At 49.7% G+C, this 139,294-nt stretch overlaps 6 protein-coding genes and 1 pseudogene across 12 annotated transcripts in view; 2 read left to right on the top strand and 5 right to left on the bottom strand.

Moving 5' to 3' along the window:
• Positions 1-10,069: 10,069 nt before the first annotated feature.
• Positions 10,070-19,107, bottom strand: LOC129665483 (translational activator of cytochrome c oxidase 1). The gene is made up of 5 exons (XM_055592174.1): positions 18,668-19,107; positions 15,502-15,608; positions 13,705-13,832; positions 11,054-11,231; positions 10,070-10,711 (listed from the first exon to the last, which is right to left on the bottom strand). The coding sequence occupies exons 1-5, from the start codon at positions 18,936-18,938 to the stop codon at positions 10,511-10,513; spliced, it is 885 nt and encodes a 294-aa protein (XP_055448149.1). The 5' UTR covers positions 18,939-19,107; the 3' UTR covers positions 10,070-10,510.
• A 793-nt stretch (positions 19,108-19,900) lies between these two features.
• Positions 19,901-20,298, top strand: LOC129665644 (60S ribosomal protein L22-like; annotated as a pseudogene).
• A 5,786-nt stretch (positions 20,299-26,084) lies between these two features.
• Positions 26,085-51,083, bottom strand: Dcaf7 (DDB1 and CUL4 associated factor 7). Its single transcript, XM_055592237.1, has 7 exons — positions 49,856-51,083; positions 41,251-41,409; positions 40,504-40,615; positions 39,763-39,881; positions 36,246-36,455; positions 33,912-34,029; positions 26,085-30,886 (listed from the first exon to the last, which is right to left on the bottom strand). Exons 1-7 carry the CDS (start codon positions 49,991-49,993, stop codon positions 30,714-30,716), a joined length of 1,029 nt encoding a protein of 342 aa, XP_055448212.1. The 5' UTR covers positions 49,994-51,083; the 3' UTR covers positions 26,085-30,713.
• A 765-nt stretch (positions 51,084-51,848) lies between these two features.
• Positions 51,849-72,239, bottom strand: Kcnh6 (potassium voltage-gated channel subfamily H member 6). 6 transcript variants are annotated; one of them, XM_055592601.1, is made up of 13 exons: positions 72,080-72,238; positions 71,127-71,357; positions 66,275-66,436; positions 65,972-66,177; positions 62,910-63,335; positions 61,406-61,805; positions 60,137-60,336; positions 59,709-59,961; positions 56,567-56,760; positions 54,874-54,958; positions 54,184-54,340; positions 53,312-53,492; positions 51,849-52,687 (listed from the first exon to the last, which is right to left on the bottom strand). In XM_055592601.1, the coding sequence occupies exons 1-13, from the start codon at positions 72,153-72,155 to the stop codon at positions 52,406-52,408; spliced, it is 2,853 nt and encodes a 950-aa protein (XP_055448576.1). In that variant the 5' UTR covers positions 72,156-72,238; the 3' UTR covers positions 51,849-52,405. The 6 variants fall into 6 exon arrangements, with proteins under 6 accessions (XP_055448576.1, XP_055448577.1, XP_055448578.1 ...); XM_055592602.1 differs by having other exon boundaries at positions 59,709-59,931; XM_055592603.1 differs by lacking the exons at positions 51,849-52,687; positions 53,312-53,492 and adding an exon at positions 54,643-54,708 and having other exon boundaries at positions 54,260-54,340; positions 54,874-54,954; positions 72,080-72,239.
• Positions 72,240-73,461: 1,222 nt separating this feature from the next.
• On the bottom strand, positions 73,462-87,226 carry LOC129665643 (angiotensin-converting enzyme-like protein Ace3). The gene is made up of 15 exons (XM_055592439.1): positions 87,126-87,226; positions 85,810-85,918; positions 85,295-85,453; positions 84,971-85,058; positions 84,701-84,835; positions 83,814-84,005; positions 83,634-83,731; positions 83,373-83,545; positions 82,828-83,051; positions 82,538-82,682; positions 80,528-80,626; positions 80,228-80,350; positions 75,793-75,977; positions 74,964-75,343; positions 73,462-73,540 (listed from the first exon to the last, which is right to left on the bottom strand). The coding sequence occupies exons 1-14, from the start codon at positions 87,224-87,226 to the stop codon at positions 74,979-74,981; spliced, it is 2,196 nt and encodes a 731-aa protein (XP_055448414.1). The 3' UTR covers positions 73,462-73,540; positions 74,964-74,978.
• Positions 86,935-107,422, bottom strand: LOC129665594 (angiotensin-converting enzyme). Its single transcript, XM_055592351.1, has 25 exons — positions 107,104-107,422; positions 106,300-106,467; positions 105,419-105,512; positions 104,319-104,462; positions 103,508-103,699; positions 102,937-103,034; positions 102,460-102,632; positions 101,891-102,114; positions 101,474-101,618; positions 101,163-101,261; positions 100,824-100,946; positions 100,239-100,450; positions 99,457-99,593; positions 98,454-98,612; positions 98,112-98,199; positions 95,912-96,055; positions 95,549-95,740; positions 94,425-94,522; positions 94,092-94,264; positions 91,712-91,935; positions 91,258-91,402; positions 90,840-90,938; positions 88,783-88,905; positions 88,295-88,482; positions 86,935-88,120 (listed from the first exon to the last, which is right to left on the bottom strand). The coding sequence occupies exons 1-25, from the start codon at positions 107,371-107,373 to the stop codon at positions 87,888-87,890; spliced, it is 3,945 nt and encodes a 1,314-aa protein (XP_055448326.1). The 5' UTR covers positions 107,374-107,422; the 3' UTR covers positions 86,935-87,887.
• Positions 107,423-133,786: 26,364 nt separating this feature from the next.
• LOC129665752 (transmembrane ascorbate-dependent reductase CYB561) overlaps positions 133,787-139,294 on the top strand; it is a 10,623-nt gene continuing 5,115 nt past the window's right edge. Inside the window, exons 1-2 of one of the 2 annotated variants that reach the window (XM_055592584.1) lie at positions 133,787-133,877; positions 138,884-139,047. The gene's annotated coding sequence lies outside the window, so the exon portion shown is untranslated. Of the gene's footprint in view, positions 133,878-133,904; positions 134,276-138,883; positions 139,048-139,294 lie in introns of those variants that run through there. The other variant, XM_055592585.1, reaches the window with a different exon arrangement.

The raw sequence follows: 139,294 nt of genomic DNA, 5'->3' as shown, positions 1-139,294 counted from the left end.
CGCCTCTCCTTCCCCCGGGTCTCAGACCTCCCGAGGCCACACCCATGGGTCCCGATTCCTCGTTCCCAAAGCCTAGGAGTACTGGAATGTGGGTCCCCACATTCTGTGTTCTGCTCGAGTTGCTTTTGGACAACAGTTTTGCTCTTAGGATTCTAAAAGCGAGCCACGTTTTTAAAAGAAAACGGAACAAGTACAGGAAAATAGAAAGAAAATCCCTCCCTGGAGATAAGTTCTATTTCCTAGCTAGATATACAGTGTTTGGAAAAACAAAACAAAAACTTCGTATTGTTCTGTGGTGTGCTTACACTTTTTTAAGTGTTTCCTGTGCCAGTAAATATTGTCTCAAAACAATTGTAGTGGCTGTGTGATATTTCAAAAGAGCATTGTGGTTAACTTCTCCAACCTCCATTGTTTCAACAATTTATACACCCAGTCTTTAGATTCCAACTACCACAATTAATGTGGGTTCCCTTTCTCTTGACATTGTTGCAGCGACATAGTTCAGATTCCAGAAAAATCTTCTTCAGATGCCATTTTCAGTTGTCTTTGCCTGTAGTGTCAAATCTTAGTGTCTTGAACAATCCTCTCTCTATCCCCACCCTCAATGCCATGATATTTAATTAACTCTCTTGTCCTGTTTTTCTCTCTTTTTTTTTTTCTTTTTTGAGTCTCGCTCTCTACTTAACCTAGTCTGTCCTGAGCTGCTATGTAGCCTGTCTGCTCTAAAACGCCAAGATCCGCCTGCCTCTGCCTCCTGGGCGCTGAAATTAAAAGGCTGTGTCACTAGACCCAACTCGATTTTTCTTCAAACTTTCAAGTCTCATATTCTCACTTGATTAAGTCCCTACTTTACTCAAGTGCCTTAACTGGAATTTGTTTTTTTTTTTTTTCTGCTGAGGAAAAAGAGAAAAACACCGACCATTTACTAGATGCCAGGTATGTAATCTCATTTAACCTCTTCAATAACTGAGCTAAGTAAGCTTCTTACCCTAACCTTTCCTTCAGGTGCCCTCTTTGTGATTTCCATTTCCATTGTCTGTCCCTCAGCCACCAAAGTCAAACATTCCCATGCTGCAGTTGCCTATGCGCTGAGGATTCCAGCTTAGGCAGGTCTGTATTCTAAATTCCAGGCACCAATCTTGAGTATCCCGCAGGCACCTCAAATTCTACAGCTCCAAACTGAACCCATCATTTCCTCCATTGTTCATTATTGGTTCCCTAAGGAAGACACTGAGTTATCATCAAACTCTTCCTCTCCATTCTCCTTTTCCAACCACCAATCTTAAATAGGTCTCCAATCCACCTGCCTTTCTTTCACCCCAGCTCTACTAGCCCAGCTCAAACCATCAAAATCTCTTGCTCAGTTTAAAGTATATTCACACCACAGTGACTTTCTATCAGACACATGATGAAAGCAAACTCGATGTACAAATAGGGGCTGGAGAGATAGCTCAGCAGTATAGAGTGCTTGCTGCTCTTGCAGAAAACACAGGTTCAGTTAGCAGCACCCACACTGCCCAGCTCACAACAGCCTGCAAACCCAGCTCCTGGGGGATTGGGCCTCTTCTCAGCTCCACAGGCACCATGCGTGCATGTCATATACCATACATAAATCCAGGCACACACACATACCAATACAATAATTTTTTTTAAAAAGATAATCAAATATGTGAATGTAGTAAGGAAGTCCCCCCACGACCCCGCATCCCTTTCTCTCAAACTTTCATTTTCCACCCCCAAGTCCCTGCTGCAGCCACACTGGAAGCTCTTCAAATCTATCTCAACTTTTCAATCTATTTCCCACTTCTCCTCTCCCTCCCCACAGAGTCCTATGCAGACCATGTTCTCTCTTTTGAATATTCTCCATTTCTGCTCCCTCTCATTTCTTCAGGGGAGAACTAATTCCTCCTTAGTTCTCCATCACTCTTTGAGAAGGCCTTCCCTACCTCTTAAACTGAGCTAAGGCCCTTTGACATGCTCCCAGAGCACCTGGGACTTTCTTTGTCCAAGCACCTGTTCTCTAATGTAATTGCATTGTGCGAAATAAGGAGAGAAACAGAAGCTGTCGGGTGGAGGTGTAGCTCAGTGGCAAAGGCCTCACCTAGAATGTGCAAGACCCTGGGTTTGCTCCCCTAGCACCAGGCATGGGGGCGACAAATGAGCAAGAAAGAAGCTGTCATTCAAACTGGCATGCCAACCATCTGAATTCTAAATGCCTGCCGTGTGGTGTGCTGCACACATGCCTGTAATCCTAGCCTAGGAGGCAAAGCTGAGAAGACTGCCTTAAGTTGAAGGCCAGCTGCTAGTCTATATAGCAGTCCGCTTCTCAGGACCATATAACATAGCATAACTCTGTCTCAAAATAAGAGGGGAGGGGGGGAGTGTCAAATGTGGATACTGGTAATTGAGCGTAATTTCACTAAAATACGCTCTTAGTTATATATTTTATCTTCCCTCTGTGGATTGCTTTCTCTCCTCTCCATTGCTTTCTCTTCACTGCCTGAAGCTTCCTAGCTGGGCCATGCCTTCTAAAAGCTCTTAGTTTTAAAATGACTGATGCCTCTGGGTATCTGAGCCACACCTACTCCCAGTGCCAGGGCCCAAGAAAGCACTGGCTCTATCTGGCAGCCCAATTGTATATTAGCTGCACACTTTCATTCTTTTCTTTCAAGAACATGGTGCTGACAGGACAAAGAGGGAATAATAAAAACAATGGATGAATTCTCTTAGGAGAGAGATCAATAGGTTTAGTTTATAAAAGAAAAATACCAGGAAAACTATCACTTGATTTTATGAAAATTCTTTCAAATCAGAAATAAAGCAGGCTACATTTTAGATTGCGTGTTGAACCAGTAAGTTGACTGTGTCATCAAGGAATGATACGCATATCTCATAGAAGATTCTTCAACTGTGATTTCTTAAAATTATGGTATTCTTCTAAATAAAAATAGTATTCATTTTAAAGCCACAGTGGTATAAATTTATGTAAGTGAGCAAAGGTAAAGAAAATCCATTGTGCCTCTTTTCTAAGTAGACATCCAAATTGCCACTGATAGGGGGAAAAGTTAAACAAATTACAATATAATATAATAAAATAGAATGTGCCCACAAACAAGAATAAAGAGCCTTCCTCCATAAATACCAAAAAGATCCAAGATACCCTGTGATGGGGGAAGGGGGGTGAAGCCAGATCATAAAGTATTATAAAGTATAAAGGGTGACCGTATTTTTTGAAAGATTTATTTTTATTATTTTAAATTTATTTTTATGTATGTAGGGATGAGGAGAGTATGTGTATGAATTCAGGAGCCCCAGGAAGCCAGGGGTGTTTTACCTCAGGTTGAGGGCCGTTTGTGTGTGCATTTACATTTGTGTAGAGATTAGAGGATGACCTTGGCTTCTATCTTGACTGAGGCAGGATTTTTTGTTGTTTACTGCTGTTTCAGGCTCGCTGGCCACAAGATTCTAGGGATTCTCCGTCTCTCTCATCTCCCCACAGGAGCACTGGGATTGCAGAGGTGGGCACTGCCACTTAGGGTGTCACCTGGATTCTGGAGATTCTGACATTCACACTGCACCCACTGAGCCATCTCTCCTGCCCTGAACACTAACTACTGCCATACAGCAGTGTAAACGCCCTAATAGCACCTGAACTTTAGACAGGAAGAGTCACATCTAAGAAGTTAAATTCTTTTTTTTTTAATAACTTATATAATTTTATTTTATGTGCATTAGTGTGAAGGTGTCAGATCCCTTGGAATTGGGGGCATAGACAGTTGTGAGCTGCCATGTGGGTGCTGGGAATTGAATCCAGGTCCTTTGGAAGAGCAGACAGTGCTCTTAACCACTGAGCCATTTCTCCAGCACCGAGGTTAAATTCTTGTTCAGGACTGGCAGAGCCTGAATCTGTTCACTAGCCCAGGCTGGCTTCAACTCCATAGGATCCTCCTGCCTCAATCTTTCCAGTGCTCAGATTATAGGCATGGATACCATTCCCAGTTACTAACTTACAAAACAAGTAGGTGGGACAGAGAGAGGTTTTCACAGTTCAGAGTACTTGCTGCTCTAGTAGAGAACCAGAGTTTGATTCCCTGCACCCACACAGCTGCCTGAACTCCTGCGGAACATGAAACCCTCTTCTGATCTCCATAGCACCCACACACACTGTATACACACAAACACACACACACACAGTAACATGAAACTCAAAAATAGATAAAAAAATAATCTTTTTGTCATAAGCAAAAGATACAAGAAAGAATAAAGTTAAAAGTGCTACCTATTCAGTGGCTGAGCACGGAATGAAGTCAAAACTAGTTTGTATTATCACAGCGCTCACTTCTGCAAGAACCACAGACTCTTTCTTCTCATAGAACATCTCCAAGGAGTCTATAAAAATTTAAAAGAATACCTAGGAGTCAGAGACTCTTAGAGTTTGAGGCTTTCTTGTCTGCTTTGCTAGAAAATTCAAAGAAAAATAACTTGGGCTGCGGAGAGGTCAGTCAGTAAGCGCCTGCCTTGCACACAAGAGAAGCTGAGTTTGATCACCAGAACCCACGCAAAAATACCAGGCAGAGGGCACGCTCTGCTAACCTCAGCGCTGGGGAGGCAGAGACAGAGGACCCCTGGAGCTCGCTCACCAGCCAGTCTAACTGGTCAACTCCAGGCAAATGAGAGATCCTGTCTCAAAGGTGGATGACATTCCTGAAGAAAGTTGTCTTCTGGCTGGTGCGCGCACACACACACACACACACACACACACACACACACACAGACACATAACTCAACACCATTGTAGTATTTCCCAGATTTCTTCTGGGTACACCAGGGCCTCTTGCAAAAGGGGAGTAGTTGTACACAAGAACACTGCTTTGCTCCCCACTGACCCCAAGTGCTAAGGTTATAGGTATGCTGACCATGCTGTTTACATGATGCAAGGGACCAATTCTGAGCCCTTGTACATGCTAAGCAAATACTGTATCATCTGAACTACAGCCACAGCCCCACAGCAGCACTTCTAGTAAGAGTCAGCGTAAGCTAGGCTTGCTAGCACAGGCCTATAATCCTATCTACTTAGGAGGCTGAGATAGCAGGATCATAAGCTCAAGGCCAGCATGGGCAACTTGGTGATACCCTGTTTCAAAAAAATACAAACAGGGATAGCCTGGTGGTATCTATAGCATTTGCTTAGGAAAACCTTAGGTCAGGTTTGATCCTAACACACACACACGTAATTGTCAAAGTTGGGCTGTAGACAGAGCTTGTCACAAATACTTCCATCGCACCAGAAGAACATGAACATACCCCAGTGTGGCTTCAAGGCAGTGAATAACTTTGTGTTACTGAGACAGTGATCAAAGATAAGTCAATATAAATCATCCCAGTCCCACTTTTCTGGCTTAAAGGTGTGCTATGGCTAGGCATGATGGGTCACACCTGTGGCCAGCACTCCTGAGGCAGAGTCAGGGAGAAGCTCAAGCCCAGCATGTCCTACATGGGCTATACAATGCGACCCTGGTTTGGTTTTGTTTTTGTTTGTTTAAAAAAACACAGCATACACCTACACACACACACAGGCAAACAGGCACACGCACAGCCCTTATGCCCAGACTCCCAAATGTTGTCTGTCTCCTAATTGGGCAATAATCTGAGTAGGATTTTGGTTTTTGACTTTAGGTTTGGTTTATGGTTTTGTTTTCTGGGCTCAAACGGAAAATCCTGTCTAGCTGCCTTAGTGTCAGAATAACTGCTATACAGGGCCACACCCAGCACCTATTGTCTGCTTATTTCATATAATTCCCCTTGGGCCAGGGATGTAGCTCAGTGGTAGAGCTTAGCAGGAGTGAGGCCCTGGGCTGGATCTCTAGCACTGAAAACAAACAAACATTTCTCCCGATAAAAATAATAATATGATTCCAGAAAGAAGAACTCAGTAATAATAGCAGACATGGTGAGCCACGCCTGTGATAATCTCAGTACCAGAGAGGGTAAAGCAGGAGAATGGCTATGAGTTCAAGGCCTATACAGTGAGCAATGCCAGCCTGGGCTACACGGTAAGGCTGTCTCACTAATTAAAATAAAATAAAATGCCAAAACAAGGCACAAAAAAAAAAAAAAAAAAAAAAAAAAACAGTAAAAACATCACCATTCTAAGATTGCCAATCCTCCTAGCCACAAAACAAACAACAACTAAAACCAAATCTCATATAAACTCTTGAGAGGTAGGAGGAGGAGGATCTTGGCCACATAGCAAATTTGAGGCTAATCTGGATTACATGAGACCTCATTTCAGAGAGGGCAAAAAGGAGAGAAAAGAACTAACAAGCATAGTATTGTTGAATAAATATTTCAAAATGTGACTTATACTGTATCTAGTACATACACCATTTTTTTAGTGACAGATTGAACTCAGCGATCTCACACATGCTAAGCACACGATCAAACAATGAGCTTCCACTGAGCTACACCCTAGCCCAACATACATTAATTTGGAATCTTTACATAATATTCTATTGTAGATATTTTATGACATAGAATCTTCTTTTGTTTTGCTTTGCTGAGACAAGGTCTTAGTGAGTAGCCCAGGCTCGCCGGGAACTCCACATGTAGACCGGGTAGCCTTAAACTCTCAGGGCTCCTCCTCCCTCCGCCTTCCGAGTGCTGGGGTTACAGGTGTGTGTCACCATAGCGAGACGGATATAAAGTATTCTTAGAAGATGAATGTTGTTGTAGTGAATGCCAGGGATTTATTGTGCAATAGAAAGGACCATACTTTTGCCTGCCCATTCCAAAACTTCTTTTTTTTTTCTCTGTGTAGCCTTGGCTGTCCTGAACTCACTCTGTAGACCAGGCTGGCCTTGAACTTACAGAGATCCGCCTGCCTCTGCCTTCCTGAGTGCTGGGATTACAGGTGTGTGTCACTGCACGAGGTCCCCGAACTTTTATTACTGCTCTGAGATCCCTGGACACCCCCCCTTGATGATCGCTATGTGAGATTTCAAAACAACGCAACAAGGAAAAGCTTAAGCTCCCTTCCCTGAGACACAGATGCCGCTGGTACACAACTCACTTTTACAATGATGAAAAGCAGACAGAATGTGTCAGTAACCTAAATTCTTCCCTTCTCAAATGCCCTCACCATATGAATCTTCACAGGCCTGGTGACTTCTGTTCTTAATTGTATTGTACAGACATGGCCATCGTTATGGTTCAAGCCTGCCCATTTCTGCTTTTCTTTGTTTACAGCAGGAGGGTGCAGGCACCGCCAGGGGTCAGTGCAGAGACATCCTCAAAGGCACTTCACCACACAGTACAGCCAGCCAGCAGGGCTACAACAACCCATTTTTAACAAACTCTTCTAGTTTGGAAGAGGCCTGTTCACAAGAGTAGCCATGTTCCCTTAAAATTTCTCAGATTAGCTCCACAAGGAGAGCAATAGATCAAAAAATTTCTTGGACACAGGGGTCTCTTCTGAGACTGATACTCCAACCAAGGACCATGCATGGACATAACCTAGAACCCCTGCACAGATGTAGCCCATGGAAGCGCAGTCTCCAAGTGAGTTTCCTAGTAATGGGAACAGGAACTATCTCTGACATGAACTCAGCGGCTGGCTCTTTGATCACCTCCCCCTAATGGGGGAGCCGCCTTACCAGGCCACAGAGGAAGTCAATGTAGCCAGTCCTGATGAGGCCTGATAGACTAGGTTCAGATGGAAGGGGAGAAGGACCTCTCCTATCAGTGGACTTGGGGAGGGGCATGAGAGGAGATGAGGGAGGGAAGGTAGGATTGGGAGGGGCTGAGGGAGGGGACTACAGCTGGGATACAAAGTGTAATTTATAACAATATAAATAAATTTTTTAAAAAGTGGAAAAAATTCTCAGATTAAGCTGGGTATGGTGGCATATGCCTTTAGTCTCAGCACTCAGTAAGGCTGAGGCTGATGGGTCTCTGAGTTCAAGGGTAGCCTGGTCTACAAAGCGATTCCAGAACAGCCAAGACTATACAGAGAAACCCTGTCTCAAGGCAGGAAAAAAAAAAAAAAAAAAAAGATTTCTCAGATTAGAAATGATCACAGTCCTTCAAGTTAATTTATATTCAACATATCTAAAACAGGGCTATCTTATAAACAAGGTTTATCAACAAAGATGTCATATCAGACCCATTCTTCCTTGTTTGGTAGGAGGTAACTTGCGTTGGTTTTTGTTTTGTTTAAAGAGATTTATTTTCTTCTTTTTAATTATTTATGTTTACGTGTCTATGTGAGGGAATACCACCTATATGTAAATTCCCTAGGAGATCAGAAGAAAAAAGTGAGAGCCATCTCTCCAGCCCCAGGAATGAGATAATTTATACATAAAATAATTATTCTATTTTGATCTTTTCTTTTTGATACAAAAGAGATTTATTGGATGAAGGAAAGAGGAGAGGAGTCAGAGGAAAAGAGAAAGAAGAACCTGGTGCCCTCCCCACAGAGAAAAAGTCAGAAGAGAGGGAGGGGAAAGAAACTGAAGTAGAGCGAGCTCGTTTTGATCTTTTTACGCATGTGTGTGTACATGAGTGTACATGATATGCAAGTGTGTTTGTGTGTATTAAGTGCGGGCACATACATGCCATGGCATGTGTGTGGAAGACAGTCTCCGATGTGAGTATTCATCTTCCACCTTGTTTGAGACAGGGTCTCTTACTTTGCTGCTCTGAACATCAGGCTAGTGATTCACAAGCTTCAGGGGAGCCTCCTGTCCTAGCCTCTTATCTTCCTACAGGATCACTGGGGTTAGATATACACAGCTGTATCCAGCTTTTACATGGCTTCTGCAGATTTGAACTCAGGTCCTCACATCTGTGTGGCAGACACCTTACTCACCAACCTTTGTTCTATTTTTTAGGTTTGTTGCTAAAACTGAAATAAGATGACAGTATTGTGTCAATTACAAAGCAGCTTGTCGACATTGAGTTACCCCATTCTGATGATGTGCTATTAAGATACTTAGATGAGGGGCTGGAGAGAGGGCTCAGTGGTTAAGAGCACCGGCTGCTCTTCCAGAGGACCAGGGACCAAGTCCCAGCACCCACACAGCAGCTCACAAGTCTGTAACTCCAGTTCCAGAGAATCTGGCATACATGATACATGATACAAAACACCAAAGCATATAAAATAAAAATAAACAAATCTTTAAAACAAGAAAAAAAGATACTGTGATGATTTATCCCAGCAGACCTAAAAAGCCCTGGCAAGTATATGACCTTTATATGAGGCAGAAGTGTATCTGCTTTGGTATGATCTTGGGTGGCTCTGTTGTTTATTTGTTTTGTTTCTCCCTAACCTTGGCTTTCCAGCTGTCTTTTCTCAGAAGAAGTTGACTTTCACAGCATCAGGTCTTTCCCACACTTTTTTATCTAAGGCTCCTTCAGAAAGAAGAGCTCAGAACGGGCTTGAACAACTTACGAACTGGATGACTTGGATTCAAGAGCTATTCCAGACCCATTCTGCTTGACATGCTACAGCACAGGCAGTCGATACTGCTAGACTTTCTAACTCTCTTTGGTTAAGAGCCAAAGGTACAAAAGGCCAGGGTCTGACTCAGCCGGCCATTCTTCCCTTTGCTCCTGTTTCCCCTCTAGTTAGCAGTGTTCCTATTATTTGGCATCACAAGAAAAGGAGCTAAAATTGGCCTTCTGAGGCCCTCCCGATTTCAGTCCTAGGTTAGGATAAGCCTTTTAGGAGAAAAGCCCATCTGCTGATAGGTCCATTGTCATCAATATCAGAACACACAGGGGTTGGTCATCCTCCTGAGGAGGCCCTTTTCCCAGACACCGGATTTCCTATGTCACCAAAGCCTTAAGCTCTCAGAAAAGGGAACAGAAACCACATGAGAAAAACAAAGATGAGGAACATAGCCCATCATACCCTGGGATAGTCTCATAGGAACATTCCCATGTCCTCCCTTTAAGGGCCTACATCTCAGAATAAGCATCAGCTGAACTGTCTGGTCTCTGGAAAAGCACAACTCCTGTAAAGAAATACTACCTGCTTGAGTGAGTGAAATGCTAGGTCATTCGGCTAGCGTTCAACCACAAAGAGCAGCCATGTTTCTATTGCAAAAAAGAATGAAAAGGAAAAAAAATACAACCTTAGTAGTAAAGTAGAGAAGTAAACATGTGTGGGCTTGAACTTTAGTGCAGAGGTTCAAAAGCTGGACACATGCTCACGACAACCCAAGAGTCACCACTGCTGTTACTACTGAAGCTCAATTTCTACTCTACAGTACCACAGGACACTCTCTTCACACGGGCCAGCCACCTGAGATCAAAGTCAGCCCAGCTGGCTGCTGTCACCTTTATCCCAGATGGCCCTGTGACACCAACAGTGCTAAGGGTCCCTTTTCCTTAAGGCTGTGAGCCACTGCACCAGGTCTCCAATAGGCTCCTCCCACCTGTTTCAGTCTCTGAGGTTGCTGCAGAAGCTTGTGCTGTCCTAGGAAAGAGCCGGGAGATGCATCTAGTGTGGTCATTCTATATTGTCATAGACATGAATCACGTCCTCGTAGTTGCTGAGCGCCTGGATGAGGCGAGCAGCCTGCTCCAGGTCAGGTTCAGCCAGCTGCACCGTCGAGTTGGGGATGAACTCCAGCGAACAGGACACAGAACACAGGCCCAGGGAGTCAAGTGTTTTCCTCACTTGATGCACAGAAGAAACATCACAAATAAACTAGGGATAAAAGAAAGTCAGGAGGTGAGAAGCCAGAAGTGATACCAGAAAGAGAACTTTGCAAAATCCTGGGTGGGGAAAACTTGTACTATATTATCATTGGTCTTAAGCTCACAGTTTCCAATGCTCAGACTCCTTACCAACTCTCAGGAACAGTCCTATCATTCAGTGTTCATATAATAACACTGCAATTTGTGAATTCTTTGCTTACTGTATCCCGACACACAGGAAGGCATCTATCAGGGACCCCTTGGAAGCCTACCAAACACAAAGGCTTCAGGTTGTCAGCTTGGAAGCAAGTACCTTTACTTGCTGAGCCATCCCACCAGCCCCCAGACTCACTTTAAACAGGTTCTTTTCTTCTTCGTCTTCAGCTTCCTTCACATCTTCAGCTCCTGCTTCGATTGCCAGTTCCAGGGCACGTTCCAGGTTCACAGCTTTCTTCTCTTTATCCTCGGCTCCAACCACAACCACTCCTTTTTTATCGAAAAAATGACGGGCTCCTTCAGCCATCATTCCCCTGACAGAAAGGGAACAGTCAAGGATGCATGGATGATTTTAGAAGCTCAGTCTCTACAAGGTGCTGCACTCTAACACTGTCCCTTACCCATTAGGCCCCTGGAGTACCCAGAGACACCCAGCAACTCTGTTCATGAAGAAGATGCAGCTAATGCTAGGTAAGGCAACCATCCAAGAGCACCCCACAGCAATGGAAAGCACAGATTAACATACCTTTAGGCAGTAATCTTTTGAGACAACAATTGAAACAGGTAAATAAAAGTTCCTTGTATATATGGCCCTCAACTTGGTTGGTAAGAAAACCCAACATGATTGAAGAACAAATGTTACAGAAGCAGAGGACATCTGACAGAAACATCACAGAGGACAGCAGACATCTGACAGAAAGCTGCCAAGGAGAAATTCGCCTGGGATCACTTCTAGAGGAAGATTCAGTTCTTCAAGTTCTGCTGGACACTCAGAGAGACTCGGAGACCTCAGAGCAGGAGGAGCCTCAAGATCAGAGCAGGGAACGATGCAGGAGCCTCTGAGACAGTGAAACAGAGCGATGAAAGACTATGGGTTGCATCAAAATTGATAAAAATCCGATCTGAATAAGAGAAGCCTCCAGATGAAAGGCTCGGCTCAAGGAAGTGATGCAGAAAGACAGCAATGCAGATGATGCAGAAAGCAGATCCCCCTGCATGTAGACAGCTTAACCAAACAGATGAAGAGGGACAGATAGTGCATCAGACAAGCAGACTGGAAAACCTTGATGCCAAAATGGACTGTTGCTGAAGGACAGATGATCAGGAATGCAATTATGAAGGATCATGGAATCAATGGTTGAGTGGATCTTCATGAGGACACCTGAACTGTTAAATTTGTGGGATTGAAAATTGTTTCTATTGTAAAAGTTAAATTGTATGATTTTTAGCTTAAACAGAAAGGGGAAAGTTGTAGAGGAATTTTAATTTAAACATGGCTTTTTTTTATAAAAGTAATCCTCTTTTAGTGTGTTTATTCAAACATAAGAAGACAGTTGGCCTTTTTTTTTTCCTAACAACAAAAAGCTAAGGGAGAACTTGAAAATGGCTGCTCTGGCAAGAGATCATATCCAAAGACCTTCTAGATCTGGCTGGAATACAAACAAGCCTTTAATATAAAAGACGGAGGCAATCAGACCTGAGTTCAAAGCTAGTCTGGTATAGAGCAAGTTTTAGGTAAAGAAAAGCATAGATCCGGGAGTAGGTGTACATGCCTTTACTCCCAACCAGTGAAGGTGAACTTAGTTGTAGAAGGAAGCATCCATGTTTGAAAGTGATGTCTAATTGAGTGGCAGAAAAAGTGACGAATCAAAAGATTTGACAGAACAGGATCTGCCCAACTCTCATGAGAAAAGAGACGAAAGATTAGCTACTTAATGGACAATGCAGACAGAGAGGAGGAAGTTTTACCAGGAGAGTTTTACAGAGAAGACAGGTTGAATGAGAGAACAAGCTAGACACAGGTGAAGACAGAACGAGCCAGAAAATGAGAAGGAGCAGAAGATTAGAACAAATTGCTGTAATTAGTTTGAGGCCAAGCAGAGCAATTCAGAGGCCGAGAGAAAAGCCAAATTAAGTCAGCTGGGAGAGGAGTTTGAGCCAGAACAGCTGAATTGAACCAGCCAGCTATGAGCTCAGAAGGAACAAGAAAGGGTGAGCTTATTAAGCAGTAAGACTCAGAGGCTGACAACATTCTCGGCCTAGGTTAGATTGTATGAAGCCTAGAAGCTTCCAGGACTAGGCCTAGGTTAGCAGACAGAGGCAGTAAGCCTCTGGACCAGAAGAATAAAAGTTCTTTTTACATCCCACCTTGTATTTTCTGCTCTCATCGGAGTCTGCAGGATACAACTTTACTCATTGTTTCCTGTTCCATTAAAATTCCTATCCTGGTAGAATGTTTTAAGACTGGGACATTGTATAGCTACAGATGAATAATGGGGAAAAGATCTCACTTATACCTGATGACTCTATCTCCGGGATTCTATCTCATTAAGAAGACACTAAGAAAAAAATCAGGACTGTTTTTGACATGAACTGATTGGCCTGACCTTTGATCATCTCCCCCTGAGGGGGAGCAGCCTTACCAGGCCACAGAGAAAGACAGTGCAGCTACTCCTGATGAGACCTGGTAGACTAGGATCAGAAGGAAGGAGAGGAGGACCTCCCCTATCAGTGGATTTGGGGAGGGGCATGTGTGGGATTGGGATTGGGAAGGTAAAAGGGAGGGGGTCACGGGGGGGATACAAAGTGAATAAAGTCTAATTAATAAAAATTAAAATTAAAAAATGGAAAAAAAAGAAAAAAATCAGTTATTACACTGGATTCCACTAAGGAAGAAGTGTGCTTAGAGCTTGAATTACTGATGAGGACCAACAGCATTTGCATTGCATAGAATTGGAACCTAAGCATCCTGTCTCCCTCCTCCCCCTTGTCCACACACACACTCACCCATTCTTGTTCATGATATATTTAATGTCCAAATGGCACTTGGGACCACTGTTGGATAACGCCTCGATGAGCAGAGAAGAGCCACCAGGGCCTCGACCCTCATACAGCAAATAAATGTCCTTGTTTTTCTGCAATTAAAGAAAAAAAAAATGCATTGTCCTGTTTCCTAATGTCCCAGTGCCCTTTCTGCCAGCACCAAACCACGGGCACTAAAAAGTGGCTCCCTGCGTGACTTCTCAAGACATGAGCTTATTGTCTCTGTCTTCTGAGAGGGAGCCAGCGGCATCAGCCCCTGAGATCACTGGAGTATTATCCCCTCTAGAAGAGTATGTCTCCCTGCCCCCGAGCAGCTCTGCTTCCAGCCCTCTCAAAGCACCCACGTCTGCTGCACTCACTCCTACCCTTACTCGTCTTCCTATGCTCCATCCCATGTGAAACCTACTTACAGGTTCTCAATGCCCCAAGCGCTGGGCTGCTGAGTGCAGCTATAGAGATGCCTCATATGTAGAACTTGCCGGGGGAGCCCCTGAATTCAGTACTGTAGCTAAAGTCAAGCAATCTCCAATTAGTTACAAATTTCCTCTGGGGTTTGGCTGCTTGGATTTGGATCTGATGTTTTCTGCATCACCTAAAGCAAGTCACCAAACCTTTCTGTGCCTTAGTTTCCATTTTAGGTCACTTTCAGGAGTCAATTAGATCTTGCATGCAGAGTTTTTATTAAAGGACTTAGCTGCACCCAATAACTGCTTGCTATTATGACAATTATTCTGGAGAGGGATAAAACACCTCTGTAGATTCTGCACCTTGTGAGGCTGAGGCAGGAGGATCATGAGTTCCATGCAAGCCTGGGCTACACAAAAAGATGCTGGTTGAAAATAAAGCAACAAAAACATAATTATTAACTCTTTAAATCCTTACCTGTTCCAGAAGAGGAAGCCCAGCATCTCTCCCACTCTCACCATTAATGTTGCCTTTAACCTCTCTCTTTTTATTGGCTTTTCTTCTTATTATTATTTTAAGTATATATAGACTTATTTATTTATTTATTTTATGTAGATGAGTGCTCTATCTGCATGTAGACCTGTATGCTAGAAGAGAGCATCAGATCCCAGTATAGATGGTTCTGAGCCACCATGTAGGTTCTGGGAGTTGAACTCAGGACCTCTGGAAGAGCAGACAGTGCTCTTAACCGCTGAGCTATCTCTCCAGCCCATGGCCTTTCTTCTTTAGACATAAACATTTGACAAAAAGAACAAGCCCTTCTCCAATGTAAACTCAGGACTCTCCCCAATCTTACCTGTCCTCCCTTCCCTATCTTCTCCAAGCTTGACAGGGCAGCTCTACACTCTATGGGTCTCCATTCTGTTTACCTAGCCTACTCCCAGTCATGTGCCTCTAACCCAGCACTTCTCAACCTGTGGGTCACAATCCTCTTTGGGGTGGAATGACCCTTTCACAGAGGTTGCCAAAGACCATTGGGAAACACAGATATTTTACATTACAATTCATCACAGTATCAAAATTACAGTTATGAAGTAAAGATAAAAAATAATTTTACGGTCAGGGGTCACTACAACATGAGGAACTGTATTGAAGGGCCAAAGCATTAGGAGGGTTGAGAACCACTGCTCTGACCAAAGGCTAACAATAGAGAATTCCCAAAGGTCTCTGGGTAGAACATGTCAACCAGGTTCCTACCCTTCCCCCTGATAATTTAAGGTCTTCGTGGTGGCTTTCCAAACATAGGCCGTCTTGGGGGCTGTGGTCAACAGTAACAACGTGAAACTAAGGACACACCTCTGTTTTCAGTGCTGACTCAATGGTTGACTTGGGCATATGCTTGCTGCGACACACCTCTAAGATGTTGGCCAGGCTGCTGTTGTTCTCAGGGTTAGGGCCACCCTCTAGATAAGGAGAAAAGAATGATCAAAGACAGCCTCTCCGATTCCCAAACAATGGGAAATTGCTCTTCATCAGAACACCGTTAGCTAATGAAGACAGCTCAGTGTGTAAAGTGCTTGCCTTGAAAGCAAAAGGACCTGAATTTGATCCTTAGATCCCACGTATAAGAAAACAGCAGCACCAGTTTATACTTCAAGAACCAGGAGGCAAAAACGGATCCTCAGACTCACTGGCCAGCTGGCCTGTCTATTTGGTGAACTCTAGGCCAGTAAGAGTTCTGAATCAAAAAAATAAAAAACAAAGCCAGAGAGATGGTGGCAAAAGTGCCTGTGCACAAGCCCAGCAACCTGGGTCTATCCCTGGAATCTACACATAGGAGGAAGGATAGAACCCGCTCCTGAAAGTTGTTCTCTGACTTCCATGTGCATAGACACACACACACACACACACACACACACACACACACACACACACAAATAACTAAGGTAAACAGTGGCTGAGGAACACCATCCAAGATTGTTCTCTATCTCCACATGCATGTACACACACATAGAGAGAGAGACAGTGAGAGACAGACAGACAGAGCAAGAAAGATAGAGATAAAGAAGGAGAGAGAGAGAGGCAGGCAGCATATTTCTGCTAGAGAAGCAGAGTGGTGCACACCTGTCACCTCAGCACTCTGGAGGCTTCGACAGGAGCCTGAACCTACATAATGAATTCTGGGTCAGTTTCAGTTAAGAGTCTGATTCTGGCCAGGTATGGTGGTGAACACCTTTAATCCCAGCACTCAGGAGACAGAGGCAGGTGGATTTCTGTGAGTTAGAGGCCAGCCTGCTCTACAAAGTAGGTTCCAGGACAGTCAGGGCTACACAGTGAAACCATGTCTCAAACAACAACAACAAAGAGTGAGATTCTGTCTCAAACAAACAAACAAACAAACAAACAGAAAATACTTAATCTCCTTATTCTATTGGAATAAGGAGGACTATTTTTCGAAAGAAGTTTTTTTGGTGGTGGGGAGTACAGGAAATGGAGCCCAAGGCCTCATCTATGTAAAATGCTGTGCTTTAGCACTGAACCAAATACCCAGTCTGGAAAAAAGTTCCTGATTCACTCTTGTCTCAAGGGATAGTTATAATGTTATTGGGTTACGGCAAACTCCCATTTTTGTCAGATGAAATGGATGAATCCCAGCATGGGGAGGCAGAGGCAGGTGGATTTCTGTGAGTTCGAGGCCAGGCTGGTCTACAAAGCTAGTCTGGACAGCCAAGTCTACCACAGAGAAACCCTGTCTCGAAAAACCAAAAAAAAAAAAAAAAAAAAAAAAAAAAGAGCGAGAGAGAAAGAAATGGATGAATCCTAACATGCTTGCCTCACTCTATTAGTGAGTTCAGCATTGGATTCATGCTCTGCTCAGGTTCCAAGGATAGGGGCTACACTGGATCTTCTTTGTAGTATCCCCTCCTGGATCAAAATATGTTGAGGAAACAAAGAAAAGCATGGGGCAGGAATTGTAGGGGTAGGTTCACATTAGCATAATGCCTTTTGTATGCTGTAAGCCACCCCAAGGTAGGTATTGACCTTGCATTACAGAAAATTAAGATTCAGCAGTTAAGCCACTTGTGAAGGTCACTGAATCAACCTAGCCAATGACAGAATTCACATCTTCCTAACTCCAGATCCACATTTTCCACAGGAGTTTTTCCTCAGGCACTTTTACCAGTGCCTGACACGAAAATGAGAATCACTGAAGAGATACATGGTTCCAAACTGTCCTTCCAAGAAAGGAAGGACAGTCTTGTGAGTTCTGCTGTGGGAAAAGAAAGCAAGAAATGACTTGACTCAGCATGTTTGCCACAACCTTCAATGGTCGTAGAAGCAGCTGCAGAGGTCGCAGTTTGTTGCTTCAAGAAACTTCAGGGGCTGGAGAGATGACTCAGAGGTTGAGAGCACTGGTTACTCTTCCAGAGGTTCTGAGTTCAATTCCTAGCAGCCACATGGTGGCTCACTAACATCTGTAATGAGATCTGGTGCCCTCTTCTGGTACATGCAGTCAGAACATTTTATACATCAATCTAAATAAAATAAAATATACTTAAACAAAACAAAACAAAACAAAAAAACAGCAAGAAACTTCAGGATGGGTTGTGACCTTTAATCCCATCACTCAGGAGGCAGAGGCAGGCCTCTGTGAGTTCAAGGCCAGCCTGGTCTACAGAGTGAGTTCTAGGACAGCCAAAGCTACACACAGAGAAAACCTGTCTCAAACAAAAATAAAATAAAATAAAATGTGTCTGTGTTTGTCCACACACATAATAAATGCAGTGCCTTGTGGAGGCTAAAAGAGGATGTTGGGTTCTCTGGAACTGGAGTTTCAGGTGGTTGTTAGCTGTCTTATGGGTGCTGGGAACCAAAGACAGGTCCTCTGTGAGAGCAGCAGGTGCTCTTAACCGTTCGTTCAGCTGTCTCTCCAAGCCCCGATTTAACTCTTAAGGTTTATTTCTTTTTTTTCCTCTTCAGTCATTTTATTTGATTTTTGAAACTTTTAAGATTGATTCTTTGTGAACTTCACATCATCCTTCCATCCCTCCAGATCCACCTTCCCCCCCCCCCCAAACCCTTGCAACCTCCCCAGCTAAACAAAACAAACAAACAAAAACTCGACATAAAAGCTGCGGTCTGTCGTGGTATGTCACATAGTATCCTCTTTTGTCCAAACAGCTTCACTTGCAAATGTTTTTTGCAATGGGTCACTGGTTTGGTTCAAGGCCTCTGGCTTCTGCCACACTTTCTTATGGTTTATTTCTATGAAGTACCTATCTAACTATAGACTTGGACGGAGTAAGTTCTAGCTTTCTAAGAGCAGTTCTTTGAAAGGTTTTTTAAAAAGAAAATCAGGAATATCCAGTGAAAGTAGGTGCATTGAGGGTTATGGATAGGACAACGGTGGCAACTGAAAAAGAAAAGAATCGGCCCTTAGTCCTGCTTGAGAAGCAAGTGAAGCCTAAGGCACAAAAAGAGCCTCAATGATCAACAGTGGGGACTGTCAGATTCTTCTCACCTTTAACTGCCAGGCGGATACTGAGAACGAGTTTAGAGAAGATTCGACTCCTTTCCATGTCCTTGGGGCCCTTAATGTGCCGAACTTTGGACCATTTATTGTGTCCTGCGGAGGTCGCCGCGCTGACATGCAGTGTCCTGTGTGGAGCTGCAACGCAGCTGGGGTTCCTATGTTGGGAGGCGCACCAAGGACCCACGCGGAACCCGAGGCACCGCGCACGAAAGCAGCGAGCAGCTGTCTCTCTCAGGCTCGCGGCAGCCCAGGACATCATCGGCTTCCACAAGGGTCTGCAAGGTGCAGAGGAGCGGCCAAAGTCAGCCTGTCTAGTCTGGTACCGCAACAAGCCAATCTGGATGTTCCGACTGCTTCTGAGAGTCTCCAGAAACTTAACGATTCAGTCCACCTGAAGCTGTGCAGCTGAGTGACCCCGCGGCGGCCGGGCGCGGGGACCCTTAATGCTACAGTACACTTCCTCTCCCTGGTCCATCGCGAAAACACGTCCCTCGCTCCTGCAAAGTCAGTTCCGTCGCTTCGCCGTACTCGTTCCAGCCTTGTCCCTGCTAGGAGTGACGCTGTCCTCAAGCTCGCTGTCGCCTGGAGAAGCCAGGTTTCGTTCCATTAGAGATCCATGTGGCTGGTTTTCCTTCCTAACCCTGTGAGCAAGTCCAGAATAATAATTTTTTGTTGTTGAAAAAAAGAACTATGTAGTTCAACCGGTTCGTTTTACAGGTAAAGAAACCGCCGCCAAGGTTGCGTATTAAACAAAACAAAACACAACAATAACAGACAAAAAAGTGCCGGGCGTGGTAGGCCATGTCTGTAATTCCAACACAGGAGCGAAAGTCTGGGACATCAGGACCATGTCTCAAAATTTAAAAAAAGCAAAAACTTTAATTAAAACAAACAACAAAAACAAGAACAAAAAAAGTACGCCAGCAGCCAGAAAAGTGATTTCCCTAGTCCTTTAAGACTTGCTGATATCTAGCTGGTAGTGGAGTGCGCATTTAATCCCAGAACTTGGGAGGCAGAAGCAGGCGAAACTCTGCGCCTTAGAGGCCAGCCTGGTCTACAGAGCCAGTTCCAGGACAGCCAAGGCTACACAGAGAAACCTGTAAAATAAACAAACAAACAAACAAATAAATAGAGAATGAATGAATAAATAAATAAGAAAAATTTTTAAAAAAGGAGAAGAAAGAGAGAGAGAGACTTGCCCTTTTTGCCTCCTCTGCCGCCATGACACTCGTGAAAAAGCTTGTGAGGAAAGGAGTGGGGAAGCAGGTTTTGAAGTTCATCCTTAACTACACCCATCCTATAGAAGATGGAATCATGGGAACTGCCCATTTTGAGCAGTTCCTCCAGGAGAGAATCAAGGTGAATGGGAAAGCTGGGAATCTTGGCAGAGGAGTTGTGACCGTCGAACAGAGCAAGGGCAAGATCACTGTCACTTCTGAGGTGACTTTTTCCAAAAGGTATTTGAAATATCTCACCAAAAATATTTGAAGAACAATCTTTGAGATTGATTGCATATTGTCGCCAACAGCCAAGAGAGTTATGAATTGCGTTACTTCCGGATTAACTGGATAAAGAGGAGGAGGATGGAATGGTCTGGAATGTTTTGTATTAATTCATAAATAAAATTTAGGAACAACAAAAAAAGACATTGATTTAAATTTTTATTTCTGTAAAGGATGGCACTGCCTGTTTTGCCAACCGATACTGGAGAGTTGAAAATATAACATAAAACCCTGGAGTTTGAAAAAAATTGATATGTAAGTAGCAGCTGTAATTATGATTGGGGATGAGTCAGATAAATCACCAGCTTTGGGAGAGAGGACAAAAGATCAGGCTAACCTTGGAGTCAGATTGCTATCTTTGTTTTCCATCTGCTGTTTAAGCATTATGTCAAGTATTTTTTTTTTTAATTTATGTAGTTGTTTTGCCTGCACATGTTTGTGCAATACTTGAGTGCACGGTGCCTGCAGTGATCAGAAGAGAACATCAAGATAGCCTGGAACTGGAGTTACAAATGGTTGTGAGCTGGCATGTGGGTGCTAGGAATTGAACCTTAGTCCTTTGGAGGAGGTGCCAATACCCTTAACTGCTGAGCTGTCTCTCCAGCCCCTTCCATCTGCTCTCTTGACTGAGAAACCCAGGGCGAAAAAAGGATGCTATGGAAAAGTAAAGAAAAAACAAAGTAGCAGCTGCCTGAAATCCTCTGTAAAAGCCCCCCAAGGGCCATTAAGTCTCAAGAGCTTAACACATTAGAAAAGCAGACAACATGAAGGCTCTCTACAGTTAGACTGGAGGGATTCAAACTGTGTTTCTGCCATTTACCAGTGCAATCTTGAGCAAGTCCTTTATTTTATGTTTCCTTTCACATACAATGGCCTTGAAAAAGCAGGATGGGGCAAGGGGCACAGGCACAAATTTTATATTATTACATAAGTGTGTCCATGATTAATCTACTTGTCTTTCATGTTCACACCCTGCTGATACATCTCTATGGGAGTGCATTACAGTACTGTAATTCCCATATTGTAGTTGTTTTGTTCTTAAGTAAGCTTAATTGACATATTCTACATATAATACAGGGCACCAGTGTGAAGTGTACAATGAGTTTTAGTCTATTAACCATGTAGCCATCACCACAACTTAGATGTTTTTGTCACTCTAAAGGAAACTTACAACTCATTAGCAGTCTCTCTTCCCCTCAACCGTCACAGGTCTGGACACCAGACTTAGTTCTGCCTCTATGGGAAAAGAATGCTTTTGTTGAACATTTCCTATTAATGGAAGTAGGTGATATGTGGTCTCTGTGAATGATTTCTTTAGCATGCATCCTCGTGTGGTGGTGAGAATGGCCCCCACAGGTTCCTATGTTTGAATGCTCGGTCCTCCATTAGTGGAACTGTTTGGGAAGGATTAGGTGGTGTGGCCTTGTTAGGAAAAGTGCGTCAGTCACTAAGTGTGGACTTGGAGGTTCCAAAAGCCCACACTGTTCCAGGTGGCTCCCTGCCTTTGACTTGTGGGTCAGGATGGATGTAGGCTCTTCATTACTGCTCCAGAGCCTGCCTGCTTGTCACCATGCTCCCCTCCATGGTGATCGTGGATGCTAACTGTCTGGAACCATGAGCAACAGCAAACAGTTACCTTGGTCATTGTGTCTCCTCACGGGAAATGTAACTAAGACACCTACTTACCTTTGTTAACCTGACACAGCCCTAGAGTCATGTGAGAAGACAGCCTCAGCTGAGAGGTGAACAAATGAGATTGGCATGTGGACAGACCTCTGTGTGAATCTTACTTTCAGAGGACAGTCCAGACCACTATCAGCAGCACTGTCCCGGGGCAGGTGGTCCTGCACCAAGAAAGCTAAGGTGCTGGAGAGGTGGCTCAGTGGGGAAAAGCACTGGCTGCTCATCTAGAGCATCTGGGTTTGATTCTCAGCACCCAAGTGGTGGCTCACAAACAACTGTGACAGCAGTCCTAGGGGATCTGATGCCTCTTCTGGCCTTCACTGGACAAATAAATAATGCACAGGCATACAATGCAGGCAAAATACCCAGACACATTAAAAAAAAAAAAAAAAAAGTCAAGCTAAGCCTGAGTCTCACATACTGAAGTCACATACGTCTCTCTCTCTCTCTCTCTCTCTACCACTTAACACAGCCTGAGCACCAATTCTTTACCACTTTTGTTTCTTTTGAATGTTCTTCATTGTGAAGGACATGCTTCAGTCCTTCTGGTGAATTCATGCGTCAAGACGCTCCTCATTTGGCTGGAGAGATGGCTCAGCATTTAAGAGCACTTGATGGTCTTGCAGAGACCCTAGGTGTGATTCCCAGCGCCAAACAGGGTGGCTCACAGCTTTTGGAACTCCAGTCCTAGGGATCCGATGTGCATGTATGTGCGTGCGCGGGAGAGAGAACACGAGAGCACATGCACATTCGCCATTCATCTGTGGACTGTTTGAAGCTCCTGCTTGGTTCTTGTCTTGATTTCCCTCAATGGTAAGACCATGACCTGGAAGTGTAAACCAAATGAACCTCTTCCCACCCTAAGTTGTTTTTGCTCATGGTGTTTGTGATTAGCAATAGAAAGGAAACTACAACAGCATGTTTTCGTGGTTCAGCAGCAGCATGTGTCGGTATTTCCTTCTATTGCCAAACAATACTCCACTGAATGAACATTTTACTTATGCATTCCTCAGCTGAGAGGTGTGCTTCTACCTTATATCACAAACACCATAACCCTGCTTTTTTTTCTTTCTTTCTTGAGACAGGGCTGTTTTTCTGTGTAGCCCTGCTGTGTTGGAACTCACTCTGCAAACTAGGCCATCCTCAAACTCAGAGATCAGCCTGCCTCTCTCCTGAGTGCTGGGGGTAAAGGAGTGTTCCACCACTGCCTAAGAACTGTTTGTATTTCTCTTGCATATATGCAATGAAGTGGAATTTCTGTCATTTCTTACCCATGCTTAACCTTTCAAGGGACAGCCAGACTTAAAATAGTTTACATCAATTTATATTTTCACCCATGTTAAAATGGCTCAGTTTCTCCACATCTTCACTAAACATCTTTTTTTATATAGCTATAGTCATTCTGCGGTGCCAAGTGTTGCCTTGTGATGGGGTTGTTTTTGTTATTTTGACATTTTTGATACTTAATGGCCGAGCCATCTCTCCAGCTCTTCTTGTTATATTGAAACAGGCTCTCCCTATGTATCTCTGGCTAGCCTGGAACTCACTGTGTAGACGAGACTGACTTCAAACTCACAGATATCTGCCTGCTTTTGCCTTTAACATGCTGGAATTAAAGGTGTGTGCCACCATGCCCAATGTCCTGAAGTGGTTTTATTTCCTGACTACCAAAGTGAGCGTCTTTTCATGTATTTTTCATTTATATTATTACTGTTTCTGAGATGGGAGTCTCATGTAGCCCAGGATAGCCTCAAACTCACTGTTTGAGCTTGCTGAGATTGCCCTTGAACCCCTGATCTTCCTGCTTTAGCCATCTGGGTACTAGCATTACATCTGTGAGCCATCCTGTCCAGCACACAAAATATTTGTTTTTGTGTATGTCTTGCCTATATCTACATATGCACCACATTCATGCCTGGTACCTGAAGAAGCCAGGAGAGAGTCATATCCTCTGGAACTGAATTTACAGGTGGTTGTGAGCTGCGATGTGGGTGCTGGGACCCAAGCTCAGGTCCTCTGCAAAACCAGCAAGCTTTTAACTCCTGAGTCAACCTTCTTCCCCTTTTAAATGTGTGCACGTGCATGCATGCATTTATTTCTGGGTCTCTGTGTGCAGGTAACCATGGAGACCAAGAGAGAGGGCACTGGATCCCTTGGAACTGGAATCAGTCAGTTGTAAGCTACTTGATGCAGGTGCTGGGAACTCCCAGGGTTCGTCTTCTTTCTCCCCAGTGCCACAATGGTTTTTATAACTTAGAAATACAGCTTCTATTTCTCAAGACAGGGACTCTATACCAGGCTGGCCTCAAAACTCAGTGAAAAGACCTTGGGACCACAGGTGTGCACCACTACGCCCAGTCTTCTGTAGTGCTGAGGACTGAATTTAGGGCTTCGTGCATGAAATGCAAATTCTTTACCAACTGAGCTACACCCTTAGCCCAAGCTTATGTTATTTAGTAGCCAAGAACAAACACAATTAGTTGCCCTAGGCAGATAGCCAAGTTCTCCAAATCAGGTAGCACAGAATAGCATCATTACCTGTTGACCATCTACCTGTACATAGAGCAGTAGCACTACTCTTCTAGCATTAGCCTTGAAAATAAGGCAGAAATCATGTCTCTTCACAAATGGGTGTGGGGTGTAAGAGCTCACACATGTACTCTAAACACTTGGGAGCCTGAGGTAGGAAGATTACCACAAGCCTGAGGCTGGTCTCGGCTACAGTGAGTACCGGGCCAACCTGTCTCAAAAGCAAAAGCCAAAACAGGCAAAAGAAAACTCATCCTCTCAGAGGCGTTGCTGCATATCTAATATGTGAGCCAAGCATATAGTACACAGTGTAGCCGCTGGGCTGCAGGCCGAGTAGCAGACCCAGACAGGGGTATATAGCAAGATCCTGTCTCAGAAAAAGGGAGGAGGTGCTGGGGAAATAGTTCAGCTGGTAGAGTGCTTGCCTGCTGTGATGGTTACACATTTGGTTTGGTTTAGAATCATCTGAGAGCCGTGCTTCTGTGAGTGCATTTCTGGAAAAAGTTAATCTAGGGAGGAAAGACCTTCTCCCAGTGTGGATGGTACCTTCCTCGGAGAAGCCTAGATACAAAGAGGCTTGGGGTGGGGCGGGGGGAGGGGGAGGCTGGAATAGTGCTGCTTTGCCTGCTGTCCTTCCCTCTTGGCTGGCAAGTATATCTACCCTGCTGCTGCTGCTGCTATCCTGTCCTGACACTGAAGACCAGAAGCTGCCCAGGAATCCTCCAGCACCAGAACAGGACTGCTGAGGCTGGCAGCTTTGTGAACTGAGGTATTACTGGGCTTTCCGCCTCTCTAGTATGCAGATGGCTATTACTGGACTATCTGGCCCTATCATGTGAGCCCGCTTAATCAATCTCTGTTCATTATATTCATTCTATCAGTTCTTTTTCTTCAGGGAGCCCCAATATTACCTACCACGTCCAAGTCCCTGGGCTTGAGCCCCGGCATTCGATAACCGGGGTGTGGTGATACACATCTGTTATCCCAAGGTAGGGGGGGCAAGAGGATATGAAAATTCTAGGTCATCCTTGGCTACACAGTAAGTTCAAGGCTAGCTCCAGTTACAGACATCCTATCTCAAGAAAATAAATAAAAAGCAAGTCAGATCCTGATTAACCTCTGTGTTTTCCAAAGTCTCACTCCAAAAGCTTTCTAAAGTACAAGGACACCCCCTGGCCTGGCTGCTGCTTTCCCCTACAGTCACACTTTCTACCATTCTTCACACACATCCACTGACTTGCAATTCTCTGAATATGACCATACTCTGTCCTGTTTATGTAAGTTTGCACATGACTATTCTCTTTGCCTTAGGTGGCATTCCCTACTTTCACTCAAGTCTTCAAAACCCAAATCAGACATCTTTCATCTTGTGACATTTTCCTGACCCACTGTGGCTCTTACTCAGACATGACTGGCCTCAGGGTTCCTGAACATAGCCACATTACTGCAGAACACTACAAGTATGTGTGTATCCCTTAAGCAAAGTATAAGCAATCTGAGGAACATGGCCCTTGGCATGGAATAGGTGTCCATGTTTTCTTAATTGACTAAAAAGTGAGTGAACAAACAGGAGACACAGGTAATGAGTTGGGCCATCAGAAAACTGTGTTGAACTGGGGTGGAGTTTAATGGCCTACCAGTACCTTTGAAACAGGACCACAGGAACAAACTGAATTCATCACAAGAAGAAATTCAATCTATACATGTTCAAGTTTTATTACAAAGTGTGATGGGCAGAAAATACGGTACTTCTTATACAGGAGGCTGAAACAGAATGAAACCATGAGATTAGACTTAATGTACGTAGGGAAAAGTAAAGTCACAGAAGGAACACTCCACCCTCGGGTGCTTTTGAAGTTACCTCCAGTGGAGAAACCGCAGCTCGTTCACAGCACAGTGTTAAATTTGTATGACAAGCCCTGTGTACAATCAGCCCTGTGAAAATAATATTTATAGAGGAGAAATGATTACAGTACAGTTCTGCAAAGGGACAGCTTCCTCTCCAGCTGAACAAGGGATGCCACAAAAGCTTTAGAACAGAAAGAGAGTTTAAATATGTAAGAAAGTAAGTTCATACACATGAGATTATAAAGGGCACAGAAGTGGATAAGTTAGAGCTTAACATTTTGTAGAACAAGAAATCTCCATGTCTACACAGAGATTTATACAATCATGCTATAATTCACACTCAGGCTGGGGCAAGGGAAAGTCACTGACAGGGATCATAAGATACATGGGACCAAAGCAAGTGACTAAAGCAATTCAAAGCTTCAGCTCAACCATTTTTATCACATTGTACATCACAATCAGCCCAAGGTGAGAGCGTTCCTTCAAATGGAAGATAGCACAGTTCGGCTCCACCGAGTTGTCCCAAAGGCGGGTGCCGGCACATTTTCCAGTTGTCACACAGACTGTCAATATCTTCCTTCTGGAGTTCAGGCTTCCCTTAGCTTATTGTTCCTGGCTGACACACTAGTCCAAGTCTCTTGGAGAAGGCATCCGCATGTTTCCACACTTAAAAAGTGACATCCAGATGGCAGCCCAGGAAGACCTGCTCATTCCGCCATGCCATATGCTTGACTCTGACCATTAGCAGCAATGACAGTATGGGAGAGAGAACGTAGACGGCTCAGGGTGAAAAGGCTCAGAGACATGAGACACTCAGCTGCTGCCTCACCAGAGCAGCAAGGACAGCTCTGGGAAAGCCTGGCTCAGGGTTCATGGTGACTTTGCTCAGGTCAGCTCTCCTCTCAGAAACCCCAACTTAAACATCAAGCATGCCCCACCGTCCTCGTGCTGAGTACAGGCTCTAGAGGAAACGCTGTGTTTTGAGTCCTCTACTGCAACGGTACTCTCTACCCTAACCCAGGTGAGCAAATGAACTGCCATATTTACACAACGGGGAAAGTAAGGTGCAGTTTTGGACTTTCCAACCATGTTTAGTAAATCCCAGAGTCCTACATGTCCTTACAGCCTAGGAATCTAGGGCCCAGGATGCATCAGGGAGAACATTTTACAGTGGAAAGATAATAGGGAAAAATATAAGAAAAATGAAAGAAAGGTGGCTAGAGAGTGTAGTTTAATGGTAGAACATCTGCCTAGCATGTGCGGGCCTGCATTTGAGCCCCATCACCACATACGCAAAACAGAAAAATGAAAAAGGGGAGGGAAGATAAAGGAGGAAGGGGGGCTACAAGAAGAGCCATGGACACTGGGCATAGACCTGTGATCCCAGCATTCAGGGAGACTGAAATAATAGGATCCTAAGTTCAAGGACAGCCTGGTCTACAACACAAGAACCCACCTCAAACAACAGTTTCACCATGTGCTGTCCGGATACCCAACACTTAGAATTTAACCACTGGACATCGCCTACAGCAGCGCTGCTGCACAGAGGGGCTCTCTCTGCCCCTAGCCAGTGATACAGAAGCTTGATTATTGGTGCAGGAAGGTCAAACTATGCTGAGGCACAGGCTCACTCCCCTCAGACCCTCTATGTTCTCCAGTATTATTTCCTCTTCCTATACCTTAAAATACCAAATTTCAGCAGTAACAATCATCAAGACACTGTAGGATTCTTATTTTTTCCTATTCTTCCTAAATTGTAGCAAGTTATGAGACATGATTCTGATTTTGGTAGAAAATTACCACCCAGTTGTCATGTGTCATCACTCTTCAAGCCCTAACCCTGCAGGCCAGGAGAGAAATAATCTCCTGTGGGAAAAGCTCAAGCCCATGAAAGCCTCAGACCCAGTCACCACGTCAGCTCTCTGTCAGCCTGACTGAGCATGCAATCTCCCATAGAGCAGACACAGGAAGCACAGGCCAGAGCTTGGTTTAGCCTGCCAAAGCCAAGTCAAAACAGCATTGCAGCCACTGGAGGACCGCAGGTCTGGAGGTCCCACTCACTCCTGTCAGTCTAAGAACTGGCAAATTCAAACACAGAGTGGCTTTTGAAACTTTAACAGACCTGTGCTTCAGGGAAGGCTACACAACTCTCTGCATCTCAAGGCAACAGAAACCTCGTTCTCAGCTACAGAGGACCTATGCACGCTACAGAGAGGGTGAGCGAGCTGGCACGTCAAATGCCAGCAACCCTGCAACTGTGGGTGCATGTGTATTTGAAGATGGAGACAGCAAGAGTCTTACCTGGTCCAGGTGACAGGTAGAGAAGGAAACCGAAGAAAGACGGCAAACGTCCACAGAGCATGGGAAAAAAACATCACAAGTGGTTGGTTTCCAAAGCACATAGCTGTCCCATACAAATCTATTCTAAATAACTACTGCTAACCTTTTAAAACTTCATTTTCAAGTTTTGGTTGACAAATCTCATCATTCAGCCCAAGTTTAAGTCCACCCAGAACAGAGGCGCTGCCCAGGAAGCCCACTGCCAACTCTAACTTCCACTGTAGACTCAGCCCAGGAAGAAACTGAGGGCTCCTTCAGCAGCAACCATCAGCAAGCCTGCTTCCCTTGAGGTGCCTGTACCTAGCTAGCAAACACCACTAAAAGCAGAGATAACCACAATTGTACTCTCTATATGCAAATGATCCAAGACAAACCACACGCTAGTGCAGGAATATTAATCTCTAGCAGATGGCCAGCCAGAGACCAGAAATCAGGGTGACAAACTAGGAAGGCAGAGGGGAAACACCCTGACTGAAAATGCTTTTCCTTTGGGAGAAGCCCCCAAGTAACGAAGCAATCTAAGACTTTTGGTATACAACTACATCAGCTGTAGGAAGCAAGCAAAGACTCAGCCAGAGAGTCCATGTGCCCAACAGAATGAGTCAACATTTATTTCTCCAGCAATGGCAGCGTGAGTGTGCAAAACCATCAGCTTTCAGGCCTGCTACCCTCCTCCAGTCAGAGAGTCTGAGAGACCTGCAGGCAGCTCAGCAGGGCACGAGCCAGGAACACTCTCCCCAAGACCATGCCCCAGACTCTGCCAGGGACTCATCAAAGACCAGAAGCACATGCAAGTTCCATCCATGGAACCCACTAATGTAACGGAAACAGACACCTGAGGCCTGGAAGTCAGCCTGGCCAACTGCAGCCTGCAAAGTCCAATACTGCTCAGAATCTAAACTGAGGTGAGGCACGTGCCACAGGTGTGGAGAATCTTAGCTGCCTGACTCTGGGGCCCTTGATTCTTTTGTAGCCATTTACTTGGTTACTGCGATCACCACAGCCCATCCTTTATGACAACTGCTTGTCTATCTCAGTCTAAAGGTCCTGTTCAGGGTCAAGCACAGATGGCTCCTCTCAGGAAGTCTCACATTCTGAGCAATCAATCCAAAGATGGGCCAATATCCCACCGAGCAGAGGAAACTTAACAAACAGAAACAGCAAAACTTAGCTTAGAGAGTTTTCTTGCCTATCGTTCAAGTTCTAAAATGGAAAAATAGATTCTAAAACCAGGTACTGGAAACACAATGTAAATTCAGTTTTCCTGAAACAATTCTCCTTCAGCCTGGCCCCTGCTTATCTCAGCTCCACCAGGTACTCATTAGTGAAGCCAGAGAGAGGAACATGAGGGTGGAACAGAAGGCTTCCTGTATATCCTGGACCTGTGTGGGCCTTCAGGAGACCCAAACTGAGAAAAGGTTGGTGAGTCAGCAGACTTTAGAGCACCAGGGCAGTTGTGAACTCCTGGTCAAGGGTGTGCCACTCAGGCAGTGACTCAGAAGGCAAACTGCTCTTGGGGTCTAGGGTCCAGTACCCACTGCAGGCACTGAGGGAAGAGAAGAAGGTACAAAGAGGTAGGGAGGACTGGGAAACCAAGAAACCAGGAAGATTAAGTTCTTTTCATAAAAAAATTAGCCTGATAGATAAAAATATACAAAGTTGAGGTTTGTTAAAAGACACTGATAGCAGGAGGAAAGACAATCTGAAGTTGGCATTTGTTCCCACTTAAGTGCTAGCATGGACATGGATGGGGACAAGACAGGGGCTACTGCCTTGGGCAGTAAACAGACAGACATCAGGGGCAAATGGACACAAACAGAGCCAGTACTTGTACTGTTCATGAACACAACAGTTGACAAACAAATACACAGAAATGTTTAATTGAAGAAGCAAAGAAGAAGAAAGGAGTGAAAATCTTAAAACCCAGCCCTGGGCTGCGGTGGCGCCACACAGCACAGTCCAGCACAGACAGCAAAGGGTAACTGGCCTGGACTCCTACAGCAGCTTCTAGACATGGTGGGTGTAAAGCAACAACAGACATACTGGCCACTGGAAACATCTTCTTACGTGGGGAGGGAAGGGGACAGAGGCTGGAACACACAAGCCCCTGCCTGGTAGGTGAGGGGCCAACACTACACACGGAGTATCTCCAGGCAGTTGTTATAGCAGATTGCGATCCAGTCAGGCTGGGTTGAAGCCCACTGTACATTGTTGATCTCTCCTTCAGCTGTGTAGGCCAGAATAGGGTCCTCGATGGCCCGAGGCATCTGCTGGATGTCCCAGATGAGAGCCTGATGGTCATCCGCTAGGGAAAAAGCAACCAAGAACACCATAGCTCAGGCAATGCGGTAACCATCTTGCATTTGGAGAGCCAGACACAATCTGAGAGACGTTTGCTCACCAAAGCTTTGTGAGAGGGGTTTCATCTTAGAGATGAGTAAACCAAGATTTAGCAATGTCACCAGACTTGCTACCTCATGCCACGTAGCCAGTGAGAGACAGGGTCAGGACCCAGATCTAGGTTCTGACTCCACATTCCAGGTGTCCTTAAGCTCCAGTCAATGCACCAGGGTTAGAGAACTGGATCAGGACACTAGAGTCAGGAATCAGGAGAGGATATGGGATACAATGATCCCAAAATATGATGTCACTTTCAGCCACTAAAAATACATCAGTGGATTAAGAGTCTTCCCTGTATCCCACTTTATGTACATTTACACTTCAATGAGCTGTACAGATGACCAACATAAAGTGCTGTATAGACATGCACCATTAAAAAACTTCCATCTATGTCTGTAATCCCAGCAACAGGCACTGGGGACACAGCTGAGTGGTAGAGCACCTGCTGACCATGTTCAGTATCCTAGGTCCAATGCCCAGCACCATCAGAAAACAAACAAACTAAGCCAATTAACGTGCTCTGCTGGGGGTGGTGGCACATGACTGCAATCTTAGCACGTGGGAGGCAGAGGCAGATGGACTGCTGAAAGTTGGAGCTCAGCCTGATCAATACAGCAAGTTACAGCCAGTCGGCATTATACAGTAAGATCCTGCCACAACCAAATAAATAAACAAATAAACAAACCATAAAAAAAAATCATCATCATCATCATCTTATCACCACCCAGCACTCTGGAGGTAGAAACAGGAATGCCCAGATTCCGAAACCAGTCTGTAGTCTACATAGCAAGTTACAGGCCAGCCAGCACTACAGAGTGAGCTTGTGACTCAAAAAGAAAAAACAGATTTTTTTTTCTTCATGCAATGTTCTCTCTTGAGAAGCCCACAACGACCCGGCACAGTGTTCTTACAGCTGCCTCTCCCCCTCTCCTAATGGTCTCGTTTAAATCTTTATTAAAACCTGTTCTTGGTAAACTCCAACTTTACTTCATTTAAAAATAAATAAATAAAATAAACAAATAAATAAATACTCTGGCTGTGGCAGCGCATGCCAGCAATCCCAGCACTTGGGAGGCTGATACAGGAGGATCAGGAGTTCAAGGCTAGCTTTGGCTATAAAACTCTACCTAGAAAACAAAACAAACAAACAAAAAAAAAAAAAAAAAAGAAAAGAAAAGAAAACCTATAACCCCCAAAAGAAAAATATTTTCTCCAAGTAAAGAACTATGGGAAATACTAGTAATGAGTTTAAAAAAAAATGAAGCCATATATATGTGTGTATGTGTATACAAATGTATACACACAAATATGGCCTTTATGTATACGTTTGTGTGTGACTGTTGAGAGTGAGGGCACATACACACACATGAGAAAACGCTAGAAGAAAATATATCAAAATGAGAAAGGGAGCAATTTTGACTGGCAAAGTTACTGGTTATATTTCCTTTTCTACAGTTCCTAGGGGCTATGTAATAGGATGTATTATGATGGGGTTTTTTTTTGTTTTGTTTTGTTTTTTTGAGGCAGGGTCTCTTGTAGCTGTCCTTAAACTTGCTATGTACACCAAGGTTGGCCTTGAACACACAGAACGTGCCTGAGATGTGCACCAATACCCCTGGCTTCATGTTACTTTTGAAACAGAAATTTAATTAATTAGTTACTTTTATGGTCTTTCAACTCAGCGTTTCTCTGTAAACCCTAGCTGTAGTTATAACTCACTCTGTAGACCCAGCAAGACTCTTAATTTAAATCAAAAGAAAAAAGAAGCCAATGACTTTCAGATCCACAAAATCCTAAAGCTACCTCCTATCCTGGTATGGATGTTGGCTCTGGGTACCTAAGAATTTAAATACATGGAATCTTAATAGATAAGGCTGATCATGAGTAACACCAGGTTCCTACCAAGTCCACATAACATGGGCAAGGTACAAGATCTCCTCTTTGAGGAATGATCTACCACAAAGGATCTGGTTTATAAACACTCATCACCTCCAAAGCACTGTTTGTCAGTGCTCAGCTCCATCAAGAAAAGGGACTCAAGATGAATGCAACACACAACATCAGTGAGCCAGGCAAGGCAACAGCTGAAGGGGCTTCTGCTAGGCCACACTGCTCTCCATGAATAATGGCTTATCTCTTTCTTTTCCCCCTGTCCTCCTTATCCACATAATTGAAAGAAAGAAAGCACAGACCACAGCACAGGGTAAAGGTGGTAGAATACCCCAACCACTCCACAGTGAGGCACAGGCGTAGCTAGAGCAGATAGTGCCTCTGTGAACTAAAGTGAGGTGGGTTCACATTTAGAGGGTTTAAATGTGTATCTATACTAAACAGGTCTGGCAGGAGACACCTAAAGCATTGTGAAAGATCAAATACAGTGAGTGAGACAGAGGTAGAGAAAAATAGCAAAGAGAAAAGATGGCTTCTTCCTGTTACAGCTCTGTATTGTTTTCATTTAATCACAGATTTTCATCATTTCTAGAATAAAAGCACTTGATAAGCAGCACATTGTTAAGAAGTGCAGTCTTTGGGGAAAATAGCAAAGTGAGACCTGTAAGTCAAATGACTGACTAGGTAAGGCTCTGTGAAGTGTGAAAGGCCCAAGGTCCGAGGGACAATTCCTTGTAGTACCAAACATCCTGTTACAGGGAAGAAGGGGCTTCTTCCTGTACCCGAGTCCCCTGGAAGACCCAGATTCCTAGGGAACAGTGCATATTCCCCTCTAGAAATATATACATAGGCCTATGTCTGACACACACCACCATCACTAGTCAAGGAAAGATGCTCTGAGACCCACTGAATACACAAGATCATCTGGAATGTAGACTGCTTCAGCTCACAAATCTCTCAGAACTATCCTTGAAAACAATAAGGAAGTCTCCAAGAACGGGAAACTTCACTACCCTGATACTTCCTCCCGCCATGGTTACCTGCAGTGCAGATGTGGCAGGACGAATGTGGGGCCCAAGCAATGCCATTGACACATGCTCGGTGGTTGTTTAGCCTGGCGACAGGTGTGCAGGGAACTCGAACATCCAGGATCACCACCTGCGGAAAAAGGTGCAAAAATTGCAGAGTGCAACAGGAAAAACAAACCAAAAACCACCATCACACACAATTGTAAGCAAAATATTTTCAGTTGTGGATTTGAAGAATATTAAAGACAGGGTTTCCTGATGGAAGAAAAAAAAATAATGAACAAACACAGGCAGTGTATTCTCTGTGCTGAAAACACTGGGCCTTAAGACTAATGTAGAAGGGAAGCACGAGTAGGCAAGATGAGTTTGGATGATCCACAAGCACCTTTGGTAAGTGCCGATAAAAAAATCTGCACATCTTTGTTGCAGGATATTTGATCCCATTGTGAACCCTGAGATTGTGAACTGTAAAACCTGTATCTTGTTTGGCATGGTTCAGCCCAAACACACACCTTTAATCCTAGAGCTGTCTGTACACAGGATTAACCCTAAGTCAAGGAGGGAAGCAAGTGGCCAGCTGACAAGGTTGAACAGAAATGAGGGACTTTGAGAAAAGGGTATTTAAGACAGCGTGGAGAAGGAACGTTTGGTCTTTGGCTCTTTAGCTTTAGGCTTTCTTCTCCTGGGCTGTCAGGTGAGCTAGTGGGCCTTTTCTTTCTGGGCTGTCAGCTGAGCTAGCTTTTGGTTTTTTTCCTTCTGGGGCATGAGCTGAGCAGGAAGGTCAGCTGGGTTCCTTGACTCTCTGAGCTAGCAGGTTTTCACCACATCATCTGGCTCCTGAGTCTTCATTGGTAAAATTGAATGGTTGGGATTTTCAATTTTCTTTAACACATCTTAGCTAGGCAAAATCCTAGCTAAGGTAGAATCCAGAAAATAAGTCTGAGGACAAGCTTCCCCCAAACCAAGGCTAACCACTGCATCCTCTCAACCAACAATCCGCCCTTCTCATAAAAACCAGCAGACCCCGGAGCTTCTGTCTGTCCATCTCTTGCAACAGCTGGGGTCTGCTTGGAACACCAGGTGGGATGGCTGACTTCCTTACTGAGTGCCAGTAGAGATGACGTGGTTTAAATTGTGGTCATTTAGATAGTACTTGTCTTACCTTTTATTCTTTATTGTGAAATGTTTATTTGGATTTTTTAAATTAGTTGTACAACTAATACATGACAAATTACCAGATGAATTTTATATTATTTCTTCAGGACTAGAGCTTTTTGATGACTTCAAATATGGGATCTTCAAATCTGAAGCTAGGAAACATGCATACATTTGCTTAAGCTTAAAAGGCTCTTGCGAACACTCTGGGCCAATAACAGCAAGTCCTCCCAATGCCTTTCACTTTGATTTATATAAGTTTCTGTATAGGATCAGCTTCCTTGTTAAACACCACTTTTCCTCTGTAAACAGAGAGCCTGCTGACCAAAGGACAGGAGGAAGCTGACGAACCTCAAGAACCATGGTACTCTGTGGGACCTGCAGAGGGCCTCGCTGTGCACCCACCACCACTCTTCTTCTTGTCTTAGCTTTACTCTATTACAATTCCACTTATCTATTTATTACTTTTGAGACAGGGTTTCACTATATAATATAGCCCTTGTGGTCCTTAAACTCTCTATGTAGATGAGGCTGGCCTCAAACTCACAGAGATCTGCCTGTCTCTACCTCTCAGGTGCTGGGATTAAAGGTGTGCAGCACCATGCTCAGAAACAGTTTATTGGTTTTTGTTTGTTCGCGCGCGCGTGTGTGTGTGTGCACACACACACACACATGCATGTTTTGTTTTGTTTTGTTTTGTTTTGTACTGGGTATCGAACTCAGGGCCTTGAGCATGCTGGACAGCCTCTCTGCTAAGCTACACCCCCCACTCTAGTAGAAATTCATAGAAGGCAAGGCAAATTCAGTGAGTCTGCAGCTACTCTAGGATACACAGGAACTTCCAAGCTAGTCTGGGTTAGAGCGACTCTGTCTCACCAAAGAAGTGGGGAGGAGGTTATGAACAGCCCTTTTTGTTGATCAGGGTTCCTCAACCTAGGCCCTACTGGCACTCTAAGTAGACTGTCATTGTTGGGGGCTGTTTTGTGCACTGCAGAATGATTGGCAGGCTCCTTGATCACTACCCACTTGATGCCAAGAACACTCTTATGTTTCCCTCCTAACTCTTGACAACCATAAACACCTCTGGGTATTTCCAAAGATATCCTGGGCACAAAACTGCCACTATCTGAGAGCACTCTTGTAAATACATGAGGTGGAATGGAGTCAAGGGACAGGGCCTATGGGGCTTACCTCCATTCCATCCATGGCCATGGTGGCCAGGTAGTTAGGGTCCTGCTTATTCCAGCAGAGGCGAAGCAGTGGGTGATGCTGTGGGTCTTCGTAAATGATAGTGCTATGTTCCAGATGGCGGAGGTCAAACATCCTCACAGAGCCATCAGCACCCACAGAGGCAAACATGTCCCTGCCACCTCCGGCTCGGCTGAACGCAATATCATAGACCTGTTGGTAAGACAGATTCAGAACTGTCATCTCCTTCCCCATAGCATGGAGACCTGTCATTTCCAGTTCATCTGAACCCCAACTCATGACACAAAAGCAGGTAAGCTAGTCGCTTCTCAGAGAATAAACATCATTCAACCACAGATACTGGCTGACTTCTCCATATGTCCTGCTTTCTACTCTTCCCCTTAAAACCCCGTGATAAAACAAAAACAATATACCCAGCTAACCGGCCGAGCAGTTTTGTCTGAACAAAAACTCTGTGATCCAAGGCATGCATTTCCTGGGCTTTCGTGGTTTCACTTACATGCAATCAGATGCATATTCGTGACAAACCATATACAGTTCTACCGAGCTGGTTGAGCTACAGAACCTAGACCTGAGATCCATTCATAAGAAAAAGGTAATACAACTTTTGGCTTCGTGTTCTTTTAAGAGGGTGTCTGGGAGCTGGAGCTAAGACTTGGGTTAAGAGTACTTGCTGCTCTTGCAGAAGACCCAGGTTCAGCTAAGAGGGGTCTGTAACTCCAGTTCCAGAGGATCTGATACCCACTCTGGCCTGCACACTATGCACACATGTGATACAAGGACATGTGCAGGCAAAACACTTACAGACATAAAATAAAAAGAAAGAAATCTTGAAAATAAAATCTCACGTGGCCCAGGTTGACTCCAAACCTGCTATGTGGTAGGGGCTGTGGAAAATGTCCTATGTAGCAAAACAGCACTAGACAAAGCCTTTGTCTATCCAATGTGTCTGGCCTACGAAAACAGAGGCTTGATATGCAGTCGGCTGGTACCAAACTTCAGACTGTTTTTGCTTTGTTTTGTGTTCAAGACAGGGTTTCTCTGTGCAGCTTTGGCTGTCCTGGACTCAAACCTAGCCTTGAACTCAAAGAGATGCGCCTCTCTGCCTCCTGAGTGCTGGGATTAAAGGCATGTGCTACCACACCTGGCCTTCAGACTTGTCCTATCTTTACCTGGTAAGTGCTAGAATTACAGGCGCCCGGGATTCTCCTTTAACCACTCTTCTCCTCTCCTACTGCTTTAAGATGGTCACACGTTAGCCTTGAACTTGCTAAGTGTGTGTATGTGCACCTATACTCCTGGCCCTTCTGAATCACTTCATCTTACACAGGAGTATTTCTTTATGTTGATCAGTAATAGATGGGCATCTATTAGCAGTGTTTGTCTCTTAGTCTCCAGAGCATGTGGGGAACCTACTTTTTGTTTCTTTTTTTTAAAAATTTTATTTATTTATTTCAAATGTTCTATCTGTATGTGCACCTGAATGCCAGAAGAGAGCAGTAGAAGGTATAGATGGTTGTGAGCCACCATGTGGTTGCTGGGAATTGAACTCAGGACCTCTGGAAGAGCAGTCAGAGCTTTCAACCACTGAGCCATCTCTCCAGCCCCTTTTGTTTCTTTTTTAAAATCTGTATGAGTATTTTGGCTACTTGTAGATGTGTGGACTGCATGAGTAGCTGGTACCTACAGAAGCCTTTAGAGGGCATAAGATTCCCTGGAAGTAGAGTTACAGAGAGTTATGAGCTGCCGTGTGGGTGCTGGAATTGAATCTGGGTTCTTAGGAAGAGCAGCCAATGCTCTTAACCAGGGTCGTCTCTCTAGGCCGGACCCTACATTTTTTATAAGATATTCTACTTATTCCTCCTTCCAGATGTCAGCTGTCGTTATTACCCAAGACTCTAAAATGTGTGTTTTGTTTTTGGTATCTGTTTTCCTGAGCTCAAGTAACTGCTCCTTCATCCATGGCCCACCTGTAGAGTTAATCAGGAAAAGGGAAGGTGGCAGCTCCCAATGTGCTAAACTGTCCTCTACTACAGCTAGCAGGCAGCCATCACTCCTCACAGGGCGTATCCTCAGGCAGAGCTGCCATCCGAAGACTTCTTCTTTCCACTCCTGATCTTCCTGTATCACGAGACCTGATTCCTAGAGGCCAAGGTTGGCTGAGTCCCAGGTTTGCTATTTGCTTGTGGATGGTTCAGCCAGAGGAATCCGAGCCAGGCAATTGACTGCTGGGAGGCAAGAAGAAGCTAGGTGCTTATCCTGCCTCTCTATTCAGAGGCATGTCTGCCAGGCAAATCCAGACTCAGGGAGCCAGTAACCTTCAGCCTGTAAGTAGGGGTGGCCTCCTGCTACTTCACTCTCAATTCCTTCACTGTGTAAGCATTTCCTGGTGTAAATCCCTTACGTTTATTCTTGCAAGGCCCTCCTCACCCATATTGGGGGCTGACCCTTGGGCGTCACAGATGCTAGGCAAGCACTCAGTCATCAAGCTCTATTCTCAAACACGCTTGAGTGCCTCCTACCTTTGGGTTGGCTCCAGCCAACCAAATGTCTGCTTCCTTTAGTGGTCATCTCTGCAAACACACTCTTCATTTGACCCTTGTCTTGGCAGGATCTTACTCTCAGGACAGCAGAACACCTAAGATCAAGCCCTCAGAATGGTACCTGGCACCACCTTGATACTCTGTTGATGACCTTAAGGCATAGTTTTTCTTATACAAATACTGATAGTACTCGCCATGCAAGTGGAAGGGCAGCAAAGGAAACAAAACATGGACACAGGCGCTATGGGAGCAGTTATGGCCCCCCTCAGCTTTTCCAGTGAACACAGAAGAATACACCACTAATAAGACATATTTGCCTCCAACATGACCGAACATAAAAAGATTAAGTAAACACACTGGAGTTCACAGAATGGTTATAGAAAAAAATGGTTAATTGCGATTGTTTGTCATGAAATTTCCCTCCTTCCTGTTTCCCCCTACCTCCAAGATGCCATTATGTTTAGAGAGAAGTGCCTCTCTAAAACTATTCTTTAATCACACCAGCTCCTAGGATGTCTATAAAGACTTCATTAAGAAACAGCACCCTCTGGTATGAAGGGAAATGACGGAACGTAGGTTAATTTGTTAGTGTCGGCTGATGATGCGTTTGGGCAGGTGGGGTACCAGCCTGTGGTAAGAGCCTGCTGTGCAAGCCTGAAGACCTGCACTCATTTCTCAGAACCGCAGAGGAGCGACTCCCAAACACATGCACCATGGTACACATGTGCCTGCACGCACACTCTCTCTCTCTGGTATTAATAGTCATAAATAAAATATCTGTTATAAAGGTGCATTCGATTTTAAGTGTTTAACACATTATGGTTTTCAACCTAGACAAGACACATGCCAACATTATGATCTACACAACCTGCCAAACATCGAGAGAACAGTATGACTTCTCACCTGCAGAGACAGAAGGAACCTGCAAAAGTGAAGAAAAGGAAAAACACCGTTACCTCTTTGTCGTGAGCAATTAGCTGGGTCTTCACATGGCCAGACACGAGATTCACTCGCCCCAGGACCTGCCCAGTCTCTAGGCCCCAGATGGTGCAGGTTGTGTCAATGCTTGAGGTACCTGTAGAAACAACAGCAGCTGATGAGGCAAGATTCCTATAGACTCGCTTCTTCTTCTGCTTGGCCCAAGGGACAACAGACCACAAACACTTCCTGAGCATTGACTTTTGTGTGTATGTGTTCTGGGAAGGGTACTTTCTTTTCTTTTCTTTTTCTTTTTTTTTTTTCAAGGCAGAGTTTCCTTCTGTAGCCTTGGCTGTCCTGGACTCACTTTGTTGACCAGGCCTCCAAACTCACAGAGATCCACTTGCCTCTGCCTCCTTGAGTGCTGGTATTAAAGGCTTGTGCCAGCTAAGGACAATTATTGAGACAGAATCTGATGTCGTTCAGGCTGACCTTGAACTCAAGATCCTCCAGCCTGCATTCCCAAGTGTTGGTATTATAGGAATGGACCATCACACCTGCAAGACCTTAGATTTTTAGCTGAAAAGATGTGATATACACACAGGGAAAACAGAGTTCCCTATGAGTAAGCTAATAACTACTTTCCATATTTAGCCCATCTTAGCCATGGCCTGTTTTAGGATGATGTGTGTGCCTCAAACCCCTGATAAAAATAGGCATAGGCCAAATCTGAGTAAACACATCTTCATTTTCTTCAAACTGGAATTCAAAGTCCTCACCTAGAAGATAAGGATCCACCTCATTCCAGTCAAAGGAGGTCAAGGGAGCACAGAAGTCCGAGTTCTTGTTATTGTTTAGCAAGCACTCCAGCCTGGTCTCTGTCTCACCAACCTGAAGAAACAATGAAACAACAAGTTTCAAACACAAAGAAATAAAAAGCATTACCCCACTAAAAACTGTTTGGCGAATCTCTTATAAGAGGAGAAAACATTTTTATGATAAAGGGTAATAAAACCCAAAGGAACTCCTGAACTGGGACTTCTTTCAAATCTTCCCCTTCTCTCCAGCTTTCCTCTCTAGATTTTCATTCATGCCTCTTCTAGAGCTCTTAGCAGCCTGCCTGCGGGGCCCTACACTCCCAAGCACAAGGGATGCCCCTGACGATGAACTCAGCTGAAAAGGGAAGATCCACACACATAATGCATTAGAATAAACAGCTGGGATTCATTTACTCAAAAACATCTTGACAATTAACAGAGTACGAGGTCCCAAGTGTTCTCTGCCTCACAGAAGGTTGCCCCACCACACCAGGTTAACTGAGCCTTAAGTTTCCAAGGTTGACTGAGGCCAGCAACAAGACTCTGTGTCATCTGGGCTGGATTTCCTAGAAAACCTGCTGAGCTAAAACCAGGTCAGTGCAGATGCACTTCCTTTGTTTCCTCCAGGCTGCTGCGATAGGACTCCCCAGCGTGGCAGCTGACCCCCCAGAGCCTGTCTGCCCTGCTTCTAATAAAGCATCTGCTTACCCTCCACACACGGAGATAGTCACCACTTGTTGCCAGAAGGTCTGGATAGACGCCTTTTGTGTCAGGAATCCACATGAGCTTTGTGGTGGGGTATGGGTGGTCAAAGGTGTTCCGGCAAATAAACTCTGAACTCTCCTCATCTAAACCAACAAGCTGAACCTGCAGCATGCCAAAATTGAACCACGTGAGAATGTTTTTCTTGAGCAGCATCAAATACATCAGATTCCGGGTCAGTCTTAACACAGAAATACACAGTCAAGTGATTATTATAGTGAGGGACCCCTAGACTGACCATGCCAGCACTAGATGAAAACTCAAGAATCACAGGGTTCAGTACAGTCAACACTACAAAGCTAGAAAAAGACAGAATACAGGTCTTCTGACTCTAAGTCCTGAATAAACCTTCTTCATCCTCTCCGAGACAAGCTGATCGTCCTGTCTCTCCTCCCAAGTACTGGGATCCCAGGAATGTATGGACAAAGCATATTTAATCAGGTGCTAGGAATTGATCAGGGCTTCATGTATGCTAGGCTAGTAATCTACCAACTGAGCTACATTCCCAGCCCTCATTTTGGTTTCTTGAACCAGGCTGGCCTTGAACTCACAGAGATTCTCCTACCTCTGCAATTGGATTAAAGGCATGTGCCACCATGCCCAGTTCCATTCTATGGGTTTTAACAAATTCATGACATATATTTTTGGCATTGTAGGGGAGAGTACTTTCACTCATCTTAACAAGCTCTTTTGAGACAGGGCTTTATGTAGTCCATTACCCTCAGGCTCACTGTGCAGGAGAGTTCTCTACCTTCCAAGGGTTTGCTTTGCTTTCTATTTGGCTCAGTGTTTTCCTATTGCGTTTCTCTGTAAACTTTTGCTCTTCTACACTATTGTCTTTCTGTGTGAATTTTAAGAGCAGCTTTTTAAAATGTACAAAAAGCTGTTGAGGTTCTGACTCCCACTGTCCTGAATCTATGGGTCATTTCGGGAAGACCTGGTAACTTAATATTGAATTTAGTTATTTAGGTCACCTTTAGCTTTTTTCAGCAATGCTTTAAAATTTTGCATGTACAGATATTCAACCCTTTCATTGACTTTATTTCTATGTAATTGTATACTACTACAAATATATTTTTAGGGTTTTAGTTGTATTTTTCCCTATGCTACCTAGCATGATTTTTTAATTCATTTTCAATTATTTATTGCTATTACAAAAAATAGTTTATTTTGTGTATTTATCTTAGATCTTTGGTACATATTTGTAAAGATTTTTCTATGTGTATCTATACACTTAGTCATCAACAGATTTTTCTAGAGGTTAGACATAGATATTCAGGGAGATAACGTGAACGTGAAATAGGAAAACAAGGAGGTCTGCACTCAAGTTAGTTGCCTGTCATTATAAGATATTTTCCCCAAACCAAATATCAGATTCTGTGAACACTTTCTACCTAAGGTCCTCTAGACCCAACATTCAAGGCCTTCTGTCACCCAGTGCTAACTAACTTACCTTATCTTCTATTTTCATCGTTTAATTATCATTTTCTACCTTCTCTATCCTTACACATCTTTCCAAATTTGTAAATTATGCTGACACACTTTCCATCAACTCCAATCCATCAGCAGCCTCAGGCTCCCAGCATTCTTTTCTTTCGCTGCAGGCCCTTAGCCTAGAGTGCACAGACACAAGTATGCACATACAGTTTCTTTAAAAAACCTGTTTTTAAAGCACCTTGGAGTTTAAGAGAACTGATAATCAAACCACAGTAAGAACTTCTAGTACTGTGCTTTACAGGAAACACAAAGCTTTTCTGGTGCTTCTTAAGGTGCTCAATCCTACCCTTATGGTCCGTCTATATCCCCAGTCATCATCAAGGATGAGGAGGGGATGTTCCTGAGCAAACGCTGCACCAGCGAGAATGCCACACTAACCAACTTTCCAGCAAGAGTATCTGTGAGTACCTCTCCAACAGGCTGTCTCTTCAACATTTCAAGATTCCTTACTCAGGTGATGATTACTGCAAGAAACTATTTTCACTTTCCAAAGGGTATCTTCGTAGTAACTTGTGTTTAGCCCTTGGCCAACTGACTCTAACTTGCTCAAAGCTTTCACTGAACAATCAGACATTTACATTTTATGATAAAAAGAGAACATTAAGTGCTCTGTGAATGTCCACAGAACAGAATAAGATGGCAGCGCTCACATTAATGCCATTTCTTGCTGTACTTACTAATCCTCGCAAATTCTTACTAATGTCTACAGTGACTGGTTGATTGGTACCTTTCCAAATTATTTTTCCATGTATTTAATGTGTGTATAGGTGTGTGTGTGTGTGTGTGTGTGTGTGTACTGGAGGTATGCATGGTGGGTTTTTTTTAACAAAAAAAAACAAACAAAAAATCCAAAACAGACTTGTTTCATACAATTTATTCCACAATTTGCTTTGAATAAAAATGTCTTCAAGTCAATATAAATGGTTCCACCTCATTCTTCCACAGCAGACTGTGGTAAGCACACCTCAATACATTTAACTGTTCATTTATTTTGGTTATATAGTCTGTTGTTTTACTGCTATAAACAGCACTACAATGAATATTCTTAATTATCTTTGTATTTATATGTAAATGCCTTTATTGACTAGATACCTAAAAGTGTAATTGCTCTAACACATTTTAAATTATTTTTTGTGTATGTGTGTTTATGTTCATATGTGTGCATGCATGTAGAAGCCACATGTCAACATCAAGTGCCTTCCTCAATTGTTCTTTTTTTAAAGTTTTTTTTTGTTTGTTTGTTTTGTTTTGTTTTGGAGACAGGGTTTCTCTGTGTAGCCCTGGCTGTCCTGGACTTGCTTTGTAAACCAGGCTGGCCTCAAACTCACAGATCAGCCTGCTTCTGCCTCCTTGAGTGCTGGGATTACAGGCGTGCACCACTGTCGCGACCGGCCTTTGCCGATAAGGACGATGCAACAACCGAGGATTTCTTCAGCGGCAAGTTTATTGTTACAGCTCTTTTAGCAGATGGTGAAGGACCCAAACCCCGGGTTGTGCTCTGCTTAAATAGCCAGCAGAGAGGCGTGTTCATCTGTAATTGGTGCTCTGCTCAAGTCTTCATAATCATATGGCTGGCAATTGGAGTGCAGCCTGAACCCTCATTAGCATAAACCTGCGCATGCGTAAACTGCAGGGCGGCGCAGGCAAGAAGCGCGAAAATGCTGGCAAGAAGAACCAGGAAGCAGGAAGCCAGCGCCATCTTGTAATGGCGGGAGCGGCTCCCGACACACCACCATGCCCAGCTCTCCATCTTAATTTCTAAGACAGGGTCTGTCACTAAATTCAGAGCTCACCAGTTTGGCTCATCTGTCTGGCCAGCAAATCCCAAGGATCCTCCTGTTTCTGCTAGGCTTTGGGGCTTTGAACTCAAGTCTTCTTGTTGGTGCAGCAAGCACCTTACCAGCTGAGCTCTCTCCCCAGCCTCACCTCTCAATCCTACCATCTTCAAAAATGTTGCTTCTGGCTGGTGGAGCAGGGCATGCCTATAAGCCAGCACTGGGGACAGGGCTGAGGGTGTGGCTAAGGCAGGAGGAGGAAGAGTTTAAGGCAAGCCTAGACTACAGCTAAGACCCTGCCAAGAAAAGAGGATGCTGGGAATGGTGGTGACCCCAGTTTTGGAGGTAGAGGCAGGAGGCAGGAGAATCAGAAATTCAAGGCCAGCCTAAGCTTCATGAAACCTTGCACATAAAAGTAAAAATTTAATGAATATTAAGAAAAAATAGGCAAAATACTTTAAGATATAGGCATAAATAAATAAGAACTGTCTGAAAAGGACCCCAATAGTGTAGAAAATATTCCTAAGAATTGAGAAATGAGATTGTATGAAATTCCACAGCTTCTGCACAGCAAAGGAAACCATGACCAGCATGAAAAGGCAGCCTACAGGACAGGTGAGACATCTGCCAACAAACTATATGGACAGGGAAGTCATATCTACACCTTATAAAGAACTGTGAAAGTTAAAAATCAAAACTCCTAAATCAGTGCTCGCTTTGGCAGGAGGAACAAAAACCCCTAAATCCTATCAACAAATGGGAAAATTAACTCAAGTGGCAGTTTAAGAGAAAAAAAATAACAAAAGGACTATAAATACTTGAATATTCAGATGAAAACTGTTTACAGAGTCCATCTCACCCCAGTTAGAAGAAAACAAATGCCAACAACTACTGGCCAGGGTGTGGGGAAGGAGGAACCATTACACACGCTGCAGGGAATGTAAACTGGTACAGCCACCATGAAAGACAGTATGGAGGCTCTTCAGAAAGCTGAAAAACAGACTGGGCATGGAGGCTCATACCCGCAATTCTAGCACTGAACAGCGAGAACCAGAGGAAGACTCGAGCCCCCAAACACAGTTACATATATGACCCAGTTGGCCTCTCAGTCAGCTCACCACGGAGACACTGGTGCATCCATGACTACGGCTGCAGTGCTCACAACAGCAGAGACGGGCATGCAGCCCAGAGCTCCATCAACAGGTGAGTGGGTAAAGAAAAGGAAGGGCAAACACAATGCCATTTTATTCGCTGTAAGAAAAAACAAAATCTGCAGAAAAAAAAGAGTAGAACTTGGAATCATCCTGTTGTCAGGAGAAACACACCAGACTCAGAAAGACAAGTGTTTTCTCTCATGTGTGGTACCTACACTGAAACTTATATAATGTACATATATACACACATCTGTGTGTGTGTGTGTGTGTGTGTGTATGTGTGTGTGTGTGTGTGATACAAACATAGAAAGGGACTATGAGACCAAAGGAAGAGGTCTAAAGAGATGAAGGTGGGGGACAAGAGATGGAAATGGAATATTTGTGATATGAAAACAAAAGTGGAAGGATTGGAGAAGAGGGGACCAGAAAAAAAATGGGGGGTCAGGAAAGGGAAGTAGGAGAAACAAAATACAATGATATGCATGAAAATGTCACAAGACCCTCTTCTTTATAATAACAAAAAATTAAGAGAATTTACAAGTTGCTTCCATTTATACTTTTATTAGCAGCAACTAAGTGCCAATCCCCCCCCCCCCCCCCACATCTCTGAAAACACTAAAAACAAACAGAACTTTTTGCTAACCTGACAGGAAAAAAATTGGCACTTTTTATACCATTTTATTACTGTGGTAGAACATACGAACTCACCATGTCAACTTTTTAATTCTTAATTTAACTCAATTCTTTAAATACATTATCTGAATTTTTATTGTTGTTGTTTTGTCTCACTTCTTTGGTGGGAGCTCTTCTCCAACAATGCTTACAGTTAGGCCTCCTTTTCCACTTCTAGGCTATTCTCTTTCAATGTAATTTCTTTTTCCTCCCTTCCCAACACAGGGGATTGAATTCAGGGAATCACATATACTCAGCTATATCCTCAGGTTCGTTTTAAGAGAAGAGTTTTGTTAAGTTGACCAGGCTAGCCTTAACTTCACTCTGTAGCCCAGGCTAGCTTTGACCTCATTCATGCTCCCCTTTGCTGGGCTCCCAAATAGTTGTCAACCTGTGCTGCTTCTTGGTCCCAAAAGACCATTTTTTTTTCCCCTTTGTCCAACAGACTACCATTTTGCAGAACTGCAGCTCTTCCAAGTCTGGCATCTGTAGCCATGGATACTTTCCTTATCCTCTTCCTAGATCCAGTGTCCTACCGCCCTTCCTTACATACTGTGGGAGTGCTGGGAACATGAGTTCTGACAACTGCCATCATGGCGACAGCCAGTCTTTTCTCCAGTCTCCTGCTATGCCTCTTCCCTCTCCTACCTTCAATGCCTTCTGCAGTCACTTTCCACTTCACATCACTTCCTCCAACATGTGAAACAAAGCCCTAGAGAGGAAAGCTAGGAAGCACAATCATTTTTCTTCACTGACAAAAAATATGTTGGCACTTGAAAAAAAAAAATTATAGTCTTGCTGTGTATCCCAGGCTAGCCTTTAGGTTGGGAACCTACTGGGACTGCAGGCACATATCACCACTCTCCATCTATTTTTTTTTTCATTTTTATTTTTTTTAAAGGTTGATTTTTAAATTTGTGTTTATATATAGGCAGGTGTGCATCTGCCACGTGGTAATCTTTTATATTGTTATTATATTTATTGCTTTATGTGTATGAATGTTTGGCCTGCCTGTGTGCATGTGTACTTCATACATGCCTGTTGGTTCCCCTGGAACTGAGCTATGAGCCGCCCTGTGGTTGCTGGCAATTACCTCAGGTTCTCTGTAAGAGCAGCAAGGGCTCTAATCCACTGAGCCATCTCTCCAGCCCACATGTGACAGTCTTAACCCTGCCTTTTCTCAGTGTGTGGCTTTGGGTGAGTTGTCTTCTGTACCTCAGTATCTTTCTGTGTTAAATGACATAAGGTGTTTAGGTCATTTAGTTAGGAAACTTCTGTCCTTGTGCACGGCTGACTCTGGTTATATCAGCTGTTAAGGGAAAGTGATTAAGAACTCCAAGTGTTAGTTGATTTGAATAACATGGATGTTTATCCCACATTTACACTGTCAACTGTTTGTTCCACATGAGCACTTTGCATCCTGGAATGGGATAAATTTTCTTTCTTCAAGGAGCTTGTGGTAACAAACAAGGAAGGAGATATGACACTTTTCTTTTAGAAAATCCACAAGGCAGCAGGACATAGTAACGTATCAGTAATCCCTGCACTTGGGAGGTCAAGGCAGGTGGATAAGGAGTTCAAAGCCTGCCTGGGCTACAAGAGGCTATGTCTCAACACACAATAGCCTCATTAGATACGAATAATATATAATGTGCATTATTCACGGCAATGACGGAAGTAAAGACGCATGGCTCTGAGGAGTATTTGATTTTTCCGTTTGAGACAAGGTCTTAACTTTGTAACTCAGATTGATTGGGAGCTCACTATGTAGCCCAGGCTAGCCTTAAACATAAAATAATCTTCCTCCCTCAACCCTCCAAGTGCTGGAATTACAGGCGAGAGCCACCAGGTCCAGCTTGGGGGTTATTTTATATTATATATTTGCTCCTTAGCAGGCACATGTTCACTGTTTTAAAATGAGATGCTGGAGAAACGGCTCAGCAGACAAGTGCATTCCCTGCCCTTGCAGAGGACCTGAGTTTGGTTCCCAGCACTCAAACTGGGTGGCTTACAACAGCCTGTAACTCCAGCTGGGGGGAGAGGAACTGTGACAACCCTCTTCTTGCCTCTTAGATAAAAGACCCTGGAAAAACTTAGAAGGCAAAAAAATTAATATGTGTGGAGAAAAAACTACAGTAATTTTATAGGCATATTTTACTTTTATTTCTTACATAAATCTTTAAATATTTCTAGGGATCTTAGCCTTACTAACAGTACCCACACCAGGACCCTGAAACTCAGCCTCAGTTTTACTGCCACTGAGGGAGCAAGAGCCATTACAGAAAAGAAATAAGGCCCTTGTTTAGGAAAGGACATTTCAGTACACATTCCCTGGGATTGTAAAGTGTTGGTGTATATGGGATGTCCATCCTTTTCACCCACTTCTCAAAGAGGACAATAAAGAAATGGAAACACACATGCTTCTGAAATATTATAAAACAAACTTAAAATGTTCAAATGTTTTCACCTGAACCTTCACATGCATGTCAGAAGCCCTTTCCTGTATCTCCGTGGGTCAGAAAGAATAACATTTGCTAGTCTAGGCAATGCCTAACAGCCAATGCCTACACCACCTACTTGTCTCCGGCCTGGTGAGTAAACTTTAAACACCACTGACCAAAGCTTTCAGTAGCTCTGAAGACTGTCATTCATATTTTTTTTTTCCCCTCAGATTGCAGCAAAAGAATGAAGTTCAGAGATTAGGGAAATAGAATTCTTCTTAACACTTTCAAAACTACATCTTGCAGTAGCAGCTTACAAGCTCTCTCCTTCTACCAGCGTTTTGATGAAGTGATGGGTGTTCGGCACTGCTGCAAGTCAACGTGTAAGGAACCACGAAAAGAACAGGTCAAACGTCATCTCTCTCTATTCAGAAATAATGGCGGGATAATGCCACAGACCAAGGTTTCCAAGGTTGGGCTGTTCGGGGGAGGGTGAACATCGGGAAGGAAAAACCGATGGCCAATGACAACCTAGCATTTGGGCTCTGTCTCTATGAGAAACACCTGAGATGGGGAAGATCATGCAATAAATAGCCCTAACAGAAATCTCGCGTGGCCAGGAATGCACGACCACCAATCCAAGCGCCCGCACCTTCCTCCACTGCCTCTCTCCCGCCCCCCACCTAGCAACAGAAGCACTGCGGCAGAAGCGGGGGAAAATGAGTGGGACAGAGGACGCGGCTTTAGGGATGTAAACTCCAGTCTGAAACCCGCTATCGCCACCAAAAACCTCATCTGCCTCAGGCACGTCGCAACGCTGTGCCTCAGTTTCCCCCGGCTGTCAAGATGAAAGAAGGCAACGAGCGCTTACCCCCTCGACAACGGGGCTGCAGAGGAGCGAACCACCTCCTTGCTACAAAGGCAAGTTCGCAGCAGAGTTGTGGGACCTGGGGCCGCCGCCCACCTCCAGCGTCCCCCGCCAGCTAGAAGCCGAGGCCCCTGCATGACCCACCTTGTTGTTGTACTCCTCCACGAAGCTGCCCAGCGCCAGGCGAAAGCGCTTGTCCGGCCGTACGCTCCAGTTCATGGCGTACACAGTCCAGGGCGCTTCATATTTGTAGATCTCCTTTCGTTTGCCGTGCAGGGACATGGTGGCGGCTGGGCCGCAGAGCCGGCCGGAGAGGCGGCGGGCTGGGGCACGAGAAGGGCGGGGAGCCGGGCTTGGGTCCGCGGATCCGAGGGGAGGCGGGGCCGGGGCGGGCAGGAACGGCCTAGCCCTCCGGCGGGTCGTCGGCTACACGCACAGACACACTCGGCCGGCCCGACCACCAGTTTCAAACCAGCTCGGGCAGCAACTACCACCTTCCGTTTGGGATGCCGGCCCGCCCTCTCGGAACGGAAGCCACGAGACCCCGCAGCGGCGACGAGCGTTGGCTGCCGGGTACGTCCTTTCCAAACTGTTCCTCCTCCTCATTGGTCAGCACAGCCGCAGCGCCCGCGCCCTCCTCACTATTGGCGAAGATGTTTGTCATTTTGCTTGTTCGCCACGCCCAGCTCCTGGAGGCGGGCTCTTTTGAAGCCCCGAAGATCATTGGCTGGGCGAGGTGTCAGTCAGACGGATAACGGCGCAGTGCGGGTGAATGGGGGCGTGGGTGGCCTGGGGGCAAGTGTGGCCTTCTGCGGGCCTCCAAGTTCTAGGCCAAGGGTCTGAAGAGTGAAGCCTGCGACTTCTTCGCTGCCGCCGCTGCTGTTCTGATCGCCTCTCTCCGCTAACGTGGCAAATCTACCTTCATGGAGGACCTCCTGCGTTTATTTCATCGCCCTGAGCCTGCCGGTCTCGCAGCCTTTGCTAAATGGGAACCCTCTCCAGCTCCAATGCCCCTTTTTAACTGTTCTCCTTCGGGCCTGGCTAACTTGATTCAGGCTTTCTTGCGCTGTCCTATAGACACTAGCAAGAATCCCGAATTCTAGGATTAATTTTCAATGGGCCTGGCTATTAGTCACTTACCTTCCTTGCCCCCGGGGGGGTATTTAGAAGCCAAATGCTAATACAACCTTAAAAGTCGACCGTGCCATGTTTGAAAGGCAGAAAAGCCTGACTTAGGTACATCATTGTAAGGCCTTATTGAATCGTTAGGCAATATTATAAAACCCAATTTAAGAATACATTATTTAGTTTTATGTGTATTTGTATGTACCCGAGTAAGTGTACCAGGTGTACAAGTGCCCACAGAAGTCAAGAAGAGGCATCGGAAGGTGGGATGGAAGGGTAGGAGGGAGGGAGCTACAAAGTGAATAAACTGTGATTAATAAAAACAAAAAAAAAAAAAACACACACACACACACAAAAAAAAACCCCAGAGGCATTGGATCGCCTGCAACCAGAGTTACAGATGGTTGTGAGACATTACGTGAGTGCCAGGGATCCAACCCAGGTCCGCTGCCAGGGCAGCTAGTGCTCTTAAGGGCTGTACCGTCTCTCCAGCCCATAAAAATACACCTTTTAATGAATGTGATGTTTTTAACAGAAACAAACACTGGAAGCCTTGAGGGACAATGGTGTACATTTATCAAGCATCTTTCAGTCATGTCCGCCTGTGTGAACAAGCCTACTGTGCACTTCGTTTTTTATTTTTTAAGTTTGATTTGTCTGTATATAATTGAAATTTTTATGTAACTTATTTTTCTATTATTTACATTATATTTTATATAATTTACATGGGAGTGCACATGCTCTTCTAACCTGAGCACATCCATGTACCCATTGCCAGGGCAGAAAGCAGAACATGACATGCCCAGAAGAGCCACTCAGACTCTGGTAAGTGCGATAGTCTCACAGGCCGAATCTGTTTTCCTTCATCTGGACATGGCCTCGGGCTGTGGAGCTCCAGGGCTCAGCTGAGACACCTTCAGGTGTCCCACTGATGTGAGAAGGACTCGGAGAAGCATAGGCGTAGGCTCGGACCTGAAGATGCTCAGAAAAGTTACAGAGCTAGCCCAACACGAAACGTTCAAGACTTTATTAGCTGTGTGACACTGCATGCCCCCAAGGGACCCAGATATTGTCCTGGAATTCTTGGGGCTAGAGGGGCTGGGAGGCTGGAGCTGTCTTTTATGTCCACCACAGAGGGCACTCTTAAGTCCAACCATATTAGAGGCTTTTGGCAAAGGTCTGGTCAACCCTGGCCTTGGGTCTGGGCTTTTGAAGGAAAAGGTGGTACTGAGCTGGGAGGTGACCATGTGCAGCCCCCGGCAAGACTCTCCCGAAGATCAGAAGCGTCTCCCTTCCGCACTGACCCTCGCATGCTGTAAGCTACCTCCAAGCAACCCTCTGCCTGGCTTGCCGATTACACGGACCTCCAAGGAGGCTGAGCCAAGACGTGAACCCCTTCCCTCAGGCCATTTGGTCACCTGGCTCAGCAGTCTGTAGTTTCTCTGAGAGAATAGTTTTCAGAGCTTTATTGGGAGGGCTGTCTTGGACCCCTCCCCTCGGGGGGCTTAACTCTCACCTCCCTGTATTTAAATTCCCTTGTGGTGGCTTTTATCTTGGGGTCCAACGGCCCTAACTCCTCGTGAATCCAGGATCTGAACCATGTCTCTGGAACTCCAGCTGCCTCGGAACAGAACCAAGGTGTTCAGGGAGGGAGGGAAAGCGGGGACCACTGAGCCCCTGTACTCCCAGGGGACACAGAGGTGAGGCTAGAGTTGACGGGAGCCCCTCCGGCTGTTCCTGTTCTGAGGATGGCACCAGAGTTTTGTCCATTGCCACAGCCAAGTGAGGCATCCTGGGGGAGAAATTCCTGGGCTTCCGAAGATATTTGTCCAAGTCACCATAGTTTAGGGTCTGGGAGAGAGGCAAAAGAGAAGGAGGTAGACTGTATGGAGCCACACCCCTACCTTCAGGTCAGGCTGGATTTTTCTTCATCCTGTGCATGAATGTGTGTATGGGTGTATATAGAAGAGTGTTATATATGTATGAATGTGTGTGAATATTTTTGTGTGTGCCAGTGCATGTTACATAAGTGCATGTACATGTGGAAGCCAGAGGTCAGTCTCAGTCGTTGTTTGTCAGGAGATGTCTGCTTTGCTTTTTGTGACAGGCTCTCACGTGGACCTAGAGCTTATTATGCTAGACTGGCTGGTCAGGAAACCCTACGGATCCACTTGTCTTTCCTTCCCCAGCCTTGGAATTACAAGTGTACACTACCACACCCAGCTTTTAACATGAGTGTTGGGGATCGAACTCAGGTCCTCGCCCTTGCATGGCAAGCATTTTCCTAACTGAGCCATCTCCCCCAGCCCCTAAGCTGGATATTGATCCACTTTGAACTCTGGGATGGGAACCAGGGGAGAGGTCTACCGGCTCCTCCTCAGGGAGCTGGGGATCCTGTTTTATCCACCCAAGTTGGGGGGGGGGGAATCATTCAGCTGCCTTCAGGGAAACCCTGGGGAGCCCCTCCCCTCTCACCTGTGCAGAGGGCATATGTCTCGCCAGAAGCGTGGGCTCTGAACTCTGAGTCACTGAAGTTTCAGGAAACAAGGCCAGGTCACTGGAGGCAGGGGCTCCCAGGATGTAGCTGGCATGGTCCTGTGGATGCTGAAGTAGCTGTAGGATGCGGCTGAGGTCTGACGACATGCGGGACTCCAGTCTGCCCGACAGAGCACCAAGGTAAAAGTCAGGGTTCCGAGAGCAGCTCAGATCCCGATGTCATCTCTCACTAGTGTGACCCAACCTCTTCCGGCTGAGTGGAATGACAGCCTGGGGCCTACCTGAAGTGATATCTCCACTAGGATCCATCCACAACATTTGCCCACATTCCCCTTAGCACATCCTGTGTTTTGTGACACTAGGGACTAGTCATGGGGCACACCACATTCAGTCCTAATGATGCTTTGATGTGGGTATTTTCTGACTGTACCCATTTTATGATGTGGCAAACTGAGGCACCAAGCTGTTAAACTCAGAGCTTGCCCACACTCTAAAACTTGTAAGTTACACAGCCATGATTTGATCCTGGAACTGCCCTCCTTGCCTTCAAGCCTTCTCTTTGCCACCCACAGGCAACACCCACTTTCCAAGGACCTCTGGAATTTGTTCCTGCACAGGGATGTATCACTTCCCCTCAAGACGTTTCCTTGTTTTGTTCTGGGGTTTTCTGGAGGAAGCCATGCAAGGAATTATGCTCAGTGATAGAGAATTAGAAACCTATGCTAAATGGATCTGCCATTCTAGAACCCAATCAGGCACCCAGTGATGCCCCTAAGCTCCCAGGAGGCGGCAGCACCTACATCCAGCCAGCTCCTTTGCAACTGCCCCAACCTTGCCAGAGAGGTTCTCACCTGTTCATCTGGTCCTGGAGCTGCTCTAATTTAGAGCCTAGCTCCCGAGGCCAGCAATCCAGGTCCTGCTGTGGGTTTGAGGGACTTGGGGGCATTTGGTGTAGCAATTCAGGCCAAAGTGCAGATGCGTCTGAGATGCTCAGGGAAGGGGCAGCACCTTCAGGAGGGAAGGGGACAGCTTTTGCTAAGGCTGACACCACAGGCCTGTCCCTTTTTACCAGGGCCCATGTGCTCCCCCTACTTGTCATGGGAATACAATAAGAGGAATGGTTCTCCTTACCTGGGTGCCCTGAGGACAAGGTCCTGTTCTTATGCAGGTCTGGCTTCCAGGGCCCAACTGGATATATCCATGGGAGGGGAGGTGGGGCCCTCAGCTTAAATGGAGTGGTCAGGGTGGGGATTTCTAGCCCTGGTCTCATAGACCTGAAGCCCGGGGAGGGGTGAGGAATCTCCTGGTACCTTCATACAGAACCTCAGGCACTTGGCTACCAGTGAGCTCTCCCTCTCTGACTCAGGCCAGCAGGGCTGGGAAGAGAGAGGAAGGCTTCTATTCCTCTGCCCAAGGAAGAACCTTTCCCTATCACCGAGTGGCTGAGACAATCCCTCTTTCAACAAGAGACAAAATACAGGGGATACTAGAAGGGGCCAAAGGCTGGGCAAGGGCCTGGCTACGGGGCTGGCTGGACTCACCTGACTGGCTGTCATTGAGGAAGAAGCCTTGGGGATCTTGGTTGCCTGGAGCCTGTCGGGGTGATGACTGGAGACCCCCATCTGCCTTGTAGGGAGCAAACGTAACAAGTAACAGGGAGCAAAGCTGGGACAGGGTCTCTCTCTTTGTTCCTCCCTGTTCCCAGCTCCCCTCTGTGGCCCTTGTAACAGCTGGGTGAAAAATTGAGACGGGCATCTGGGCACACCAGGGCACTCTAGACAGCCTCCAGCAGGCTCTCACCTGAGAGCCTCTCGGGCAGGTAAACAGGCTTAGAGACAGGTGACCAAGTAGAGACCCCCCAGAAAAGTCTTTGGAGACTGTTTTGTGAACAGTGAGACCTGAGGGTGCATGGCAGAAAGGCTCCTCCCCAACTGCCTTTTCTCCCGTCTCCTAAAGGCCCATGCCTCCCAGTGAGTGAGTAGCGTCTTTTGGTGAAGACTGTGTCTAGAACCCCCAGTCCACTCTAGGTGGGATCCATGGCAGCATTCTTGGATACAACCTTTCTGGCACCATGGGAGTTGAGGGGACCTTGGTGTTACAGTCAACTCAGGCCAATGAAGACCCCGACAGGCAATCCTCCTCATCTTTCTTACTAGGATGAGTTCAGACTCCTCCTCCAGGAAGGACCCTTGGAACTTTCACTGAGGCTGTAGTGCCCACCCTCCTTGGCAAACTGGATATGATGGCTAGTTTCATGTCAACTTGACACAAGCTAACGTCATCTGGGAGGAGGGAACTGAAACTGAGGAAATGACCCCCACAAGACTGGCCTGAGGGCAAGTCTATGGTGTGATTTCCTGATTGGCATGGGAGGACCCAGATCTCGGTAGGTGGTGCCATCCCTGGGCTGGTGGTCCTGGGTGCTATAGGAAAGCAAGCTGAGTAAGTCGTGTGGGCAAGCCAACAAGCAGAGTTTCCCACCCCATGGCCTCTGCATCAGTTCCTGATTCTAGGTTCCTGCCCTGACTTTTTTGGATGATGGGCTACAAGCTGTAAGATGAAATAAACCCTTTCCTCTCCAACTTGTTTTTGGTCATGGGGTTTTATCACAGGAATAGCAACCCTGAGACACTGGAACACCCCAGAAATTGGCTGTGTCTTGCATACCCTTGAGGTTTCTTTGTGTCTTTAAATGAATGACACTTTATTCCTCTTGGATTGCTATGAGGTAAGCTTAAGAGACAGCTGTATCACCAGCCTGACACCACAAGTCCTCAGATGTTAGATCCCCTCTTTTTAGCTGAGTGCCATGTGGTGGAAAAGCCTGGGTTTTAAAGCCAGACAATTTGAATCCACATTTTGGCTCTGCCTTTTACTAGCCATATGGCTCCGGCCAATTTACTTACCCTCTCTGATGGTCATTTTATTCATTTAGATAATGGAGATAAGAGCATCACACGCAAGGGCAAGACTAGAACAACATAAAAGGAGCCCAGGGCTTAGCTCACAGCAGCCACTCATTACACGGGAACCATCTCTATAGTTAGTGCTGTGTTGGCCACAGTAGGTACAGAAGCATCCCAGCAAAGGATGCAGGAGTTGAAGGGGAAGGGGCAGTGGTCAAATGAGTCCCTTAGGCCAGGCGGGCCAAGTCCTTAGCAGGCTAGCTGGGTGCTACCCATACCCATCACCCTTTGTGTGGACCACCGCCCTGGCCTTCAGGCCCAGACTCACGTCCCGCAGGTTGAAGGTGACCTCCAGCTTATCCCAGAAAGTGTCTGCGAAGGCAGGATACATGTCCAGCACCTCCAGCAGGTCTGCTCGATGGATCTTGTGCAGGTCGCAGTAGGTCAGGGCACGTACATCTGCGCTAGACTTGCCTGGCCTGGCATGGAGACTGACAGGCTCCCCAAAGATGTCATTCTTCCCTGCCAGCCAGAAGGATGGTGGTCCCTCCAGGGTCTCGCTCCCTTATGAAGATCTTCTCTCAGGGCCCCTTGACTGTGATCTTCCTACCTCCCACCCCGGAGTTCCCACAGAGCTGGGGCCTGGTGCTAAGGGGGCCTAAGGACAGGGTTGCATGTGCTGGCTTTGATAAAGAGGGGGATGAGGGAGGGCCATTCATCAGTCTTCAGTTCTACAAAGAGTCCCTCAGAGCTGCTCCTGCCCTGAGAATATGGGTTCTTTTTTGTCTCTTAGCCACCTTCCACCAGAATGTCCTCTCTTTTGTTTACACCCTTTAGTATGGTTCTCATTCTGGCCAGGAGATAGAAGGTAGTCAGGGACACTAGCAGTTCCTTGCTCCATTTCCTTCTGCTCCCCTCAGCCCACTGACTCTATGGAGCAGGGGACAGCAGACCCTAGCATAAGCTTCCAGCTTCCCTGGGAAGGACCTTAAGCTTCTGTTTCTTGGTCTTCTTACTCTCCATTGTACAAGCACGGAACCAGCATGGCTCTGGCATGGTACCCTAGGAAGCTACCTCCCCAGCCCGTGAGTGTCTTCAACCCTCAAATGGGCATAACAGTGTCATCTACTCCACTGGGCTGTTTGTAGGGGCAGGCATGGCAATGTTTGAGAAAGTATCCCCCAAAGCAAGAGGCCCCAAGAGTTGGCCAACACAAGGCATAAGGAGAGAGAGCAGCACAGGGTAGACATAGGGTAGGAGACACAAGCATTAGGTCCTTGTAGAGCCAGGAGCTGTGATGTCAATGAGATACAAACCTGAGTAGGAGACTCTCCTATTGGAAGCCCCTCAAAGCCTTGAAAGGCAGGCACTTAAGTTGCCAAGGCTACAGAATAATCTTAGGCAGGGCTCCTACTGCCTACCACAGCTAGGACAAGGAGACAGGGGCTTTCAGTAGGAGTAAAATTCCAAGAGAATCAAGGACGAGGCCCTCCAGCAGGAAGGAAATTTGGGAAGAAGAAACAGCATGTGGTCATCCCTGCATAGTCAAGGCTGGGCAAAGAAAGGCCAGAGTCACAAGTGCCAGGAATCATGTTTTCTTTGGCTCCTGCTGCTCCCCAGGGAAGCCCAGCCTCCTTGGCCTTGTAACACTAGACAAGGGACACTAACGGATTAGCACAGGCAGGGGGGCTGGATGGAGGCTAGGCATGTACCACCAAGAGAACAGGATGAAGGATCCTCCCTATACAGGAGAGGACTGGGCCTCAGAAGAAATGTTCCAGGGTCACACAGGAAACCCTGAACCCTGTTATCTGAGCAACGGAATACCAACCCTCATTTTTTTAACACACGAAAAATTACCATCTAATGTCTATTTCCACTCAGGGCAAGACGAGAGGATTTCCTGTCTCTCACTGAAACTTAAATTGGACCATCTTCTTAATAATTGATATTAATTATCCCTCCCACATGGGTGGTCTTGGCGAAGGGAAAGAACTCACAGGGGGAAATCCATGCTGTAGGCCAGCCTGGAGAATGACTGGGTCCGCCTGACAGATACAGGGTGGGCTCTGAGGACAGAAGGGCAGCGTGAGCAGAAAAACGGGAGTCAGGAGGTGATGAAGTAGCTGTCTAGCTGGAGCCTGGAGTAGCAGGGGAGGGCACAGGACCCACAGTGACCCGGTTGGGTGGAGTCAGGAGTTACATGGTCACACAAGCCATAGGGGCCTGTCAAAGGTCTTGAATGGAAGAGGAATCTGTACAGGTGCGTGTCTGTTGTGGGGTGAGAGAACTGAGGGTACCGCTAATGTGAGACTCAGGAAGGGAGGGCCTCACAGCTGCCCTGGACGGCCAGAACCAGGGGAGACTGGTGTAGAAAGCAGATCTACCAGTAAGGGAAACAGAGAGAGCCCTGTGCACAGCTGGCTGGGGGGCAGAAGACTGGAAACTGGCTGGATGTTCCTGTGGTTGGCTTTAGCCCGGACAAAGGAAGGGCAGGGGATGAGGACACCCTTGAGGGAAGTATCGCACTTGGTCTGTCTTTTAAAAGTTTTATTTCTTTATTTCTGACAGTCTCTCCTAGAGCCCAGACTAGCTTTGCGTGTGTGTCACCGCGCCTGATTAATGTAGTGCTGGAGATTGTGCCCAGGCCTTCAAGCACAAGAGGCAAACACTCAACCAACTGAGCCACATACCCAGGGTTCTGCCTGTCTTGATCTAAGGAGACGCTGAGGCAGGGACACAGCTCTGGGGATCCTTGAGGCTCAGGCCTCCGGAGCAAGGGGCTGGCCCAGGGGAGGCTGTGAAGTGAGGTGAGAGCAGTGTCAGCCCTAGGTAACCAGCCGCTGAGGTCAGGGTATTGGAGAAGAGTGAGCTAGGAGAGAACCAGGTCATGGAGATCAAGCTGGGACCTGGCTGGAGTTAGAGTTGGAGACTTGGGTCAAGGGCAAGGAAGATGCCAACAAAAGAGACGACCCTGAAGTACTTGAAGTCAAGTGACTTGCCTAAGGTCACGAGAACAGACAAAAAGCTGTGCTAAAGATTCTTTGAGCTAGGTTTAAAACTCTCTGGGGCAAGCAAGATGGCTCAGCAGATTAAAGGGCCTGTGGCCAAGTGTGACAACCTAAATCTGATTGCCAGAACCTACATGGTGGAAAGGCCAAGTTGTTCTGTGAGCTCCACAGTGGTGTCCCCTGCCCAGTGAATAAATAAATGTTCTGGTTGTTGTTCGTTTTCGAAACAGGGTTTCTCAGTGTAGCCCTGGCTGTCCTGGATCTCACTCTGTAGACCAGGATGGCCTCAGACTCACAGAGATCCACCTGCCTCTGCCTCCCAAGTGCTGGGACTAAAGGCGTAGGTCACCATCGCCTGGCAACAACCAGGAATCTGAACAGGACTGCTATTCAAGAAACCCAGGTCCTTGGTAGGGCCTCTTCTGCCTCAATCCCCTGGGTCAACCCTGCCCCACTCACCTAGAATGGCCACCACCACGTCATCGCGCAGGATCTCGATGGAGCCACGAGAGATGAAGTAGAGTGTGGAGAGCACATCGCCCAGGTGCACCAGAGTGTCCCCCGGCGGCGCATGCGTGGTCTTGAACTTGACCGCGAGCGCGCGCAGACAGCCCTTGCTGGCCCCGCGGAAGGCGGGACAGTGTTGCAGTAGGGCCCGGTGCAGGTGCAGGCAGATGTCCGCCTGAAGGCACTCCGGGAAGCCCTTCAGCACCTGCGGGTGGGGCCCATGGCGAGTCCCTCCGGGCGCAGCTGTGGGGGCTGTGGGCGCGGAAGAGGGGGAGAGGGGTGGGGAGTGGGGGTAACCTGCACCGGGCCTCGACCTCCCCCCTGGGCACGAGTCACAGCTGCTGGCCCACTTCACTCCCCGTCAGGGCTGAAGGGCTCACCGCGTTCATGTCGATGCCGTTGGTATAGGACCAAGCGTGCTGGAAATACTCTTCCAGGCGCTGTCGCAGCGGGTTGGGGATCTGGTGAAACCGGATAAACTCCTTGACACGCAGCATCTGCGTGTGGTAACGAGCGGTGCCCGAGTACAGGCGTTGGATGATGGCCGACACGTTGCCGAAGATGCTGGCGTACATAAGGGCTGGGGGCGGGGCAAGATGGGAATGTGGGGCTCCCGGGTGAGCCCTGGCCTCCCAGTCCAGGCAGGACCCCAGGGACGGACCCCCTCTGTCCTGATGATAGTAGAAGTGCTAGGGACCGCACCAGCACACGCAATGGACAAAAGCCCCTAGGCTACCTGCCTCCTCACTGCACTCTAGGCCTCAGGCATCTTCCAGGCCCAGAGGCCAGACTTCTTCGAAGAAAGAACTAGGGCAATGGTTTTTTGTTTTGTTTTGTTTTTTTTGGGTTGTTTTTCCTTTTTCTTTTCTTTCTTTCTTTCTTTTTTTTTTTTTTTTTTTTTCCAGGTTCAAATTTGTTTTCTCCTTCAGGTTGCGAAGATATAACACAGGGAAAACTCTGGGTCTCTCATTTTCACCTCCCACCCCTTTCCGTTTCCTTGTTTTTGTTTTTCTAAATACTCTGAACATGGCAACCTCATGTGTAAATTCCCACACCACCTTTAGAGTTCTTAAACAAGGTGTTTTGAGAGGCAGGGAGTTCTGTGCAGAGGCTGTGAGCACCCAGCCTTTCAGCTGACCCCTGGGCTGGCAATGGGGCTAGCTGTGGGTCTCCAGCAAGTCACGACCTCTGGCTTCTCCTTTAGAAACTGGGCTCCTAAGGGAATTCAAACACCGAACTCTGTGACACGCACAAAGGGGTGCTTGCATGAGCCAGCGTCATGGGATCAACTATCAGCAAATAAATTTTTTAAAAAAATATTATTTTTTTTGGAAACAGGGTTTCTCTGTGTAGCCTTAGCAGGCCTGGACTCGCTTTGTAGACCAGGCTAGCCTCGAACTCACAGAGATCCACCTGCCTCTGCTTCCGCCAGTGCTGGGATGACAGGCCTGCGCCACAGCCACCGGCTTAAAGAGAATTTTCAAACGGGGGCTACTTCTTTCATTTTATAGTGTGCCCTGAAAATGACTCGGCCTACAGCAGTGCCTAAACAATTGCTCACGTCTGTATAGGGGTGGAACACACGCATACACAGATCTACACGCCGCACACATGGGGCAGCGCCCTGCGTAGCACGAGGTCTCACTCACAGCCAATGAGCATGACGCAGATGGAGAAGACCTTCTCGGAGTTGGTGTTGGGCGACACGTTGCCAAAGCCCACGCTGGTGAGGCTGCTGAAGGTGAAGTAGAGGGCCGTGACGTACTTGTCCTGGACAGAGGGTCCCGAGGCCGGGTCACTGCCATTATAGTGCTTGCCAAGCTGCGCACCCAGGCTGTCCAACCAGCCGATCTTGGGCTCCAGGTAGGGTCGCTCCACGTTGCCGATGGCGTACCAGATACAAGCCAGCCAGTGCGCGATGAGCGCAAAAGTGCACATGAGCAGGAAAAGCACGGCGGCTCCGTATTCCGAGTAGCGGTCCAGCTTCCGGGCCACACGCACCAGCCGCAGGAGGCGCGCCGTCTTCAGCAACCCAATCAAGGTGGTGGTCTGGGAGCGGGGAAAAGGTGGAGAAAGTAAGGGGTCAGCTCTCAAAACGGTAGATCCGGGCTTCCGTTTGTTCTTTTGCCTCTGTTATAACACAGCCATTCCACAAACACTCAGGGAAACACCAGGCAGGAGGCAGGAGAATGCAACTAAGGAGCCCGAGGGGTTCTCAGCCAAAGTATAGAACAGTGTCCTGGCGGCTAGGCTTCAGAAGCCCAGTGGGAGCAAGAAGGAAAGGGAGGTCAAGTTTGCAGAAGCAGGTCAGGGAAGGCTTGGTAGACTCGGCATTTGAGAATGAGGCTAGTTCTCCAGGCAGATGGGGGGGTGGGGGGAGGAAGGGGCACCGTTGGTACAGGGCCAACAGGGGCACGAGTACTATGGCCTGTGCGGGAAAATCAAGTGTGGCCTTGAACATGAAGAATAGGTGAGAGGAGAGCACGAAGGGAAGATGTGTGTGGCCACTCCAGTGGGTTTGAGGATCCGTAAAGATCCAAAGGTTCTGGGAGCCTTGGGAGGTGTGGGAGGTTCTGAGGGAGGAGCAGCAGGGTTGAGTAAGAGATCTGGGGCTTGCCCTGGCTGTGTGTAAGGAGGACAAAGCCTGGGGAAAGGTAGGGATGAAGTGAGAGGGGAGGGGAGTGGAGGGGACTTGAGGATGGTTCAACAGGAGGATTGGGGAGGCAGGATATGCTTGATACACCCTGTTGAATGGGCAGGGGTGATAAGAAGTGATTGGAACCCAGAAGTCAAGAATAGCATGAAAGTGTTCTCACGTTACCCACAGGAAGCAGAGCGGGGCACAGACAGGGACCGAGGTGAGGATGGCTTAAAAGGTAGCATTAGGAGTTGGGATGATAGCATCCCCATCCCACAGAGGGCAGAATTCCAGACCAACCGGAAGCCTAATCCTCTAAGTGGACTTGCTAAGAGGGACAAGCTGTGGGATGGTCCCCAGGTCTGGCGGTATATAGTCTTTCTTTGGGGCTAGGAGATGGTAGAATGTCTGAGTCCCCCTCTGCTTCCATTTGCCATCTGCGTCAGTGATGGGCAGCATAGCTGTGAGGCAGGGAGAGGCCGGCATGGCTGCTGGCATGGACCAGGTGTGCTCACCTCGTCTGAGCCAGTGCGGAAGATAAGCAGGTCAAAAGGAATGGCAGCCACCATGTCAATGAGGAACCAGCCCTTGAAATAGTGGACAGCGATTCGTCTCGGGTGGCTGACCACCTCATCATTGGTGTTGACGTAGGTGGTTCGGAAGTTGATGACAATATCCACAACAAACATGATGTCCACAATGAGGTCCACCACGGTGAGCGGGCTGCAGGTGTAGCCACAGGTGCCACGCTGCGATTCCTCCTGGTCGCTGAGCAGAAAGGCTGCCGAGTAGGGCGTGAAGACCGCCGTGTAGATGACCAGCAGCAAGATGAGCCAGTCCCACACAGCCTTGAAGGGGCTGTAGTGCAGGATGGTGCCTCGGTGAATGCGAGGAGCCTGCAGCTTATACTCCGGTAGCACGTCTGCGCCCAGGGACAGGACCTGGGGTGGAAGCCATGGGACAGCCAGCGCTAGTAAGTCAGGTCTATGGGGAGGTCTGGAGGAGCTGTTACGAAGTTCATGAAGGGCAGAGGGACAGAGGAAGGGCACATGGGGGACAGGTATGTCAGGAGGAGGTAGGGTGGAAGAGGAGAGCACATCCCTGTCACATGGTCTGTCCCTGGATGGTCACAAGCTTTCTCACCGACAGCCCCTCTTGGGATGAGCAGGGCCAAGCCTAAGGTCATCTTGAATATGTTTCAAGGAAGAACCTGGATTAAGATAGTCTGGTGGGCTGTTTGTCTTCCATAGGCTTTGGGGAAGGGGGCACTGTTTACTTGTTTGGTTTTGTTTTAGTGCTAAAGATTAAACCTAGGGCCTTATCACACGTGGCAAACAGGCGCTCAACCATTGATCTAACTCCCCAACTCAAGTTTGGGGTTCTTGATGAGAAGAAGTCATTTCCAGAAGAGTCTTCATTCCTGAGGGCCAGTGGGGGTCCCTCCTGAGCCGACGCTCAGAGCATCCCATGCAAAGAACCAAATTCGAGTTGGGGTTCAGCCAGCCTGGACACCCGACACAGGCCTGGGCTCCACGGGGCTCCGTCTAGCTCTCCTATGCATCACTGCAGCCTGAGAGCGCTTCCTTCCATCCCTGGTTGCCCTTGCCTCCAAGACTGTAGCAATGGACAGTTGCTAAGCCAGAAGCCAACAATCCCCAGCTGACTACCATGAAGCAAAGCAGCCGGGGTATCAGGAAGGGCAATGTGTTTTTGAAGCCAGATGCTCCAGGCTAGATCCCAGGGCTGCTGTTTGTTTTATCTGTGCCTTTGGGGCAAGCTTTGTAACCTGTGATGTCCCCTGTTCCCTCACGTGTAATGGTGGGAACACAAACAACACAGGATCGTGACTGAACGAGATCGCATCTGTCTGCTTCTAGGTCAGTGGTCCTCAACCTTCCCAATGCTGCAGCCCTTTAATACAGTTCCTCGTGCCGTGGTGGCCCAAACCATAAAAACTACTTCATAACTGTAATTTTACTACTGTTGTAAATCATAAGGTAAAGATTCGATAGGCAGGAGATCTGATATAAGACCTCCCCCCACCCCCGCAGGGTCGAAACCCACAGGTTGAGAACTACTGTTGTAGACCATCCCCACTCCATTGTCCTGCGCTGACACTGTTCCGACAAGGATGGGACTCATGAGGCACTGACCATCCCCGTTGACTCCTCCATCATCAGTTCTGTTTTGAGGAAATCAGCCACGCAAGGCTTTGGTCTTGCAGACAGGGATGAAAAGAAATCAGTCTAAGGACTGGTTTCCACTGATGTGGTACTGACCTGAGATGCAGACCCATCGGTGGGAGCCACAGTGTTCTGCTGGGCTCAGCTTTCAGCCTTTGCCTGTATTTTGCTTTCCCAGGGACCCACTTGGGATCCCACATAGACTTGAACTCTCTCCTTTTTTTTTTTTTTAAATTATTTTTCTATCCCTATATGTAGCCCTGACCCCATGGTTATTCAGCTCAGTAGCCTGTGCCCCTTCACCCACACAGCTCTGGGTCCACATGGGCTTTCAACCAGGACCCACCAAAGCATCCCTGGCAGGTGAACTCTGATGCAAAGTGGCGAGTCACACTACCGAGCCCTGGGGTGTCAGCTCTCCTCCCTGGCAGGCCTTTTCTTAGTCTTGTCTGTGAGGCTAAATGGTCTCCTCCATAGCTGGTGCTGGCATTATCTATGCTTCAGATGAGAAGGGGCAGAAAAAGGATTGTCCCCTCTGCAGCCCTTCCTCGTCCATGCCCTAGGCTCTTCTCTATGGCTTAACAAAGCTCCTCTGTCTCCTGAGCTGGCACTACTTAATGTCAATAGGTCCTCAGGGACCATTTGGCCTAACTCTTTCCTGTATATGATAGCTCTGAGGCCCAAAGGTAGGCTGTCCTTTGTCCAAGGACACATGGTGAGTCGGTGCCAGGATCCTGGTCACTCGAGTCTCAAGCAGGGTTCTATTCATCTCTCTCTGGAAGAGGGGACTGTGGTGGTGGTGGCGGGGGTCAGCTGAAACAGAGAATCCAGGAAGGGACATTTGCCTTGGGCTGACCAAATAGAAGACACACATTTAGGGAAGGATTCCCAGGGTCTTACTGAGGTACCATCACTGTCTCAGCTCTGCCAGGCATGCTGTATTAATAGTGAGGGGTAAGTGGTCATCATCAAAAGCAAAGGGAAAGAGCAGGGCTGGGGCAGGGCTCAGAACATCTCTGTTTCACCATTCCTCTGTATGGGCTTGACCCTCTGTGCCACTCCTTCCTTGTGACCGCAGAGCCACCGTCAGGCCCTGTGGCGCCCTGTGTGTCTCCTCCTCCCAGCTTCCTGGCATCTCCAGGCCTAAAGGTACTCACAGGCCTTGCTAACCTTAACCTCTGCTGGTTTCAGGCCTCAGGGCTGTGGCCTCAGGGCGGGCTTTCATGTCTTAAGAGTCAGACTTAAACTGTGCAAGAGGAGGCTGAGGACTCAGACCAAGATGTGAGAGGGTTGGACAAGTCACACCTCCATACTTAGGACCTCAGATGAGCTGAGGCCCGAGGGACCCCAGCCGGTCTGACACAGCGCACCACTCCTGTCCTGCAGACCCGTACCTGGGTGACCTTTTCAGTGACGTTCTGTGTCCGCTCCACCACCTTGTGGGGAGCAATGATCTCAATCTCTGTGGTGGAGCCCGAGCGGTGCTTCTCCAGGTTGAACTCCACGAAGTTGAGTGTAAACTGTGGGATCTGGCTGACGGTTCTGTACTTGCCCCGGCCTGGGCCGCGCCCCTGTCCGCTTGGCCTGCTGCGAGAGCCCTCTGAAATCAGGGTCAGGAGTCAGAGGAGCCAGGGCTGGGGTGGTGGCCTTGACTCTCCCTCACCACAGTTATCCCCCCCGACCCCAGCAGCACTCACCAGAGCCCAGGAAGCTGTGCGACAGCAGACGCTGGGTCAGGCTGCGGCTGCTGCTCTTGGCCAGGAGCTGGGCCAGGTCCTCGAAATTGAGGATAAACATGATGACAGCACCGTCCTCATTCTTCACGGGCACCACATCCACCAGGCAGCGGAAGCTGGAGGCTGCAAACCCCATTGGCGGGGGTAGGGTCGGTCACTGAGGCCAGCCTTCTTGCAGTGGCCTAACTAAGGGAGGCCTGGGTGAAGGTCAAGTGAAGGGTATCCACTGGAGAGAAGAGGCCTGGACACTGACCAGAGCTATTTGGCAGATAGTGGACGAAGCTGTCCAGCAGGTGCCCCCGCCCTCCACAGGGCAGAGCAGCTCATTAGGAGATAATGCAGATTCAGGTCCAAGTCTAGCTCAGCCTCCCAGCTCAGGGCTTAGCTCTGAGGGTTGCTTCTGTGGTAATTAAGGCTGAGCAGATGGGGGTGGATTAAGTGGGGAGGTGAGTGAGGGCTGTGGCTCTGGCTGGCCCTGGGCTCAGCTCCTGCATAGCCATCCCACAAAGATGCCTGCTTCCCTGATGCTGGAAGGAGCTTGCTAGGAAGGCATCAAGCACTGGGCGTGGAGCCAATTGGCACATTAGGCCTTAGGAGGTCCTGGGAGCAGGCAAACGAGAGTTCTGAGGAAATGATTTGTTGGAGCTGGCAGGAGACATGGGGTGAGGACCCCCAGTCTCTCAGTAGATAAGAGGTTGGGGGTGGGGGGGAAGGGAACAGGTCTCATTTTTGAAAGGGCAGTCCCAGGCAGAGGCTAGGACTGAGGAGTAGACAGGATAGTGACCTGGGTGTGACACAAAAGAGAGAGGGAGAGGACCATGTGGAAAGAGAGCCTCTTAGCATCCCAGATCCAGCTGTTGGCATCTATGCCTCTGGCCACACTACCCTCCCCTTGCTCTAGAGTCTCACCATTGACTCATTGGCAGGTGGGGCAATACAAATTGAAATGCTGCATCTATAGAGTCCAGTCCGTGCCTGGACACCTCTTAGGTGTGCTATATCTATTGACTCAAACTATTGTTAGGTGTCAGTTCCAAAAGGGCAGGATCCCCAGGGACAGCGGGCTCAGGTGACCATGCAAATCAGAAAGCCGAGCTGCTTTTCCAGAGGGTGTCGCCTGTCCCAAGGATTGCCGACTGACTGAGGAAAGCAAGCTTGAGTGAATGTGAGGGGACAGTGGATACAAGCCTTGTAGTAGGAGCGCCACTACTGTGGTGACCCCTGGAGCCCCTCTTCATCAGACTCCATACTTAGCACGCCCTTTCCAAGCTGGGGTACAGCCAGGCCTCCCCCATCTTCCCTCCCTCTTTCCTCCTGGGAGCAGGGATCTCCTGGATCAGGATCAGATTCCTGGACTCCCAGGCACCAAGCAGCCATCTGCCAGCTGCTGCCTGGACCCAAGGGAGACATCCACACCAGAGACACTGCCTGCCTGTTGAGCCACTCCTCATCTCATCGTGCTGTAGCGAATCTTCTCAGCTTGGGGGTGATGCTCCTGTCCCTAAGACCACACTATGCCCCCAGTCTCACTGGCACTGGGGACATTAACCCAGTAACCAGTTGATGAAGGTGTAAAGCTGGGCAGAAGTACAGGCACTCCAGACTCTCTGTGCCTCTGGGAGTTGTCAGGGCCACCTTCAACTGGTTGTATCCCATGGGTGCAGAGGCTCGGAATAGATCCTTGTCTCAGTAAGAGCTGAGGGGTTGGTAGGGTTCTTGTGTGGCTTTCCTCATCCCACCCACCACACTGGTTGCTTTGGTAGTAGATGGGAGGGCTAGGGGGATTTGAAAAAAGCCAGAGTAACTTCCTTTCCCTGTATCTTGATCTGGCTGTCCTCTTACCTGTGATTCAGAGCCCACAAGTAACTGGGTGAGTGGACTGTTCTTGTTTGTCTTCAGGAATGGCAGCGTTCCAATGTCCTTGCTCTGTCCCCAGAGGAGGAACCAGTCCCTGCCTGTTTCTCCCTTCTAAGCGTTCCTCCTGGCACATACTCCTCTGATCAAGAGAAGCTTGTCTGGCTTCTGATTCTGTTCTTCCACCCCTTGGCTATGTTCATCTTGTTCATCACAACACAAACCCCCTCCCAACCCTGACCCTCACCCTCTCTTCAGCATGGCCTCCTTGTTGTCTTTTGCCTTTCATGCACACGAGACAAATGCTTTACCACCAAGCCACACCCCTTGCTCTGCCTGATCTCTTGATGCAGACCTCACCTAGCACTGGCTTGAGAGCCCTTAGCAGCCTGATGCTGCAAGCTGACGGCACCAGGAGGGGTGGCTGCACTGTGCTGCTCTTGGCTTTGCCATTCTGGCATTTGTGAGCGAGCATGTGGAAAGCACTAGGGGAGAGTGAGGGCAGCCCCTGACCTTACCCTTTACCCTGTCCTCTTTATCTGGAACTACAGACTAGAGGCATTCTGGGCCTCCTCTAGCCTAGCTTGGGGTTTGGTGAAGCTAGGCAGAGCTGATGGGTGTCCCTTAGGGAAGATGCGAGGGTAGGCCCCTGTGTACTGCCTGGGCCTCCCTCTGGACAATTATTGGCTCTAGCCCTGCTTTCGCCTCCCTTCCTCAGCGGGTAGGATTTCTGTCTCCCCGACAAAGGGGTCGGAGGAAAGGCTTTGATTCCTAGGGTTCTCTGGTAGGGTAATTTTTATCAAGCGCGCTGGCCTGTGAGGTGACCACGCAGATACGCAACTGTAGCTCTGTGGAGACAGACTTAAGATATAGATATAAAAATTTCAGTAGATTGCCCTTTTAAAGCCAAGCGGTGGCATCAGTGTGCACCTTTAATCTCAGCACTTGGGAGGCAGAGGCATGTAGATCTCTGTGAGTTCAAGGCCAGCTTGGTCTAAAGAGTGAGTTCCAGTACGGCCAAGGCTATACACTGAGACTCGTCTCAGAAAACCAGAAGGGGGGATTATAAATAAACTAACTAGAGATGTGTTCAGGAGCCCTTCCCACCTTCTTGGTGTCAGAGGTTGGGGCAGAGGGAGAGAAAGAAAGAAGAAATCACCATTAGGATGCTTTTCAGCAGGACTGTGTAATGCATGTGAATATTTGTTTTTTTAAATCGTATTTAAAAGTCACATGGTCACAGTGGCCTGTTAATGTGGACATAAATTATCTGAGTGCCACAGGGAAATGCAGGCTCCCTTCTTGGTTTTGGGCCACTTCAGGATGGTCCAGGTGGTCAAAGGCTTAGATAACAGGACAAGGAAGGCCTGAATCTTGATTTCAGGGGCCAAGACTTGGCCTTGAACTCTGCCCTTTTCCCAGGTACCTACAGGGTCTGAAAGCCCTGACCTCACATCCCCAGGAGTCTACCGTCTCTCGTCCTCTAGGGTCAAGGAAAGAGACAGAATAGACCTACTCTCTTGTCACCTCCACTTCCTGCTGCCCCATCTTGTTCCTCTGGGACCCTTCTCACTCCCCTGACTGTCACCTCTTCCTTGCAATGATGTGAAGAGGTGAAGTCACAGCTTTTAAAAATATTCTGACTTTGTTAACCTTGCAAGCCAGCCAGCCTAAGCCGGATTCTTTCCAGTCTCCTGTTCTTTGCTTCTAGCAAGGCACTTTCCACCTGCTGCTCACTTGGCTAGCAGCAGGAAAGGACAGCCCAGATCTGAGCTGAGAAGCCCTCAGAATCCTATAAACACACACACACATGCATGCACACACTTTCACACACATATACATACACAAACATGCACGCCCCTCCCCACCTGCACATACACACCATGCTTCCTGAACTTGGTGTTAGCAAGTTCCAGCTCCCCTCCGGCCCAGTCTAGAGGTGCCTGCCCTGTTTGTTCTACAGGGCAGCGTCTCCCTTTTGGGTGTTTCTTTCCCCTAAACTCCTGATTCGAGGCACGGAGAGAGTTGAGGTCCTTTCTTTCTTGGGATTACTCAGAACAAACATCTCTGAAGGAGGGCTCTAGAGACTTGGGTTCCAGTTGGCCCCTGACAATGGGGTCTTTGGAAAGGGCCTTCCACACCCGTAAAATGAAGGGAGTTATCTAAGTCAATGAGTCTTAAAATTGGCAGCAAATCAGAACCACTCAGGAGATTTTTTTCCCAGATAAACCTGCCTGGTCTCATCTTGCACCTTCTTAGTCAGCCTCTCTCTAGGGAAGGTATGTTTTGCAAAACATGCCCCAGGTAATTCTGACGAAGAACCAGACTTTTTTGGTGGTGGTGGCGGGGAGATCCTGGTGATTTCTAAGAGACTTTCTGTTTCTGATTGCAGTTCCACTACCCTCATGCACTCCGGATCCTGTCTGCTGGAGGGAGTAACAAAGGCTGCTGAGCCCCCGGTCCCCACCCCTGGCTTGTGTTTCTGCTGTGCTTTCCGAGGGCTTGAGCAATCCATCTAGGTAATCCACCTGGTTAAGGCAAACCCAAGACTCTCTCTTTCCAAGGAGCTGGACTTAGGTGAACCACGCCCACTCTTTCTCTTCCATCCGGCAGCCCCCATGCACTGGCTAGATGCTGAGACCTTGAGGGGCTGACTTTTCCCCTAATCCCCAGAGCAGACAGGCGAGGGAAGGTTAATTTCCATCCTAGCTGCTTGACAGCTGGGGCTGACAGTGACAGAGTGGCTAGCCAGGAGATGGGGGAAGGAAAGTGGAGCAAGAGGCTCTGTCCTAGACTAGTACTGATGCCTCAGCCCAGTCTCAAGGCCCTTAGAAGACTCAGCCCGCAGTGCTCATTGCCTTCCTCTGATAAAAAGGAGGCTAAGGGGATAGAACTTGCCCAGGCCCCTTTGACCCCTAGGTCAAATCCCCTCCCAACCCTTGACCCAAGTGCATCTCACCATCCTTGCGGTAGTAGAGGATGTCCACCTTACATTCTTCAGCCCCAAGCAGGGCCTGTGCCAAGCGGGACACGGCACTGCTTGGGGTGTTAGGGCCTGTGAGGAAGTCACAGGTACAGGGTCTCTGCATCACCTCCACACGGGAGTAGCCGAAGAGTTCGCAGAAGCCATCGTTGCAGTAGATGATGGCACAGTTCTCCATCTGTGCATTGGCAATCAGGAACTTACGACCTGGAGTGGAAGGGAAAAGGTAGGAAGACCCTGGTAGCCAGAAATGGGTAGCTGGAGGGAAAGATTATAGGGACTCATGGCAGCTGAGAAGGGGGTTTATATACAGGAGCAGGCAGAGACCAGAAAGAGGGAGGTGGAGGGTCCTCCCCGCCTCCCCTCAGAGGAGGGGAGGGCGGGAGGACCAAGAGTCCTGGGGGAAGGTCATTCCTTCTGGAAGCACAGAGGGGCGTGAAGGAGGCAGGGAGTAGAAAAGCAGAGGCACCACCGGAGCCAGGCCTGAGGGCTGTGGAAATACTACCAGGACAGCTAGGGTCAGTGGAGTGGGAGGAAGACCCAGAACTCTTGGAACAGTGGAGGGGGTCAGGACCAGAAAGGAGGACTCTCACCAGCTGAGAGACAGACTTGCTCATTGGGCGAAAAGCAGGAAGTCAAGCAAACCTCTAGGAGAGGCATGAACGCTCTGGAGGGGTGAGTGGGACAGTGACTGAGAGGCAAAGGAAGGAGGGTTTGGGACACCAAGAAAACCGCTGTGGGGAGGTATAAGGGCTGCATTCTGCGCCGGAGAGCGAACATACGGAGGAGGTATTGGGGATGCCAAAACGAAAGATTTTGTGTTCAGAATCTAACCTCCCCCTCCCCGCCTTTTCCTTCTACCCCACCAGAAGTCAGTCAAGAGTCTGGCCCTTCAGACAGTCCCCCACACCCCAAAACCTCACACTTACTCTGGCCCTCGAACTTGCGGATGATAGTGTCTAGGTAAGTGTTCTGGGGAGCAACGTGGCCCCTGCGGACCGGCATCTTTCCGTCACAGCACTTGCTGGGAGTCACCCGCGCCCTGGCTCCTGCCGTCTCCGTCAGTCCTGGGGCTCAGCCGCGTCGGGCTGGGGTGGGCGCCGCCCCCGGGGAGGGCTGTCGGGGCCCCGCCCGCCCTTCAGCGTCTGCCCTACCCGCCGCCGCTGGTCCTCCCTCTCCCACAGCTCGGCGCTCCTCCTCCTTCGAGAGGCTCGGCCCGGGAGCTGTCCGCGGCGTGGTGCTGAAATAAGCTAAGGGACGGCAGAGAGGCGGGGTCCAGGACATGGGTAAATTCTCTGATCCAGCAAGGGCTCTGAATCCTAGAGAGAGGGTCAGGGGTTCTGGACCTAGGAGACTCTGAAGAATTTCCGCTTATGTCCAAATGACCGGTGGCCTCAGCATCTCCTTGAATCCCTTCTGGTACTGAAGGGCAGTTTCCCAGGCAGGGGAGGGGGCAGAAGTTGTTCGGGGCTTGAGGAGACCATTTGTTGAAGGGATTTAGTGTTAGAACTGACAGCAGCAACGGGACACTTAGTCCTTTCCCTACTGATGCTCTCCAGTATGTTACCACCGCCCATGCACAGTTTCTAATGGCAAATCCAGCCAGAGCCTGTTCTAGGAAGATGAGGTGGGGTCCACATGAAGGTGCACAAGAAATAAGGCAACAGCATCTTCAGAGGCCTCAGAGCTTTTAGCACACAGGCAAGTCTTCAAAGAGGAGCAGATCTACAAACACCTAGTGAACACACTAGAAGAAGCAAATTGGGGTGGGTGAAGATTATTGAAAAAGTTTTTTTGGAGAGGAGGCAAGAAGGACCATGGTTCACTAAGCACTTTTGATGGACTTGGAACTTTGCAGAGGGACCCAAGACCAATTTTTAGCCACAGCTTAGTGCAAACATTCAAAGTGAAGCATGCACCTTTGAAAAAGGCCCAAAGATGGAGTCAGTGCACAGGTGATGAGCTGGGTGATAGGAAAGGTGAAAACACAGAGAAAAACAAAAACAAACAAAAAAACACACACACACAATTGATAAACAGCCTCCAGTGCTAGTTTGAACATCCAGATTTAATTGATGTACAGCTGTGTTCTTAAGCAGTTTGATGTTCAGAAGGAAATTTGAAGACATTTGAAGGAAATATTCTGGCAGAAATAAACTTTACAAAGTGGATGAGGGAGGGGAGATGGCCAAGGAGGTTCAGTGAGGCTTCTCTCGGCCAGGTGAGAGGCTTGGAGTCCTGGGCTGGATGTGCCTTTGCCACGCAGAGTCACAACACCTGGTGGGGGACCTCAGCTGCAGTGGCTGAGAGATGAGAGGGCTGCCAAGTGTGGCCTCCTGGGGGGAGGGCAGAGGTGTCTTGGCTGTCTCTGAATGTGGGGAGCAGGCTGGCTGTGGAAGAGAGGTGGGGACAGCATTTGGTTTGCTGAGCTTTGAGGATGGACTCGGGTGATGAGATTCTCATTCATTTGCTCAGTCATTGGAACATTTCCCCAGTCCCCACTTGTGCTGCTTAGGGACATCAGACAAGGGTTCTGTAGAGCCTGGTGCTGGATGAGGAAGTGTTCTGGGTTAGGAAGAACATGGGGAGATATAGAGATCTGTGTAGGGAGAGCGATCAGGGAAGCCATTCTGTTAACCAGCCTCCTCAACTGGTGACTTTAGAACTCAGGTCTATAATAGAAGAAGAGCTGATCTCCCATTTGAGCTACCAGGTGCCTCTTCTCCGTAGCTTCTCATTATAATCTATTTCTCCCAAACATAATCTGTTTCTCTCCTGTTCTCTGCCAGATACTGACTTTCAGAAGTCCCTGGAGCTTCAGCTCTAGCTGATCTGAAAATATTGAGTGTGGTATCGCTATGGTCAGGAGGCAGGGGAGAATGGGTCAAATAGGGTAGGGGCAGAGGCTCTTTCCCCTGTCCCAGGATTATCCTTAGAACATAAGATCTCGGAACACACTCATGGCTATCATCTTCCCTGTTCTCCCTTCCCCCACTGAGCCTGGAAAGGTGCTGTTTGCCTTGTGCTCACTCTCCAGGGCAACGGGCCAGGCAGCAGGTGTGTGTGTGTTGAACAAGGCCATCTCCGGAGCAGAGTGACTGGAGATGAGCTTTGTTTAAATATTAAAGAAGTTGATCATTAATCACGCCTGGCCCCGTGCCCAGCTATCCACTGTCTCCATTCGTGAGGTCCTGAGCTGGGGAGGGGAGAGCCACAGGGCAGCTTGTGAGGTTACTTGCATTTCAGGTGGTCAAACAAAGAGCTTTTTTTGGGGCCTGGATGGTGCAGACCGAAAGGGGATGATAGAGGATCATGAGAAGGGTGTAGGCTATATACAGAACACAATACTCAGGATCGGGGCGTCAGCGATCCGTAAAGGAGCGTCTGGCTCCTACCAAAGGACAGCTTATAAGTGGACTGCAGCAGGTTCCTTATCTGGAGGTCCCTTGGGTCCTGCAGCCCTAGCCAAGCCCCATAGGTAAACGCCTAAACAAGACAAGGAAGGATGTGTGGAGTGTTAGTTCTTGGCATGATTTGACGTGGAGGCTGCTTCAAAGGGACACAGCCACTGACCAGCTAAAACCATTGTTTTTGAAGCACTGTGGGAAAGTAGGGCTGGTCTGGAACCCGGGACACACATGGATCACACCAAATCCGTCACCTGCACCTGCCTCCCTGCTTTGCAGACACCACATGGTGTCAGATCTGCCACAGCTGCACCAGGCCACAGCTGGGCACTATGCTTGCAGACCATTCCCGGCCCTCCATCCTGGCTGAATCAGCCATCTTAATGCCCTATCCCCGGAGTCTCACCAGTCTCCATGGTAGCTACTCCCAGCTTTGCCATTCAGCTGTCATCCACTGAGGCTTCCTGTGGTATTCTGTGAGAATCCGAATGAACAGGCAAACAGAGCACAACATAAGGATGACGCACAGGCCCAGCAGGATCCACTGCTTTTGGGATGCCTGACGGGGTTCCATGGCTATGCCCAGGAAGTAGGTATAGGGCAGTGTGCTGAGTATCATAGTGTCCTTGTTCAGGGATTGTTTTTCCAAGTAGTGCAGCTGGAAGCCCAGGAACAGGACGAGGAAGAGCAGGACCAGACACATGCTCAGGAGCATCCATTGGCCCAGGTATGCCTGGTAAGGCTCCAGCTCCAAACCCAGGAATGACACTTTGTTTGCGTCATTTTCTGTGGGCAAATAGAAGAGTCTTAAAGAGCAAGAAAGCCTGAGGAAGGGGCCATGGGGTCCCCTGTGGCTTCCAGAAAGGACCTGATGGCCACAGTCTTCTCTCTTGGCCTCAGGCCACAGGTGAGAGAATCGTCTTATAGCTAGGGAGCATGAGAAAGCAGAAGAGAAATCAGGTGTGTAGGTAGAGTGACATAACCCACAGAGCCCGCCCTCTGGCCAGACAGATAGGCAGTCCTGTGCATAAGGAAGCTACCAAGTAGGAACTAAGTATGGACGTTGGAACTGGCTGAGGTTGTCCTGGCCTGGTACAGATGGGGCGGTCACCCAACTCTACTGTGCTGGCTCAAACCAGGCCATGGGATGACTAGAGCTTAGGACTTTCCCAGTGCGGGATAGGGCAGGGCCTAGATCTGCATCAGAACGAGGGCCACAGTCAGCTTTGTCCAACCTTCAAAAGAACAGCTGAAGTCTGGCCAGCCAAGGATTTCTCCTTGCTTCACGTTCTCAGTCACCAGCCAGTTCAGCAGCGGCTTGAAGTAGGTCAGGAAGGCTTTAGCAGATATATTGGGCTCTCCAGTGATGTCCTCAAGGACCTCCTGCCAGGGCTGGCTGGAGCCCAGCTTCAGGCTATCCCTGGGGAAGTGGAGTTACATATGGGAATGTCATCAGGTGCTGCTGAGACCCCCTCAGTAAACACAACTGTAATCCCTGAACTTTGCCGGCCAGGACCACCAGAGCTCAGCACAGGAAACGTGATCACTCATTCATCCTGAAGCGAGATTCACCTGGGTGTGACTAGCTCTGTCTCCATGATACCTTGGCCAATTCATCTGAGCTTCTGTTCTCATCTCCGTAGATGGAGGTAACAGGGCCGGGTTGCTAGCATGCTGCGAAGCAATAAACACAGCAACTGTTGCTGCTGCTTTGTATTCCTATTACTGTGGGCATCCTTCTTCTCAACTCAGACAGGCAGCCAGTCGGAGCCTCTGTTTACCCTCGTGTATTTGAGGTAGCAACAGCCCTTTGGTTCCTTCTTGGTCACATAGGGGAGGATTGAGAGAATTCAAGCTCCGTGAGCGCAGGAGTTTCCCTGTGTAACACCTGCAGAGTCGCACAAATATCAGCTGTCTCGAGGCACACCCAGGGCTTGGTGGCAGATGGTAGGCTCACTGAACCCACTGTGGGGGAGGGCGCAGAGGGTTTCAAAGCCAGAGCCCCAGGCTCTACACCCTGGCCTCGCCAAACGACACTGGGTAGATGCTGACCTTTCTCAACCTGTTGTTCCAGGGTCTGATCGGGAAGGAAGTGGGACGTGGAAGCTCAGAGGTGACTGAATTGGGGTACCCAGGTTTAAAATACGGCAACGCTGCTCATAGGCACTTAGCCTCTCTCAGCACTAGTTTCCTCATCAGTATCGTGAGCTCCCGTGAATATCTGCCCTTCACCCAAGGATCAGGTCACAGGGCGGTGAAGGAGTTTGTAGCTTGCAGGATTTGTACATGCTACTCGATAAACAGCTGGAGCCAGACGTGGGAACTGAAGGCCGATAGATATTTGGCAGAAACCATGGGACACATTTGCCTCTAATGTGTGAGACCCTGGGTTTGATTCCCCAGCATTTCAAGAAAAGAAACAAAGGAAGAAAACAAGAAAGAAAGAAAGAAAGAAAGAAAGAAAGAAAGAAAGAAAGAAAGACCAAAAGAAACAAAGAAGAAAAAAGAAAGATCACTGAGGGAAAAAATTTGTTAAGATTTAGTTATAGAGAATAAACACAAAGAGTCAAGAGTGAAAAAAATGGCAGAGGCTGGGGAACCAAAACCACAACTCTCAACTGAGAGTTATTCAGATGCTGCATCCTGAGTAGAGGAAAAACAAACAAACCAACAAACAAACCAGTGTGAGCTAGGGTCTCACTATGAAGCTCAGGCTGGCTTTGAACTCGTGATCCCTGTGCCATGGTGTCCTTCCTGGGTGCTAGCATTATAAACTTGTACCACCACACACAGTTGGGAAGACAGCTTTCACTCCCGAGAGACAGCTATGTAGAAACAGCTCCATGGGCCGTGGGATGTGTGAAGAGAGCCCAGCTACACACTGCTAATAGAAGGCTACAGAGCTGGTTGCTAGACGCTGCCTCAGTCTCTAAGAAAGCAACACAATTCACAGATGACGCCAGGCCCGTCACAGCTGGGGGAACTTTAAGAAACTTCCCAGGTCCACTTTAACTGTTTATTCCCATCTAAACCAGCTCACTTCTTGCATGAAGGAAGATGGGTTTATATAGCAAAAGCACATGGAAACTACACTAGGCAGAAGATGGGGAAAGAATCTACCTTTTTTCCTGCTCCACCCCCATCCCCATGAACCTGGGGAAACCTGAATAAGCCTTTGAGACTTCAGCTGCTTCACTTTCTCTCAACCTCAAACCACCTTTCCTCACACCTGGGCTCATGCCTTATCCTCAGTGTACTGGGACTTGAGTCTCCAGCTCCTCCCACTTGGCCATTTTGTGGATAAAGCTTTTCTTTTACAAAGTGAGCCCCCCCCCCCCCGCTATTTTGCAGCTGTCAAGGTGGGCTTGGTAACACCTGTTTTCCTGCTCCCTTCACTCTCCAAATCCCTCACCTCTCCTGCACTGCACTCTGTTGCCATTTAATCCCCCTCTTCCCCCCTCCCCCCCTCTGCCACCCAGAGAATGGTGTACAAGATGTTCAGCCAGGAATTCAGCGTCTTCTTGGACCCAGGGATGTAGGTGGGAAAGCAGGGGGACTGATGGAAAGTGTCATGTGCTTGGGCTAAGTCAAACACGGAATCCTGTGTATGCTGGGAAGAGAGGAGAGAAGAGGGTAGAATGACATCATTGCATTCTTGTCCCTGAAGCGGGTGGGGTAAAAGGTGCTTAGAAGTGAGCTGATGTGGAGAAAACACATCTTCTCTCTCCCAGGTCTGCATTTGGGGACAGCCATTTCTCTTTGGTTTCCGGCTGGACTTCCTAACCCTCTGCATATTCACTAGGGTTCTTTCTGCTGTTCAGCTTCCTCTTCAGCAGTATGGGATTCATTTATTTCATTATTACTGCCCCCTGCTGGACACAGGATGACTGATCCGCCGTTTCATTAGTAAATGCTGAATGAACAGGACAAGCAGTTAAGAGGTTGAATGAAGGGCCCAGAGAGGAGTCAGAGACAGAGGGATAGCCAGTCAAGCTATCACCTGTATACATGTGTACGTACGTACGTACGTACGTACGTATGTATGTATGTATGTATGTATGTATGTATGTATGTATGTATGTATGTGTTTGTGCGTGTGTGTTGTTTATTTGTATGCATATATGTGTATGTGTATGTATATGTATTATGTACATGCATGCAGGTATTATGTATATGTATAATGTATACATACATATTCCAGTGTATAAAGGAGGGAAAAGCTGGTGGGGGCCAGGGTGGTGATTGTCATGTCGCTGGCCCTCTCTAGGAACAAAGCCCGGAGGAGCAGTCCTTCTACCACATCTGGCCTAGTGGTTGCAGGCAGCGAAACGGCATGGAGGAACCATAGATAAGCCCATTACATATATAAATGTAATGCAGCCAAAGTGGCACATGCCTGCAATCCCAGTACTCCAGGAAGGCAGGTGTGAGGGGATCTCAAGTTGGAGGCTAGCCTGGGCTATACTACAAGACCGTGTCTCCAAAAACCAGAACTACAACTTAAAATCTAAACTGCGTGCAGAGGGTATCAGGTCAAGCATCCCTGATCCTCTGGAAGTCAGAAACAAAACTCAAAGTGGCCTTGAACAGCTAAAGAAACAGACTGAAGTCAGTAGCAGTTGGGGGGGGGGTTTGCAAAGACCTGGCAGATGCCCAACCAGTGGTGGGAGAGCTGTCCTTAGAGCCAGAAGACCACCAGGGCCTGAATCTCTAGAAAGATGGAGATGGCACTCCCTTTTCTCAGACGACCTCCTCTGCCCACTGCCCAGAGAATGTGTCTGAGCCTGGAATTCAGGGTTTTCTCAGACCAGGAGTATAGATAGTGATGCAGGGGCCAGGACAGATGAATTGTCCATTGGTTGCAACTGTTTTGCAATCAGTTCTGGATTCAAAACACGAATGTCCTTCTTGCTAAATGAATGACATACCATTAGGTCACTTCTCTGACCCTTCAGTTGGATCATTCTTATAAAGTTGATGACAATTTTTTACTCTACAAAGTTCAGAGCTACCAGTGTGAAAAACTAACAAAGAACCCAGAGTCCAGCTTTGCACGCCCAGCTCATGTTCTCCACCTACCCTCCAAGTTGGCTTCAAAGCCAAAAACCTAAGGCTGCAGCAAGGGATCTGGATAGGAATGGGCAGAACACCAAATGCAGGGGAAAAGGCTGGAGGGTCAAAGTTGACCACAGGCTGGCCAGAAGTGTGTCAAGAGGCTGGAGTAAAAGTCACTTCCATTGGCCTGGGAACTGGGCTGAGTACTTCAGTGACAAGTCAGGAAAGGCAAAGGACCCAAGGGTGCCTCAGACACAGTCAGATAGATGTTCACAAGGAGAGAGGGAGGAGATTCTGGTGGCCAAATCAGAAGGCCCCAAGTCAGGACACCAGCCCTGGATTTCAGAAGGGGATAAGGAGATTTACTGCACATGCAAATGCCCGCGTGCTGGAAGCAGCTCTGATCACGGCAGGCTACGTGAGAGAAAACAGGCTTGCGTTAATGCAGGAGAGCCTGCGGCCTGGCATGAGAAAGTTAGCACCAGAATGTTAGCTCAGTGCAGTTACTCAGGGGGGCCCAGGGTAGCACCGTGAGAGTCCGACGTCAGGGACTCATGGGTTCTCTGTGAGGGAGATAGTAGGGGCTGAAGGCAAACGAGGGATGTGTGCACTCACCCCAGGACCTTCTCGGCCACCTTGGAGTTATAGATGTCACACTGGTGCAGAGGGCCCACGTGGCCTGTGGCCCTGCACAATGCTTCGTGAAGTTGAAACTGGAGCACTAGGCTGAGGAAGTACCTGGAGAGAGGAAGAAGGAGACAGGCTGCGGAGAGGAGGCTGAGTGTGGGGAGCCCAGACCCACTGGGGCACAGAGTGGCCACAGGGGTCCATCTTGACACTTTCTGGAAGTCCTCCGCCCAGTCCCCACATCTCCCAGATCCCAGCCAGCTCTGACAACAGGGCCCAGACCTTTACCAGATGTAGGGCAAGCTGGCAGCAATGTGGAACTTGGCACCTGGGTCAAAATCTTCTTCTGATGGAGGGGAAGGCAGGCATAGGCCTTGTAACTTCAGCCTGGTGGGAGAGAGACAGGGGCTTGGCTGTGAACGCTGGTTCTCAGAGCCTTCTCTTGTTCGAAGCACGTGTGTGCTCAGATAATCTGGGGCCTGGCTTGCAAGGCCATTCAGCGCATTTTCATCGACTAGACAAGCGAGTAAATGCAATAACAGTGGTTAACAGTGATTGAGCGTGTTGGCTGCTCTTCATGTGGATTCCCTCTCACTCAACCTGGCGTGGGCTCTGTGAAGATGCCCTCAAGGGACCAAATGAGGTCAGGTCCTTGCCTGCGTCCATCTTAATGATGGTATCAGACTATAGACTATAGGAAACAGGTCATTTCAACTAACAGTGCTAGGAGGAAAACAGGCATGGTGGCCAGCACTTGGGAGGCAGAGGCAGGCAGATCCCTGAGTTTGAGGCCAGCCTGGTCTACAAAGAGAGTCCAGGACAGCCAGAGCTATACAGAGAAACCCCATCTCAAAAAAAAAAAAAAAAAAAAAAAAGAAAGAAAGAAAAAAAAACCCAACAAAACCAAATGGAAAACAAAAACGCAGAAGTGCTGCTCTGCTGCGGGAGTGTCAGAACCATTCCCATGTTACAGAAGACTGAAAGTTTTAAGGCCAGGGAACTGGTTGCAGGGCACAGAGCTCCAATTGCCTGGAACTCTAGTGTAAATCCTCTGAGCTGTGTGACTGTGGGAGGCCGCTGAGGGGCTCTGAGTTCTGTAGTGAAACAGATGGAATGCTTGGCTTTGGGAGATCCCTCTGAAAAGGCTCAGTGCTGTGTAGTTGGCTCACTGGTACCTCTGATTAGTCCTGGGAGTACTGGGAGCATCTTTCCTGAAGGCTCTTGTTCACAACCCAAGCAATGGCGGCCCTCATTCTGCCCCTAGGTTCCACTGGCTGGTAGGCACGGAATGCCTTGATGGCTGGGGTGGCCACACAGGTCAAGACTCTGCTGAGGATACAGACGGGGTGGTAAGAGTGAGGGAAGAGCAGTCAGCTGTGCCACGTGCTAGACTGCAGTGTGACCCGGGGTTTATGACGTGAGCTCCGAGTGCTGGCAGCTATCAGCACGTTGACCCTGTAGGTCAGTTGCAAAGATCTAAACGATTGCCAGGGTCTGATGCAGAGCTGCATGTGGGCCATCCGGTGTCCAGAAACCTCCAACTTGGTAGTCTAACTCCTGATGGACATGGAGAAAGCTTGGCTATGGGCATTTATTGTCCAATCAACTGACCCACTTGACAGCTGCTGAGCTTTTTTGTAGTCTGAGGATGTTAAGGTTCCAGCAGGCATGCATGTGTTTTGGGGCGATGACCTGTCTCTCCCCCATGGGAACTCTCTCCAGCAGGCAAAGTGCTCAAGCCTCTGCCATCCCTTCTTGTCTTCTATGGAGGGAGCAGGCAGCAGGGGCCTGCTTGTTGGTCATTGTTATATTATGAGATTGCTTTTTGTATTTTTTTTTGGGGGGGGGTCTTTTGACAGACCCTCATGCGGTGTCCAGGCTGACCTCCAACTGTCTTTGTAGCCAATGAGCTGCTGATTGTGCCTGCAAGACTTTTCTCCTGCCTCCGTCTCCCAGGTGCTGGGACTGATTACAGGGATGCGCCACCACACCCAGTTCCTGCTCTGGTCTTGGAGAGGCCTAGTCGATTTAATGGTGTGGGATTCCCGGCCCTTTATAGAGCAGACAGAGCCACTGCCAGAGTCCCTATTTCACAGATGAGAAGAATCCTAGGAAGTTAGGAGATCTGCTCCCTGCCGGCACCAGACTCAGAGCACAGCCTCATGGCCTCCCAGGCTGGCTCTATGCACCTTAGTGTGTATGCTTTTGCCAGGTGACAGCAGACAGCGTACACTTCCTGGCTTCCCAGGCTCCCTGGACATTGACACGGCACTCTTACCAGGCAGCCACCTTCCCCACCTGAGGTTCCACCACTCCTGGTTGTAGAGGTCCTTCGGAATAGTGCCATCAAAGACCTTCCAACGGAACACGTCTACCAGGTAGCTGAAGGGGATGAAGGCAATCTTCTCCAGGGCAACGCCCATCAGGAAGTTGACCTCCTCCTCTGGGGACGGGGTCAGGGCAATCAGGAGGCAGCTTCTTGGTCCTCCCTTTCTTCAGCCACTCCCTGAGGGCTTTCACCCCCCTCAGCCCCAGCTGAAGCCCCAGGCTCAGGGTTCCCCTCCTGCTAACCCTTCAGTCCCTGTCACCTGCGTCCTGGTGCTGGTGGCTGAGCAGACCTCTGTTGAGCAGGTGCTTGTGGGAGGAGGCTGAGAGGGAGATCACTGACCCCACAGCCTCTTGAAAGGCTGGGCTGGCGCTTTCTTGGTAGATTATAGAGAGGTTCTGGAACTGCATGAAGTACTGGATATGTCCCATCTGGTGGAAGACGGAGAGCAGGTCTTCTATGGTCACCTCGGTGCACTTCTTTACCCTAGGGTTAAAGGGTAGGGGTCAAGGAGCATGGGGATGCCCTGGGGACACTCAAAGCTTCTTCATTCAAACTTCATGAAGGCCCTGGAGCCATGAGGCTGGAGACCAGAAGGGCCTTGGCCTACCATCTTTTCTCCTCTAGACCCTGTGTCCACCCAGTGACCACATCTGCTACCTCCTGCACCCATATTCTCCTCCATGCTTTTGAATCTCAGCCCCTCCCTCCCAGCCCCGCTCTCCCCTGCCCACTCCTTGCTACATGGCCAGTGGGGAAACAGAAGAGGGGTGAGAGTCGGGTAAAGACCGTGCTGGCTGCAGACACCTGAAGTCATCATGCTTGTAAAAGTTCCAAGATGAGGCATGGCACTCCACCTCCTGCCCGTCAACCGGCCTCTCCAGCATTGATTTCACCCAGAAATCCGGTGGGGCAGGCAGCAGTCCCATAGAGGTAAAGAATATGTTAGCCTCTTGAAACATTTTTTCAGGCCTCCAGTGCTGTGGGTTAAAGAGGTAACTGTGTTTCTGCTTCCCTGTTTGCCTAGGGGGATTGTGGGACAGGGCCATCCAGAGGCTCTGCACTAACCTGGCTCTTCATGATCTTGGTGATGTCCTCGGGAGGCTTGTCTGGGTAGGGCAGGACCAGGTCTAGAATGTTTTCCCAGGACTGAGCCCACATGTTCCCTGGAAAGGGGGTGAAGGGGCTAAGAGGAGGGCAAGAGTGGCCTTCCTCCCTGTCTCCCTCTGCCACCGGTCTGGCCCTTACCCAGGAGGTGGGCAGGGATGGGTCCCCGCAGGTCGATAAGCTGAGGCCCGTAGTAGCGGTACAGGGAGTGGCGCACATAGGCGTGTAGGTTCAGGTAGAGAGGCTGCAGCTCCTCAAAGAGCTGCCTCAGGTCTTCCTCCAGGTTGTCAGACTCATACTTGGATCGCCACATGTCCCCCATGTCTCTGTACCCTGGGGAAGAGAAAAGACCGTGACGGGCTCGCTCTGCCACCTGCCTCTAACGGCTGACATGGCCCCCTCCCTGTTCCCAGGCATGGCCCGCCCTAGAACTCTCCCAACAGGGGGAGTCCTGGGACATGCCTGGCAAGGTACTATCCTTCCCTACTGCCATGCCCTGAACCCCAGATCACCCAAAGCCCTTGGTCTTGTGGGTTTCTTTCTGATCCGCACCCCCAAACCCTGCTTTCCTCCCACCGAGGTGCAGGGCCTCTGTGTGGGTGTTTTCTTGCTTCCCGCTAGCCTGTCCCCTGCTCATATCTACAGCACCAGTAAATGTCAGCGAGGCCTGCCTTGACCATACATCTGAAGCTCTCCCTTTCTCCCCTGATTCCAGCAGCCCCTTCCTCCATGGTATCGTATTAAGCAGTATTCGGGACCTCTGTGTGCTCAACGAGGCTCACCTCCTAATTGGATGTCTGTGAGAAAGTCCCCAAGGCAGACATCTGCCTTTGCACTGACAAAGCCTCGGTATCCCGCCAACACCCAGCCCACAGTGCAGGCTCTATCTGTGTTTGCAGGGCCCAGTTTCAGGGCTCACATCCCCCTGCACTGTCCATACCCATTCTGCCATTTCCTGAACCCTCTGCAGACTCAGCTTCATTCTTTTCCTGGGTGTTGACCCAGGGCATTATGTCCAGCCTGCTTACCGTTATATTGTGCAGCCTTGTTGCTGAGAAGTACATAGTACTCGTAGGCAGAACGGAGCTGGCGACCCACGGAATCGTGCCAGCTCTGCCAGGCCCACAGCAGCTCCTTCCTATCCCTGGAGGTGGCCATGATTTCTTCGAGTGTCTGTGTCCAAATAGGAGCCACATGGTACTCCATACCCACTACCTCTACTCCCGCCCCCTCCCCCAGGCATTCTTTCCCCATTAAGAGGACACAGCTGAGGTCAGGGGCGGGGCTGGGCTGCTCACCAGGCTCTAAGGACAAGCAGGGGCCCTCATCCAGGCACACCTCAGTTGTGCTATATGTTGTCTCCATGTAGGTCAGAAGTCTGTTGTACTGGGAAGGCAGGTGTCACCCAGGGCCCATGTCCTTGGGCCCACTCCCAACACTAGCCCCACCAGCCAGGAGGGGTAAGCCTGACTAAAGTACCCCCCCCTCTAGAGGAAGCTCTGGTTCCGTCCCACCAACACCCGCTCCTGCCCCAGATACTCTTGTTTCCAAGCCAGACATGACCCACCCTCCCCTGGGGTGCAGGAGTGTGTGCCTTGGAGGCCTGGGGCTCTGTCTATCACCTCCCGGAGATCCTTCATGGGCAAGGCCGACTTGTCTACGTTCTGCAGCTTACTCAGCATGCGCTTCACTTCTGGGTCATGGAAATGCTCTGTCTTAAACAGGCGGGCCCGGGTGCCAAAGTACAACATGAATTGAGACCTCTCCACCTCCTTCTGCAGCTGCAAAGAAGGCCATCCTATTGGTTGTGCGCAGGTTGGGAGATGCAGTACCAGTTTCAGGTTGACCCGCTTTACTGGTCCAGAATCACCGGAGGCTTGCTAAGAGGGATAGGATGCCCGAGTCCCTGAAAGCAAGGACGTGAAACTTGCAAGGGCAAGGAATCTGGAAATTCTTATGTAGAGGAAAATTCAAGGCCACTGAGATACCTGGAGCTTGCAGCCCATTTCGGTATATGTTTTGGGGGTGTGCCTCTTTCCACACACTATGAACACAGGGCAGGAATTATGACTCCCAATCTCCAGGATCCCTAAGAAGAGCAAAGGGAGGGAGGACCCGGGGGGAAATGGTACCACACCATGCTCTCCTGATTTTTCTTGGTGATGTTGGTGACATAGTTCCAAGTGGCCTCCATGAACTCGTTCAACACAACTTGGGCTGTTTCCTCATAAAACTCCAGGAATGTCCTTGTTCAAATCCCCAGCACCCTTGTTAAAGTTGGACATGGGTGTGCACACCCAGACCTGCCAGGAGCAGGGACAGAATGATCCCTGGGGCCAGCAGTCTAGTGGAATTGGCATGCTCCCTGTTCTGTGAGAAACTTCGTCTCAAGAAAATAAAGTGGAGGGCTGGTGAAATGACTCAGAGTTAAAGGTCCTTTTTGCCAAACCTGACAACCTGAGTTTGGCCCCCAGGACCTTCAGAGGTGCTCCTCGGTATCTGCCTGTGCACAGGCCTTGCCCTCCATACAATACAAACAAAAGAAGGTGTAGGGCTGGCAAGATGGCACAGTGTGTAAAATCCTTGCTGTGTAAGGCTGACAGGCTGAGTTCCATCCACAGAGCCATGTTGGAAGTAGAGATCAGACTTCAAGTTGTTTTCTGACATCTAAAAGCTTGCATGTGCCTGCACACACACTGACACACACACACACACAAACACACACACACACAAGTTCAGTGATAAGACCCTGCCACAGTAAACCACATGGTGAGATTCTTTGCCCTCAGTCTGAAGCTTGGTCCTTTGGGTGAAGGCTGCTGACCTCACATTGCCCACGGCCCTGAAAGGTAGCATGAACCTCTGTAGTTTATAAAAATAGAGGAGAGGAGGTTATGTGACACTCATCTTTGTCTGGCAAACAAATTGCAAAACACAGGTTGGGAAGGGGGTGGGATGGGAACTAAAGTCTGTGGCATTCAGCTTGGAACAAGCTGGAGCGTGTGTTTACAAGTTTCATTGTCTTGTTGAATTGTAAACTCCAACCTTCTTGTAAATCCAAAATCACACACACACAGAACAGTAAAAACCAGGCTAAGGATATTAAGGGGCCAGAAACTGGCCTCTGCCCCAGAAAGCTGACCACCTTAGATTTGGTCATTAAATATTTGAAAGGTAGATGCATTTATGTTAAAGGGAGAAAAAGATAATATAAATCAGATGAGAGAGAGCAGGCTGGAATGACACCAAAGCGTCAACAGTGTTTAAATTTCTTGATGCTGGTATCATGGGCTTTTATTTAGAGTTTTCCAAATTTCCTACATAAACATGTAGATAACAACTATTTTTAAGAAGTTCCTTAAAACGACACCTCCCCCAAATCCCAAGGGGTGGCCTTAGGGTGAGGGAGTGTGTTCCGGTGTGAGCAGGCATCCTGTGACACTGAGCCCACACTGTGGCTTTCCCCAGGGCAGTGCCTGTGTGGCTCCACTGGAGAACCCAGGCTGTCTATTCATGAAGAGGCTGGAGTCTCGGTTGACTGTGGGCTTTGGCATGCTCCATGAGTCAGGCCCTCCAGTGCCCTCATTCTGTAGCAGGGAAGGACATCCAGGGTCTTCCTGAGACACCCACCATCACAAAGGTCAACGCAGAACAGGCTGAGCCATCCACAGTGCATCCACAGGCAGAGCAGGAGGCAGCCCACAGCACTGCTTCCTCTCTGCTTCCTGGGATCCTCCCTGGTAAGGGCATGGAGTGGGCAGGGGCCGCCTGCCTGGGCAGAACATAAGCCACCTCACCTGGGCTGCTAGGAAGGCTGGTGGGAAAAGCTACAGGGATTGGGGGTTGGGCAGGGGGCGGAGCACTTGGGATTATTTGGGTTGCTGCTTGGAGAGAGACTAAGAGGCAACCAGGAAGGGGCCTGCTGGAATGTCAGGAGACAGACCAGCAGCCGGTCCTGTCCCTGGCTTCCCAGAAGGGACACAGACTCAGGTGTCGGGGGGGAGGACCTTTAATTGTACGCACAGAGACTGGGTGGGGAATTCCATGTTAGATGCTGGGTGTCTAGAGAGTGGGGGCTGGAGATGGGAGTCAGAGAGTATAGCAGGACAGGGAAGGAGGAGGAAGGCCCAGCTAGGGTGTGTTCACTCACACACCATGTCCCCCATCCAGTTTCTTGTGGGACATTCCTCTGCTGGCCTCACCAGCAGGGTCACCTCAGGAGTGTCTGAGCTCCACCTCAGACCCAAACTGGGGCCCACGGTGGGGCCGGTGGAGGCTGTGGTGGTTGTGGATGTTGAAGAGCCGATGGGCGAGACCCAAGGTGGCCACCAGCAGGGCGACGCCTAGGAAGAGCAGCACCCATTGGCCCACACGGGCCTGCTGTGGCTCCAGGTACATGCCGAGGAAGTTGACACGGCCAGACTCTGGAAAGGAGCCTTCCGAGCGAGCTGAGCGAGGAAGCAAGGAGACAGGGCGGTGGGCAGGGCGACAGGTGGGCTGGGGCCTTGCGTTCTGGCGTCCCTGTCTTTGCTCCGAGATCAGACTGGAGTCTGTCTGGACTGGGAATGGGGTTCAGCTCTGGGAGCAGGGCTTGGGGCTGGAGGCGGGGTGGGTGCTGGTACCGTTGTTTGGTGTCCAGTTGTACTCCGGCCAGCCCAGTATCTCTCCATGTCTCCTGTTCTCAGTGATGAGCCATTCTGTCAGTGGCTTGAAGTAGTTCATTATGGCGGAGGCTGACATGTTAGGCTGGCCTGTGATCAGCTTCATGGCTTCTGGCCACGGCTTACTGTAGCCCAGCTTCATGGTATCCCTGGGGAAGCACCAGAGAAAGGAGAACTGAGTAGGAAGGGCCTAGATTCTCTTGCTTAGGCTGACATTCTTTCTCCAACCTCGTTTCCCCAGCCTAAACATCCCTTTAGGATTGGGAAAGCTCGAGTGGGTCTGAGGCAGGGGTTGTCAGGAGGGGAGGGCCCCAGGGTCTCCAATTTCCTCCTGGAGGTGACATGTCAAGGGCGATACAGGCTCTTCCTGGCTCTTCTCAGTGCTCCTAGCAACAGCCTCAGTGGTTTCTCAGGGCCAAAGAATCAAAGGAGGGTTCAAGGACACTCACGCCAGCAGCTTCCCTGCCTCCTTGGATTGGTAGATGTCACACTTGTGCAGCGGACCCGTGTGCCCGGCTGCACGGCACAGCGCCTCGTGGAACTGGAACTGGATGATGAAGCTGATGAAGTACCTGGGGTGGAGTGACATGGGACATGGGTGAGATGCCTAGAGGGAGGAGAGGCGCAGTGCAGTGTGGGTAGAGGAACCCACTTCCACCAATGAGACCCTGGGACAGTCACCGGAGACACAGGATATGGTCAGGATGTCACTCTCGCCTCTGGTGTCATCTGAGCTCTTCCCAGACACGCCTGTATGGATGCTCCCACGCGCTCCTCTCCCCCACAAGCTGCCTACATCCCTGCTCCAAGGGTATCCAAAGAACAGGCCCCTCAAAGCCTTTGCAGCCTAAATGGTTTCCATCCCTGTAGCAGAGGGCAGGCGTTGCTGGGTGGGACCTGTGGATCTGCTAGGGACTTCTGGGTAGGGAAGGCAGCAGGGAACAGTCTTATCGGAAAGCAGCAGGAATTTCCTGGTGGGAATCTGTGCCAGTTGAGGCCCCGGGCAACCACACCAACTCTGAGGAGCAGAAAAGGCTCCTCCCTTTGGATCCTGGGCATAAGCCATGTGCCACTGGCTCCCCTGGCACTTTCTCGGTGCTCCGCTCAGGCTGCTGGCCAGAATGTGAGATGCGGTTTTTCTAGAGAGCCAAGTTGTGCATGCCTGCCTGGAGAACTGTGCTAAGCTGGGACACTTGGGGTCACAGGGTCCATCTCAAGGCAAGAGTAAGTGCTGAGATCTCAGAAGGAGACTCCCATAGGTGGTGGGGCCTCACCGGGGACCACATCCCCAAAGTCCCCACAGGCACTCTCTAGGTAAAGCCTGATGGGCACAGCCATGACTCTTCTTGCTCCTTGGCCCTCTGCAACCTTGGAGAGGGCCTGAGTGTCATCTTTCTTCCTAGGTCCCAGACTCTATCCATCCTGCTTTGCACCAAACTTTAGTCCAAACTTTTGTCAGGGCATGCCTTCCCTCCACGTCCAGAGATTAAGAGTGGCAAGACCTGTAAGAAGCTTAGCCTTCCTGGGAGGTCCTCTCTGGCCTCTGTGCCTTGGCTCCCAGGAAGTCTGGGCATCAGGAACTCTGTCTTGAGATCTGCCTACCTACAGCTTCTTAGGGTGATTTTGGGTCCCACAACCAACCTTCCTCACCCCGAATAAGCATCCCACAAAAGCATGAGAAAAGAAAAGAGCTGCCCGGGCCACCGTAGGCTATGGCCGGATGACACACAGGCCAGTGTGCTGACGAAACGCACTTAAGTCACTCACAGTGGAGGAGCACAGCTCCCAGGACTCCAGCATGCTTTGTGTGGAAAGGGAGACAAGTTGGGGCCACCCTATGTGTGCTGAGATCAAGGTGAGACAGAGGGCATTGTTCAAACAGAGAACTCTGACCCCCACGCTGGCAACTAACCTGTCCCTAACCACCCTGTCTCCTGCATAAGCTGGGCCTCCTGCCCCGGGGTTAAGACTGCAGGACATTTCAGGTGCAACCCAACACGTATCACAGGCCTTTGGTTCAGCTGCAGCAAAGGACCCACAAAAAGAGCTTGTCTCCATCACTAGGGCCCAAGATGTATCCAGCCATGTGTCACCGTTGATGGCAACTGCTCTGTCGGTAGTGGGTGTGGTGGCTTACTTGCTTTGCTACAGCAGGAGGATTGCTGTGAGTTTAAGACCTGCCTGAACTACAGAGTGCTCCAGGCCAGCCTGGGCTACATAGTAAAAACCTATTTTAAAACAGAAATCCTACCCAGATTCGTCCTTGTAACCAGTAGCCAGTCTTTTGGTGACTTTTCTGGTTTTAACTGCTTGGTGTAAGCTCTCGTGTTTTTCAAGGAATATTTAAAGAAACGGTAGGGGGTGAGGGGACCTACACCGTGTGTCCTGAGCCTGCTCCCACAGGTCTGGTGGGGCAGCTCCAGCATGGAGAGCCCAGTGATAAAAGGTTAAACCTGAACCTGAAGGGGCCACCCTTTGTGGCACACACTCCTCCCATCGCTCTCACCTGATATATGGCACATTTGCAGAAACGTGAAACTTGGACCCTGGATCAAAGTCACTTTGAGTTCTGGGCACTGGAGGGCAGAGACCCTGATACTTCAGCCTGTCAAAGGGGGAGATATGTTAGAGGGTGAATTTGGGGAGAACCTAGTCGAGAGAGGACTGGCATTTTCCACTTGAAGAATGGTCCCTGCACCAGAATGCACTCTGCTCCTACGTGCTGTGTTCCTGTGCACAACCACCCCCACGAGACTCCTATCGCCTGTGCGCGTGCGTGCACACACACACACATATGCACACGAACACACACACACACACACACACACACACACCGCTGGCTCATCTGCAGACACACACAAGCACAGGCAGACACTCTCAGAGATCCTCCCCGATCCACACCCCTGGCCAGGGTGTTCTAGAACCTGAGGCTCCACCACTCCTGGTTGTAGTTCTCCTTGGTGATGCTTCCGTCAAAGATCCTCCAGCGCCACTGGTCGATGAGGTAGCTGAAGGGGATAAAGGCGATCTTATCGAGGGCCATCTTCATCAGGAAGTTGATGTCATGCTCTGCCAAGGGAAACAGGGCATGGTCTCAGGTCCCTGCTGGCCTCCTGTCGGGGGTCCTAGCAGCTCAGGCCCAGACAGGGGGGCCCGGGAGGAAGGGAGAGCAAGGATGCGTGGAATCTCTTCACCCCTCTTGGGATGGTCTGTGTGCTTTCCTCTCAGGCTCATCCTGCTGGGGCCTCTTCCCTCCCTAATGGTCAATCTCAGATCTTTGCCCAGAGAGTCTACAAAATCTTCCTCTCTCCCATCTCCCAAGTATGTTACCTCTTCCTGGGCCCCAGCCTGCCCACCAGGGTCTCTGCCCCCTCTCACCGTAGCCATTGCCCTCACTGCTCAGCAGGTTGAGACTGTGTAGATGCTTGGGCGTAGACACTGACAGAGCCATAACATCTCCGATAGCCTCATGAAAGCCGGGGTTGGCACCCTCCCGGAAGGTCACGGGCAAGTCTTTGTACTGCATGAAATACTGGATATGGCCCATTTCGTGGTGGGCTATCACCAAATCCTCCATGTTCACTGAGGTACACTGCTTGATCCTAGGAACAGGAGTAGGGGGAAAGGGTGTCAGAGTGACAAAGGAGCAAAGGGACCATGGTGAAGCATCATGTGAAGCAGACCTTCTCTCCATGCACGCAAGGAGCATGGCATGATGGGAAGGAGAAATCAAGCGCTCCTAAGAAAGAGGTAGCATGAGCGCCAGAGGTCACTGAAGGTCATTGCAGCCATCCCTCTGCTCCTAACTTTCCTGAGTAGCTCCAACCCATATTGTCTATTGCTTTCTGAGCTGCTGAACAGGCACAAAGGCATAAATCTGATACTTTGTAGAATGCGTCTCCAGGGCTTTCCCATGTACTGTCTTTATCTTCCAGGATTGGGGCTTCCTGGAGGACACAAGGGTTAGGCTGTTCTGCATCTCATTTAACCCAAGCCAGTGAGCAGAGTCGCTAGAAAAATGCTGTGGCCAGGGCTGAATGACAGCTGCAGCACTGTCCGAGCCAGAAGGCTCTGCCTCCTTGGGTTGACCCCTCACCTTCTTCTACAAGCCAGTTCCAATGACAGGAGCTTCCACCTGGGGCCTAACCAGAGTCACACAGGGCAGGTTGACCTCATATTTCTTTCTCATGTTGGGGCAAGAGAAGGGAGGAGTCTGCCTACCGTCTCCTCTGACTCACCATTTAAAAAAAAAAAAAAAGAAAAAGAAAAAAAAAAAAAGATGCCCATAGGATCATCCCCTATCCCCTTGTCAATCTACGTGGGCCTTACAGCTCCTCATGCCTTTGAAGGTCTCGAGACCAGGCAGCGCTCCCTGACCCCACCAACCACGCTCTTATTTGTTTCTTGGCTTTGTGTCTACTCCTCTCATACAGGCACTAGACCAGCGGGGAACGGTATCTCTGCCGCTTCCCAGATTTCAGAGTCCTCCCTTCCTTTGAATCAGCGTTATCCTTGGGACTTTCTGTAACCAATAGAATGTGGCAGACATGGAGTGCTGACGATGCCTGTGGTCCCAGCACTTGGGAGCCTGAGGCAGGAGGACCACAAGTTCAGGGTCAGCCTAAGTTATATAGCGAGGCCGCCCTGTCCAAAAGTAGAATGCCTAAGGTGGGAGAGAGACCCCTAGCAGACAGGACTCGGGGCCAGTTTTAAACTTAGCCACTGAGAAACCTGGCTGCTTCTGCTTTTACTACATCTACCAACCCCGAGACTGTCATGAAGGAGCCCAAGCCAGCCTGGGCCAAAAACATGCCTGATCAGTGCCAGGCTGCTTTAGCCATCCTAACTAGGTCAGCTTGAACACTCCACCCTAGGCACTGCCTGTGGGGAAATACTGAGGAACTCACCCAGTAGCCAAAACTAGGTCCTGGGCAAATGGACCCATATGAGCCATTAAAATTACCCTAGCTGTGTCTAGAGGGTAAAACTGTGTGACAGAATGCTTTCCCAGCAGGCGCAAAGCGCAAAGGGACCCTAGGGCCCCTCCCCCAGTGCCAATTAATTAAAGTTATAAATGTTTATGTGCGTGTGCACCTGCCATGGTGTGCCTGCGGCCATCAAAGGACAGCACGTTTTGAAAGTTCATCCTCTCCCTCCAACCACGTGGATTTGGAGGATCAGACTCAGATCATCAGACTTGGTGGCAAGCACCTTTATTTGCGGAGACATCTTGCTGGCGCAGTTAATTAAGTTTGTAAATACTCCCACTGAGATGTCTGTCACTATGGAGTAGAGCGCTGCCTAAACTCCTCCTGCATGTAGAACCCTGAGGATCAGCTGGTCGATTTATGCTGCTGGATTTTGGGACAGTCTGTTAGACAGCTGTAGATAGGTAGCTAACTAACTCCAGGTTGCAGGACAGCAGTGTGTCAGCAGTGAGAGTGGCTCTGTGCAAGGCACCCAAGCGCTAGTGTCCCTCCCTGTGAGGCATCAGTGTACCCACAGAAGGGCCCGCAATATGTAAAGGAGTCTCTGCAGCGTACACAGAGCCTAAATCTGTGACTTTAAACATCCGAACTGGCCACTGGCGGAGCTGGCCAGAACGTCTGGCTCTCATTCCTTCGGTGGAATTTCCCTACTTGGTTCTCATGACTGAAACTGGACACAACCCTCACCTTCATCCCAAACTGCCCCGTCTAGACAGACAGGTGCTCACTCCAGTTGAGGGGACAAGGGTCCTAGCTCCAACCAGACAGACCTGAAGTCCTTGCCGTTGTAGAAGTCCCAGGCTGAGGCATGGCACACCACCTCCCTCCCATCGGTTGGCTTCTCCAGCATCGACTTGTTCCAGAACTCGGGGGGCACAGGCAGCAGCCCCAGGGAGGTAAAGAAGTTGTCAGCTTCCTTAAATATCCTTCTGGGTGTCCATCCCTGCAACCAGAGAGATATCTGTCTCTGACAGACACAATCGTGGCAGGAGAGAAGCTGTGAGAGGGCCACGCTGGAGGGAGAGGGCGTCTGCCTTCCATCTGGGCCTGCCCTCCCTTGTTCCCTCAGGAGGTCCACTGATGGTGGCCTTGGCTGCACTGACCTGCTTTACCATGGCCTCTGTGACATCCAAATTGGGGGCTGAAGGGAAGGGTGCCACCAAGTCATAGATGTTGGACCAGGTTTGCGCCCACATGTTCCCTGGAGGCAGGCGGGGAAGAGATGGCAGAGAAGGAAACAACTTTTTAGGCTCAGAGAAATCCTGCAGGAGGAGGGCCCAGATCACAATCCTGTCAATCAAGGCGGCATCTCTCGAGCACCGGCTGTGCTGGGTATTTGATGTGCACTATCTCCGAACTGCATACCCAGCCTATGAGGTCATTTCTGATATTAGTTGCCGGTAAGAACCTAACTAGTCATTAGGAATCAAGGGAGCCCTTTACACACGTGAGCAGTGAAGGAATCCTCCATAAGAGAAACCTATCATCCTTGACCACCTTCGGGGGGGGGGGGCAGGGTTCTCCCAAATGACCTCTAAATATGCTCTGTCTGGCTTCTCTGTGTGTTGTAGCACCAGGAAAGGGATGATACAAGGGAGACGCAAAACTGGTGGCCTCTGTTTCCCCTTAGTTCTTCCCGTCTCTTACTGTCTTCCTTTCCCTCCTACACTCACCCAAGTCATTTTAGTATTTAAAGCCCCTGGAAGGCTCTTTGCCATCACACCTTGACCCAGACCCGGCACCTCCTTCCCTGCCTTTGAATCTGTCCAAGCCTCTAATCTTTCAAGGCTCTTTCTGGAACTCCCCCTAGACTCCCCAGACTCCTGCAGCTTGCTGTCAAGGCATGATGGGTAATGTAGTCTTCCCTTTAAAAGATGGTGAAAGGCTTCTACAACATGGCCCTGTGGCAAGTGTGGCAGCAGAAAAGCTGAGGAGTGTGGCTCAGTTGTTAGAGCAACCGTCGGCCACATAAAAGGCCCTGGGTTCAATCCTCAGCACCACACACAAACAACGCACAAGCAAACAACACACAAATAAAGACAGTGTGGTACTTCAAGTGAGTGGGACGTTCCCCCAACCCCACTCTTCTCCAGCCTTGGCCATGCTCCCTCCCTCAGGGTTTCAAGTTCTGTCCCTAGTCTGGCCTAATCTCTGCCCCATGGCCAGTACTATCCTCTTCCTTTGTTGCTCATTGCCCGCCTGCATGAAGCTGGACCATTGTCCTTACCTAGCAGGTGGGCAGGAATGGGACCATTCAGGTTGAGGTACTCAGACCCGTAGCGGTGGTACAAGGAACGGCGCACATAGGCATGCAGGTTCAGGTATAGAGGCTGAAGCTCCTGGTACAGTTGTTCTAGGTCTTTCTCCAAGTTGTCTGTCTCATAGGAGGATCTCCATGAGTCCCCTGCGTCAGTGTAGCCTGCACAGGAGACACAGCCAAGCTTTCCCAACAGCTATCATTCACCCAAGATGCTGCTGACAGCTCTGGGGCCCTCCCTGTCGCTAGCCTGAGGGTCTCAGAGGACCTCTCTGAGGAGTAGGAGGTGCCAGCGGAAACAGCCAGTCCGTGGTCCCGGCCCTGGGAACTCACCGTTGAGCTGGGCGATCTTGTTGGAGAATCCCACATACTTTGGGAAAAAGGGAAGGATGGCTCTCCCCACCTTGTCTCGCCAGCTCTGCCACACCCATAAAAGCTCTTCATAGTTCCGGGACGTGGCCATCACATTTGTCAGACCTGGGAGGGGTCGGGGGAGTTGAATGGCTGGAGCCTTGGCCCTTGGCTTCAGCTCTCATCTGTTTAGAAGGGGAACTTGGTCCTAGAACTTCAGAGTTGGAATAAAACTGGCAAGATCAACTTGGAAATGACAATATGGGTGAGAGGGAAGAGAGATGTTGGGGAGCAATGCCATCTGGGGAGTCATGCCACACAGCTTCAGACACTTGCAGGGGTTCGGTAACTTTGAAAGGGATATATGTGAATATATATATATATATATATATATATACTTGTTCCTCCCTTATAAGCAGCTTAATGACATGCTTACATATGCACGCAGGAGGCGGCCAGGCTGGAGCAGAAACAAAAGGCTCTCTTGTGACTTTCCCTCCCCTGGGAGAAATGGTTTGTGAAGTGTCACAGGCCTGAGTTCAAGTTCTATGCATTCCATGGACCTGCCTCTTTCCGTATCTATAGCCGAGAGTGTAGCCCTGGCCCTCCCAGGAATGTGGAGATGGAGAGCCCTGTCCCTGAGCAGGCCCTGGGGACCGACAGCATCCTTTGCAAATTGTCATTGGGTTGAAATTAATAAAACAGTAGCTGTAAGGACTGTACAAGTGCAAGAGCTATCTGAGCCCCTGGGTTTGTGTCCCCCAGAAGCCACTCTGCATAAGAGACCCCAGGAAGGACGCCAAGCTGATATCCACCTCTCAGGCCAGGGTGAGGGTCACTCTAAGACTGCAAGCATCAGTCTCGAAACCAGTGCCTTCTTCCCCTGCTCTGCCCTTGACCTAGATGGAGAAGGCTCGGAGCATCTGATGTGGCCCAAACCCTCACTGCTGAACTTGTGCCTGAGCACAAATTCTCTCTATTCTGGAACATTCTATGCCATATACACTTGTCACAGAAAAGGTAAACTTAATCAGCTTTCTTTGAAGATTTGCTTTCATAATTCTGTGTCTGCTTTCTGGTGACGAAAGTCACTGGTCTTCATGGACTTTTTAATTTTAATTACTGTGTCTATGACCAGATGGCCTAGTCCTAGATCAAAAGGCTGTATGGTGGGGATGCAAAACGCTACATGCTTTTCAAAATATTCATGTTTATAAATAAGACATGCACACATGCCCCAAGTGTGCTTGAACACACACACACACACACACACACACACACACACACACACACACAAACCAGCATGCACGCATGTACTTGCAAACAAGCACGTACTCATTCCCTCTCCCTCTGTGTGTACACACCCACATCCACTACCTATAGGCCAAACCCTGCCCTGGAACTGCTTCTTGCTCCTGTTTATTTTCCATTTCCCCTTCTATTTGCCATTGTTCTGACATGGAAGCTGGGCTGGGGCCAGGAGGAAACAGCTTCTGGTAAAGATTCCCCACAAGGCATGTTTACGAGCCTAGCTCACCAACCCTGAAAGGAGCGGGTTGAGAGAGTATCTCTGTGGGCACTGGTGGGGCCAGAGTACACCTCTGCAAAGGGGACAGGCTGAAGAGAAAAAAGGAGTGGGAGAGAGAGGTAGTTATGAGCCAGTTCATGGCCATCCAGCGGAAAGGCCCAGTGGAGGGAAGGATGGTGTGGACGCCTCTCAGCCAGGAACAGGAGGCCAAGTTCTAGCCTGGTGCTTCTAGGGCTGTGGGATTCTGGCGTGATTCACCTTCCCTGACCCCAGTTTCCTTTTCAGCAATGTCCCAGTGAGGGAGAGGGTTCTAAGGAAGTCTGGGAAGGTAGAGACTTAAGACTAGGAGGTCTGTGGCTCTCCCTCTTGGGGTCTGAGCCTCGAAAACACATGTTTGTGATTCTATTGCTCTGAGGGGCATGCAGAAGGGAAAAGAGAGTGGGGGGGGTTATTGGAAAGGTGGGACGGCCCTAGGGGGGCAGAGAATTAGGGAAATGTTGATGAGGTTCTGGTTCTCAGTTGGGGCAGAGCAGTTCCACTGGTGGAAATGAGTTCAGGAAACCCATTTCCTCTTTCCCTTGGCAGCATCCTCCTTTCTACCCCTCATAGCCATCCCCTCCCACCTCTCTTGTTTTCTTCCAGGGGTGCTCTCACCAGGCTCCAACTCCAGACAGGTACCATTTGCGTAGCAAACATTGGCAACGCTGTAAATTGTCTCCATGTCCAGCAGGATCTCGTTGTACTGCATGGGGGAGAAAGGGGTAGTGAAGAGCCTCCCCTCCTCCCCTTACACACACATCTTGCTCTGGCCCCAGGTACCATGGGTGGGACCCAAGAGAGCATATGCCCTAAAGTGTGGCAGTCTTGGGAATTCCAGAGACATGCAGACATGGCCCATATCAAGACTTGACAAGTCAAGGAAGCAGTGTGGAACCAGACCCATGGTTTGGTTCACTCCCCAGCCGTCTCCACTCCCTGCTCCCCGTGGCCACACACCTCTTCTAGCTCCTTGGGAGCCAGCACCGCCCGATCCAGGTTCTGAACCTTCCTTATGATTCTCTTGATGGTAGAGTTCTGAAAGTTGCCCACATCGAACTTCTTAGCCCAAGTGCCGTATTTCAGGGTGTGGTTGGCCACTTCCTTATTTTTCTGAAGCTGAGGGCACAAGGGGATGGTGTCACAGGGTCAGGATAGTTGGCATGGCCTCTGTGTAGGCAGTTCCATAAACATGGAGGTGAGGAGTGGGATTTTACCAGGCTGCCATCTTTCCCTGTTACGAATACCCTTCGCCTCAACCCGGGAAAACTGCTTATATGAGTACGGAATGAGTTCCTCAAAAGCCACCTGCACTCTAGCAAGATACATCCTATTAGAGCAGAGGAAGGGAGCCTAGCACGCCTTCAAGTGTCATGAGGATGAAGGCAGTGTGCTATTAGAGAGGAGACTCCCTGCCCTAAGCGTTCACGGGTTGCGTCTTTGACATGGGAAGAGTGTCACTGATTGTGCACAATTGCCAAGGGATGTGTGCAGGAAGAGGAGAAGAGGTACCAAGGACCCATGGGGGAGACGCAGTGGGTCTTCAAGCAGCAATGAGCACTCTGTGCTTAGAGCTCATGGCCAAGAACTGGCTTTCTGTGGCACAATGTATACTTTCCCACAAAGGAAGGGCCAAGGGACAGGGGAAGGGTCCCTCACAGTGCCGACAGACAGGCTGTCAATCTTTCAAAGGGCGACACTAACATCATTTATTTCTGTACAGTGGATTATGGTCTCTGAGAAAGGTAACTAGAGAATGGTAACAGACTAGAGGAGTTAGCTTGGGCCTGGACTCCGAGCCCAGTAAATCTGCAATGGAGTATTGTTTTAAATCCCCTATTCAGACTTTTCACCAGTTTTGGCAGCTTGGTGCTGTGTGTGTGGTTGTGTGTGTGTGTGTGTGTGTGTGTGTGTGTCTGTGCACATGCTACATGTTGGGGTTGGAGGAAGTGGTGGTTCCTACCAGGATCTTGCTGCCCTCTCTGGTAATGTTGGTGTTATAATGCCAGTTTGCCTCTGCGTATTCATTCCACAACACCTGGGCTGTCCGGTCATACTCCTCCACGAACCTGTCAGCCTCTGCTTCGTCAGTCACTTGGTCTGTAGGAGGTGAGGAGGAAAATAGACAGGCCTCGTCTTCCTTACCATAAGGTGTGGTCTCACTAGAGTGCCCTCCTGTTGTCCCCCAGCTCCTTGTCCCCTCACGGCCCTGCCCCCATCCAGGGGTCCCACTTGGGTTCTGGGTTGTCTGGCTGATTGTTGCTTGGTGAGTTGTTGTCTGGCTTCTGGTTGTTGCCTGGCGTGTTAACTCCTGGCTGGTTGTCACATGGTCAGTGGTCACCTGATTGAGGACCAGCAGGGGGTTCCCACAGCAGAGCAGCAGAAAGAAGAAGCCGGGTGGTCCTGGAGTAGCCCAACCTAGGCCCATGGCCGCAGGAGAGCAGAGCCCTGTGGCCCCCACCACTGGCCAATAAGAGCTGAGCCTGCAGTGTGACCTCATAGAGCAATGTGCCAGCCAGACTGACCCCAGGGGCCCCAGTCTTGGCCACACCGTCTCTAGGATGCTGGGAGAAAAATATAGCCATCTTTGCTCCAGAGCCCTGATGATGAGCCTAGGGATGGCTTGGCACCACAGCCAAGGACTCCAAGGCTCAGCTGGAATGGATCAGGAGCCTGAGGCTTGGGCGCAGAGGCCAGGGACCAGGACTTCTCTTGGTCCCAGCCCACCCTCACTCGGAACTTTACCAATGCCCTCTGGATAGTTGTCGGGTAACGGTGGGCGCCACTGATACTCTGGCCAGCCCAGGACTTCGCCATTCCGCTGATTCTGCTCCTGTAGCCACTGGATGACCGGTTGGAAGTAGGTCATCAGTGCCCCAGCGTCCAGGCTCTCTGAGCCCACCAGGTCCTTCAGCACTTCCTGCCACGGCCTGGAGGAGCCGGCCTGTAGCACCTGCCTGCCAAACAGAGTAAGCACCGTGGACACAGGGAACACGGGTTGGGGCCCATGACATCGAAGCTGTCCATCTGTCCCTCATTGGTAAAAGAACTCTAGGGTGAGAGCCTCTGCGGGGAGGGGGGGTTTGGGGGGGCGTTTGCCTGGCTCATGGCGGCTGACGGCCTATTCAGTAAACATTTGATATGAAAGAGAGAAAGGGGAAAGATGGATAGAGAGGGAAAGAGGGAGGAGGAGAGAGGGAAGCTCCTCCCACAGCAGTCTGTTTTGTGGGGTTCCAACCAGAGCAGTCAGCTACCCGAGAAATGCCCTTCACCAGCCTAGTCCCTCACACACACACACACCCCGCCCGTTCTCCCTTCTTTGCCACATACTGGAGCTTGGCTCCCGCCTGGGTGGACTGGTAGATGTCACATTGGTGTAGTGGGCCCTGGTGGCCTGCCTCCTTGCACAGCGCCTGATGGAACTGGAACTGCAGGACAAAGCTGACAAAGTACCTGCGGGGGCCGGAGGGAAAGCAGAGAGCTAGACCAAGGTCCCTTGCTCAGGCTGTTTCCAGTGTTCTGCGGGTTACAGCTGGACTAAGGGCTATCTGTAGAAAGAAGGGGGACGCCGTGCGTGGCCCAGGAGCAGGGGACCATTCGAACTCTCAACTCTCAAGGTGTCTGAGGGATGGCGGAGCGGGGAGGGGCAGCGGGCACTGGTACTGGTACCTGATATATGGTGTCACATTTGGGATATGAAACTTGGCTCCGGCATCAAAATGGGTTTCATTCCGGGCAACTGGAGGGCAGATCCCCTGGTACTTGGTTCTGAAAGAGAACGTTTAGATCTTAGAGACCTGGGGTTGCACAGGCTGCCTGAGATTTGCAGAAAAAATAGCGGGTCCACCCCTAGCCCACCCCTCCCCCAGCATCCCTTCCACAGCCTGGAAAATGGGGGGAAATCCCTGGAGGTGAGGCTTCAGCAGGAAGGAAGGGGCAGGGTGTCCCCTGGGTTAGGCTTCCCCTCTCCTTCTTCGCACCGAAGATACCACCAGTCAAAGTTGTAGCGGGAAGGAGGGGTACGTCCACTGAAAACCCCCCAGCGCCACTGGTCCACCAGGTAGCCAAAGGGCAGGAAGGCAACTTTCTCTAGGGCCATCTTTAGCAAGTAATTGATGTCGCTTTCTGTCCAGAAACAGGAAGAGAGAAAAGGAGAAAGAAGGAGTCCAGCTAGGGGGAAGAGTGGACCCTGGGGAAAGAGGCGGGGCTAGGCAGAGAGAGAAGGTGAACCCCAAGTCCTCAGCCCTGCTTGGAGAGGACTCTGGGTGGGTGCTAAATTCAAAGCTTCAAAGCAGGCAGGCGTGTGTGGGGCCTCAAGGGGAGAGCAGTGGAGATGTGCCGTGGCGGGAGATCTGAGTGAGCAAGGCCGGATACTGTTCTCCTCCCCATCCCCATACCTATGTCATTGTCAACACGATCCAGCAGGCCGATTTTGTGCAGGTGTGCAGGGGTGGAGACGGAGAGTGCGAGCACGTCCCCGATGGCCTCGTGAAAGCCAGGGTTGGCGCCTCTCCGCAGAGAGACGGGCAGGTCCTTGTACTGCAGATAGTACTGCACGTGGCCCATCTCATGGTGTATTGTGGACAGCTGCTCCATCGTGACCCGTGTGCACTGCTTGATCCTGGAGCGTGGAGACGACAAGGATGAGGGTGACGCTGAGGGCAGGGGCCAGAGCCCTGGGGAGGCTGGCACCAGAGGAAGGCAGGGCCAAGGAGGACTCTGTCCTGAGGTGGGGAGTGTTTAAGAGCTAGCAACCCTTTGACCCTATGCTAGCCCACCATCACTCAGGCCCTCCTCCACTCCAAGGCACCCAGATGATAGCCTCTCAAGGCCACAGGGGTGGCGAGTTCATGGGATGACATGCCCTACGGCCTTGAATAGACCTGTCCCTCAATACAGAGGCAGGCCTGCGTCACAGCTGCCCCCTCCTCGGAGCCCCAGGGTACTCTTCTTGCCAGGTCTAGACCTGAAGTCCTTCCTGTTGTAGAAGTCCCAGGCGGAGGCATGGCACACCACCTCCCGCCCATCAGTTGGCTTCTCCAGCATCGACTCTGCCCAGAACTCAGGAGGCATGGGCGAGAGCCCCAGCGAGGTGAAGAACTCCTCTGCTACCCGGAACATGTGTGTGGCATTCCAGCCCTGGCCAGCGGGTAGAGAAACGGGTCAGGAGCCAGCCACACGGAGCCCTGTTGACTGCCTTGAGGGCACTGCTGGTGATCTCCACCAGGACAGCTTCTAGCCCAGGAAAGGTATCTAAGGCTCCCCTCCCAGAGATAAGGGCACTACTGACTACAGCAGATCACTTCGCGCCAACATGGACAGAGCCCCTAGGTCACTGCTGACTGTGGCAGGAAAGGGGAGAGGCCCCATGCCTATCACATGGCTCCCTCCTGCCCTGGACCCCATCTCATTGCCCTACCTGGAGCCTGACCCCATAGCTTACCTTCTGCACCATTGTGCTGGTGACATCGAGGTTGGGTTTGTCTGGGAAAGGCACTACCATGTCATAGATGTTCTCCCAACTCTGGGCCCACATGTCTCCTACATGGAAGAAGTGAGTGGGACAGCTTGGTCTCCTGTCCGGCCATGCCTGGTTCTCATATATGCAGCCCTGGGACCATAGGACAGCTCTCCTGACTCTCTCTGGGTTCCACAGGACTGGTTACTGGTGTCTTTTCTAATTATGCCAGGATCCTTTGCCAAGGGGCCACAGGCTTCCAGGCTCACCTCCTCAGATATGATCTACGACAAGGCTGCTTCTAACTCTGAACCTGCAGCCCAAGCCACCGGCTTGACCCCCAGCTCTGCCCTACTTGAGCTCCCCATTGGCTCTAAGTTCTGGCCCACCCTAAGCCTGAGTGTTCCCATCTATAATTCCAGGCCTGTGGGGACCTTGGCCCATGCGATGGCATTATTCCATATGTCTGAGGCACCGTGAGGATGACCCAGCCTCCCTCTGCTGGCCGCCATCCTGTACCCAAGCTTCCCTGGGCTTGCAAGGTCCAGGTCCTTACCCAGCAGATGAGCAGGAATGGGCCCCCTGAGGTTGATGTATTTGTCCCCATAGCGTCGATGCAGGGCGCGGCGGACGTAGGCATGGAGGTTCAGGTAGAGGGGCTCCAGCTGATGGTAGAGCCGCTCCAGGGCATCCTCAAAGGAGGGGGACTCATACAAGGAGCGCCAGTAGGCCCCTGTGTCCGGGAAGCCTAACAGGGTGGGAGAGTGGCCGTCAGGCCCAAGGCTTTGCCTCCCCTCCCCCCACACCCTAGTTTCAACTCTGCCATCTTTCTGACTCCAAGCACTGGGCTGAGATTGTTACTCAAGTTTTCCTTGAACTCAAGACCCTCCTGCCTCGGTTTCTTGAGTTCTGGGATTACAGTTGTGTGTCTCTCACACACACACACACTTTTTTATTTTTATTTTTTATTTTTTTGCCAGGGTCTCACTGTGCAGGCCGGGCTGCCTTCAAACTCTTCATGCTCCTACCTCAGCCTTTCAAATACTGGGATTACAGGCAGGGGTCACCGTATCAAGGTCTACTCTAAGCTACAGCAAAAAGTGGTCCCACCAGAGGCAGAGTCTTAGGGCCAGGAGCAGTGCCACAGATGGTGCCAGGAGCAGCGGTAAGAGGGCAGGACAGCAAGGTACGCTGGCTGCAGGTTTCATGCCATTCCCACTAGCTCGAGACCTTGGGTGGGCCCTGGAACCCTCAGATTGGCTGTTTTTGTCTAGCTCGGGGACTTGAGGCTCTGTTGGGACAGCAGATGAGAGTGCCTCGTGAACCAGGAAAAGTGGCCGTCCATGGGGAGAAAGGTGCAGGCTCACCATCTTGTCTGTAGGCTTTATTACTGAGGGCGGTAAAGTCTTGATAGAGGGGTTTCAGTGGAATGCCCACAGCATCATGCCAGCCCTCCCAGGCGAACAGCAGCTTGGCGTAGCTTCGTGAGGAAGCCAGGATGTTGGTGAGCTCTGAGAGAGGTGAGCAGGACCAGTTAGGAAAGCATCTGCGTGCCAGTCTCTAACAGCCTTCACCGGAGGTACGCGCTGGCCTTCACTACTTCTGCCAGCTTCTCCGGCACACTATCTCCAGGCAAGGGCAGCCTGTGGGCCTGGTTGGGAGGAGGCTATACAAAGAAAGCACCAGGCAGGACCCTGCTCCCAGGAAAATATCTAAGGTGGTTGACACAGAAAGGACATTTACAGGTTAGAACAGACAGGCCCTCCATGGCTCACTGCATAGAACAGCTGACTTTGGGGACCCAGGGCTGTGGGAGACTCTTGGAGAAAGGGCGGACCCTTTCAAAGGAGAGCGAGGTCAGAGAAAGGCTTAGTGGAGGAGGGGTGGGGGTAGAGGTTCTCAACCTTTCTAACGCTGCAAACCCTGCCCCCCGCCTTGGTTTTCGAGACAGGATTTCTCTGTGTAGCCTTAGCTTTCCTGGACACACTTTGTAGACCAGGCTGGCCTCAAACTCATAGAGATCCTCCTGCCTCTGCCTCTCGAATGCTGGGATTACAGGTATGTGCCACAGCACCTGGCTCTAATGCCAAAACCCTTTAAAACAGTTCCTCATGGTGTGGGGACCCCAACCATAAAATTCTTTTGGTTGCTACTTCACAACTGTCATTTTGCTACTGTTATGAATCATAACGTCAATATTTGTGTTGGGTAGACACGGTCTTAGGTGAGCCCTGTGAGAGAGTCGTTTGAGCCCCCAAAGGGGTTGCAACCCTCGGGTGGAGCACTGCTGGACTAGAGGGTCCCTCTGAAGTCAGTTTTCCAGGAGGAGCATGGGGCAGAAGTGTGGGTACGCGTGCACGTTCCAGCCCCAATGGGGGAATCAGTGCCTTTGATTTACTGACCCGCATGCCATCCCGCAGGTGACCCAGGACTAGGAAACCCTTGCCGAGACCGGACAGGACCATACCTGGGTCCAGGGACCAGCAGGTGGCAGTCTTGTTGGGGAAGCAGACCTTGCCAGTGGAGTAGATGCGGCTCATGTCGCTTAGCAGAGAGTTGTACTGCCAAGTTAGAGTTGAGGGAATATTAGCGACCAGGCATTCGCCCGGGAGTTCATCTGCCCCCCTCCCCCACCCTGGCTGGGAGAAAAAGGGCGTCCTGGAGAGAGGGGATGTGACTCAGACCACGTCCCTCAGCCTCACTCTACCAGCTGCCACTATAGGGAGGCCCTTCAAGCCTTTAGGCCACCCTCGCAGGTGGCGCTGGGTAGACACCGCGACCAAGCGCCAGCTCACAGGGAGGGCGAATCCCTGCTGTCCTCCGGCCTTGGCGCCTTCGCAAACTTCCCAACCATTCTAGTGATAAACCAAGTCTACCTAGAGAGAAAGTCACTGCTGGCTGTGTGTGTGTGTGTGTGTGTGAGAGAGAGAGAGAGAGAGAGAGAGAGAGAGAGAGAAAGACAGAGAAACAGAGACACCGAGAGACAGAGACAGAGAGTGAGACTATCTCTCTTTGCATGTCAGAAAGAGAGAGAGACTCTCTCTTCGCATGTGCAGTGCAGTTCTGAGTATCAACCCCAGGGGCCTCACACACGCTAGACTGGCAGTCTGCTGTTCAGCAACCTCACTCCACCTCCTGCATTTGACTTTCTCCTCCACAATAGAGAGTGACTTGTCACATCGTGCGTCTGGAGGGAAAAATCTGTGGTCCTCGAAGCCCTCTGTCTCCCCCGGATTCCTACAGCCAAGGTCCATACCAACTTCAGGCCCCTCCCTGTCTGCCGGACTGCTCTCCCAACCGCGATAGGCACCTGAAGTGCTCAAGTTCTGCCTCCACCCTCCGGCCCACCTGCTGCCGCTGGGCCAGGGGCAGGTTGGCAGGTCCTAGGGTTCTTATCGCTCCGATGACCCTTCGCAGCTTTGGGTCAGTGAAGCTCTCCCAGACGTGCTCATACAGCTCCTTGGCCTTCTTGCCCCAGGCCTCCGTAAACTCCTGCTCCATCAGGGCTGCTTCCTCCTGCGGCCACCAGGAGGATGGAAAGAGTGGTCCAGCTCAGGCGGAGGCCATGGAGAGGCTACAGCGCTGAGAGCGCAGAGGAAGGCTAAGGGCTTCCAGACCCTCTGGCCCCGCAGAGGTCCTGTCCGGGAGATGAGCTTGCCGGAGCAGCACCCCTCCTCCTGAGCCCTCTGGTTGGGAACCGTGGGAATTTGGCTCAAGGGAGCAATGAAGGAGAAAATTGGGTCCAGAATAGGGGCCAGAAAAGGAAACTCAACAGGAGGTCAGGCGGCTTGCCAGGGGGCAAGGGCCCTGGAGCCGCCGAGCCAGGCACCCTGTATGTAGACCGCCACTGCCCCGGCCCTGGATGCCGCCCCGGGAGGATCTGGCCTCGGAGGAGCCAGCTTTATCCGTTCCATTCCTATGTTGGCACGGATCACGTGCCCAACCCCTACTGGAGCATCGCCGCCTGTCTAATGCGCAGAGCGGGTGGGAGGGTCCAGCATGCGACAGGGGTGCCACCAGTGACCTCACTGCTCAGGGCTGAGGCTGGGGGTTCCCGACGCCCGCCGCTCGCCCAGGGAGACTGACCGCGGGCCTGTGATTGGCCGCTGCGCCCCGCCGCGCCCCGCCCCCGCCCGGGCCCGGGGCGCCCACCTGGAGCCGCGCATTCTCCTCGGTGATGTTGGTGTCGTGCGCCCAGCTGGCCGCCACGCTCTGGAACAACGCCTGCTCAGCACTCGAGTTGTAGCTCTCGGCGAAGAGCTGCGCCCCTGCCTCGTCCGCCGAAAAGTTGCCAGGCTGCAATCCGGGGTCGAGCGCCGGGGCGGGCGAAGACGGCGGCGGCGGCAGCAGCAGCGACAGCGACAGCAGCAGGAGCGGAGGCGACAGTGGCCCCGGCCCCCGCTGGCCGGACGCGGCCCCCATGGCGCGGTGCGCGCGGTGCGGCGCTGCCCCTTCTCCCGCGCCCGCCGCGACCGCCCTGCGGATTATAAAACCCAGCCACCGCCGCCTCCTGACACACCCCCACCTCCCCGCCCCTCCGCGCTTCCTCTGGGCTCCAAAGTCCCCCGCGGCGAGGGCCCAGCCGAGCCCGCGGGGTAGAGAGTCCCCTCCCGCCCTGCACAGGGGCCCCCGGAGCAGCCTGGGGGGAGAGATGGAGCTAGGTCGGGGAAACTAGAAGGGAGTTCCTGCCCCCTCTGCAAACTCACTGCTGAGGCCCAGCCGTGCCCCCTGGATGCCACCACGTATTCTCAGGCCACAGAGCCCAGCTGGTCTCTGACTCTCAGGCTTCCCGGCATAACCCTCCAAGCCCTTCCCGGCTCTTGGGTGACAGGGGGGAGGGGTGTCTGGCTGGTGCCAGGGGGATGGACTTGAGGTTGCCAGTTCCTGGAGGAAAGGGGTCACCTGCGTGGCTGTAGGAAGCTTAGCTGGTGCTGCAGCCAGTTCACCCTGGGCTTGGGGTGGGGGATATCTCAAAATAGTATAACCGAGGGTCTGTTCTGTTCTATGCGGGGGAGCCATAGAGTGGGCCACAAGCACTGGCACCCTGCCCCTACACTTTGGGGACACGGCTGACGGTTGGCTGTTCAGCTCACGGGAGAACCATCCTGCACTGTCAGAACAGAGCCCCGGAAAGCTGCACGCTTTGAGGGCTACAGACCGCCTCGGAGATTAGAGCAACCCCCTGCTTTTTAAAAATGGAGAAATCACCGCTGAGACAGATTGGCTTCAAGTCAGCTCAGGTCTCCACACTCCCAGTCATTTCCCTGTCTCCTCCACCTGTCTCTCAAACTGACAAGCCCGGGGGAGGGAGGATCATGTCCTCTTGTTGCACTAGGAGGCTGTGGAGGCTAACCCGTCAGCACCAGGGCTGTGCCCCCAAAGACGTGGGAGGGCCCTTGTCCCTGGACGGGGTGATGGAGTTCATACAGGAGAATGTGTGACTTGGAGACTTGGTGAGGTTGTGTTGGCCTGTCAGATGATGATGTGCCAGGGGAGAGGTCCCAGAAGACTGGGAGTGATGGAGGACGGTGGCTTACAAGAAGCCATCTGGTGAGAACTTGGCGGCCCCCATGGCTTGGGCTTCCCGGAGTTGAGGCTTGTGGGCTATGTGTGTATTTTCCCGTCAGTGAGCTGGGGAGAAGCAGCCTGTATTGGTTGAGGCTTGGTGGGGAGAGGAAGGGTTCTGAGGTTGGTTCAGAAGGAGGGTGGGTAGTCAGGGGTAAGGCCTGGGGCTTCGCCTGTATTGAGGAGCTCCTCTGTCTTTTTGGTCAGAAACAGAACTGAACGCAAGGAGAGAGGAAGACAGGGTAGGGCCGGAGACCAGTCTCTGAAGAGCTCCTGAGTACCAGTGGGGCCAGGAGAGTGAAAGAGCAGGCAGCGTGTCCTGCTGGTTCATTCTCAGGCCCAGCGGTGTGGCAGTGTGACGGTCTATATTCCTGGGTGTCAGGGACCGAGTTTAGGAATGGACAGCTCTGCCCTACAGGGCAATGATATGACCAAAGGCAAATTACTGTTATAAAATAACCTAATCTTGCTTACTGATAGCGGGGCAGGTTGGAGTCATCACCCTCTTCCCTCAAGGTGACATTTTATTGTCCAGAGCTCGTTGAAACACACGGCCTCCTACTATGCCATCCTTTCCGGGAGGGTAGAGCCACGGTCAGGCTGCCGCCACCTCCGTGGTTCCCCCAGAGCAGCATGGAGATGGGAGGAGGAGGTGACTGGCCCTCATGCTCACAACCCCCCTGATGGGAAGCCCCAAGTCCCTGGAAGAGTACAACCCTATGAAGAGCCAACCCTCACCAATTCAGAATTCACAGTAATACAGACATCGCAACCTTGATATTCTGATAAGTAGCAGTTAAAAATAGCTCTCTATTTTTAGGGTTTTACTCACGAGGAAGGAGGAAGATTAGGAAAGCATACCTTACCGTCATACCCTTCTGTTAAGGAAGCTCATTTGGCAGGTGGGCCTTCTGGAAGGGGACCCGGTATTTTGCAAGGTCTGTACCATGCTGCACCCCAGAACTGCTTCCAGTCTCTGACACTCATCCTTTGTGCCCTGCGCCCTCTATCCTCTGGTGTGCTGTGAATCGTCACTTTTTGGAATTTATACACTCTGCTTAAACAAACTTCCTATGGGATCTTATTGAAGATGTACTGCTAGTTCAGAATTAATTCCTGATTATGGAATTCCTGATTTGATTCAAACAGTTTTAAAAGCTAAATTGCTTTAGAACTTCTTAAACAGTTTTAGAAAGTTTATGGCTTCAATAAATACCTTTGTGGGATATTCCAACTAAGGAGCCTGCATGGAGAGGACCTAGATCCCCTGTTCAAAGGAAGCCCATTAGCTGTTCAGTTTCCAAGTGGGTTCCATAGTAAGGGGTACAAGGGCTGTCTCTGACATGAACTCAGTGACAGGCCCTTTGATCACCTCCTCCTTGGGAGGTATAGCCTTGCCAGGCCACAGAGGAAAATGATGCAGCCAGCCTTGATGAGACCTGACAAGCTAGGGTCAGATAGAAGGGGAGGAGGTCCTCCCTATCAGGGGACTAGGTTAAGGGAATAGGGGGAGAAGAGGGAGGGTGGGTGAGGCTGGGAGGACACAAGGGAGGGGGCTGCAGTGAGGGTACAAAGTGAATAAATTGTAATAAATAAATATATAGAATTAAATTTAAAAACATACCTTTGTGGACCTCCAGATGCCTCACTAGGAGACAGGCTTAAGGCAGATTTGTAACCTCAGATAGCCTTCACACACAAATCCTGGTATATGTCATAAATATAGGTGAGTTGGTTTAAACTTCCCATGAACCCAAATCATAATTCCTAGGCTACCTAGGAATGTCTAAATTAAGTACAAATCTTGATGTCATTAAACACAAACTGTTCTGTCGTAATTCCTTATACCTTGTCACCTTGTGGCATTGTATACTGTCATTTTAAATTTGTTTCTTACAATGAAAGACAAAATTATTGTCCTGAATTCACTGTAAAATTAGAAATAGCTAAAAATTGTGAAGCCACATCAATCCTAATTGACAAGATACATATTCTTGTAACTTTTAGACCCTGTTAACCTTTGTCCTCTGAACTCACTATGAACTTATATAATGGATACATAGATAAGAAATGTTTAGTTTTAAAAAAATGTAACATGTATTTTAGAATACATTTGTTTTTGTTAATTGCCTTTTTGACTATGAGGTAATTCCTTTTCTGGGAGCTTTGTCTCAGAGGTATAAAGCCATGACTATATAATAAACATTGGCAGAACCCCATTGAATGGACGCCAGCTGGAATTTGCCTCATCCATGAGTTGTAAATATGTATATAGATGTGTGTTTGCATGCAAATAGATCCGACTGTTTTTTCGTACATATGTTACACGGGTGGATGGCAATTGTCCCATCCATTGATGTGTGTGTGAGTATGTGCAGGTCTGTATGTCTGATCGTCTATGTGTACGTACAGGCTGATACTATGGAGCCTGTGGCCTAACCCTGCTGAGGTTTCTGCAGAGGAGGTGCCGGCTGAAATCAACGCCATCGTCCTGGGTAAGCTGTGGGAATTTGTTGAGGTTAAAGTTTTTAACTTCATCCACCTTTTCCCTTGAGCCTGTGTGTGTAAACGGCCTTTGTTTACTTTCTGTCCTCTTTTCTTTTAAGTTAGCAGATTTAGGATCTAACTATCAGCCTAAGATAAGCAGGAAAAAGTTTAACCTGTGGGGTCTCTGCAGTGACCTGCCCGTGCACAGGAGCTAATCTCAGATCAAAGATCCCCTTTTTACCACCCTTTGCAGTTTTGGCCAGAAGCCACCTTTTACAGGCCTGGCTATGGGGGCGGGGGGGAAGCGACCAGTTAAAAGTTTTCCCTTTAGTAGCAGTGTAGCCAGTCCCTAGACCTGGAGAAGGAATCTTGGGCTCCCTTCCCTTCTTTTTCTTTCAATCATCTTTCCTGATGTTGCCTGAGCCATCAGCTTGGCCACCCAAGAGATAAAGCATGGGGAGGGGCGGGGGGTGGGGAGAGAGGACGGGGACAGGACTCTGAATCCTGTCCCAGATCCTACCCTGGACCCAAAGCAGAGAGAGACATCGGCAATCGGACTTTAGGAGACTTTAACACCTTACCTTTGTATGGCATGTTGGATGTTTCCATACCCTTATGTATCAATGGTATTATTTACATTTAGATATCCTTAAGAGGTAGGGAAGAGGTAAGGTCCTCCACTGTCAGCCCCCTCCCTGGCAGCCACTGAGATTGTGCAGGACGCTCCCAGCCCCACATCGAGATCTAATTAGGGCAGAGCCGGTGAGGAGCTGTGATAGTCAACAGCCTGCTTGTTCAGCCAATCTAGCTCTTAAGCCCTTTATAGTTACTAGTAACCACAGATAGAGGAAAAATAGTCCCTAAAAATATGGTCAGCAAACCTAGGCATTGGTGGCACACTCATGTCATCCCTGCACTTGGAAAGCAGAGGCAGGAGGACCAAAAGTTGAAAGTGAGCCTGGGCTACCTGAGTTCTGGGCCCATCTTAGACTATTTAAGGAGACCCTTCCTTAAAAACAAAAAACAAAAATAACATAATAAAAACAGGATCAACAGGAGAAGGGCTGGAGGGACCATCCAGTGATGGAGAACACTTGCCGCTCTAGCAGAGGACCCGAGTTCCCAGCACCCACAACGGGTGGCTCCCAGGGCCTGTGACTCCAGTTTCTGGGGCCTGATGCCCTCTTCTGGCCTCTGCAGGCGCTGCATGCATGTGGGGCACAGACACAAGCAAAGGCTCACACTCATTTAAAAAAGAAAAGAAAGAGAAAAGAAGAAAGAAGGAAAGAAAGACTAGAACTGGGGAACAAACCCTCACATTTATTTCTATCGTTTTTGTCGTTTTGCAATGTAACCCAACAAGCCATTTTAATAAAATGTCATCAGAAGGAGGCACAGGGTGACACTGCCAACTAATCCTGGTTATCAGTTTGCTCCTTATAAGCCACCACTATAGATTAGGTTGTTTTACAACATTATATTATTGTACTATGACACTGGTTGGCCTTTGCTTTTTCAGTAAGGCACAGCTTCAGACTAAAAGCTACCACCGCCCCGACTGCTGGATTACAGGCCTGCACTTCTCTGCGCAGCTGTCAGTTGATTGGTGCGTGTGGTGTTTGTAGACGTACCTGTTAGCGTGTGTGCCAGGCGCATAGAGGCCTGTGGTCAATGTCTGGTGTCTTTCTCAATTGCTCTGTCAATTGTTTGAGACGGGGCCTCTCTCTGGAGCTAGTGCTCGCTGACTAACTAGACCGGCAGCCAGCAAGACCCAGGGCTCCTCTTGTCTCTGCCTCTCCAGCTCCGGGGCTCTAGGCTGACACTTCAGTGCCTGGCTTCCTACACAGGTGCTGGGGATGCAAAATCAGGTCCTCTTGCCCACGTAGCAAGCGCTTCTCTGACTGGTCCCTCAACTTAGATTTTTGTTTAGTTTTCGAGACACGGTTTCTGTGTAACAGAGCCCTGGCTCTCCTGGACTCCCTTTGTAGACCAGGCTGGCCTCGAGCTCCTCAACTGAGTTTTTGAGGCGTATGCCAGGATAATTAAACAGAAGTAAAGAAACTTTTTTTTTTTTTCTAAGATAGCTTGAGAGCTTGAGGCACCCTGGATGGAGCAGTAAAGACAGACACACAAATGTTAGCAAGGATATGGAGAAACTAGAAAATGAGAATCCTTAAATATTGCTGGAAAGATTATAAGATGGGGTAGAGATAAATACAGAGAGAGAGAGGAGGAGAGAGAGAGAGATGGATATAGATAGATAGCAGGGGAAATTGTAAACTGTCCATATAAAAATTGTGCAGAAATGTTAATAGAAACATATTCATAACACCGAAATGCTGGAAACAGTCGCAATGTGTAATCACACGATGTAGTATCTGTTCTTCCAAGAAAGGAATGAATGTTGTACGTGCTACAACATGAACAGACCCTGGAACATTACTCTAAGTGAGAAAAACAATCACAAGACTGAATAGGGATCCGTGTACTCGAGCTGTCCAGAATAAGCAATCCACAGAGACAGAGAGCAATAGAGCAATTAGTGCTTACTGGTGCGTGGGACGGGAGAGGGGGAGGGGCTTCCAGCAGGTATGGGAGCTTCTTTAGGGTGATGAAAGCGAGCCGAAATTAGTAATGGTGCTTACACAGCCCTGTTAATGTAAAAGCCACTCTATACTTTAGGAGGGAAAATAAAATCAGGATATGTGAATTGTACCTTGGAAAAATGTTGACTTAAAAAAATGCCCAGAGTGCGGACACAGAGGAGCACTTGCCTGCCGTGGGCAAGGCCCTGGGTTCCACCTCCGGGCTTCACATCCCACAGGTTTAATTCTAGCATCGTCCGTTTGTCATGAAATGCGCTTCGTGATCTTGACGCACAGAGTGTATAGATAACCCCCTCCTCTTAGTCCAAACCTGCCACCCGTCAGGACCCAGCTTTCAAGCCCTGCCTCTAGCAGGAAGTAGCGCTGGATTTCCTGTGCCCGTGTGGATCTGTTTATTCAGCATCAGCTGTTGTCTGCAGTGTTTGTCTATAGCCCTGAGACTGAACAAAAGGCCCTGTGTTCCACCACCGAGCTATACTCCCTACCTCTTTTCATGTTTATTTTTATTTTTTTTTTGAGAGAGAGAGAGAGAGAAAGAATCGGGGGGTCTGGCAGGCAGGCAGACTGACAGTCTCACTTGCTATGTTGCCCGTGCCGGCCTCCAGTTTCTGACTTTTTATTAACCTCCACAGCAGCTGGGACTCTAGGTGTTTGCCACCATTTCCTGCCGCTGGCTGCATCCTTACACAGGCACTATTGTGTGGCTGTCTGGAGAGTTTATTTCTAGTCACATCAGATAGAAAGGACAATGAAGGAGCAAAGAAATGATTCTGAGTCTAGCTTGGAGAGTCAATGAATGTTTTGGGGTTGTGAGCTTGGACGTCACCAGTCTCCTGTCAACAGTTGTTAACCCCTTATGTAATATTTCTGGGAGGGAGGGGCTTCCTGGGCCTTCGGAGTGTTCTGCCTGCTTCCGTGAGGGAGTGATAATGAGCACAAGTGTATGAAGGGCTGATCACAGCCTCTGTGATTCAAGACTGAAGGATCACACCCAACCCGGGGAAACAGCCTCAAAATGGGTACCAAGAAGATGGGAGGGCTGCAGCCTCAGAGCCAGGACCATGCACACGCACCTACAACCTTAGCCCAACAGCCTCCTTGAACCTCAGTTTCCCCGTGTGTACAATGACTGACAACTTCTCCCTGCCCTCTCTTTTAGGCTTGTGGGAAGATGGACACAGCTCCTTCATCAGTTGTACAGCGCGGCACAGAATCAGGATATAGAGAGCAGGGTATGCAATTCCATACTCAGAAGGTGGAAGCAGGATTAGAAAACAAAAAGAACACCAAGATATTGATTAATATTGTCAAAAGCTTCTGTCGATGGTCCTCCTCTGCGTGGCAATGAGCCGAGAGAAGACTGTCGTCTTCAGCAGAAAAATTGGAGTCCTGGGGAAACTGGTTCTCCAAGGCACTGGGCTGAAGGCTGGTTTTTATAGTAGGGAGGGAGGTGGCTGTCGTCAGCTAGAGGGGACAGGCAAAGAAGTTTCAGCCCAAGGAGGGCAGGGTTTAGCCTCAGTGGGTCAGAGGTGAGGGGCTCCAGGTTAGAAAACTTGAGCCAATTAAGTGTAGTTAACCCATGCCTTTAATTCTAACGCTTAGGGAGGCAGAGGCAGGCGGATCTTTGAGTTTGAGACCAGCCTGGTCTACAGAGAGAGTTCCAGGACAGCCAGGGCTATGTAGAGAGACACTGTTTCAAAGGGGGAGGGAGCACAGGAAAGGGGAGAAAAGGGGCAAAGGAGGAAAAAGGGTATTTGTCCAGGGGTGGGGGGCGGGGAGCAGTTAGGAGCAGTGACAACAAAGGACCTGGCTCATAGGCAAATGGCGGTTTATAAAGGTAAGAGGGGAAACCCTGAGTTAGGATGAGGTGTTTACTTTTAATTGGGCATGTTAATTAGATGAGCCAAAGGCGACTTTTGGTTGCTGGACTTCAATACTTTGATAACTGGGTGTTGGTAGTCAGCCTCCGGAGGAAGTGGCCAAAAAAGGGGACCTTGGCGGCCAGCTTCAGGAATGTAATCTAAGGTGTTTAGCAAGGCAGGGAGAATGGGGAGAAGGGAAGGCCGGCCAGAACCACGCTTGCCTAGAGTCCCTCCACACATAAAACAGACAAAAAATAGGAAGGAAGGAAGACAGCTTGAGCCAGTGTGGAAATGGGAAGGACAGAGGTGAGAGCACAGGCTGCTTAAAGGCTAGGCTAGCACTGTCTAGGGACCTTCCACAGCAGTGTAGCAGAGGAACTGAAGGCAGAACTCAAGGGGAGCGCTTGCTTGGCATTGGTGAGGCTCTGGGGTCCAGTTCCACACTGGGGCTGGGGAATAGATATATGTATATATATTTACATATGTATGTATACATATATATATATATATATATATTCTTGTGTAAACCAGGCTGGCCTTGAAATCTCTGTGTAGTCAAGGATGACCCTGAATGCTGATCCTGCTGTCTCCTTCTCAATAGTGCTGCCATTACAGATGCGCAGCACCAGCTGGGTGTATGAGACGCTGAGGAGAGACCATGGTTTCACGCAAGTGGGGACAAGCACCTATCCCCAGGCCTAATTTTTAGTAGCCATGTCAGGAAAATGAAAAAAAAAAAAAAAAATTGGGTAGCATTCTAATACAGTTTGCCAAATATATATTAAATGATGTTTTGGCATGTAAATTCTATCAATGTATTTTGCCTTTTTTTTTTTTTTTCTATGTCTGGTGCGTCTGGTGTGTTGAACAAATCCCAGTTAAAATGCTAAATTTTCAACTGCATGCACTCGGTGTTGAGTGGGCAAAACATCTCACACCGCTTCTGTTTTAAAACTTGGTGAGGTAAAAACAAAAACCCAGCTCCCCGATGGCTTTGTCAGCAGGCCACGGCCTGAGGAGGCCACGGCTCCCCACTTACACCTCCCTGGGCAGTCACCTTTATGCCCAAGGGCCTTCCTGACCTGCTGGCTTGGATTATGGATGGTGATGACCACAACAAAGGACCTCAGGCCTTGGTGGTTACTTGGTGGTTACAAAGAACTGTGAAATTCCAGCCTCGAAGAGTTTTTATTTTAGCCCAGTTGCCTCCCCTGGGATTGGATTCCTGGTGGTCTCTGATGGTCACAAAGCCGCTATTTTATTTTGGGTTTTTTGTTTGTTTGTTTAGGGGACGAAGCACTCTGCCATTGAGCCCTTGCTCAATATTTTCAATACTTTAAAACCATCTACATTTACTGAGGCCGCAAGGTCTGATTCCGCTCTTCCCAGCCTAAAGACAGAGCAGCTCGCCCTGATTGCGCCAGCTGGCCATCGGATCCGCGCCCTGCATTACTCCCGCATTTCTGAGCGCGGTCTGGAGGCGAGGATGAGCTGGCAGCAGCTCGCGGCAGCTCACGCTCTGCACGACTGCGGACCACAGACAAAACAAACGCACGGCGCGAGGATGAGGATGGTGCGACCAAAAGTGGCTGAGGCCTACGGGGTTCGCTAGCTAAGGTCGTTGGAGGGAGGCGGGGGCGGGGAGCCCTAGACAGACACCGGCCGGAGGTCACGCGCCGCCGGGCCAACAGCAGGGGTGGGGCAAGTGCGGCTGCGCAGAAGTTCCATCGCTTTGGGCCTGAGGTTGAGACCTCAGTGGAACGAATCAGGAATGGAGTACAGGCTTTCAGTCTTAAGATGTCTTATTAGAGGTGTGTGCACATGGCATGTAATGCATATGAAGGCCAAGAAACGTGATAGAAATTTAACATTCGCAAACCCAACACTCTCATTATGTCCAGCAGTGGCCTTATCTTTCCCATCTTCCATTTCGCATGCCCCAACTTCCGTTACTCTGAGTGTATGTTTAGGTCAGAGAACAACTTTGTGGACTCAGTTCTTTCCTGCTGAGGGTCCTGGGATTGAACTCTGGTCCTTAGGTGTGTATGGGAAGCTCTTTTACAAGCTGAGCTATTTCGCCTGCCAAAGTTGGGCTCAGAGTAACGTCCACTAACTAGTGAATAAATGAACAAAATGTGCTGTTTCCGTACATTGGGATATTTGATTGTAAAAAAATAAACTGATACATATCAGACTCAGAAAACAAAAGACTGCTGGACACGATGACTCATGTCTGTGATCCCAGCGTTTGGGAAGGCAAAGCCAAGAGGTCTGCTGTAGTTTGAGGCCTCCCTGGCCTCAAGAGTGAGACACCGATCTCAAAACGACACAGAACAAGCTGGGTATGGCGGCGCACATCTTTAGTCTCAGCATTCTGGAGGCAACGGCAGGTGGATCTCTGTGATTTCAAAGCCAGTCTGGTTGGTCTATACAGTGAGTTTCAGGACAGCTAGGGCTATGTAGAGAGACCCTGTCTCAAAAAACATAAACAAAACTGCAACAACTTTGGCAAACTGATGCAGGGGATGGTTTCAATGATAGAGTTCCTGCCTAGAAATGCAGTGTCCGCTTTCCTAGGCTCTGAGCCCAGCAACATCCCCATAGCTCCCAGCCCAGAGAGAGAAGAGGGAGAGGGGAAAGAGGGGAGAGAGGGAGGAGAGGGGAGAGAGAAGAGAGAAAAAGAGAGAGGAGAGAGAGAGAATAGAAAGGAGAGGAGAGCAGAGAGAGAGTGGAGAGAGGGAGGGAGAGGGGACAGAGGAGAAAGCAGAGAGAAAGAGGAGAGAGAGGAAAGAAGAGAGAGGAGAGAAAGGAGACAGAGAAGAGAGAGAAGAGATAGAGGAGAGAGGGGAGAGAGAGGAGAAAGAAGAGAAAGGAAAGGGAGGAGAGGGAGGAGAAAGAGAGAGAGGAGAGAGAGGAGATAGAATAGATTGCTAAATTTTGTGTATTTATAGTTAGGCCTGGTGGCATGCATCTGTAATCCTAGCACTTGGAAGGCTGAGGCAGGAGAATCAAGTTGAACCTGGAGTTATCTAAACTCCAGGTGCTGGTGGTATGTCTTTTAATCCCAGTGTTTAAGAGGCAGAGGCAGGTGGATCTCTGTGAGTTAAAGGCCAGGCTGGTCTACAGAGAGCACTCTGGACATCCAGGGCTACACAGAGAAACCCTGTTTCAAAAAACTAAAACAAAAAGAGTTCAAGGTTGTCTTTGTCTATATAGGTGTTGGAAGCAAGCCTGAGATGCTGGGATATAAACAAACAAAAAACCCACGAAAAACAAGAAAGAAATTCTAAAATCTTAATTGCTTGTTTATCAAGTAGATAGGGTATAGCTGTGTTTAATTTGGCCTTGAACTTGTGATCCTCCTGTTTCAACCTCTCCAGTGCTGGGATTACAGGTGTGTGCCAAGCCTACCTAACTCTTTCCTAGATTCGTGAAATCCAAAATGTGTTTGTAATGCCAGGTTCATGGGACCCTCGGAGACCACCAGGAGATGACTCGATGCAGTAGCAAGAGAGCTTTATTACAAGAGTGATCAAACTCGGAACCCGAGTCTCACTGACGCAGCAGTAGAGAAGTGGGACTCCGAGCCCTGAGTGAACAGGGTTTTTAAAGGGAAAGTCTGGGTGAGGTGACCTTCTCTGAGGCACACAATCACAATGGCTAAGGCATATAATCACAATGGCTATTTTTCTAAACTATATCTGAAACATTGGGGAGAATTTTTCCACCTGATTCCCAACCAGTTCTCATTGATTATTGCCAGGGAGTTTGTCTCTATTTTCTATGAAGCATCTATTCTGTTATATTTCCTGGAAGCCGTTGCTAGGAGAGTTAACTTTGTTCTCTGCCAGGCGTACTTCTGTGATATTTCCTGGTGCCTGAATTCAGTTCCCAGTCAAGATCTTTATTTCAAAATGGAGTTTTTCTCAGGCTAACTTAAACTCTTCCTGTTGACCTGTCGCTTTGGTAACACCCTCCAAGTTTTTAGTTCCATAGTAAGCAGCATTTCATGTGTCGTTAACTAACACAGTCACACAGGATAAGCAGTAAAGTGATATGAAACTGGAGAGCCACTGCTGGTTCCGGCCTACGAGACCCAGGACGCGGGTGACAAAGACCCAGCGCCATGTGCAGCCCCTCCATGACCCTCCTTTCTTCACAAAAGGCCTTTGCACCCCTAGGCTCTCCTGAGTGGCTCTGTGAGGACTGCCCTTTCCTCTTTGCCTTGGCCTTTGAAAAAAACAAACAAACAAACAAAAACCACTTTGTTTTCACTGCCTCTGTATCCTGTCAGCTAGGCCCTAACTCCTGTGATTCCAGGCCCTGGGAGTTGAGGGTGAGGCAGCACCCCACTCTCTGATGCTACTGTCTAGTTTTCTCTTTGCCAGTTCAGGGATATTTATTCTCTCGTTGCTACTGAGGCTAAAACTCCTGTTGAGTTTGTGAAGCATAAACTTAGTGTTTCTTCTTAGATATTCCTGATGGTTTCTTTTGCCTTTTAAAATATATTAACTTAATTGCATGTAGCCTCAGCTGGCCTGCAGCTCAGTACATAGACCAGGCTGGTCTTGAACTCAACAGAGATCTGCCCACTCCTGAGTTCCAAGTGTTGGGGTTAGGGACGCATAATCACCATACCCAGCCAATCTTTATTGATTTTTTATTTTCTTTTTTGAGACAGGGTTTCTCTGTGTAGCCTTGGTTGTCCTGGACTCGCTTTGTAGACCAGGCTGGCCTCGAGCTCACAGAGATCCCAGAGCGCTGGGATCACGGGCGTGCGCCACTGCGCCCTGCTCTTGATCGATTTTTAAGGATGCCATACACTAGAGCTTTTGCCGGCTGCCTTCCTCTCTCACGGCCCTTCCCCTCGGTCTGTTTCCTCCCTCCAAATCCCCGTTGCTCTGCCCCTAGAGCCTTGAAGGTCATTCCTCTCCACTCTCACGGTCTCCCTCCGGTTTCCTCACACCCCCCACTCCTACGCCCCCACCCGAGACAACTTCCTCTTTAGTTTGTTTTACTGGGGATCTACCCCCCCCCACCCCCCCACCCCCCGCCCCAGGGCCTCAAGCACCTTGGGCAAACGCTCCGCCCCACAGCAGGGCAGACCCCATGCTTGGTAGTAGGTGGCCAACGCTGAGGGGACGCAAGTGGTATTTCTGTGCACGTTTTGTTTCATTTTGCTTTGTTTTGACTTTTTTGTCTTTTTGGTCTTTTTATGATTTTTGTTTTTGTGGAGGGTGTGCGTGTGTGTGTGTGTGTGTGTGTGTGTGTGTGTATTTGTTTGTTTCTATTTTAAAAGAGAGAGGAGGAACATACATTTGGAGGGGTGGGAACGATCTGGGAGGAATTAGGGGACGAGAAAACACAAAATACCTTGCCTGGAAAAAGTGATCTTTAATTCAAAAGTCCACAGAGGAGAAACAGGTATCTTGATGTTGGGATGCCTGGAGAAGAAAAACCTCGAGCACCCTGCTCTTTCCCAGAGATGTCTCCCGGGACTCTCTTCACGGAGGCCAAGGGCAGGAAGTACCCTGGCTGGCAGGCTCAGTACCTCCACCGACTCACAGCCACACACTCACCTTTGTTCTCTGCTTTCCCCTGGAGAGCAGCTCCAGGTGCCACTATTCTGTGAGATGGATGCCCACCCTCAGCAGGCCTCCTCCCTCTCAGAACGGGCTGCTCACCATTGACAAAGCCTCAGGGGCTGGCTAGCGAGGGTGGAGAGAGCCCCTGACCCAGCTGTGTGGATGGTTGGTGCAGCCGCAATCACCGCCATCAGGGCAACCTGGAGTTGGTGAGAATCTTCACGACTTTTCCACGTGAAGACTCAGGAGTTTGGCCTGTGGCTGTCAGCCGGTCACGGTGGAGCTCTTGCCCAGGTTTAATTCTCAGCACCACAAATAAGCAAACGTTACTAGTTTCCTCATCACACGAAGACTGTCAGGCTCAGCCTTACTGCTTCACTCAGTATTATTATTATTATCATTATTACTGATTTAGTTCAGTGCTGGGGACAGAGCCCAGGGCTAAGCAGGGGGTACTCTGCCACCAATATATTGCTAAGCCAAAACAATTTTTCTTTTCTTCTCTTCTTTTCCTTTCTTTAGGATTTTTTTTCTCGGAGGTTGCACTAGAGGCCCAGGCTGGCCTAGAACTTGAGATAGAGGTTCACACAGCCCAGCCTAGCCTGGGCACGTATGTGGAACCCAGAATGTTCCTGCTTCCACCTCCTGGTCCTAGAACTGCTGTGTGTGTCTTGGGCCTGTCTTCTGAGACATCCCTTTCCCGGAGTGTCCCCTCCAGTTTTAGGCCAAACACAAACTTAATAAGTAAGACACTGCCTTTCAAAAATTGTTGAGCGAGTGTTTAGTAGGTAGAGTTTTAGTCTTGGAGAAGAATGTTCCTGTGGTCGGATGGTGGTGATGGCTACATATTAAGAATGTGTTGTTCCTTTTTTCCTTTCCTTTCCTTTTCTTTTCTTTTTTCTCTTCTCTTCTCTTCTCTTCTCTTCTCTTCTCTTCTCTTCTCTTTCTTCTCTTCTCTTTCTTCTCTTCTCTTTCTTCTCTTCTCTTCTCTTCTCTTCTCTTCTCTTCTCTTCTCTTCTCTTCTCTTCTCTTCTCTTCTCTTCTCTTTACAGCATTTATAGCTCTAGCTGTCCTGAAACTCACTATGTAGACCAGGCTGTCCTAGAACTCACAGAGATCCCTCTGCCTCCCAGGTGCTGTGGTTAAAGGGATACACCACCACACCTGGCCATGTACTTCCTTGTTGTTGTTGTTGTTGTTGTTGTTCGAGACAGGGTTTCTCTGTGTAGCCCTAACTGGCCTGGAACTTGCTCTGTAGCCCAGCCTGGCCTTGAGCTCACAGAGATCCACCTGCTCCTGCCTCTTGAGGGCTGGCGTTAAAGGTGAGCGCCATCTCCGTCTGGCAGGAATGTCATTACTGTTGTTACCCTGTACATTTAAAAATGCTAAAGAGGACAGCAAGGTGGTTCTTTGGGGAAAGGCATGTGCTGTCAAGTCTGACAACCTGGCAGCAATCTTCAGTACTGCATGGTGGAAGGGGCTCCCACAAGGTGCCCGATGAGCTCTGTGTATACACACAATACAACTTTATTTATTTATTTATTTATTTATTTATTTATTTATTTATTTATCTATCTATCTATCTATCTATCTATCTATCTATCTATCTATCTATTTATTTATTTATTTATTTATTTATCTGAGGCAGGGTTTCTCTGTGTAGCGGCTGTCCTGGGACTAGCTCTGTGGACCAGGCTGGCCTCTGCCTCCTGAGCGCTGGGATTAAAAGTGTGTGCCACCACCTGGCTCAATAATAATATTTTAAAAAAGTAATTAAAAATAGTCAAGAGGTTGAGCGAGGCTCCCATCACGCCAGCATTCAGGAAGCTGAGGCAGGAGGACTGCTGTATGTTCAGGGGTGTGCTGGCTCATACAGACAGCTCCTTAGAATAGATGAAAGCCAATAGCTCCAAGAAAAGGGATGATTTGAAAGTTGACGTGCTGTGAAAAAGCCGTGGGACAGTTCAGCGTGCCCAACCCTGTCTCTAGCACACGCTGTCCGCAGACTGCCAGGCCGCAGCAGACTCTACATCTTCCTCCCAGCCCAGGAGGCAGCCTGGCTCTGCCATGGCTGCGGACAGTGACAGTGCATCTCGGCCTCTCGGGCCAGGAACATATGAGTAATTTCTGACTCACATCTGTCCTGGCCCCTGTTGCCTAATCCGGCCTGGTCTGAGTTAGAACCACCTCCCACTCTTTCCTTCACTCCATCCTTGGCACATTTCCACCAGGATCCAGGAAAACAGGCCCCGTGCTTTTGTTCAGCGACATGGTGGGGACAGAGCTCAGCAAGAGCAGCCTCCCCTGTCAGGTCCGCAGGGGTTGTCCTGAGCTTGAAACCCATCAGGTGTTGTGGCCGAGGGGACAGAGACACAGGGTGCTCAGCATGAGGGACCAGGGAGTGACAGACAAGCTGAAAAGAGATGCAGGTTGAGCTGCTAGGCTGAGGAGGGTGCGGGATGTCCTCCTCATTTTACCACCTTATATCCAGAGCAGGGAGAACAGGAGACCAGAGATCAGAGGCCTTGGCCCAACTCTGCACTCAAGGCTGTTCAGTGAGTGGCTGTCTAGACATTCTGGGTTGAAGGGAGGAGGAAGAAAAGGAGGAAGGAGGCCTTTCATTGAGGAAAGAGGCCCAAGCCAGTTCAGGTGAGGGGCTAGCACAGGCAGTGGGGAGGTTTGCCTTAGGAGACAGCTCTGCTTGGACTCTGAGGTCTGGGCCTTTGCTGTGAAGAGGGCTGACGGCAGCTGCGACCGGACCCCTGTGGTCTGGTCTCTTTCCCACAGCCCCAAGGACCTTTTGACCTTTGCCTGTCCTCTGCATGCTGATGGGGCAGGCATCCACGGGAGGTATTCAACCCTCCCTCCCTCCCCAAGGGCCCAGCAACTGGCTACCAGAGCCTTCTTCAAAGCTAGGCCTGTGTTGGTCAGAACCTGGCCTCCTTCCTCTACTTACCCATATTGCCGGCCTCTGCCCATCAGGGTGCTGCCTGCGGCTGCTAAGTGGAGATAGAACTTGCCTGGGCTGTGTCTCCCAGGACATTTGAGGGCTTCGTGAGCTTCCGCTAATTCCAACCTCCTAACCTTGCAAGTTCGGTAGCTCTCAGCTCCCACGTTCGAGGTGAGGAGGCTGAGGTGTAGGAGCCAGTTGAATGGGATCACACAGTGGCGGAGCCCAGCACAGTGGGACAGGGTCTCCAGGGGAGCAGGGACACTGACCTTTTTCCTTCCCACAGACTGTGAGGACATGTGGACAGTGCCAAGGGGCGCACTGTGGCTCTGTTGAGTTTTGGTACGAGGCAGAGGCTGGCCCTCTCCAGCACCGGTATAATGTCCTGGCAGGGATGGAGATTTTCTAAAGAGTGTCCTTCCCCTGGCTGTCAGGCACTGAGGTGCTATAATTTCCCTGGGAGCCTCGTGCAGGCTGAAGCCTGGTGTCAGCCAGAGGGAGGACCTGACCTCGTGACAGGATTCCACACAGTCTGTCTGTAGGCCTTGCAGGAGGGACTGGGCAGGCCACACTGGATAAATCTTTTTCTCTTTTTCATGATACACCGTCCCCAAAGTATGCGTGCATGGGTGCATGAATGTTCCTGTGTGTGTGTGTGTATATGTGTGTATGTGCATACGTGTGTGTTATATGGCATGTATGTATGTATGTGGTATGTATGTAGTGTGTTATTTGTATGTGTGTGCAGGCCAGAGATCAACACCAGGTGTCTTTATTCGATGGTGTTTAGCTGGAAACTGACTGATCCTCCTGTTTCTGCCTCTTGTGATTACAGGTGAGCCTTAGCTGTGCCCGACTGGCTTGCTTTCATTTTCCTTCCCTCTCTTCCTTTCCTTTCGTTTCTTCTGGGACAGTTTCTCTCTGCTGTCTTGGAGCTTTAGATCTACTCTGTAGGCCAAGCTTGACCTTGAACTCACAGAGATCCTTTTGCCTCTTCCTCCTGAGTGCTGGGACTAAAGCCTTGCACCACCACTAGGTTTTTCTTTCTTTTCTTTTAATGCGGGTCCTGGGCTTGAACTCAGGTGTCCATGCTTGAGTGGCATGCGTTTTGCTGACCGAGCTAGCTCCCAAGCCCCATTCCTGGCTCTTTTATTGGCCTCTTGACGAGGATGCTGAGCCTAGCTTAGCAGGGTGGTCAGAGCGCGAGCTCTGGGAACATCAGCTCCTTGCAAGTCTTCCTCTGTGCACCTCTTGAATCTGTCCTGGCCACACCCACGGCCTCAGTGACCCTCCTTGCCCCTCTGCTCCATTTCTGCACTGCTGTGAGAATGTTTGTGAAGCCCCAATCTGATTGCAGGGCCTCTTCACCAAAACCCTCTCTTCCTATGGCCACCTCAGGGACAAAATCCACACTCCTGAGAGCCAGGTACAAAGTCCTTCCTGCTGTGGCCTCTGCCTCCTTCATGTCACCAGATCTGGCTCAACTGCATATGGACCTCTGACTGTGCGTCCCTTAGGCCAGCTCACTCCGATAGTGTGCTCCTGAGTCAGCAATAGAGGGCAGGGAATGCTGAGGCACAACCCTCTTGTCTTTTGAGTGAGGGTTCCAGGCAGTACCCTGAAGCCAGCCCTCCCCCGGTTTCCCAGAGCTGGAACGACGGATGGACCATTACACATGGCTCAGCTCACCTCATCACAACCGCTCTTATTCTACATGGCTGTTCTAGTTTTTGTGGTTAAAATGTGTTTCTTTCATTAAATGGTGTCGAAATAAGTGAGGTATTTAAAAAGTGTCCTTGGGGCTCAGAGTTGGCTCCAACGGTTTGTGCAGCAAGCCTGTGGACCGGAGTTCAAATCCCAGAACCTATGTAAAAACTGAATACATAGTATGTATACATAGTAGGAGCGATCCTTTGCTCCTACAGGGGAGATGAGAGGTAGAGATGGGACAGTTCCCATGAGGGCCAGCTAGCCTGGCTTACTTGGTGGCAAAACAACAAAGACAGCCAGTCTCAAACTAGCTGGAAGGCACGAACACACGGGCTGGTCTTCTGACCTCCCCACGAGCGCTGTGGCACACACCCACTGCATGCACACACAGGCAAACTAAAATAGGCTTGCAGCTCTGTTCCAACCTTTGATTTGGAGCTTGTGCACTGCAGCTCCCAGGCCGTGACCTCTCCTTCAACTTTTGCCTGCCTGGAGCATGCTTTCCTTACTGCTGCTCCCAACCCCTCCCCACCCAAGGCAGCTTTTCCAGACCCCCCTCTCCCCAGAGTTTTCGTGCCCTCAGGTCCACAGTCCTGCTTGGCAGCCATGATGCTCCCTGTTCCTGGCATCGCCTCACCCTGGCTACCCAGAATACAGCAGGTGTACTCCGAGCCGGACTGGGAAGAAAGAATCAATTGATTACCAGCCTCCTTGGCAGTCGGTGGGGGGAGAATGTGGGGTGGGGGTGGGGGGGTGGCCCAGGATGGTGAACTGGGTTTGCCAGGTATTGCCTAGGCCCTGCCAACTCTCTGGCTCTCACCCACGCTGAGGGCTCTTCCCGGGCAGCCAGCTTGGGCCTCTGGGGTTGTGGTGACTATTTGGGCCTAAAACCCCTGCTTCTGACCCAGCACCGTGTCTTCTAATTACTATTCCCACAAGGGGCCTGGGAATTGAATATAGCTGCTCATATAATGAAAGGCAAAGATTATATAATTTGCCCCCAGAAGCCCCTGGTGCCCTAGCTCAGCCAGGAAGATGGAGAAAGCCTGTAAAAGGGGTAAACACAGCTGTGGGAGCAGTCCCAGACAGAAACACTGGGACCCACAGAGACAGAAAGGACAGGAGGACGGGAGGACAGGAGGAACGGTGACAGGAGCCTAGAGGTGGGGGCCAAGCCAACACCCACAGTACTGAAGAGAGACACCTACTGAAGATCATCTTTGAGGCCCACTCCTCAGCCTCCTGGGGGGGGGGTTCCAACTTGCTTTCCCCCTACACAGCCTCCTGCCTCCACATGACCTGTTCTACCCTCCCCCTAAGCATGCTCCCATCACTTTTCCCTGGAAGAAGCCATAACAGGCACTTTTGGAAACCGATTTTTGCCAAAAGGCCCGACTTCTCACCTAGGCCTACAAGGTAACTAAAAGCAGGACAAAGCCTGCGTTTCTGCCATCATTTTGTGTCTGTCTCCTGTCTCCTGACTCCTTCTTGGGTCAAGGAGTGTCTAACATGTCTCACTCCTTTTCAAGGCTGAAAGTGTGGAAATAAGTCATTATCTCGAGCCTACATCAGTGAACTCCAGGAATACAGGGTCTCTCAGGACAGGCTGCCTTCTCTGCCCCGGGGGCAAGTAGCTCCAGGCACGGCTGAAGCAGTGAGGGTGAGGTGGCACAGCCTGTAATCCCAGCACCCTGGGAAGCAGAGGCTGCTGGATCTCTGTGAGTTCGAGGCTAGCCTGCCCTACAAAGTGAGTCCAGCACAGCCAAGGATACACAGAGAAACCTTGTCCCACAAAACAAAGCAAACAAAAAACTTGAAGAACCAGAACTAAGACAAAGATCAGGCTAGACCATGTTTTGAGCAGGATTGCTTGAATACCAGACCTCTTGTCCCCCCTCCAATCTGTCTATCAGGTGCTTCCAATACGCAATCCAAGTTGTTCATATACTCCAGGATAGTTACTAATGCAGCCCAACACAAAATTGTAAATTGCTCTAAAAAATATTCTTGCAGTTTTTAGCTCCAAAATGTACTTTGCAGATGACAGCTCTGTCTCACAATGCACAAAAGGTAGAACCCTAAAAGCATCCTGAAGACAAACTTGCAGTTACTGGGCCCTGGCTTTGTTTTCAACATGTCCAGCCTGTGTCTATAGTCCTCTCTGTCTGTGATAGAGGCTCACAGCTGAGCCTGGCTGGGGCCAGCGCTTCCGGCTCAGAACTCTGGCCGCACCATGATGGGCCAGGAGAGGCTCTTCCTGGTGCCGAAGGTGGCTGTTCGCCTGAAGGCATTGCTTTGTTCTAAAAAGTACCTCTCGAGGAAGACTTCTGTGCAGGTGCCAGTAAAAGTCCAAGGCAAGGGAACGGTAGCAGCAACTCTCATGGCTGGGCAGAGGCCAGGGTACGCCTCTCCTGCAGAAGCCTGGGGCCGATGTGTGAAGAGTTGGGAGCTCTGAGGGCTCATGATTTAAACACTGTCCAGGTGGCTCAGTGCCTGTCACCAAGCTGTCGCTGGGACCTGCATGGTAGAAGAAAAGGACCAGCTTCTGTAGGTTGTCTTTTGGCCTCTGTGTGTGCTCTGTGTAATGTGTATGGACACAGGCACACACACACACACACACACACACACACACACACACACACACACACTTTCTCCATAAAATAAAATAAAAGTAATAATTTTTAAAACATCCAAGAATCTGGGTATGACAACATACACCTGTGATCCCAGTACTTCAGAGAATGAGACAGAGGGATCATGGGAAGCTTTAGGCTAGTCTGGTCTACATAGGATGTTCTGGTTTCAAAACACAAAGGGTCCTCTGTCTGTCTGTCTGTCTGCCTGCCTGCCTATTTGCTGAGGTGACAGCAGGAGCCTGCACAGCCATCTTATGGCTTACTGAGCATTGAACCCAGGGCTTCACGCATGCTATGTAAGAACAAGACCAACTGGACTACATTTGCTAGGCCAATTAAAAATTCAGAACAAACGGGGTGGAGTGGCACACTCCTGTAATCCCAGCATTTTGGAAGGCAGAGGCAAGTGGATCTCTGTGAATTTGAGGCCAGCCAGGTCTACAAAGTGAGTCCAGGACAGCTAAGGCTACACAGAGAAACCCTGTCTTGAAAAACAAAACAAAACAAAACAAAACAAAACAAAACAAAAGACAGCCTCTAAGCACCAGCCTTTTCTCTTCCAGTAGCCTTGAGCCCTGAACCTAAGACCTGTCCTGGGGAAACAGTTTTTGAACCTCAGTGCTTGGGGGCTAGGCCTTGAATCATATGCACTGGCGTCTCTGTGCTGTGGTAGTAGAAGGGCCTGGTAGGCTCCAGTGCCAGCCCCTTGGGAAGAGCAGAAAAGAATGAGGGTCTCACAGGGTTGACGAGGCCAATGACAGATTCATCTAGATGGGCACAAGCTGAAGGTGACCCCTCTGCTTCAGCCACTGCCTGTCGCTTTCTGGGTAAGGGAGATTCGGGGTTGAGGTCAAGGTACTCTTCAAATCAAAGATTCTCCCCTGATAGCAGTACTAAAGGCAGAGGGCAATGGCCACGGCCAAAGTGAAGAGAAGTAGGAAGGGAGGCGGCATGAGAGGGTAGAGCACGGAGTGTTGAAACTTTGGACCCAGGACAAGAGGCTGTGACCTTGGAAAGGCAGCTGGTCAGCATGTCCACTGGAGGTGACGCCTGGCCCAGCCACCTCATTGCTACCTCATCTTCTGCTTTTCTGGATGTGGCTGCAACCCTGATCGGGAGGAGCCAGAGACAGAACTCTGGCTGGGAATGGCTGTCTGGACTCCAGCCCACAGCCCTCTGGGGTAGCCCCAGGTCATGCGTGGTCCTGCTCAGATAGGCCACCTTACCCGCTACATTGATACATTCCCTGGGGTGGAGAGCTGGGCTGAGAGCTAGGCTCTGTACTTGCAGCATCAGTATCTTGAGGAGCCAAGATGGGAACTTCCAGAGGCCCCAGGCTTTGGACAAAGTGCAAGAGTCCCTGCCCTGTGGTTTATGGGGGTTGGTGGAGGAGGGCTGTGATCAGCTTCTCCTTCCTTCACATCTGCTGACGTCCCTGGAGGGTGTGAACACCCCTGCATCAGGGTTTCCCGCCTGGCTCCAGCTCACACGGCTCCTCCACAATGCCCTTACTGTTCTCACAGCAGGCCCTCAGCATTTGGGGACTGACTGACTGACTGGGAGGGAAGGAGGGACACTAGGGCCACAAGCTTTTCATTTCTTTCCTGGAGGGAAGGCTGCAGAGAGGGCAGTGGCAGGGCTGCCGAGGCTCCAGGGCCTCCTGCCTAGCCCCATTACTAGGCACAGGAATGCCAGGGCTGGGTAACGGAGTCTGGCTAGGCCCTGCAGACCCAAGCCAATGTGGTAGCCACAGCTACACTTATGGGTCTGTAAGACTGCTCAGATGCCCTGTGCAGCACAGGTGGGGACCCGGCTCAGTCCATACCTTCAACCTCTGCCCTCTGAGGACTTGTTTGTGTGACTGACTCTCATCTCTGCACACTCAGCTAAGTTCTCCATCAGGAGTGGCAGAGGGCAGGGCAGGAGAAAGACAGCTGTTCACATTCCTGCCTCAGGGCCTTTGTTCCTCCTCAGCTCTTCACTGGGATTCCCTTCCCCAGGCTTCCCATGGCCTGCAAGCCCGCTGCTGTCCCCTCAGACAGCCTTCCTTAGCACTGGCTCAGCAAGGGCCCCTCTGCTCTCTGCCAGCCTCCTGCTTTATCACCTTTTCATAATGCTTGCTGTGTTGAAGCTTGACATATGATTAGGCTGATGTGTAGACATCCATGTACCGACCTGCACGTGAATATATACATATACATACACACATACATACAGAATTTGTAGTTTACTTTCTGATTTTTGTTCTTGACCACTTCAGTGGAGTTAGTTAAATGAAAGCAAGGTCCTTGTCTGTCTTCATTATTACTGTCTCTCCAGGGTCTAGAACAATGCCTGGCACATAGCATGTGTCCAGGGAACATGCTAGAAGGAAGGAGGAAGGGAGGGAAGGGGAAGAGAACAAGAAGGAGAAGGAGGGAGGGGAACAATGGAGAAACGGACACCTGAAAGCGTGGTCCCCCAATGCAGTCACAGTGAAGGGCAGGGGTTAGGCAGACTTCCTGGTAGGCAGTTAGAGAGAAGGGCCATGCTTGGCAGTAAGGGTGGTGAACTTCCAAGGTGGCTTCTCCCTCGCCCTCCAGACAGAAGACAAAAGCCTGGCAGCTTAAAGCAAAGGCCTTGCCTTGCCGGGATGCTTCTCCTACAGAGCAGGCCACCTGCTGATGGACTGGCTCAAGGCCAGACCAGCACATGTTTACACAACAGTGTGGGCCAATCAGCAACACTGTCTGTCTTCTAACTGGCCAATCCTAAAAAGGGAATGAAGGCTCTTCAGAGACTTAAAAAAACAGAAAACCTGGGAGAAGAGACTGGATTTTCTGGCTTCCAGAGTCCCCCCCCCCCCCCCCCCACGTGCCTGCCCACACGCCTGCCCTCTCCGGCTTGAAGGTCTGTTTCTCTGTGTGTTTGCTGTGTGCATGTGTTTCCTCATTCCTGATAAATGCCTTTCTTCAATTGCTGGTGCTTTCTGTTCCTGTTTGCAGTGTTTGAGATTTTTCTTGCCATCTATTTCTTTAACTGGCAGAGAAAAGGAACCTGATCAAGACATTACCTAGATGGAAACACTGTCACAGTGACAGTAACTGCAGTTCTGCTGCTTGTCTAAGTCTTATTTTCTCAGATGGGACCAGCCTTGGGATCAACCAGGGACAGAGTGACAGCTCTGTCAGATGCCCCTGGTGACTCACTGCGAGGCTCTGTGGCTGGTGTTTTGCCTGGCTGCCACTCTTGCCACCATGGAGGTTGTTCCAGTGGATGTCCTGATCCTTCCTGGTCTCTGCTTTCTTGGTCACCTCCAGTGCCCATGCATCTGGAAGATGAGCATTTCTTCCAGAGTGATTCATGGTTCTATTTTTAACTTTATCACAGCAGCCATTACATATATATATATATATATATATATATATATATATATATATATAATCCCCAAGGGCCTGAGGATGCTGCTGTCTGCGCCTGAGGACAGTGTGCATGAGGCCTCTGCTGCTGCTGCTAGGCTGAGAGCTGGCCAGGGAACACTGCAGGGCGCCGCCAGTTTTCAGAGCTGACAGAAGTTTGTTTGGCTCAGGCATGTGGATCCCTGTATCCTTCACATTCCTCTGGACTCTAAGGACTCCCAGAAACCCGTGCCAACTAAGCCCACACTGGGCTTCCATGGCAAAATGAACAAAAATTCAAAACCTTAACCTTTAAAGTAAAAACAGGCTTAGCCGGGCAGTGGTGGTGCACACCTATAATCCCAGCACTTGGGAGGCAGAGGCAGGAGGATCTCTGAGTTCGAGGCCAGCCTGGTCTACAGGGTGAATTCCAGGACAGCCAGGGCTACACAGAGAAAAAAACCCTGTCTCAAAAACCAACACACACACAGAGGCAGGTGGAAGGAGGGAGGGAGAGAGGAGAGAGACCTGGTTATATCTGAGGAACGCTTAGGATATATTCATGCTAAAGTTTTAAAATAGAAATTTAACCAGGAATCCTGATTTTTCCTTCAGCTCTCTGAACCTGCTAACCGTGGGAAGAAAGAATCTCTCTGCCAAGCGGGGGTGGGCCTCAGGTCTGGAATCCTGGTTCCGAGAACAAGATGCATTCTGTTCAGTGCTTTTTCTGCTTGTCCCTTAAGGCCTTTGCTCGGAGGCCCCTCCCTAGCACACTGAGTCCGGGACAGTCTTATCTCTAGCCACTCCCATTCTGCTGGACTGCTGGTCAGAAAATGTCTTCTGAAACAGTGAGCTTGGAGACTTGAAGGAAGGGGTCCAGGGATGATCTGGGAGGACCCTCCCAGCGGGAGCCTCCGCAGGTTTTGGAAGGCACTGCAGCCAGGGAGCCCAGCACTTAAACAAGATTCCATCTTGCCAAACCTGACCCCTCCTTTTCCTCCCAGAAGCCCAAATATACCCACCAAACAATGAGAAATGGCTCAGCTCCATCTTTAGTTCGTAAGCATGTTTGCCCGCTGTTTGCGGTCAGCACACCGAGGAAGCAGCTGCTTACCTTAAAGTATCCCTCAGCTTCCTCCAGATGGAAAAGCTACCTTAACATTTCCTGGTTCTGCCTCAACCATGCACTAGGCAGCATGCTCACCCTCTAAGGGGGCACCCACACACGCCCCGCACCCCCAATTCTGGCTTCCGCTGTGGGAAGCATACTGAGGAGCTCCAGGGACTGCCTTCATGGGGGAGGGCAGGTGGGAGAGAGCAGCCTTATAGGTGTGCTTTGCCTCACAGGGTAAAACACCCCACGCCTCTCCCACTCTTGGACCCCTGTCTGGCACCCAACAGGAAAGAACCTTTTGTTCCCTGCTTGTAGGAAGTCTGAGTTGAGCTCTTATCTACTCCTCGAATTTCCTGAACAGGGGGCCAGGATCCGCTGCCCAAGCTCCCCGCCTTAGCCTTGGCAACAGGTCTAGTAGGAAGGACCGGATCTATCCTTAGATTGGTGTCTCTCCCCCCGCCCCCGTTCCCCTCCCGGTGTGTATGTGTCCTGGAGTGAGAAAAAAATAGGGGGTTTGGGGAGGCAAAATGTATCACAACAGTGTCTCTGTGGCCGGGGTAGCGAGGCGGGAAGGACGGGTTATTCCCAGCCTTCCAGTAAAGTGGAAAGTGCCATCACCGTCCACGGGGGCTGGGGGAGGTGACCCGGTTCCGGGAGCTGAGCTTGGGCCCAGGCCGGGCCTGACACCTAGCGGCCTCCTGGGCTGGGGCGTGGCGAGAGTGGAGAGCGAGAGGCTGGAGACCGGGCACCGAGGCGCCGAACCCGCGCCGCCACCCTGCTCCTCCCCACGCTGGTCCCGAGCGGGTTCCGAAGCCGCCGGCACCCGGGTCGGTGCGGCCGCGGCGCGCCCCCGAGCGCCCGCCGGTACTTCCGGCGCAGGTGACCGCCGCCTCCCCGCGCGCGCCGCCGCCGCCCCGCCGCCCCGTCACCATGGCGACGAGGTGGCGCCGAGGCCCGTGGAACCGGCAGAGCGGCCGGGGCGCGGCGCGGGGCGGCGCGGGGACGCGCGCAGAGCCTGGCGGCGGCGGGACGAGGTAGGCTGCGGGGCGGCGGGGAGCAGGGTTCCGCGCGGCGGGGCGGCGGGGACCGCGGCCGGGCGAGGCCGGGCTTCGAGCCGCCCTCCCGCGCGCACCTGCCTGCGCCGACCCCGGCGCCGCCCCGCCTGGGAACCGGAAAGGCGGCCTGCGGACTGCGTGACTGCCGGAGTTCGGACGGGGACTGCCGGAGACCCGAGTTCAAGTCTAGGGGCCTGTCTAGAATAAAGTGGGTGGGGGCGGATCCTTCTGCGTTCGCCACGATCTTTCCTAGAAAGCTGAACCCCCACTATCCTCGCGGCTGGGTCCTGCTCCCTTCTGCCGCATCCCGCCCGGATTAGGCGTTCCCAGACTGGCAGAAAGCCTGGCATCATGCTTCGGCCTTGGAGGCGACGCAGGTGCGGAACTTCTCGGAGGGAGGGATCTGCTGCCGCCTTTGACATCTCCGTGTGGTGGCCAGGCCACCCCTTTCCCGTCACTCCTCTTCCCCTACCCACCCCCTCTTCCTCCTGCATCAGAAGGGTCCTTGGGGACTCCGGCTTCCCTTTTTGGTTGTCCTTCCTCTATTCTGTCTTGGCAATCTGAGAGTGTTATAGGATTCTTTAAGAAAAGTTCCGTCTCCGGACACCTGGATTCTGTCCTGTTCCTTTCTTAACAAAACAAGACAGTGTTTCTGCCTTCCTTAAATACCTTGATTGCTCCTCAACCCTTGGATCTGGGCGGAAACCATTGGAGTGCTCCAACCCCACGCCCGGTAGGAGGAGCTCCTGGAACCAGAAGTAGAATCGCCCACAGATGTCCTGTCCTGCCACTGTCCCTGGGTGGGCAGAGCTCAGGCTTCTTGAACTCACAGACGGCTGACCGCTGGGCTTACAGGCCAGCACGCCAGGCCTCGCTCTCCATTTTCTAATCAACTCACAGTTCATTAGAATACAGGCGGGAGTGTAAAATCTCAGAGACTAAAACTGCCGCCTGTCTGCAGGTGTGGCCGCAGCGGGCTCTGATTTGAGCGTTGTTTAGGAGGCTGGCTGCAAGTTTAGAGCCAGCCTGGGCTTTCGGGGGAGCTTGAACAACAACCGCCCCCACCCAACAGCAGCAGCAATAACTATAGGCCTTGCTCCAGAATTTTCTGTTCTGTAGGGGTGTGGGCTGGTGGTGGGCTGGAGGGGCCTGTGCTGTGGTCAGTTGCTGCCGCTATGACTTTAAGGAGACAGCGTTTTTGTGCAACTGATGTTTGCTTGAGTGCTAGCTAACGGGGTGGCAGGCCTGTGCGAAGCACTTGTGGGTATTTTTTCCCATCGAACTCTTCTGCAGTCCAATAATGTAGGTCTCAGTGTCCCTCCCTCTCACAGTTGAGGAGGCCAGCTCCTTAGAGAAGGGGCAGGGCCCTCCTGATAGTACACAGTGGTAAGCAGTGGAGCACTCTTTGAATTGACATCTGCGTGGCCCAGGCTGCCCTGTAACCCTCAGGAGCCTTAGGTGTTTTGGTGCTCATGGGCCCCTATCCTCCATAAAAATAAATAATGGTATTTTCAAATTAGAGTGATATAAAGACAGCATACAGACTGGATTAAAAAAAATAAACCAGGGGCTGGAGAGATGACTCAGTGCTTAAGAGCTCCCGCTGTTCTTCCAGAGGACCAGGATTCAATTCCCAGCACTCACATGGCAGCTCACAACTGTCTGTAACTCCAGTTCCAGGGGATCTGATACCCTCACCCAGACACACAGAGAGGCAAACAAACCAACCAACCAACCAACCAAACAAACAAACAAAACCACCAATGCACATTAAATAGATACATAAATAAATAAATAGATAAATAAATAAATAAATACATACATACATACATACATACATACATACATACATTTGAATGCTTAAGGTTCACTTTTCCCCTTTTGAAATGAAATGACCTCTTTGGTTTTTAACTGTTGGCGAGTTCTGGCACAGAGCCCTTGCCCGATGCTGAGTCTAAGGTCCTCTCTCTTCCTGGAGCACCCCAGGAGCCCCATCCACCAGCTCTGCTTCTTTCTGCCTTTTGTCACATCACATTTCAGAATCTTACCATCAAGGGAAGCTCTGGTCCCTGCCTCCACCGCAGTCTTTGCTAACACAATTAAAGCTGCTGCTGATAAGGGAGGGTCCTGGCCAAGCCAGCTTTCCTGCCGTCCGGCTTCTCTCCCTGCCTCCCGGGCTGTACAGCGTGTGCACTGTCTGGTTCCAGTAATGAGGTTAGGCATGGTTGCCTTTTAATAAAACCCAGTGGGCCTGGAGCCGGAGCGTGATGTCCCTCACAGGTTGAGCCCTGCGGCTAGCTGTGTCCCTGTGTGATTGCATTAAGTAGGAGCCAGTCTGCAGGTGGCGTGTCCAGAGTGGGGTGTATCTCCTTGACTGTCGAGGTCCAGAGATCTGTCACCTGACTCTGCACTCAGAAGGGAAGGAGAGGAGCCATACAAGGAACCGCATGAGCCCTGGTTCCTTGCATCCTTGCAAGACTCTAGTCTGAACCAAGTGTCATGTGTCTGAACCAGGTGTCATGGAGGCTGGGGCAGGGAGGTGTTGAGTTAGAAGCCAGCCTGGGTTACACTGTGAGGTCCTGTTTTGAAATAAATAAATAAATGAAAAGAAAAAGAAAAGAAAGGAGAGGGAGGGAAAAGGAGAGAACACAGATCTGTGGGAGCAGAGGAAACTTAGGGTCAGAGGAGCCATTTCCAGTCTGAGAAGCTGCAGCCCACGGTTCTACTCTGGAATGAGGAGGGTTAGGGTTAGGGTTAGGGTTAGGGTTAGGGTTAGGGTTAGGGTTAGGGTTAGGGTTAGGGTTAGGGTAGGGCCCTTCCTGTAACGTATGCTACTGTTAATGTTTGGCTGGAACCCCCTGCTGGCAGGGCCCAAGACTCTTTTGTGGAGTTCCAGCATCTCACAGTGCCAGCTACAAGGAGCAGCAGCAAGCGTAGTAGCTATTTGCTGATGGTGATTTTGGGCATGTCCTTTATTGTCTCTGAGCCCTAATGTCCTCATCTGTCACATAGGGGTGACACTCTTGCTATGCTCACAGTACTGCTGAGGGTTAAACCAGAGAGGGCAGAAAGCGCCTGGTACTGAGTGGGGGGTCTCCTAGCTGTCTGCCCGCCCCCATGCCCTCAAGCTCTGTTCCCCTCCCCTGGTAGGGGTGCAGGCAGTACTCAGTCACTCGCTTCACAGGGAACGAAGGGCTGGATTCTCAGTGTGGGGTGGTAAAGCTACCCTCTCACTCGTTCCCTTGTGAGGAGACCTTCTCTAGGGTTTCTGCACATCTCGTGAGGAGATTGACTGGGACAGAAGAAGCAAGGCGGTGCAGGGTCAGGCGCCCTGACCCAGCAGCCCAGATCTGCCCTTTGGATTCTCTGGGGCATGACGAAGCTGTGGCAGGTCATCCGCTCCTGCTGTTCTTCCTGACGCGGAGCTAATCAGATTCTCCTGGGCTTCGGGCTCTCAAGAGATGAATCTAATAAGAGAGGAGGGACCTGCAGAGGAGGAGGCAGGGCACAAGACTGCAGGGGGACAGCACTCTCCCTTGGATACCCGAGGAGTTTTGGAGCAGGGTGAAGTGACCTTCTTGTCTTCAAGGAGCAGGACAGGGCACTTCTTAGAGGGCATCGTGGATGAATCTAGAGCAGAGCCCAAGAGGGTAAGGAAGCCCTGGGGAGCCCTGAGGACAGAGGAGCGGCTGGAACAGTTCTCGGAGACAAAGCAGGGAGCGAGATGCCAGGGCCCTGGGGTGGCTCTATGGGGCAGTGAAAGCAGCAGAGAGCAGGAAGCAGGGCTTCTCCTCCAGGTGCCAGCAGCCGGTTGTGTGGCTGCCGCAGGGGAGCCGAGGCCTCCGAGTGGACCTGGCGGGTCCTTGTGGGGCTGCAGAAGAACAAGCAGGATCATGTGGCAGCTGGCATTTCTCTAGCCAGCATGGGTGGCATGAGTTAGGAAGATGGCATGCCCTAGTGTGTCAGGCACACCGAATAGGGAGAGGTTGGCGTGATCTGTTGTGGCAGCAAAGATGGCTGAGAGGAAAGTGATCGCAGACACGGGAGCCCCTCATCTCTGTGGCCCTCGGCGGACCTCCTGGGCAGGAGGTGGGCAGCCCATGGCTGTCTGGGAGGTTGCAGTGGGAGAGGAACCAGTGTTGGATGAGGCTGAAGTGTCAGTGGGGTGGGAATCTGAGGGAGGATAGAATTGGCATGAGATTTTGCAGTCACGTGTATGGGGGCAGACACGGCTAGCAGCAAGAGTTCCAGGAATAGGGGTTTACTCTTGGCCAGGGCTTCAAAAAGAATTCCCAACACAGCAGGGATGACTTGAAAGAACATGTCAAGAATTTGAGAAAGATATGGGTCCCCTAGCAAGCAGAGCAGGGGCTGTCTCTGACATGGACTCTGTTGCATGCTTTTGGGTCACTTTCCCCTAGCTGGGCTGCCTTGTCTGGCCTCAGTGGAAGAGGATGCGCTTAGTTCTGATGTAACTTGATGTGCCAGGGTGGGTTGGTATGGGTGGCTCCCCTTTTCTGAGGAGAAGGGGATGGTGAAAGGAGGAAGAGGGTGGAAGAGAAAGAGAGGAGGAGGAGGGAGGGAGCTGTGATCGGGATGTAAAGTGAATAAATAAATAAATTAAAAAAAAAGAATTTGAGAAAGAGGCAATCTGGCTTCACACAAGTGGTGAAAGTTGAGAACCAGCCTCCCCCTCCCCCGCCCAATGCGTAGGGTGGCAGAGCCAGCGGGGGTGGGGGTGGGGGGGAGTTAGGGGCACAGCTGGAGACAGACCAGTGCAGTGCAGGGCGGAACTGATGACTGCAGAAGTATGCTCATCTACGTGAGAAGGTGTGTGTGCTGTGCCGTTACCCTGAGATGCTTAGAAGATGGCAGATTTTTTCCAGGAAAAACGTGCATGTCTGACAAACTGCATGTGAGGATTCGGATGACTTGTCTGTTCTCGGAGAGCACGTTATTAACTGCTTTGTTCTTCTCAAATGCAGGCGCTGCTGTCGGAGAATTGGGAGGCGAAGCCGGAGCTGGTCGACCAGAGGAGCTGGCAGGCCCAGGCCGGAGCGCAGCTGGGCCAGCGCGCGTGCTAGTGAGCTAGCTACTGTCGGGGAAGCGGCAGCCACAGCTCCTGTTTGCCGCTGCCACGTACCTTCTGGTACTCACTGCTGCCCCGGAGGTGGTTGGCTGGGGAGGCAAGCCCTGTCTGTCTAAGGAGGGGACAGTAAGCTGGAGCTCTGAGGGCCCAGGGGTGGCGGCATTGGTGCTAGTCTTGTCCATCCAGGTAGGAGCTTTGTGCTGAGTCCCAGCTGCCGCCAGCACCAAGGCAAGGTGAACGGAGGCCAGGGCCGGCTTGTTCCCTTCCACCCTCTTTTCTCATGGGAACACCGTGGGGACAGGAGAAG

The sequence above is a fragment of the Psammomys obesus genome, unplaced genomic scaffold (genome assembly GCF_907164565.1).
Source record: "Psammomys obesus unplaced genomic scaffold, mPsaObe1.curated_primary_1811, whole genome shotgun sequence".
Lineage (NCBI taxonomy): Eukaryota > Metazoa > Chordata > Mammalia > Rodentia > Muridae > Psammomys > Psammomys obesus.
This window is presented reverse-complemented; position numbering and strand designations above follow the sequence as displayed.

Bases quoted from the DNA above. Each gene is read 5' to 3' on its own strand.
- Kcnh6 (XM_055592601.1), bottom strand. From the start codon at position 72,155: ATGCCGGTCCGCAGGGGCCACGTTGCTCCCCAGAACACTTACCTAGAC. The intron at 61,806-62,909 runs GTGAGCACACCT...CCCCGCTCCCAG, and splicing joins TCCGCACTGGCTCAGACGAG to ACCACCACCTTGATTGGGTT. The intron at 59,962-60,136 runs GTGAGCCCTTCA...CCCCACCCGCAG, and splicing joins ACGGCATCGACATGAACGCG to GTGCTGAAGGGCTTCCCGGA.
- LOC129665483 (XM_055592174.1), bottom strand. From the start codon at position 18,938: ATGATGTCCTGGGCTGCCGCGAGCCTGAGAGAGACAGCTGCTCGCTGC. The intron at 15,609-18,667 runs GTGAGAAGAATC...CTCCTTATCTAG, and splicing joins TATCCGCCTGGCAGTTAAAG to AGGGTGGCCCTAACCCTGAG. The intron at 13,833-15,501 runs GTGTGTCCTTAG...CTTTAATTGCAG, and splicing joins AGTCAGCACTGAAAACAGAG to AAAAACAAGGACATTTATTT.
- LOC129665643 (XM_055592439.1), bottom strand. From the start codon at position 87,226: ATGCCAAAGCCCACAGTCAACCGAGACTCCAGCCTCTTCATGAATAGA. The intron at 85,919-87,125 runs GTGTGGGCTCAG...GATTTGAACAAG, and splicing joins CTGCCCTGGGGAAAGCCACA to GACATTCCTGGAGTTTTATG. The intron at 75,344-75,792 runs GTTGGACAAAGC...ATTTGCCCACAG, and splicing joins CTTCAGCTGTTCTTTTGAAG to AAAATGACGCAAACAAAGTG.
- LOC129665594 (XM_055592351.1), bottom strand. From the start codon at position 107,373: ATGGGGGCCGCGTCCGGCCAGCGGGGGCCGGGGCCACTGTCGCCTCCG. The intron at 98,613-99,456 runs GTAGGAACCACC...TTGTGCCCTCAG, and splicing joins GAGAGGGCAGCAAGATCCTG to CTTCAGAAAAATAAGGAAGT. The intron at 91,936-94,091 runs GTCTGTCTGGTT...TCCTGTTCCTAG, and splicing joins TACAACGGCAAGGACTTCAG to GATCAAGCAGTGTACCTCAG.
- Dcaf7 (XM_055592237.1), bottom strand. From the start codon at position 49,993: ATGTCCCTGCACGGCAAACGAAAGGAGATCTACAAATATGAAGCGCCC. The intron at 36,456-39,762 runs GTAACGGTGTTT...TCTTACCAACAG, and splicing joins TAATTGCTCACGACAAAGAG to GTCTATGATATTGCGTTCAG. The intron at 30,887-33,911 runs GTAACCATGGCG...CTTTTTCCCTAG, and splicing joins CTGCCACATCTGCACTGCAG to CGGATGACCATCAGGCTCTC.